The sequence below is a fragment of the Eubalaena glacialis genome, chromosome X (assembly GCF_028564815.1).
Source record: "Eubalaena glacialis isolate mEubGla1 chromosome X, mEubGla1.1.hap2.+ XY, whole genome shotgun sequence".
Lineage (NCBI taxonomy): Eukaryota > Metazoa > Chordata > Mammalia > Artiodactyla > Balaenidae > Eubalaena > Eubalaena glacialis.
The window spans coordinates 46,591,232-46,735,410 of NC_083736.1; the positions used below are offsets into that span (position 1 = coordinate 46,591,232).

General features: G+C 38.6%; 1 protein-coding gene across 3 annotated transcripts; it reads left to right on the forward strand.

Annotated features, from left to right (window-relative positions):
• The first annotated feature begins 30,351 nt into the window (after window positions 1–30,351).
• Window positions 30,352–100,702, forward strand: MAGED1 (MAGE family member D1). Of its 3 annotated transcripts, none has more exons than XM_061178535.1 (13): window positions 30,352–30,401; window positions 94,575–94,648; window positions 95,348–96,076; window positions 96,722–97,390; window positions 97,523–97,586; window positions 97,803–97,882; window positions 98,110–98,201; window positions 98,428–98,507; window positions 98,599–98,641; window positions 98,915–98,977; window positions 99,551–99,665; window positions 99,900–100,285; window positions 100,492–100,702. In XM_061178535.1, the coding sequence occupies exons 2-12, from the start codon at window positions 94,604–94,606 to the stop codon at window positions 100,275–100,277; spliced, it is 2,358 nt and encodes a 785-aa protein (XP_061034518.1). In that variant the 5' UTR covers window positions 30,352–30,401; window positions 94,575–94,603; the 3' UTR covers window positions 100,278–100,285; window positions 100,492–100,702. The 3 variants fall into 3 exon arrangements, with proteins under 3 accessions (XP_061034518.1, XP_061034517.1, XP_061034516.1); XM_061178534.1 differs by lacking the exon at window positions 30,352–30,401 and adding an exon at window positions 63,150–63,228; XM_061178533.1 differs by lacking the exon at window positions 30,352–30,401 and adding an exon at window positions 93,894–94,044.
• The last annotated feature ends 43,477 nt before the right edge of the window (window positions 100,703–144,179 follow it).

Genomic DNA, 144,179 nt, shown 5'->3' on the forward strand with positions numbered 1-144,179 from the left:
ATATATTTTTTCTATGTTTTCACTTTACCTATGTCATTGAGTTTGAAGTGAGTTTCTTGTAAACAGCAGCATTTGTTATTTTGTCACAGGTTCTTGAGGCTCTGGTTTGTATTTGGTCTACTTCTATGTTCAGATTGAATAAATTCTCTTGATATGCCCTTGATTCACTGATTCTGTCCTTTCTTCTCCACTGTACTATCGAGCTGAATTTTCTTATTTCAGTATTATATTATTTCTTACTGAGAGTTCCTAATTTTTCATTTAAGAGAATTTCAAATTGCTTGTGGAAGCATTTTTATGATGGCTGCTTTAAAATTCTTATCAAGGGGGTCTCAGGCCCTGTGGATGAAGAGGGTTCCTGGGTGGAGCTGCTTGTTGTGGTAGGAGCACTCTGGATCCTGCCACCCTGTTACCTCTTATCTCCTGTAGGGGAGGGTAGGCCAGCAGGGAAGAAATGCATTTTCCCTGGCTGCTTATTATCAGCAGGTCTCCTGATAAATCCTCCTGGCCATTGCCACCAGGCTCCACTGGGTGTTGGTGATGGTATTTCTATTCACCTCAGGAGAGAAATAAGCCTACCTGGGTTTTCTGCTGCTGATAGGTTGGAGTTTGGGAAATGCCAGGCCTTGGTTGTGTGTGTGTGTGTGTGTGTGTGTGTGTGTGTGTGTGTGTGTGTTGTGGTGGTTGTGGTGGTGGGGTTGTCAAAAGACACTCTGCCACCATGTTGTTCCTACAGTCCTGGGGCCCTAACTAGCTTGCCTTCCTCTTTCCACCTTTCAGAGTTCTCATTTAGTTCCTTCTTGCATTATTTCCAGAGTTTATAGTTAGAAGGGAGGAACAGGAAAAAATGAGTCCATGGCTGCTCACTTATACCATTTTTAGAATTCCATTTTTATTTATCTATAGTGTTTCTGAGTGTATCTCTCTGTATATATTTTTAGTTATTGTTCTAAGTATTACATTATACACTATACATATTTAAGTAAAGTGTAGAAAACTTTCCAGTTTTTAAGTCCCTTTGCTCTCCCCTATTATAATATAATCATCTTAAGTATTTCTCTACATACTTTGTGAACCACTTAAGACAATGCTGTAATTTATCCTTCAATTCCTAAACATAGTTTAGAAAACTAAAGAGAAAGAAAGTCTACTATATTTACCCCTAATTTTTCTCTTTTTGTTGTTCTTTCTTCCTTCTCAATGTTCCAAGACTCCTTTCATCATTTCCTTTCTATTTAGAAAAATTGTTTCTAGCCATTCTGTTGGGAACAAATTCTCTTAGTTTTCCTTCATCTGAGAATGTCTTGATCTCCTCCTTTTTTCTGACAGATATTTTCTCTGGATATAGATTTCTATGTTAACAGTTCTTTTCTTGCAGCACTTGAAAAATGTTTTACCACTTCCTTCTAGCATCAACGTTTATGATGAGAAATCTATTGCCAATCTAAATTGTTTCTTCCTTATGTATAATGCATCACTTCTCTCTTGCTGCTTTCAAGAATTTTTCCCCCAAATTTGGGAAATTTTCTTCCAATATTTCTTCAAATACACTCACAGTTCCACTCTTTTTCTCTCTCCTGTGAGTCTCTGATGACAGGAATGTTAGGTATTTTGTAATAGTCCAAGTACCTGAGGCTCTGTTCTTTTTTTTTTTAGTTTTTCTCTCTGTTCATATTAGGTAATTTTACTGTTCTATACTCAAGTTCACTTATTCAGTTCTCTGTCTTCTCTCTTCTGGCTCCGAGTCCATCCAGTGATTTTATTTTGGTTTTTGTATTTTCAGTTTTAAAATTTCTATTTGAGCCTTCTTTATGTCTTCTATTTCTTTGCTGATACTTTATATTTCTTTGCTGAGGTTTTCTACTTTTTTTGTTTCAAGTGTGTTTGTAATGCACATTGAAACATTTATATGATGGCTGCTTTAAATACTTGTCAGATAATACCAATATCTGTGTCATCTCAGTGTTGGCACGTGTAGATTGTCTTTTCTCATTCAAGTTGAGATTTTCCTGGTTCTTGATATGATGAGTGATTTGTGTTGTATTTTGGACATTTTTTGTATCATGTTATGAGACTCTGGATCTTATTTAAATCCTTCGTTTCAACAGACGCCCTCTGACACCATACTAGTGGGAGAAGGGGAAGTGCTGCCTTATCATTGCCAGGTGTATGTGGAAGTCTAGGTTCCTCACTCAGCTTCCCTTGATACCCAGGAAGGGAGGGGCTCCTTGTTACCGTTAAAAGGTGGACAGGAGTTCAGGCTCCCTACTAGGCCAACACTGAGACTACCCTATCTGTATGTTGTGGGGTACCTCATTACTGTTCCCTGTATGGCCTCTACTGAAACCACAGGGGAATGCTTCCTTATCACTGGGTGAGGATAAATGTCCCAGCTCCCCACTGGGCTTTGTCTGAAACCACTCTGATTCAGGAAAAGACGTGCCTTGTTACAGCCAGGTGAGAATGGAAGTTTAAGCTCTCCACTCAGCCTTTATTGACCAAGGGGTGAGGTAAGGCCACATTACTTTCCATGATGTTTGGCTGGAGTAAGGCAATAATTGCCTTAATTTTCCTATCTTGTTATGCTGATGCTTGTTATCTTTTCCCAGTTCATTGGCTACAGAAATAAGGCTTTTCTTGAAAATGTACCCATTGGCATTTCTGGGTAGCTAGATTCTGTCGCACCCAGTCTTGGATATATGAGGCAAAAGAAAAAAAAAATCTAGGAACTCACTGCTGTGTTGTACTTCATGTCCTGAGTTTCCTAGCTGGTCTGATTTTTTCTTTTCACCTATCAAGTGTAGGGTTTTTAGCTGTTCTTAGTGGGAAGAATAAGGAGAAGTGTGTCTACTTTATCTTGTCCCATAAACTGACAGGTGATTTTTAATGAGAATTTTAGTTTGCAAGTGGATCAATAATTTATATCTTTGCATCAGTATGTTCTCTTCCTATCTACAATGGAAAAAGTCCTAATGAGAAGGTTTCCTTGGTGCACAAATGAGTCATAGCTCTTATGGGTTATGATTCTTATGGGTTATGTCAATGAACCTAACATACTCATCGCTCCTACCAAAGGAATTAAATGTTTAAATTTTCTTCTTAATGTACCACTTGCTGGACTCCATACTGACACCCTATTCCCTCTTTGTTTACTAGCTTTTCTACAGCCTGTGTCCAATATAGTCTATTAGATTTCAAGTTTCTTGGATTCTAGCCTATGCTTTTCATATTGTACTCTTGTCATTTTTATTGGTCTAGGCATTGCTAAATTACTTCAGACACAAATTTGTAGACATGGTTGCAAATACAACATACATGGTAGTCCATGATACATTATACAAGAGCATTTTGGTATCTGAATAATACATGACAAATTTTTAAAGTGAAGTTAATATACCTTAATGGCATGATAAAGTGACTTCATAAGTTTAGAGAAAGATAGAACTCAATTATCTAAAGTTCTTATGATCACTAACTTTAAAATATCATAACATGTTAAAGACATTTAAGATGGTATATAGAATTGTACGATGTAGGCCCATGCACCCACCATCCTGCCTAATAAATTAAACTATACTAATGCTAATTTTTTGAGTTCTTTGAACCATTATTATGGTTCTGCAAATTTTGAGTACAGAGTAAGGAACATAAGAGTTAATGTTGGGCCTAGGATCTAGTCCAAGCTTTACTATTGACTAGTTAATTGACCTAGGCAAGTAACTTAACCTCTTTGACACTCAGTTTCCTCATCTGTAAAACTGGAGTAGGGATGGTGCCTATTTCACAAGGTGGTTGTAACAGTTAAATAAGATGATTTTCTTAGTTAAGATGTTTTATCCAGTGCCTGGCACCCAATAAATGTAGTTTCTATTGTCATTTTTGTATCATCCCAAGCAGTGCGAGGAAAACAATAGTGAGTAGGCCATTATTCTAGTCTTCAAGGAGCTTGTCAAAAAGTAAGAAGGATAAATTGGATACAAAAACAGCTACTATAAGAGCTGTGGTAAGATAAATACCATAAGGGTAGGATTGCCAAAATGCTGTGAGAGTTCAAAGGTTTGGAACATGGTAGCTGATGTCAGAATTTTGTACCCAATTTTTACATGTGTGATTTTGTTAACACTGAGGTCTGGATATACAGCATTAAAGCTAGGAGGGCAAGTATGCTTCCACCCCCCTTCCTATATCCATGGGCAGACACTACTTCTTGATCTCAGATATGGCCTTAAAATTTTCTTGACATACTGCCTCAAGTCATCATTATTAATCAACTGGAGTTGTCCCTGAAATAGAGTGCTCCTGGGAGGACATCAAGAAGAAAGGGACATAGGTTAACAGTGCCAAATAGTAGAAGCAAGAGATAGAAAGGTATCAGATTTTGAAGAAAGTCATCATTGGTGAATTTTGAGAGACACATTACATTAAATTGGATCCATAGTAAAGGTCATAGAGTTTGGAGCTTGAAGTGGATAGAGTTAATGGCTGTTGGAGTTGTGGGCATCAAGGAGCTTTGAGGCTAAATTTGGATGGATAATCCAAAAAAATGTTGAAGTTGCCCATGAAGACAGCAGAAATTGCAGTGAAAAACAAGAACTGACGACAGTAGTCCCACCTTATCCGAGGTTTTGCTTTCTGTGGTTTCAGTTACCCACAGTCAACTGCAGTCCAAAAATACTAAATGGAAAATTCCAGAAATAAAAAATTCATAAGTTTTAAATTGCACGCCATTCTGAGTAGCATAATGAAATCTCTGGCTGTCCCGCTCTGTCGCAGGCATCCCTTTGTCCAACATGTCCTGCCTGTTCGTCTCTTAGTAGCCGTCTAGGTTATCAGATTGTTGCAGTATCGCAATGTTTGTGTTCAAGTAACCTTATTTTACTTAATAATGGCCCCAAAGCACAAGAGTAGTGATGCTGACAATTTGGATACACCAAAGGGAAGCTGTAAAGTGTTTCTTTTAAGTGAAAAGGTGAAAGTTCTCTACTTAAGGAAAGAAAAATATATGCCGAGGTTACTAAGATCTACAGTAAGAACAAATCTTCTATCTGTGAAATTTTGAAGAAGGAAAAAGAAATTCATGCTAGTTTTGCTGTCGCACCTCAAACTGCAAAAGTTAGGGCCGCAGTGTGTGATAAGTACTTAGTTAAGATGGAAAAAGCATTAAATTTGTGCAATAAGATATTTTGAGAGAGAGACCATATTCACTTAACTTTTATTACAGTATATTGTTATCATTGTTCTATTTTATTATTAGTTATTGTTAATCTCTTATTGTGCCTAATTTAGAAATTAAATTTTATCATGGGTATGTATATGTAGGAAAAACATTATATATATATATATATATTTCAGTACTCTCTGCAGTTTCAGTCATCCACTGGGGATCTACTCTTGGAATGTATCCCCTGCAGATAAGTGGGGACTTCTATACATGCTGAAGAGGAATGACCTAGAACATAATAGACTATAACAAGGAAGAAGATTTATTTACATGTCTACTCCCTCCCTCTACTAGATTGTGGCATCTCAAAGCCAAGGAATTATATCTTATTTTCTTGGAATCTCAGCACCTAATACAGAGTACGAAACATTGAATGAATGGTTGAATGAATAAGGGAATGTTTGGTGATCATCAAGCAAGTGAATGTAGGCAACGTATTTGAAAGCAAGTTGAAAAGACCACCACAAAAGAGATTAGATTGGGGACTAAAGAGAAGTGCTGAAAGCTGAGTTTCCCTTGAGCAAATTGTATCTTCCTTTTCCTGAGTCTTCAATAGGTAATTTGCCCTATTAAGCACTCATCCTTACCTCAGTCTATTTCAAAGGCTCTCATCCTTGTCTGCAAGTTAGAAACACCTAAGTAGTTTTATTAAAAATTCAGTTGCCCTAGCTGTACCCCCCAGACCAATCAAATCAGAATCTCTGGAAGTATGACTTAGTCATCAGTATTTTAAAAAGCTCCCCAGGTAATTTGTGCTGCCAAGATTGAGAACTACTGGGTTGGGACTGGCTAAAACAAGGTACAAGTGTATTAAATTATTTAATTACACAAAAATTCAGTTTTACAGCCAGAATTAATTTCTAGTACCTTTTTTTAATAAGAAATGAAGTATCTCAGTTCTCAACTTCTGTTTACAATGTTTATTCCACGATTACATAGTGCCTGGAGGCCTACAGACGGGTTGTGTTAGGCCCTCATAGTGCTGAAAAGTTTTGAATTGATTGCCAACATTTAAAAATCAGATTTTACATAAAAATAGTAGCTTCCAACTTCTCCTGAAAATTAGAAGTGCTGGTAACATGATGTTTGCAAAATTTATTGAGAATGCAAGTTCACTAGTGGTACCAATCAGTCAAAACTGAATAGCTGATGCCCCAGTTAGATAGAAATAGTCAGTTGTGTTTCCTTTTTTTTCTTTCTTTTTTTTATTCTGATTAGAGATTTACCCATTTTATTGGTCTCATAGAACCAGCTTTTTGTTTCATTAATTATTCTGTGTTGTTTTTATCTTTTCTCTTTCATCAGTTTCCACTTTGATCTTCACTATTCCCTTTCTTCTGCTTACTTTGGGATTAATTTTCTCTTCTTTTTCTAGTTTCCTAAGGAGGTCATTAATCTGAAACCTTTCTTATTTTCTAATGTAGACATTCAGTGCTATAAATTTCCTCCTAAGTACTTCTATATTTTTATATAATTGACATGTAACATTACATTAGTTTCAGGTGTAAAACAATGATTCAATATCTGTTCTAAGTACTTCTTTAGCAGTATCCCACAAAATTTGATATACTGTGTTTTCATTTTATTCAGTTTTAAAAATACTTTTTAATTTCCTTCTTGACTTACCCTATAGTCCATGAGTTATTTAGAAGTTTATTATTTAGTTTCCAAATATTTAGGGATTTTCCAGAGTCTTTCTGTTATTGATTTCTAATTTAATAACTTTAGCATCTGATAATACACTTTGTATGACTTAATTCCTTTAAAATGTATTAGGACTTGTTTTTATTCCACAGAATATGATCTATAACAGCAAATGTTCCATGTGTACTTGAGAAGAATGTGTATTCTACTGTTGTTGGGTACAGTGTTCTGTAAATGTCAATCAGGTCTAGCTGGTTGATTGTATTGTTCAAGTTGGCTTCATATCCTTGCTGATTTTCCGCTTACATTTTCTATTAGCTATTGAGACAGGAATATTGAAATCCCTGACTATAATTGTAGATTTGAATATTTCTCTTTGTAGCTGTGAGATAATAGAAAATGTATATTGGTCTCAGACCCCAGTTTCTGGCACAGAGCTCCTAAAACCCTGTAAGTTCCTAAGGGATAAGAGTACTAGAAACATCTCTTGTTATAATATTTGGTCTTTGACCCCGGTTCCTGACACAGGGCTCCTGAAACCCTTGGAAATTTCTAAGTGATAATAGCACTAGGAGCATCTTTTGTGCTAATGAGGTGACTCTGGGTGGGCTTCTGGACAGGAGGTGGTCACCAGAAAGAAGAAGTCATGGTTAGAAGCTTGGAATTCTCAGCTTCACCCTCCCATCCTCAAGAGAGGGAAAAGGGGATGGAAGTGGAGCTAATAATTCATTATGCCTACATGAGGAAGCCTTCATAATATCCCAGTAGTATGGTATTCGGAGAGCCTCCATGTACTGGGATGGTGATGCATCCCAACTTCATGGAAACAGAAGCTCCTGTGCTCAGGACCCTCCCAGGCCTTCATCTATGTATCTGGCTGTTCATCTATGTATCTGGCTGTTCATCTGTATCCTTTATCATATCCTTTAATAAACTGGTAAATATAAGTGTCTCCCTAAGTTCTGTGAGCTGCTCTAGCAAATTAATCAAACCTGAAGATGAGGTTATAAGAACCCATTGGTCAGAAGCACAGGTGACAACCTGGACTTTCAGTTGGGAGGGGAACAGTCTTGTGGGATCTGATGCTATCTCCAGGTAGTGTCAGATTTGAATTGAATCGAGTTAAATTGTAGGACACCCAGCTGGCGTCACATAATTGCTTGGTGTGGGAAACCCACCCAAACATCTGATGTCAGAGTGTGATAGTAGTGTGAGAGTAAAGGAGAAACACAGGAAGAGGACTGGGGTTTTTTTTTTCCTAACACAGTTTTATCAGGTTTTGCTCCATATATTTTGACGCGATGTTATTAGGTATATAACCATTTATGATTGTTATGTCCTCTTATTTAATTGACTAATTTATCATTATTAAATATCCTTCCTTTTCTGTGATAATATCCTTTACTCTAAAATGTACTTTGTCTCATAAATTTAGCATCTCCAGGTTGCTCTCCACTAGAGTTAACATTGTATATCTTTATCAAATCTTTTATTATATTTTTGCCTTTGAAACTAACATATATTTCTTATAGGCAGCACACAGCTGTGACTTGTATTTTTATCCAATCTGCCAATCTATAACTTTAAATTGGGGTGTTCAGACCAGTTATATTTTGTCATTATTGATATGGTTTAGTTTGAGTTTAGTATTTTTCTATTTGTTTTCTATTTGCCCCATCTGTTCTCTGTTTCTTTCTTCCTCTTTCTCTGCCTTCTTTTCCATTAGTCAAGTGTTTTTCTGATTCCATTTTATCCCCTTTGTCAGCTTATACTATAACTTTTTGTTTTGTTATTTTAGTGGTCAGTCTTGCATTTATGGCATATATCTAACTTATTGTAGCCTAACTTCAAGTAATATTATACCACTTTGGGTATAATATAAGATCCTTAAAATAGCCTGCCCATTCTCCCCTCCTGGTCTTTATTCTATTGCTGTATACATTTTACTTTTACATATGTTATAAAACTTACAATACATTATTATTATTTTTGTTTAAACAATCAATTTTCTTTTAAAAAGTTTTAAATAATAAGAAAAATATTTTCTTATAGTTATCCTTTTTGGTACCATTTCCAGAGGAAAAACACATTACTGTGTGTCTCCTCCATTCTCAATACTCTAACATTACTTCACTTCTGACACCAGATGTGTCAGGGTGGCAGGGGGTTTCCCCACACCACCAATTCTGCATCAGCTGGGTGCCCTACAACTTAATTCTGACACTATCTACCTGAAGATAGCGTCAGATGCCAAAGGTTAAGGATTCAGTCCCACAAAACCGCCCCCCTCACTTCAGATGTCAATCGCAAGTCCAAGTTGTTACCTGTGCTTCTGACCTGTTGACTATAAATCAGAGGTTTCCATGACCCCCTCCTCAGATTCAATTAATTTGCTAGAGCAGCTCACAGAACACAGGAAAACATTTATTTACTAAATTACTGGTTTATTATAAAAGGAATAGTCAGGTGAAAGAGTTACATAGAGCAAGGTATGTAGGAAGGGGCAGAGTTTCCATGCTCTCTCTGGGCTCACCCCACTCTTCTTGCATCTCAGGATGTTCAGCAACCTGGAAGCTCTCTGAACACGTCCATTTGGGTTTTCATGGAGGCTTTATTACATAGGCATGATGAATTAAATATTTGGCTGTTGGTGATTGAACTCAATCTTCAGCCCCTCTCCTTTTGCTGGAGGTTGTGTGTGTGTGTGTGTGTGTGTGTGTGTGTGTGTGTGTGTGTGTTTTGGGGAGAGGGGGTAAGGCTGAAAGTTCCAACCCTCTAATCAAGGTTGTTTTCCCCTGGCAACCAGCCCCCATCCTTAGTGGCTTTCCAAAAATCACCTCATTAACATAATCTCATTAACATAATCTCAGACGTGGTTGAAAGGGGTTTGTTATGAATAAATAACAAGACACCCATTTCACCTTTATGCCCTAAAACTATTTCAGGAACTGAGGACAAAAGACCAAATATTATAACAAAAGATGCCCCTATGGCTCTTATGCAGGAAACTGAAAGAATTTTAGGAGCTATGTACCAGGAACAGCAGACGAAGACCAAATATATATTTCTTATTATTAATAACAATATCACACTATTTCTGGCCCTCTTTATTCCTTTCTGTAGATACATATTTCCATCTGGTATCATTTTCCTTTTTCATGAAGCACTTTTAGTATTTCTTATAGTACAAGTCTGCCAGTAATAAATTATTTCAGCTTTTATATGTCTGAAAAATGTCTTTTTTTGCCTTTATTTTTGAAAGATATTCTTGCCAGATATAGAATTTTACCTTACCATTTTATTTCCTTTCAGTATTTTAAAGATTTTTCTCCACTGTCTTCTTACTTGCATCGTTTCCCAGGAGAAATCTGATGTCATCATTTTCTTTCTTCCTCTGTACATAACAAGCCTTTTATCTCTGGGTGCTTTTAAGATTTTATCTTTTTCACTGGTTTTAAACACTTTGATCATAATGTAATAGGTGTAGTTTTCTTCATTTTTCTTGTGCTTGGAATTCATTTATCTTCTTGGTTCTGTGAGTTTATAGTTTTTATCAAATTTATACATTTTCAGCCATTATTTCTTCAATTTATTTTCTGTCTCCTTCCCTTCTCTCTTTCAGACTTCAATTATCCTTTCATTAGTTACTGGTCCATAGCCCACTGATACTCTGTTCATTTTTTATAATTCATTTTTCTCCGTTTCATTTCAGATAGTTTATGCCATCAAGTACATTAATCTTTTCTTATGCAACGTCTAATCAGCCATTAATTCTATCCATCATATTTTTCATCATAAAAATTTTATTTTTCATCTCAAGAATGTCTATTTGGGTCTTTTTCATATATTCCACATCTCTACTTAACTTTTTGAACATTTGGAATACAGTTATAATGTCTATTTAAATGTCTATGTCTGTTAATTCTAACATCTCAGCTTTGAATCAATTCTAATTGAATTTTCTCCTCAATAATTTTTGTTTATATTTTTATGCTTTTTGCATTCTTTGTAACTTTTAATTGAATACTAGCTAGATATTATAGATTTTACCTTGTTCAATGCTAAATATGTCTGTATTCCTATAAATATTCTTGACATAGTTCTGGGAAATAATTAAGGTACCTGGAAATGGTTTGATATTATTGGGTCATGCTTTTGTTTTATTACAGTACTGAAGTAGTGCTCATTCTAGGCCTAATGATTCCCCGCTACTGAAGCTACCCTTCTGTGTACTCTACCTCATGCTCCATGAATTTTGAGGTGTTTTAGTGTGGCTGGTGGGAACAGGCATTATTTCTGGCTCTGCCTTCCCAGCATATACTGTTAGTTCTAATCCTTTTGGGTGATTCTATATCTGGCCTTGGGTACTTTCCTCACATGCATGTTCTGATCAGTCATCAACTGAATGCTGAAGGGGAATCTCAGTAGATATCTGAAGTTTGACCTCTGTGCAGTTTCTTTTCTTTAGTACTCTCTCCTGAAAGTTCTAGCCACCTAGGTCTCTCTGGACACTCAGCCCCATGTTCTCAATGCAAGGAGTCCATCACTCTTCTCCTCAATTCTCACTCCCTGCACTATAGCCCAGAAAATCTCTCAAAGCAATAAACTGGGGCAATCTTTGAGTTTACTTCATTTGTTTCCTGGATCTCTGGATTGCTGGATCTCTGGATCTCCAGTGTCTTGAAAACTGATGTTTCATATTATTTGAAACATCTTTTGGTTGTCCCAGCTTTGAGGGTAAATCTTGTTTTTTTACTCCATATTATCCATAAGCAGAAATATCTGTTCTTTTTTCTTATTGTCTTTTAAATTGAGGTATTTTACATGAAATAATATGCACTACTCATGTGTGTAGAGCTTAATTATCTATATATCTGTGCAATCATTGTCCAGATCAAGTTATTAAAATTGTTAGGCACTCCTAGAAGGTTCCCTCATCCTCCTCCACTACTTTGTTTTATTGCAAGCCAGCTACCTTGTTCTTATGCTACAGTCATGATAAATCCATGTAATTTTATTGCTGCCACACTTCAGCTATCAATCCTTGTCTTCTGTCTTCTAGAAGTAGTCTCACTTCAGATATTTTTTTAACAGATGGCTATTACAGAACAGAGTGGATTTTTTTTACTTTTTAAAAATTGAGGTATAAAAACTGGACAGCTACATGTAAAAGAATGAAATTAGAACATTTCCTAACACCACATACAAAAATAAACTCAAAATTGATTAAAGACCTAAATCTAAGACCAGATACTCCTAGAGGAAAACATAGGCAGAACACTTTTTGACATAAATTGCAGCAGTATATTTTTGGATCCGTATCCTAGAGTAATGGAAACAAAAACAAAAATAAACAAATGGGACCTAATTAAACTTAAAAACTTCTGCACAGCAAAGGAAACCATAAACAAAACAAAAAGACAACCCACAGAATCAGAGAAAATATTTGCAAACAATGCAACAGACAAGAGATTAATTTCCAAAGTATACAAGCAGCTCATGCAGCTCAATAACAAAAAAACAAACAACCCAATCCAAAACTGGGCAGAAGACCTAAATAGACATTTTTCCAAAGAAGACATACAGATGGCCAACAAACACATGAAAGGATGCTCAACATCACTAATTATTAGAGAAATGCAAATCAAAACCACAATGAGATATCACCTCACACCAGTTAGAATGGCCATCATCAAAAAATCTACAAACAATACATGATGGAGAGGGTGTGGAGAAAAGGGAACCTTCCTACACTGTTGGTGGGAATGTACATTGGTGCAGCCACTATGGAGAATAGTATGGAGGTTCCTTAAAAAACTAAAAATAGAGTTACCATATGATCCAGCAATCCCACTCCTGGGCATATATCTGGAGAAAACTGTAATTCAAAAAGATACATGCACCCCAATATTCATAGCAGCACTATTTACAATAGCTAAGACATGGAAGTGACCTAAGTGTCCATTGACAGATGAATGGATAAGGAGATGTGGTAAATATATACAACAGAATATTACTCAGCCATAAAAAAGAGTGAAATAATGCCATTTGCAGTGACATGGATGGACCTAGAGATTATCATACTAAGTGAAGTAAGTCAGACAGAGAAATACAAATATCATATGATATCACTTATATGTGGAATGATACAAATGAGGTTATTTACAAAACAGAAATAGACTCACAGACTTAGAAGACAAATTTATGGTTATCAAAGGGGAAGGGGGGAGAGATAAATTTGGAATTTGGGATTAACAGATACAGACTACTATATATAAAATAGATAAGACCTACTGTATAGCACAGGAAACTATATTCAATATCTTGTAATAACCTATAATGCAAAAGAATTTGAAAAAGAAATAGATATATATATAATTGAATCACTTTGCTATACACCTGAAACATTGTAAATCAACTCTACTTCAATAAAAAAATAAAAATTAAAAAAATAAGTAAATAAGGTAGTGGGAAAGAATGATAAGGAAGAGAAAGAAGCCAAAATAGGTGCACAATTGGAGTTAATCCAGCTGGGCAACTCTGGGAGATAGTGAATGCATCTTAGAGTTATATCAATTAAGGTAGAAGAAACTACTGTATTTAGCCACTCACTCCCATCACTCATTAGTTGAGCGTTACTTCTAAGGGAAATATCTCTCTAACACTTTTGGCTTGTTCTGATTGAAAATAAGTGTACTTCTGTAGCAAAAAACAAAATCAAAAGGTCCCTCAGACAGAAAGTTGAGATTTTCAATAAGGGCAACCTTCATTGTAAAGATGTGAGTGTCGACAGGATATGGTCAGGGCAAAAGTATCTGCCACAGTGTCTATTTGATACTTAGTGATTATGTAGGGTATACAAAACCTTCAAATGTCAAATGTCAAACAAGACATGAGTATTAAAGTGTTAACTGACAATATTAAATACTATAAAGATTTTCTTAAAGAACGCGTGGATCAATATAAATAAAAAGTACAGATAAATCATTTACGTTCAAAGATATGACAGTTCTAGGTGGGAAATGAAAGTAATAAAAATAAGAAATGCAGTATATTTTTTGATCAGCCAATGTAGTGGAAAACAGATGGAAATCTAAACTTTGAAAAAAATAAATTGAGGTATAATTGACTATAACATTATATTAGTTTCAGGTGTACCACATAATGATTTGATATTTGTATGTATTGCAAAATGATCACCACAATAAGCCTAGTTAACATTTGTCACCACACATAGTTGCAAAAAATTTTTTTTCTTATGATAAGGACTTTTAAGATTTACTCTCTTAGCAACTTTCAAATATACAATCCAGTATTATTAACTAACTATAGTGACCATCTGTACATTACATTCCCATGACTTATTTATTTTATAACTGAAAGTTTGTACCTTTTGACCCCCTTCACTGATTTTGCCCACCCCCTACCCCCGCCTCTGGCAACCACCAATCTGTTTTCTGTATCTATGAGCTTGGTTTTTTTTGTTACTTTGTTTTGTTTTGTTTTTAATTCCGCATATAAGTGAGATCATCCGATATTTGTCTGTGACTTATATTACTTAGCATAGTACCCCCAAGGTTTCCATCCATGTTGTCACAAATGGCAAGATTTCCTTCTTTTTTATGGCTGACTAGTAGTCCATTTCATATATATATATATATATATATATATATATATATATATATACCCATCTTCTTTATCTATTCTTCCATTGATAGACACTTAGTTTTCTTGCATATCTTGGCTATTGTAAATAATGCTGCAATGAACATGGGGATGCTTATATCTTTTCTAATTAGTATTTTAGTTTCCTTTGGATAAATTCCCAGAAGTGGAATTGCTGGATCATAAGGTAGTTCTATTTTCAGTTTTTTGAAGATTCTCCGTACTGTTTTTGATTGTGGCTGCACCAATTTACATTCCCATCAACAGTGAACAAGGGTTCCCTTTTCTTCACATCCTTGCCAACACTTTTTGTCAAATGATACTGAGCCTGAGTATTCATATTTTCCCAATTTGACACCAAAACCCACCCAATCTCACTGTTACCAGTTATTTATCATTCACATAGTAGCCTATCAATAGATGCTAGCAAAAGTGAGCATTGCTAATAGAATTATAACCATGACTCCAAACAAGAAAAGTAGCATGATGCTGTGGAAAAAGTAGTGGCTTACCTCCTCTTTTTCATCTTTCCTGTCTAGATAGCAAGTCAAAAACTTTATTTTTAAATCAGTGGTATTCTTTCCTGAGTTTATGATATTTTTTCATCTGCCAATTACCAATTCTTCATGTTTCCCAGACCTCAACAGTCAAAAAAATTAAATAACTAATAAAGGAATATTTCTTTGATTCTGCTCCCACCTAGTCTTCAGAAACTTCAGTCTTTGCCAAATTCCACCTAAATGACTTTGAGAGAACCCAGGGAGGTTTCTTTTGCCCTCCAGGTTTTCTTACCTTGCTTATCATAAGAATTACCTCAGAATCCTCTCACGCCTACCCTCTTCCTCCTCCTCCTCCTCCACCTTCTTCTTCTCCTTCTCCTTCTCCTTCTCCTTCTCCTTCTCCTTCTCCTTCTCCTTCTCCTTCTCCTTCTCCTTCTCCTTCTCCTTCTCCTTCTCCTTCTCCTTCTCCTTCTCCTTCTCCTTCTCCTTCTTCTCCTTCTCCTTCTCCTTCTCCTTCTCCTTCTCCTTCTTCTGTTAACTTTTTTGTATAGTATGAGGCAGGGGTCCAAATTCATTCTTTTGTATGTGGCTATTCAGCTGCTGAGGACCACTGAAAATACTATTCTGTCACTATGAATTGTCTTGGCACTCTTGGTCTATGGTTGATGAAAATCAATAGACCAACTGCAAGAGTTAATTTCTGGACTCTCCACTTCATTCCATTTATCTATATGTCTATTTTTATGCCAATACCACAATGTCTTGATTGCTCTAGGTTTGTAGAAAATTTTAAGATAAAGGATTCTGTGTCCTTCAATTTTGACCTTATTTTAAAGACTGTTTTAGCCATTGTGAGTCCCATGAATTTCCATACGAATTTTAGGACTACCTTGTCAATTTCTACAAAAAAAATCTATGTAGGATTTGATAAGGGATTCCACTGAATTTGTAGATCAACTTGGAGAGTATTGCCATCTGAACAGTACTAAGTTTTCTGATTCATGAACTTGGGATTTCTTTCCATTTATTTAGGTCTTCTTGAATTACTTTTAATAATGTTTTGTAGCCTAAGAGTATAATTTTTAAACTTCTTTTATTAAATTTATTCCTAATTATGGAGGGGAGAAGATGGCGGAAGAGTAAGACACAGAGATCACCTTCCTCCCCACAGATACATCAGAAATACAACTACACGTGGAACTGCTCCTATAGAACACACACTGAACGCTGGCAGAAGACCTCAGACCTCCCAAAAGGCAAGAAACTCCCCACGTATCTGGGTAGGACAAAAGAAAAAAGAAATAACAGAGACAAAAGAATAAGGACGGGACCTGCACCAGTAGGAGGGAGCTGTGAAGGAGGAAAGGTTTCCACACACTAGGAAGCCCCTTCGCGGGTGGAGACGGCGGGTGGCAGAGGGGGGAAGCTTCAGAGCCAAGGAGGAGAGCGCAGCAACAGAGGTGCGGAGGGCAAAGCGGAGACATTCCCGCACAGAGGTTCGGTGCCAACCCGCACTCACCAGCCCGAGAGGCTTGTCTGCTCACCTGCCGGGGTGGGCGGGGGCTGGGAGCTGAGGCTCGGGCTGCGGTGAACACAGCCTGAAGGGGTTAGCGCACCACGGCTAGCCGGGAGGGAGTCCAGGAAAAGGTCTGGAGCTGCCGAACAGGCAAGAGACGTTTTCTTGCCGCTCTGTTTCCTGGTGCGCGAGGAGAGGGGATTAAGAGTGCCTCTTAAAGGAGCTCAAGAGATGGGCGCGAGCCGTGGCTATCAGCGCGGACCCCAGAGACAGGCATGAGACGCTAAGGCTGGTGCTGCCGCCACCAAGAAGCCTGTGTGCAAGCACAGGTCACTATCCACACCCCACCTCCCGGGACCCTGTGCAGCCCGCCACTGCCAGGATCCTGTGATCCAGGAACAACATCCCCGGGAGAACACACGGCGTGCCTCAGGCTGGTGCAACGTCCCGCCGGCCTCTGCCGCCGCAGGCTCGCCCCGCATCCGTACCCCTCCCTCCCCCCCCCGCCTGAGGGAGCCAGAGCCCCGGAATCAGCTGCTCCTTTAACCCCGTCCTGTCTGAGCGAAGAACAGACGCCCTCAGGCGACCTACACTCAGACGCGGGTCCAAATCAAAAGCTGAACCCTGGGAGCTGTGAGAACAAAGAAGAGGAAGGGAAATTTCTCCCAGCAGCCACAGGAGCAGCGGATAAAAGCTCCACAATCAACTTGATGTACCTGCATCTGTGGAATACCTGAATAGACAACGAATCATCCCAAATTGAGGAAGTGGACTTTAGGAGCAAGATATATTATTAATTCCCCTTTGCCTCTTTTTGTGAGTGTGTATGTGTATGCTTCTGTGTGAGATTTTGTCTGTATAGCTTTGCTTTCACCATTTGTCCTACGGTTCTGTCCATCCGTTTTGTTTTTTTTTTTTTACTTAAAATTTTTTTTTCTTAATAAATTTTTTCTTAATAATTTTTTCCTTATTTTTATTTTAAAAAAATTAAAATTTTTTCTATTCTTAATAATTTTTTTATTTTAAAAAATTGTTTTCTCAATAAATTTTTTCTTAAAATTTTTTTCTTATTTTTTATTTTAAAAATTAATAAATTTATTTTTAAAAATTAAAAAAAATTTTTTTCTTAATAAATTTTTTCTTATTTTTTATTATAATAGCTTTATTTTATTTTATTTTATTTTATTTTATCCTCTTTCTTTCTTTCTTTTTATTTTTTCTCCCTTTTATTCTGAGCCATGTGGATGAAAGGCTCTTGGTGCTCAAGCCAGGCATCAGGGCTGTGCCTCTGAGGTGGGAGAGCCACCTTCAGGACACTGGTCCACAAGAGACCTCCCAGCTCCACGTAATACCAAATGGCGAAAATCTCTCAGAGATCTCCATCTCAACATCAAGACCCAGCTTCACTCAACGACCAGCAAGCTACAGTGCTAGACACCCTATGCCAAACAACTAGCAAAACAGGAACACAGCCCAATCCATTAGCAGAGAGGCTGCCTAAAATCATGATAAGGCCAAAGACACCCCAAAACACACCACCAGACGTGGACGTGCCCACCAGAAAGACAAGATCCAGCCTCATCCACCAGAACACAGGCACTAGTCCCCTCCACCAGGAAGCCTACACAACCCACTGAACCAACCTTAGCCACTGAGGACAGATACCAAAAACAATGGGAACTACGAACATGCAGCCTGTGAAAAGGAGACCCCAAACACAGTAAGGTAAGCAAAATGAGAAGACAAAAACACACAGCAGATGAAGGAGCAGGGTCAAAACACACCAGATCTAACAAATGAAGAGGAAATAGGCAGTCTACCTGAAAAAGAATTCAGAATAATGATAGTAAAGATGATCCAAAATCTTGGAAATAAAATAGACAAAATGCAAGAAACATTTAACAAGGACCTATAAGAACTAAAGAGGAACCAAGCAACGATGAAAAACACAATAAATGAAATTAAAAATAATCTAGAAGGGATCAATAGCAGAATAACTGAGGCAGAAGAACGGGTAAATGACCTGGAAGATAAAACAGTGGAAATAACTACTGCAGAGCAGAATAAAGAAAATAGAATGAAAAGAACTGAGGACAGGCTCAGAGACCTCTGGGATGACATTAAATGCAGCAACATTCGAATTATAGGGGTCCCAGAACAAGAAGAGAAAAAGAAAGGGACTGAGAAAATATTTGAAGAGATTATAGTTGAAAACTTCCTTAATATGGGAAAGGAAATAGTTAATCAAGTCCTGGAAACACAGAGAGTCCCATACAGGATAAATCCAAGGAGAAACACGCCAAGACACATATTAATCAAACTATCAAAAATTAAATATAAAGAAAACATTAAAAGCAGCAAGGGAAAAACAACAAATAACACACAAGGGAACCCCCATAAGGTTAACAGCTGAACTTTCAGCAGAAACTCTCCAAGCCAGAAGGGAGTGGCAGGATATACTTAAAGTGATGAAGGAGAAAAACCTACAACCAAGATTACTCTACCCAGCAAGGATCTCATTCAGATTTGTTGGAGAAATTAAAAGCTTTACAGACAAGCAAAAGCTGAGAGAGTTCAGCACCACCAAACCAGCTTTACAACAAATGCTAAAGGAACTTCTCTAGGCAAGAAACACAAGAGAAGGAAAACACCTACAATAACAAACCCAAAACATTTAAGAAAATGGGAATAGGAACATACATATCGATAATTACCTTAAATGTAAATGGATTAAATGCTCCAACCAAAAGACATAGACTGGCTGAATGGATACAAAAACAAGACCCATATATATGCTGTCTACAAGAGACCCACTTCAGACCTAGAGACACATACAGACTGAAAGTGAGGGGATGGAAAAAGATATTCCATGCAAATGGAAATCAAAAGAAAGCTGGAGTAGCAATTCTCATATCAGACAAAATAGACTTTAAAATAAAGACTGTTACAAGAGACAAAGAAGGGCACTACATAATGATCAAGGGATCGATACAAGAAGAAGGTATAACAATTGTAAATATTTATGCACCCAACATAGGAGCACCTCAATACATAAGGCAAATACTAACAGCCATAAAATGGGAAATCAACAGTAACAGTATCATAGTGGGGGACTTTAACACCCTACTTTCACCAATGGACAGATCATCCAAAATGAAAATAAATAAGGAAACACAAGCTTTAAATGATACATTAAACAAGATGGACTTAATTGATATTTATAGGACATTCCACCCCAAAACAACAGAATACACATTTTTCTCAAGTGCTCATGGAACATTCTCCAGGATAGATCATATCTTGCATCACAAATCAAGCCTTGGTAAATTTAAGAAAATTGAAATCGTATGAAGTATCTTTTCTGACCACAACGCTATGTCACTAGATATCAATTACAGGAAACGATCTGTAAAAAATACAAACACATGGAGGCTACACAATACACTACTTAATAACGAAGTGATCACTGAAGAAATCAAAGGGGAAATCAAAAAATACCTAGAAACAAATAACAATGGAGACACGATGACCCAAAACCTATGGGATGCGGCAAAAGCAGTTCTAAGAGGGAAGTTTATAGTAATACAAGCCTACATCAAGAAACAGGAAACATCTCGATAAAAAATCTAACCTTGCACCTAAAACAATTAGAGAAAGAAGAACAAAAAAACCCCAAAGTTAGCAGAAGGAAAGAAATCATAAAGATCAGATCAGAAATAAATGAAAAACAAATGAAGGAACCAATAGCAAAGATCAATAAAACTAAAAGCTGGTTCTTTGAGAAGATAAACAAAATTGATAAACCATTAGCCAGACTCATCAGGAGAAAAAGGGAGAAGACTCAAATCAATAGAATTAGAAATGAAAAAGGAGAAGCAACAATTGACACTGCAGAAATACAAACGATCATGAGAGACTACTACAAGCAACTCTATGCCAATAAAATGAACAACCTGGAAGAAATGGACAAATTCTTAGAAATGCACAACCTGCCGAGACTGAAGCAGGAAGAAATAGAAAATATGAACCGACCAATCACAAGCACTGAAATTGAAACTGTGATTAAAAATCTTCCAACAGGGCTTCCCTGGTGGCGCAGTGGTTGAGAGTCTGCCTGCCAATGCAGGGAACACGGGTTCGAGCCCTGGTCTGGGAGGATCCCACATGCCACGGAGCGGCTGGGCCCATGAGCCCCAATTACTGAGCCTGCGCGTCTGCAGCCTGTGCTCTGCAACAAGAGGGGCCGCGATAGTGAGAGGCCCGAGCACCGCGATGAAGAGTGGACCCCGCTTGCCACAACTAGAGAAAGCCCTCGCACAGAAACGAAGACCCAACACAGCCATAAGTAAAAAAAAATTTAAAAAAAATCTTCCAACAAACAAAAGCCCAGGGTCAGATGGCTTCACAGGCGAATTCTATCAAACATTTAGAGAAGAGCTAACACCTATCCTTCTCAAACTCTTCCAAAATATTGCAGAGGGAGGAACACTCCCCAACTCATTCTACGAGGTCACCATCACCCTGATACCAAAACCAGACAAAGATGTCACAAAGAAGGAAAACTACAGGCCAATATCACTGATGAACATAGATGCAAAAATCCTCAACAAAATACGAGCAAACAGAATCCAACAGCACATTAAAAGGATCGTACACCATGATCAAGTGGGGTTTATTCCAGGAATGCAAGGATTCTTCAATATATGCAAATCAATCAACGTGATACACCATATTAAAAAATTGAAGGAGAAAAACCATATGATCATCTCAGTAGATGCAGAGAAAACTTTCGACAAAATTCAACACCCATTTATGATAAAAGCCCTGCAGAAAGTAGGCATAGAGGGAACTTTCCTCAACATAATAAAGGCCATATATGACAAACCCACAGCCAACATTGTTCTCAATGGTGAAAAACAGAAACCATTTCCACTAAGATCAGGAACAAGACAAGGTTGCCCACTCTCACTATTATTCAACATAGTTTTGGAAGTGTTAGCCACAGCAATCAGAGAAGAAAAAGAAATAAAAGGAATCCAAATTGGAAAAGAAGAAGTAAAGCTGTCACTGTTTGCAGATGACATGATACTATACATAGAGAATCCTAAAGATGCTACCGGAAAACTACTAGAGCTAATCAATGAATTTGGTAAGGTAGCAGGATACAAATTTAATGCACAGAAATTTCTTGCATTCCTATACACTAATGATGAAAAACCTGAAAGTGAAATTAAGAAAACACTCCCATTTACCATTGCAACAAAAAGAATAAAATATCTAGGAATAAACCTACCTAAGGAGACAAAAGACCTGTATGCAGAAAATTATAAGACACTGATGAAAGAAATTAAAGATGATACAAATAGATGGAGAGATATACCATGTTCTTGGATTGGAAGAATCAACATTGTGAAAATGACTATACTACCCAAAGCAATCTACAGATTCAATGCAATCCCTATCAAACTACCACTGGCATTTTTCACAGAACTAGAACAAAAAATTTCACAACTTGTATGGAAACACAAAAGACCCTGAATTGCCAAAGCAGTCTTGAGAACGAAAAATGGTGCTGGAGGAATCAGGCTCCCTGACTTCAGACTATATTACAAAGCTACAGTAAACAAGACAGTTTGGTACTGGAACAAAAACAGAAACATAGATCAACGGAACAGGATAGAAAGCCCAGAGATAAACCCACGCACATATGGTCACCTTATCTTTAATAAAGGAGGCAAGCATATACAGTGGAGAAAAGACAGTCTCTTCAATAAGTGGTGCTGGGAAAACTGGACAGGTACATGTAAAAGTATGAAATTAGAACACTCCCTAACACCATACACAAAAATAAACTCAAAATGGATTAAAGACCTAAATGTAAGGCCAGACACTATCAAACTCTTAGAGGAAGCCATAGGCAGAACACTCTATGACAGAAATCACAGCAAGATCCTTTTTGACCCACCTCCTAGAGAAATGGAAATAAAAACTAAAATAAACAAATGGGACATAATGAAACCTAAAAGCTTTTGCACAGCAAAGGAAACCATAAAGAAGACCAAAAGACAACCCTCAGAATGGGAGAAAATATTTGCAAATGAAGCAACTGAGAAAGGATTAATCTCCAAGATTTACAAGCAGCTCATGCAGCTCAATAGCAAAAAAACAAACAACCCAATCCAAAAATGGGCAGAAGACCTAAATAGACATTTCTCCAAAGAAGATATACAGATTGCCAACAGACACATGAAAGAATGCTCAACATCATTAATCATTAGAGAAATGCAAATCAAAACTACAATGAGATATCATCTCACACCAGTCAGAGTGGCCATCATCAAAAAATCTAGAAACAATAAATGCTGGAGAGGGTGTGGAGAAAATGGAACCCTCTTGCACTGTTGGTGGGAATGTAACTTGATACAGCCACTATGGAGAACAGTATGGAGGTTCCTTAAAAAACTAAAAATAAAACTACTATACCACCCAGCAATCCCACTACTGGGCATATACGTTGAGAAGACCATAATTCAAAAAGAGTCATGTACCAAAATGTTCATTGCAGCTCTATTTACAATAGCCAGGACATGGAAGCAACCTAAGTGTCCATCATCGGAGGAATGGATAAAGAAGATGTGGTGCATATATACAATGAAATATTACTCAGCCATAAAAGGAAACGAAATAGAGTTATTTGTAGTGAGGTGGATGGAGTTAGAGTTTGTCATACAGAGTGAAGTAAGTCAGAAAGAGAAAAACAAATACAGTATGCTAACACATATATATGGAATCTAAGGGAAAAAAAAAAGGTCATGAAGAAACTAGTGGTAAGATGGTAATAAAGACACAAACCTACTAGAGAATGGACTTGAGGATATGGGGAGGGGGAAGGGTAAGCTGTGAAAAAGTGGGAGAGTGGCATGGACATATATACACCACCAAAGGTAAAATAGATAGCTAGTGGGAAGCAGCCGCATAGCACAGGGAGATCAGCTCGGTGCTTTGTGACCACCTAGAGGGGTGGGATAGGGAGGGTGGGCGGGAGGGAGATGCAAGAGGGAAGAGACATGGGAACATATATATATGTATAACTGATTCACTTTGTTATAAAGCAGAAACTAACACACCATTGTAAAGCAATTATACTCCAATAAAGATGTTAAAAAAATATTCCTAATTATGTTTTCTGATTCTATGTTTAGTGGAATTATTTCCTTGATTTCATTTTTGGATTGTTCAATGCTAATGTATAAAAATATAACTGAGTTTTGTATATTGATCTTGTACTTTACAAGCTTGCTAAACTCATTTATTAGTTTTAATAAGTTTTCTTTTGGAGATTCTTAGGATTTTCTATAAACGAGATCACGTCTTCTGCAAATAGAGATAGTTTTACTTCCTACTTTTCAATCAAGATTTCTTTTTTTTTAATCTTGTTGCATAACTGCCCTCTCTAGAACCTCTAGTACAATGCTCTAGTACAATGTTGAATAGAAGTGGTGAAAGTGTATATCCTTGCCTTATTGTTTATCTTACGGAGAAAGCATTCAATCTTTAATTATTAAATATGATAATAGCTGTGCATTTTTCATAGAAGACCTTTATAAGGTTGAGGAAGTTCCACTCTATTTTTAATTTGGCTTTTTTTTTTAATCATGAAGGGGTATTGGATTTTGTCAAATGCTCTTTCTGTGTCTGTTCAGATGATTTGTGGTTTTTGTCCTTTATTCTATTGATATGGTGATTTACTTCAATAGATTTTCAGATTTCATACCAACTTTGCATTTATAGGACATATTTTACTTAGTCATAATATTATCCCTTGTATATGCTGGTAGGTTTAGTTTGGTAGTATTTTTTTGTGGACTTTTGCATAGAGGTCTGTAGTTTTCTTTTCTTGTCATGCCTTTGTCTGCTTTTGTTAATAGGAAAATACTGGCCTTGTAGAATTTGGGAAATATTTCTTTTCTTATATTTTCTGTAACAATTTGTAAAGAATTGGTATTGATTCTAATTAATCATTTAAAAGTTTGGTAGAATTTATCAGTGTGTCTGGACCTGGACTTTTCTTGTAGGAAGTTTTATAAATTACAAATTCAATCTCTATAGTTGTTACAGGTGTATTTTGATTCTCCACTTCTTGAGTTAGTTTCAGTAGTTAGATGAAATGGACAAATTCCTAGAAAGAATCAAAGTATTCTAATTTATTGGGAACAGTTGCTCATAGCATTCTCTTATATTCTTTCTTGTTTCTTTAATGTCAGTAGTAACACTCACTCTGCCATTCCTCATTTTAGTAATTTGAGTCTTCTGCCTTTTTTCTCTTGGCCATTCTAGATAAAGAGTTATGAATTTTGTTGCTCTTTTCAGAGAATTGATTTTTTTGTTTTGTTGATTTTCAATTTGTTGTTTTATGGCCTAGCATATTGTCTAACCTGGAGAATGTTCCACGTGTACTGGACAAGAATATGTAGTCTGCCTTTTTTAGGTGGAGCATTCTATAGATGTCTATTAAGTCTAGTTTCTTTATAGTGTTGTTCAGGTCTTCTAGCTGCTTGTTGATCTTCTGCTTTATTGTTCTATACATTCCTGAAAGTAGAGTGTGAAAGTTTCCAACTATTATTGTGAATTCTCCATAACTCTCTTCAATTCTGCAACTTTCTGCTTCTTTCATTTGAAGCTCTGTTTTGGGGTGCATATATATTTACAAATTTAATATCTTACAGATGGATATACTCTTTTATCCTTATAAATTTTTTCTTTATTTATAATAAACATTTTTGTTTTAAAGTCTATTTTTTTCTAATATTATTGTAGCCACTCCAGCTTTTATACCTAATAGTGAAAAGCTGAATGCTTTCCCCCTAATTTCTGGAACAAGACAAAGAAACTATTATTACCTCTTCTATTCAACATTGTATTGGAAGTCCTAAACAGTGCAATTAAGCATGAAAAATAAATAAAATTTACACTAATTGAAAAGGGGGGAAAAAAAGTTCCCTATTTGCAGACATAATTGTCTAGAAAAAAATTCCCAAGCGATCTAGTGGGAGGGAGACACAAGTGGGAAGAGATATGGGGACATATGTATATGTGTAACTGATTCACTTTGTTATAAAGCAGAAACTAACACACCATTGTAAAGCAATTATACTCCAATGAAGATGTTTAAAAAAAAAAACCCTAGAAGTATCAAGTGAGTTTAACAAAAACTCAGGATATCAGTCAACACACAAAATCAATCATATATCTAAATACTAGTAATGAAATTTTAAAAAATTATACTAACTCCAACATTTAAACAAAATTGAAGAAACAACACAATTTATGATAGCTCAAAAAGGGAAGCAATTAGGTGTGAATTTAACAACAACAACAACAAAACAAACAGGATCTGCATACTGAAAACTGTAGGACACTGATTAAAGGAAACTACGAAGATCTAAAGAAATGGAGACAGATCTAGTGCTCGTGGATTTGTAGAGTCCTCTTTATAAGATGACAATTATCTCTAGTTAATCTATAGGTTTAACACAATTTCAATCAAATCACAACAGGATTTTTGGTAGTTATAGGAAACCTGATTCCTTAATTTATAGGGAAAGTCAAAGGAATTAGAATCACCAAGCCAACTTTGAAAAAGAAGAATATATTTGGAGGAATCACACTACTTGAGATTAAGATTTCCTTTAAAACTACAGTTATTGGGCTAGCATGGTATTGGTGAAGGGATAACACATAGATCAGTGGAAAAGAATAGAGCGTTCAGAAATAGACCAATACAAATATAGTGAATTGATTTTTTTAACAAAGGTACAGATTCAGTGGAGAAATAATTGTCCTTTTAACAAATTGTGTGCATACTAAAATCACAAAGAGATTCTACTACATATCTATTAGAAGGCTAACATAAAAATAGTGTAAAGAATACCAAGTGCTGGCAAGGATGTAGAGCAGCTATAATTCTCACACATTGATGGTGGGAACACAAAATGGTATAGTCACTTTGGAAAACATTTTGGCAGTTTCTTATAAAGTTAGACATCTACACATCATAACCATTTATGAGCAGTCCTATTTCTAGGCATTTCTTTTGAGAAATTAAAATTGATATTCACACAGAAGACTGCATATGAATGCTATAGCTGCTTAATTCATCATCTTCAAAAGTGGAAACCACTCAAATGTTTTTCAACTGGTGAATTGATAAACAATTTGCAACACATCCATATGATGAAATACACTTCATAAATAAAGACTAATGAATGGTTGATATATGCATCAACTTGGATGAATCTCAAAGGTGTTATCCTAGGTAAAAGAAGCCTGGCTCAAAAGGTTACATATTCTATGCTTCCATTTATGTGACATTTTAGAAAAGAAGAAACTAGATTGAAAGAGAACATTAGGGGTAGGGAAGACTGTGTGACTAAAACAGGATATCATAGGGACTTTTGGGGGTTATGGGATCTGAACCATCTCTCAACCAAGATAATTATTAATAAATTTCCTTGGGCTATGCAATCCTCCTCTGCCTCTCATCGCCTACCCTATCCATCAATCCATGTCTTTCTGTTCATATAGGCATGTGTTTCCTTTTTAAAAATTTATTGAAATTTTTTATCCTATTCCATTTAATCCCTCTACAGGTTTAAATGTATGCATTTTTCCTTATTCTACTTTTTACTCTCACTGTGATTCTGTTATTTTAGTGGTAACTTTCGAATAATTCTTATAATTATTTAACTTAACAACGTCTGAACTTTAAAAATATATTAACCTCTCTCCCAAACAAATGAATTCTGATGTCCACCTCCTCCTGAGTTGTATGATATTTTTGTTCAGAATCTTTGAATCACCATTTTTTTCAACCCCAGCAATCAGTATGATTATTATGTTTTTATACACACCATGTTTTTTTAGATTGACATACATGTTTATCATTTTATTTGCTCTTAATTCCTTAGCTTTTCAGACTGTCCTTCTGGTATCATTTTCCATAGCCTGTAGTGCAGTAGTTTTCAATCTTCTCTGTGCATCAGAAAGAAGCTTTAAAGGACGTTTAAAAATATATGTAAATGCCTGACCTCACTCCTAAGCTTTAGATTAATTTTGGCTGGGATGGGGATCAGGCATTGGTATTTAAAAAAAGAAGAAAGACGAAAGCTCTCCTAGTGATTCTAATGGGCACCCAGAGTTGAGAACTACTGCTTTATAAGGTCCATATTTATGTTATTTTGTTTATTGCTTGTCTTCCTAACTAAAATGTAAGTTACAAAAGTGCAGGGATTTTTTTCACTTTTTATTTATGCATGTATCTCTACTGCCTTGAACAGTGACAATTACACAGAAGTTGACCAACAAACGTTTGTTGAGTGAATGAAAGAAAGTGCTAAGAATACTAAACATGGCAGAGAAGGGGAGCAGCTGTCTGGTTTTGGTTAACGAGTGAAACGAAACATCAGCAAGGTTTCATGAGAGATAAAATGTGAGCTGACCTTTGAAAGATGAATATGAGTTAGCAGAGTGTGAATGCACAGAGATTTGAGATCTTGGTGCACTTTCCAAATTATAAACAGTTGTGTAAGACTTGGATTTAGGGTGGGAGAGGCTGAGTGATGAGAGATGGGATGAGAGAAAGAGACAGAGTTAGACAACCAAGGCTTTTGTATACCTGGCATTTGGGGAGTAATATAGAAGGTCTGAACTAAGATAGTGATCCTGGTTACTGAGAGAAGTGGATAAAGTTTATAAATGTTCAGTGAGCTCTTCTGTAATGGCAACCCTCTTCCCGTCCCCCACATAGTGTAATCCCCATAGTACATTGCTATCCCATTTACCTGGTTTATTTCTATGTAGCGCTTGTCACCATTTAGCATGTGTTTTCTTAAATATTTTATTATCCGTGAAACAAGAATGTAAGTTCTGTGAGGGCAGAAATTTTTGTCCATTTTGGTCATGGTTCTATCCTCAGGGCCTGGTGCATATTAAACTGCTCAATAAATATTTGTTGCATGAAATAATCAAAATTTTGATTGTGGAGGGCATCAAGGAAAATGCTCAGGTTTCACTGCCTCTGGATTTCTGATAATCCACTGACTATTTTTTTCCAGCTCAGTTCCAAATACAATTAATTCTTAATAGCATAAACCCCTCATTTTCTGTATATGGTCACTGATTACCACAATAGCCTCTAAACCAACCTCTCTGCCTCCAGGTTGCACTGGTACAACCCATTTTCTATATTTTGGTTTGAAACATTACTAGATGCTTTTTGTTGTTGTTGTTGTTGAGGCAAGAGATAGAGACTTTATTTGGAAAGCCAGCAGATGGAGAAGATGGCAGACTAGAGTCCCCAGAAAACCATCTTGACTAAATGCTTTCTTGCTTAAAATTCATTTTTGGCTTTCTGTTTTCCTCATAATAAGCTCAAACTCCATAACATGGCATGCAAGGTCCTTCTTTGTCTGGTCTCTTCTTACATCCAGGCTTCATCTCTCATCACTGCTTCTTTCACACCACACTTCAAATCCACTGTCATTCTTCCTTTTCATTCATCCATTCAATCATTTATTCAACATTAAACCAGCCTTTATTGAGCACCCTCTAGGAGATAAGGTCTATTTTAGGTTTTTAGTATTCACCAGTCAATTGGATAGCCATAGTTGCAACACTGTCTTCTCTTTACTGATTATTATTGTCACATTATAGTGCTGCTAGTTGTTTATGTGTTCATTTCCCGCACTGGTTGGAGGGTCTTGAAATCCAGGACTATGTCTTATTCTTCTTCATATGGACAATATCAGGAACAGAACCTTACACTGAGTGGTTGTTCAAAATCTGTTGGTTGAATGACAAAATATGAGTCAAATGTTGAAATGAACTATACAAATACTAGCAAAAGTAAGGACCTTGTGCCAGCCCCCGTCATTGCCTTGACCACATTTTGGTCATTTACTCATTCCACAAACATTTATAATCACCTATTTTATGCTATACTCTTATGTGTTTAAATGTCGCCTTTAGCCCCTAGGCTGTGGGCTTCTAGTGTGATGCCTCTGGGTATAGAATAGTGTTTGGTACACTTGTGGATTTATTGAAAATAACCACAAAAGAGGAGGCCTGGGGTACAGATTTTGGGCCCAGAAGAGCTTTCTGGTGGTAATGACAATAGTTAACTCAATATTGAACTTTTAACCAGAGTAAGGATTATTCTTATTATTGAAACTTTTTGTCAAATTATCATTGTCTTCATTTTCGGGGGGAGTATACAAGTATACAAGAACGCTTTCTAAATGAGTTCACTTTTATTTATTTGGAAATTTGAGTATGGCACGTAACTCTCTGAATACCATTCCAAGACAAAAATGATTCAGATTAAGAATTTTAAAAAATCTTGAAATCGAAGTATGCCACTAATAAACATGAATTTATTATTATTTTTTTAATGCCAGGAAGCAGTAAATCAGTATCGTAAATACGTAACTGTAGACATCCGAGAGTTAAGGGACTAAGGGTAAGGGAGGTATTTGAAAGTCTGAATCAGGAAGGCGAGGTGACAAATTGGATACGTAGAGTTTGGCGGAGATGCTGCAGTTCCTGGGATGACTAGGGCTAGGATTTGTAAAAAGTTACTGATTCCCTCTTCCAGACATTTGACGTCACTATCCGGGTTCCCATCTGGTGAGAGAACCATTGAGATACAGTATTTCGAGAGCTTGCTAGAGAGGCACAGGAAGTTGTCTGGAGTGAAGGCGGGGGGAGGGTGTGGCTGCCCGGGCTAAAGCTTCCTCCAAACAAAAGAAAATAGCACTTCCGGTCACGCCATCGTCGCGTCGCGGCGTTCTTCATCAAGGTGAGTGTAAAGAAAGGGACTGGTAATTTTCACAAGTGAGTCCGCAGACACCTCAGGGACGGTTTCCTCCTTGCTTCAACACGAGGTGGAAAGAATTTATCCCCAGGGTACATTGAAGGATGTTTCTGACGCTTGTGGTTCCGATCGCTCACTCTCTCCTCTCTCTTACGCCTCGAGAGATGGCTGGCCGTCATCCCCTCCCCCTTCTGACTCTCGTGGTCCTTTTATCCCTGATTATTCTTCACTTCTCCTCTTTATCCCGAATCCTCTAACCAATCTTTATGAGCTTGGGTCATTCCCTCTACCACCGATTTCTTTCCTACCTCTTACTCCCACCTTCCACCCCGCCCCCCTCTTAGCCTCAGAACTTTTGCTACCTCCTTCCTCCACTCTGAACCTACATTCTTCCTTCTTTTTACTTTCGACCCCAGTATTTTACTCCCCCTGAAGACTTCTGATCTCTTCGGTGCCACTCCTGCAGAGGCCGGTGAATTATATACTTTCTAAAATCAGACGTGACTTCAATTTCAAGGGCAAGGCTGTTTTTTGTTCTTTTTAAAAATAAGAAAAGGAGCAGAAATTTTAGCGCTCTCAGAGACATAGGAACTTGTTCAAATTATGTCCTTTTATTTATTTATTTTTTACCCAAAACGAAATCACATATCAGGTATTGCACTGGTTTCAGCCCTCCACTCATGACATTTAAAAAAATTTTGGTATACAATTGAATCCCCAAATTTTTAGAGTGGCAAACATAGTGGATTTTGCCTATAATTTGGTGTCAGCTTTAGAGGGTGGAAGCTTTCCCATCCCCTTTAGAATTTCTCACAGAGCAGAAATGGTTGACAGATATGACATCCAATCACAAATTTATCGTTTCATATGAGTTCGGTTTATTATGTAAATCTTTTTCTGGTGTCCAGTAGCAACATTGAAGAGCAAGTTGGCAGAATTTTCAGACAAAGATTTTTTTCTAGGAGCTTCGCATGTATTATCTATTTGGTGCAGTAGGAACTTTTTTTTTTTTCATTTGTTGCAATGTGAAATATATTTTTCTGCTCCATTTATCATGTGTAATTTGTCTTGCGAGAATATTCATTATCACAAGTTATTATTTCAATTCTTTACCCAAGGGAGAGGAAATGATCATTAAATTTATAGTGAGTGTCAGGGATTTTTCAGGCTCTAAAGAGGAATTTAACCAGCGATCTCCAAGCAACTTATTCCCTTTTCCTCCTGTAGCTAATGTGTTAGGCTTGCCAAAATAAGAGATGATTCTTTTTTCTAGGCCAGGTATAATTTTTAGTTCTTTAACAAGGAGACTGAGGTTTCATGACACCAAAACACTTAGGAACTTTTTCAAAGGGTATTGCTGATGTCTATTTATTCTCTATTCAAATCATAATTACACAGCATTTAAATATCACACTGGCTTTAACCCATTGGGTGTGCATCCATCCATCCATTCATTCAAGAGTTTTTTTATTGAATAGCTGTTATATGCCAGACAGTGTTTTAAGCACTGAGGATACAACAGTGGAAAATAAAAACAAGAACAAAGTCCTTTAAACTACTCGAGAGACAATAAGTGAATATATAATAAATATATAATAGGTTGTGATGGGGAGGCTGTACTATGTTAGATAGGATGGTCAGGAAGGCCTCCCTGGTATCGTGACATTTGAGCAGAAACCTAAAGGAAGAGAGAGCACAAACTGTACAGTTATTAGTGGAAAAATAGGGTATATCTATGACAGTGTCTCTGCATTTGTTGGTCACTCTGCTTCCAACATTCCCTCTCCTCCCCTCTGCTTGTGGTCACTTTACTGCATAGCATTAATGCACCACTCTGCATACTCAGATGATCTAATCTGTCCACGTAAATTCCCCATATTCTCTTCTGCTTGGCTAGCTTCTTCCTACCATTTAAGTGAATTGTCAGTTACCAGCCCCTCTAGGAAGACATATCTCTGTCTCTATCCTCACCTCTTCCTCAATCTGTTTATTTGTGGTGCATTGTGTGTTGTCCTACAGCATACTTGCTTTCCTCTCTCACTGCTCTTATCACTGTGTGTTCATAATATGTTGCCCATAAATGTTTGGTATGGTAAATTGAAATGAATTTAGTGGCTCCCTAATTAATGTTCAAAACCACTCTCTAAAGTCAGTATCATCATTGTCATTTTCCTGATGATAAAACCAAGACTCAGGTGGATAGTAACTTGCTAACTAATAAAACCAAGTTAGTAACTTGCTAACTAATAAAACCAGGACTCAGGTGGATAGTAACTTGGTAATGGAGTTAATGGAGTTAAAGTCTGTCAGACACTCAGTCCTGGCCTGGTCCTCTCTTCCTCTGTCTCTTTTCATTAATGAGAAATAGAAAATACGCAGAATATTTTATTTTATTAGAAATAGTCTGGGTATAAAAATTTCATTTTGTAAGTTTCCTTTCACAAGTCAGATTATATCAGGTGCTTGATTTACTTCCTAGTTATAAATATTAAGAACTGAGAGGTGTGATTACTCTTTTTACTTGAATATTTTTTAATAAAATATTTAAACAAGCGTAAGTTGAAAGAAGAGTACAATGAATACTTTTATACTCTGAACCTAGATTCAACAGTTGTTAACTTTTGCCATATTAGCTCACTTATTCACTGACTTGCTCACTATTCATCCATCCAATTTTTTAAAATTGAAGTATAATGTTTCATCTATTTTTTGATCTATTTTGGCTGAACCATTTGAGATTTGCAGGCATTATTTTTAAGTAAACTTAAATACATGCAGAAAGGTGCACATATAAGTGTACAGCTCAAAGCATTTTCACCCCTGTGTAACCTACCATATGATCTATCAATTCCACTCCTGGGTATATATCCAGAAAAAATGAAAACAGTAGTTCGAAAAGATGCATGCACCCCAGTGTCCATAGCACCACTAATTACAATAGCCAGGATATGGAAGCAACTCAAGTATCCATCAACAGATGAATGGATAAAGATGTGCTGTATATATACAATGGAATATTACTCAGCCATAAAAAAGAATGAAATTCTGCCATTTGCAGCACTGTGTATGGACCTGGAGAATATTATGCTTAGTGAAATAAGTGAGACAGAAAGACGAATACGTTATGGTATCACTTATATGTGGAATCTAAAAAATAATACAAATGAATGTATATAGCCAAACAGAAACAGACTCAGAGATATAGAAAACAAACTAGTGGTTACCAGAAGGGAGAGGGGCAAATTACAGGTATGGGATTAACAGATAACAAACTACTATGTATAAAATAGATAAGCAAGGAAGATATGTTGTATAGCACAGGGAATTATAGCCATAATCTTGTAATAATTTTTAATGGAGTATAATCTATAAAAATATTGAGTCACTATGCTGTACACCTGAAACTAATATAATATTGTAAGTCAACTATACTTCATTTAAAAAAATAGAAAATGATCAGTATTTGAAATCCCTTGAATGTATTCCCTACCAGTCACAAACTAAACTCCAAATTAATCACATTTTGGCTTCTATCACTGTATAATAATTTTGCCTGTTTTTGGACTCTATAAAAATATAATAGTATAGTATGTATTTTTTGGTGTTTGACTTCTTTGGCTTAAGATTTTGTTTTTGAGATTGATCCAAGTTATTGGGTATAGTAGTAATTCCTTCATTCTTATTGCTGTGTATTCCATTGTGAATATACCGCAATTGATGGGCATTTTGGTTTTTTACGTATTTGGCCTGCAAATAGTACTGTAAACATTCTAGAACATGTCTTTTGGTGATAATATGTACAGCTTTCTGTTGAGCATACACCTAAGAGTAGAACTGATGAATCATAGGTTATGGATAAGATTAGCTTTAGTAGATACTGCCAATTGGTTTTCCAAATTGGTTGTACTAAAAAACTCCTAATAGAAAATTTTAAGAGTTCCATTTGCTCTAGAATATTGCCAACACTTGTCATTGTGTTGTCTTTCTAAGGAAAAAAAAAGTAGCCATTCTAGTGGTTATTAATGGTACCTCGTTGTGGTTTTAATTTGCATATCTCTGGTGATAAATATGTCTTTTCATGTTTGTTGGCCTGGGTATCTTTTTTTTGAGGTGCCTGTTCAAGTCTTTTGACCACTTTTTCTCTTGGACTATCCTTTTCTTATTGATTTGTAGGAGATCTTTCTATATTAAGGATGTGAATACTTTGTTAGATCTATTGCAAATCTCAGTTGCTTGCATTTTCAGTCTCTTAATGCTGTCTTTTGATGAACTGAATACAGGCATAACTTGGTTTGGTTCTAGACCATTGCAATAAAGTGAATATCACAATAAAGCAAGTCATATGAAATTTTTGGTTCCCAAGTACATATAAAAGTTAATTTTACACTATGCTGTAGTATAGTAAGTGTGCAATAGCATTGTCTAAAAAATAGTGTACATACCTTAATTAAAAGATACTTTATTACTAAAAAAAGTTAAACATCATCTGACAACGCAGGGTTGCCACAAACCTTTAATTTGTAAAAAATGCAATATCTGTGAGGCGCACTAAAACAAGATATGCCTGTATCTCAATTTTAATATTGTTCAATTTATAATTTTTCCCCTTCATGAGTAGTGCTTGTTTGTCCTGGTTAAGAAATCTTTGCCTTTCCCAAGGTCATGAAGATATTTTTCTATGTGGTGTTATTGTTTAATCTCATTTATATTTCCAATTCATTTGATATTCATTTTATTGTATGTTGCCAGTATGAGTTATGGATATGGGTAAAGGCCCATTGTTTTGTTGTTGTTGAAACGGACATACAGTCAATCCAATACCACTTATTGAAAAGATCATCCTTTCCCTCCTATAGTGTCATCACCTTTTTCATAAATCAAATGGTTAGGTTATATGTGAGGGTTTGTTTCTGGATTCTGTTCATTTTGGTTTCTCTATTCTTGTATGAGTACCACTGTCATAATTAATGTAACTTTATAATGTATCTTATATATGGTCAGTAAGTCCTGCAGTTTAGCTCTTTTTCTTCAATAATGCTTTGGTTATTCTTGGCCTTTTGAATTCCAATATAGATTGTAGAATCAGCTTGTCAATTTTCACAAAAATCCTTCTTGGCATTATGATTGAGATACCACTTTAATAGATCAGTTTGAAGAGCACATATGGCACTTTCCCCATAAATATCTCAGTGTTCATCTCCTAATATTAGGAACATTTTGTAAATAATTTAATTGCCATTATCTCACAAAGAAAAATTAACAATCATTCCCTAATATCATCTAGTACCTACCTACTCCATTTTCAAATTAATGTTTTCCCCACAACTATTTTATACTTGGTATTTAAAACCATCAGCCAACGTAACGTGTTTTTTTTTTTTAACATCTTTATTGGAGTATAATTGCTTTACAATGTTGTGTTAGTTTCTGCTGTATAACAAAGTGTATCAGCTATATGTATACATATATCCCCATATCCCCTCCCTTTTGCATCTCCCTCCCACCTTCCCTATCCCACCCCTCTAGGCGGTCACAAAACAGCGAGCTGATCTCCCTGTGCTGTGCAGCTGCTTCCCACTATCTATCTATTATACATTTGGTAGTGTATATATATCAGTGCTGCTCTCTCACTTCGTCCCAGCTTACCCTTCCCCCTCCCCGTGTCATCAAGTCCATTCTGTACTTCTGCGTCTTTATTCCTGTCCTGCCCCTAGTTTCATGAGAACCATTTTTTTTTTTAGATTCCATATACATGTGTTAGCATATGGTATTTGTTTTTTCTTTCTGACTTACTTCACTCTGTATGACAGACTCTACATCCATCCACCTCACTACAAATAACTCAATTTCGTTTCTTATTATGGCTGAGTAATATTCCATTGTATATATGTGCCACATCTTTATCCATTCACATGTCAGAGGACACTTAGGTTGCTTCCATGTCCTGGCTATTGTAAATAGTGCTGCAATGAACATTGTGGTACATGACTCTTTTTGAATTATGGTTTTCTCAGGGTATATGCCCAGTAGTGGGATTACTGGGTCATATGGTAGTTCTATTTTTATTTTTTAAGGAACTTCCATACTGTTCTCCATAGTGGCTGTATCAATTTACATTCCTACCAACAGTGCAAGAGGGTTCGCTTTTCTCCACAGCCTCTCCAGCATTTATTGTTTGTAGATTTTTTGATGATGGCCATTCTGACCGGTGTGAGATGATACCTCATTGTAGTTTTGATTTGCATTTCTCTAATGATTAGTGATGCTGAGCATCCTTTCATGTGTTTGTTGGCAATCTGTATATCTTCTTTGGAGAAATGTCTATTTAGGTTTTCTGCCCATTTTTGGATTGGCTTGTTTGTTTTTTTGATATTGAGCTGCATGAGCTGCTTGTATGTTTTGGAGATTAATCCTTTGTCAGTTGCTTCGTTTGCAAATATTTTCTCCCATTCTGAGGGTTGTCTTTTGGTCTTCTTTATAGTTTCCTTTGCTGTGCAAAAGCTTTTAAGTTCCATTAGGTCCCATTTGTTTATTTTTGTTTTTATTTCCATTTCTCTAGGAGGTGCGTCAGAAAGGATCTTGCTGTGATTTATGTCATAGAGTGTTCTGCCTATGTTTTCCTCTAAGAGTTTGATAGTGTCTGGCCTTACATTTAGGTCTTTAATCCATTTTGAGTTTATTTTTGTATATGTTGTTAGGGAGTATTCTAATTTCATTCTTTCACATGTAGCTGTCCAGTTTTCCCAGCACCACTTATTGAAGAGGCTGTCTTTTCTCCATGGTATATTCTTGCCTCCTTTATCAAAAATAAGGTGACCATATGTGCGTGGGTTTATCTCTGGGCTTTCTATCCTGTTCCATTGATCTCTATTTCTGTTTTTATGCCAGTACCATATTGTCTTGATTACTGTAGCTTTGTAGTATAGTCTGAAGTCAGGGAGCCTGACTTCTCCAGCTCCGTTTTTCTTTCTCAAGATTGCTTTGGCTATTCGGGGTCTTTTGTGTTTCCATACTAATCGTGAAATTTTTTGTTCTAGTTCTGTGAAAAGTGCCGTTGGTAGTTTGATAGGGATTGCACTGATTCTATAGATTGCTTTGGGTAGTATAGTCGGTTTCACAATGTTGATTCTTCCAATCCAAAAACATGGTATATCTCTCCATCTGTTTGTATCGTCTTTAATTTCTTTCACCAGTGTCTTATAGTTTTCTGCATACAGGTCTTTTGTCTCCTTAGGTAGGTTTATTCTTAGGTATTTTATTCTTTTTGTTGCAGTGATAAATGGGAGTGTTTCTTTAATTTCTCTTTCAGATTTTTCATCATTACTGTATAGGAATGCAAGAGATTTCTGTGCATTAGTTTTGTATCCTGCTGCTTTACCAAATTCATTTATTAGCTGTAGTAGTTTTCTAGTAGCATCTTTAGGATTCTCTATGTATAGTATCATGTCATCTGCAAACAGTGACAGCTTTACTTCTTCTTTTCTGATTTGGATTCCTTTTATTTCTTTTTCTTCTCTGATTGCTGTGGCTAAAACTTCCAAAACTATGTTGAATAATAGTGGTGAGAGTGGACAACCTTGTGTTGTTCCTGATGTTACAGGAAATGGTTTCAGTTTTTCACCATTGAGAATGATGTTGGCTGTGGGTTTGTAATATATGGCCTTTATTATGTTGAGATAAGTTCCCTCTATGCCTACTTTCTGGGGGCTTTTTATAGTAAATGGGTGTTGAATTTTGTCAAAAGCTTTTTCTTCATCTATTCAGATGATCATATGGTTTTTATCCTTCAATTTGTTAATGTGGTGTATCGCATTGATTCATTTGTATATATTGAAGAATCCTTGCATTCCTGGGATAAACCCCACTTGATTATGGTGTACGATTCTTTTAAGGTGCTGTTGGATTCTGTTTGCTAGTATTTTGTTGAGGATTTTTGCATCTATGTTCATCAGTGATATTGGCCTGTAGTTTTCGTTTTTTGTGACATCTTTGTTTGTTTTAGGAGTTTTCCTCCCTCTGCTATATTTTGGAGGAATTATAGGTGTTAGCTCTTCTCTAAATGTTTGATAGAATTCGCCTGTGAAGCCATCTGGTCCTGGTTTTTTGTTTGTTGGAAGATTTTTAATCACAATCTCAATTTCAGTGCTTGTGATTGGTCTGTTTATATTTTCTATTTCTTCCTGGTTCAGTCTCAGAACGTTGTGCTTTTCTAAGAATTTGTCCATTTCTTCCAGGTTGTCCATTTTATTGGCATTTAGTTGCTTGTAGTAATCTCTCATGATCCTTTGTATTTCGGCAGTGTCAGTTGTTACTTTTCCTTTTTCATTTCTAATTCTGTTGATTTGAGTCTTCTCCCTTTTTTTCTTGATGAGTCTGGCTAATCGTTTATCAATTTTGTTTATCTTCTTTAAGAACCAGATTTTAGTTTTATTGATCTTTGCTATCATTTCCTTCATTTCTTTTTCATTTATGTCTGATCTGGTCTTTATGATTTCTTTCTTTCTGCTAACTTTTGGGGGTTTTTTTCTTCTTTCTCTAATTGCTTTAGGTGTAAGATTAGGTTGTTTATTTGAGATGTTCGTAGTTTCTTGAGGTAGGATTGTATTGGTATAAACTTCCCTCTTAGAACTGCTTTTGCTGCATCCCATAGGTTTTGGGTCGTCGTGTTTTCATTGTCATTTGTTTCTAGGTATTTTTTGATTTCCTCTTTGATTTCTTCAGTGATCTCCTGGTTATTTAGTAGTGTATTGTTTAGCCTCCATGTGTTTGTAATTTTTCAGATTTTTTCCTGTAATTGGTATCTAGTCTCATTGCGTTGTGGTCAGAAAAGATACTTGATACGATTTCAATTTTCTTAAATTTACCAAGGCTTGATTTGTGACCCAAGATATGATCTATCCTGGAGAATGTTGCATGAGCACTTGAGAAGAATGTGTATTCTGTTGTTTTTGGATTGAATGTCCTATAAATATCAATTAAATCCATCTTGCTTCATGTGTTATTTAAAGCTTGTGTTTCCTTATTTATTTTCATTTTGGATGATCTGTCCATTGGTGAAAGTGGGGTGTTAAATCCCCTACTATTATTGTGTTACTGTCGATTTCCCCTTTTATGGTTGTTAGCATTTGCCTTATGTATTGAGGTGCTCCTATGTTGGGTGCATAAATACTTACAAGTGTTATATCATTTTGGATTGATCCTTTGATCATTATGTAGTGTCCTTGTTTGTCTCTTGTAGTTGTCTTTATTTTAAAGTCTATTTTGTCTGATATAAGAATTGCTCCTCCAGCTTCTTTTTGATTTCCATTTGCATGGAATATCTTTTTCCCTCCCCTTAGTTTCAGTCTGTATGTGTCCCTAGGTCTGAAGTGGGTCGCTTGTAGACAGCATATATGCGGGTCTTGTTTTTGTATCAATTCAGCCAGTCTGTGTCTTTTGACAGGAGCATTTAATCCATTTTAATTTAAGGTAATTATTGATATGTATGTTCCTATTACCATTTTCTTCATTGTTTTGTGTTTGTTTTTGTATGTCTTTTTCTTCTCTTGTGTTTCCTGCCTAGAGAAGTTCCTTTAGCATTTGTTGTAAAGCTGGTTTGGTGGTGCTGAAATCTCTTAACCTTTGCCTGTCTGTAAAGGTTTTAATTTAACCGTCAAATCTGAATGAGATCCTTGCTGGGTAGAGTAATCTTGGTTGTAGTTTTTTCCCTTTCATCACTTTAAATATGTCCTGCTAGTCCCTTCTGGCTTACAGAGTTTCTACTGTAAGATCAGCTGTTAACTTTATGGGGGTTCCCTTGTATGTTATTTGTTGCTTTTCCCTTGCTGCTTTGAATATTTTTTCTTTGTGTTTAATTTTTGATAGTTTGATTAATATGTGTTTTGGCGTGTTTCTCCTGAATTTATCCTCTATGGGACTCTTTGCGCTTCCTGGACTTGATTGCCTATTTCCTTTCCCATATTAGGGAAGTTTTCAACTATAATCTCTTCAAATATTTTCTCAGTCCCTTTCGTTTTCTCTTCTTCTTCTGGGACCCCTATAATTCAAATGTTGGTGTATTTAATGTTGTCCCAGAGGTCTCTGAGACTGTCCTCAATTCTTTTCATTCTTTTTTCTTTATTCTGCTCTGCCATTGTTATTTCCACTATTTTATCTTCCAGGTCACTTATCCTTTCTTCTGCCTCAGTTATTCTGCTATTGATTCCTTCTAGAGAATTTTTAATTTCATTTATTGTGTTGTTCATCATTGTTTGTTTACTCTTCAGTTCTCCTAGGTCCTTGTTAAACGTTTCTTGTATTTTCTCCATTCTATTTCCAAGATTTTGGATTATTTTTACTATCATTTCTTGAATTCTTTTTCAGGTAGAATGCCTATTTCCTCTTCATTTGTTTGGTCTGGTGGGTTTTTACCTTGCTCCTTCATGTGCTGTGTGTTTCTTTGTCTTCTCATTTTACTTAACTTACTGTGTTTGGGGTCTTCTTTTTGCATGCTGCAGGTTCGTAGTTCACGTTGTTTTTGGTGTCTGCCCGCAGTGGGTGAGGTTGGTTCAGTGGCTTGTGTAGGCTTCCTGGTGGATGGGACTAGTGCCTTTGTTCTTGTGGGGGCGGCTGGATCTTGTCTTTCTGGTGGGCAGTGTTGCGTCCGGTGGTGTGTTTTGGGGAGTCTGTGAACTTAGTATGATTTTAGGCAGCCTCTCTGCTAATGGTTGTGGTTGTGTTCCTGTCTTGCTAGTTGTTTGGTATGGGGCGTCCAGCACTGGCATTTGCTGGCCGTTGGATGGAGCTGGGTCTTAGCTTTGAGACAGAGATCTCTGGGAGAGCTCTTGCTGATTGATATTACATGGAGCCGGGAGGATTTTGGTGGTCTAATGTCCTGAACTCGGCTCTCCCACCTCAGAGGCTTAGGCCTGACACCAGGCCAGAGCACCAAGACCTTGTCAGCCACACGGCTGCCGAATCAACTAGCCCTGAAAATGGATGGCGCTGGAGCGTGGGGCCCACACCCTCCATTGCTGGCAGACGGAGAGTGTGGGAGAGGTCAGGGGTGACGATGCAGTGTCCTAACGTGTTTTTATATTTCTTAAGATTTTATTGTCATCATTTTCTATATTTTATTAAACTTGTTATATATTTAGTACTTTTCAATTCATTGCAGTCATTATTTCTTCTATTGCTCAAACTGTCGAGTTTGGAAGGAGCCAGTTGGAACTCTTTCACATTGGCTTGTGTTTTTTTTTATTGTTGAAATTTTCAAATAGATTTAAAGTAGAAAATAGTAAAACACACACACACACGCAAAAACCGTGCCTGACTCTATTCCTAAGCTTCAACAATTAATACTATTTTGCCAATTTTGTTTGATCTTTTCTCCTCACCCACTTTTTTCACTGGGACATATTAAAGCAATCCCAGACATCCTGTCATTGCACAGATAAATAACTCATTCTGTATCCCTAACTCATAGGTGCGTTATATAAGGAACCACTAGGCCATTATATTTACCTAATAAGATTAACAATAATTCTTTATATTATCTAATGCTCTGTCCATATTCAAATTTCCATGATTGTCTTAAAAATGTCTATTTACAGTAGCTCTGTTAAGTATATATCCAAAGGCCATTTATTGCTACTGGATGTTTTTCTCTTGAGTCTCCTTTCCTGTAAATCCTCTATACACCCCTCCCCCCCCCCCAATTTTAAAGACCATTGATTTATTGGAGAAACGAAATCATTTGTCTGATTGACAAATGGATTTAGATGATTGCTTCTTTGAGGTGGTTTTTATTGTGTTTCCCCCTACCCATGTTTCCTGTTCACTGGCATTTAGAGCTAGAGGCTTGAATAGATTCAGTTTAATTATTTTTTAAGGGAAAGAATAATTTCAGGCAGTGTTATGCACTTTTGCATTTCATCATGTGTCATTTTATCTTTTTAACTGATGCTAGGATTGATTTGTGTTTGCAGGTGATCTCAGCCTGATACCTCCATTGTAGCATTTCCTACCACCCTCTCTCCTGTTGATTTTAGCAGCCATTGAAGATAATTGTCTAATTCATTATTTCAGTAGTGGTTGGAAAATAGTGGTCTAATTCTAGCACTCATTCTGCATTTGTTCGCTGGGATTATTTTATAAAGGAGACCTTTTCCTTACCAGGTATCTTTTTCATCCTGAAATATGTTTCATGAAAAGAAAGTCAAGATTTACAAACAGAAATAGACTCACAGACATAGAAAACTAACTTATGGTTACCAAAGGGGATAGCAGGGTTGGGGGGAGGGAGAGATAAATTAGGAGTTTGGGATTAATGTATGCATACTACTATATATAAAATAGGTAAACAACAAGGACCTACTGTATAGCACAGGGAACCATACTCAATATCTTATAAAAACCTATAATGGAAAAGAATCTGAAAAATTATGTATATAATATATATATATATATATACACTTACACATATGTGTGTGTAAATGAATCGCTTTGCCATACACTTGAAACTAACACAATATTGTAAATTAACTATACTTCAGTTAAAAAATGAGTTAACGTTAAAAAACAAAAGGATAAATACTTTTTTATCATTTATTAATTTTCAGAGAATTGGTTTGCTAGAGACCTTCATTGTTTAATATCATTAGGAATTCATGGATTTGTGTGTATTTAATGTGTATCCATTGTGATTAAAAAATGTTTTTTTACTGTAGTTGGTTTACAATATTGTGTTAGTTTCATGTACAGCAAAGTGATTCAGTTACATTTTTATTCAGATTATTTTCCATTATAGGTTATTACAAGATATTGAATATAGTTCTCTGTGCTATACAGTAAATCCTTGTTACTTATCTATTTTATATATAGTAGTGTGTATCTATTAATCCCATACTCCTAATTTATCCCTCCTCCCCCCCCTTTCCCCTGTGGTAATTATAAGTTTGTTTTCTATGTCTGTGAGTCTGTTTCTGTTTTTTTTAATTTATTTATTTTTATTTTTATTTTTGGCTGCATTGGATCTTTGTTGCTGAGTGTGGGCTTTAGTTGGGCGAGTGGGGGCTACTCTTCGTTGCGGTGCGCGGGTTTCTCATTGCGGTGGCTTCTCTTGTTGGGGAGCATGGGCTCTAGGCATGTGGGCTTCAGTAGTTGTGGCTCGCGGGCTCTAGAGCACAGGCTCAGTAGTTGTGGCACACGGGCTTAGTTGCTCCACAGCATGTGGGATCTTCCCGGACCAGGGCTCAAACCCGTATCCCCTGCATTGGCAGGTGGATTCTTAACCACTGTGCCACCAGGGAAGCCCTGTTTCTGTTTTGTAAATAGATTCATTTGTATTATTTTTTAGATTCCACCTATAAGTGATATCATATGATATTTGTCTTTCTCTGCCTGACTTACTTCACTTAGTATGATATTCTTTAGGTCCATCCATGTTCCGGTGGCAATATTTCATTTCTTAAGTCTGAGCAGTATTCCATTGTATATAAATACCACATCTCTTAAGCCAGTAGTCTGTTGATGGGCACTTGGGTTGCTTCCATGTCTTGGCTATTGTAAATAGTGCTGATATAAGCATTGGCATGCATATATTTTTTTGAATTAGAGTTTTCGTCTTTTCCAGATACATGCCCAGGAGTGGGATTGCTGGATCATAGGTTAGTTCTATTTTTAGTTTTTTAAGGAACCTCTGTACTATTTTCCATAGTGGCTGCACCAATTTACATTCCCACCAACTGTATAGGAGGGTTCCCTTTTCTCCACACCCTCTCCAGTACTGATTATTTGTAGCATTATGATTTTTTTTGATGCTCAAATTGTGCCATTTTATTTAAAATTTTTTTTATTTTTATTTTTTAATTATATTTTTATTTATTTTATTTATTTGGCTGTGTTGGGTCTTCATTGCTGCACTTGGGCTTTCTCTAGTTGCAGCGAGTCGGGGGCTACTCTTCGTTTTGGCGCATAGGCTTCTTATTGCACTGGCTTCTCTTGTTGCGGAGCATGGGCTCTAGGCACGCGGGTATCAGTAGTTGTGGCATGTGGGCTCAGCAGTTGTGGCTCATGGGCTCTAGAGAGCAGGCTCAGTAGTCATGGCACACGGCCTCAGTTGCTCTGCAGCATGTGGGATCTTCCTGGACCAGGGATCAAACCCGTGTCTCCTGCATTGTCAGGCGGATTCTTAACAACTGCGCCACCAGGGAAGTCCTATTTATTTATTTTCTTAAATTAATTTTTATTGGAGTATAGTTGCTTTACAATGTGTCTTAGCTTCTACTGTACAGCAAAGTGAATCAGCTGTACGTATACATATATCCCCTCTCTTTTGGATTTCCTTCCCATTTAGGTTACCACAGAGCATTGAGTAGAGTTCCCTGAGCTATACAGTAGGTTCTTATTAGTTACCTATTTTATACATAGTGTCAACAGTGTATATATGTCAATCCCAATCTCCCAGTTCATCTCACACCCCCCTTGGTGTCAATACATTTGTCCTCTACATCTGTGTCTCTATTTCTCCTTTGCAAATAAGATCATCTATACCATCTTTCTCGATTCCCCATAAATATACGATATTTGTTTTTCTCCTTCAGACTTACTTCACTCTGTATGACAATCTCTAGGTCCATCCATATCTCTACAAGTGACCCAATTTACTCCTTTTTATGGCTCAGTAATATTCCATTGTATATACATACCACATCTTCTTTATCCATTCCTCTGTTGATGGACATTTAGATTGCTTCCATGTCCTGGCTATTGTAAATAGTGCTGCAATGAACATTGGGGTGCATGTATTTTTTGAGTTATGGCTTTTCTCTGGGTATATGCCCAGTAGTGGGATTGCTGGGTCATATGTTAGTTCTATTTTTTAGTTTTTTAAGGAACCTCCAGACTGTTCTCCATAGTGGCTGTATCAATTTACATTCCCACCAACAGTGCAAGGTTCCCTTTTCTCCACACCCTCTCCAGCATTTATTGTTTGTAGATATTTTTTGATGATGGCCATTCTGACTGGTGTGAGATGATACCTCAGTGTAGTTTTGATTTGCATTTCTCTAATACTTAATGATGTTGAGCAACTTGTCATGTGTTTGTTGACCATCTGTATGTCTTCTTTGGAGAAATGTCTATTTATGTCTTCTGCCCATTTTTTGATTTGGTTGGTTTTTATTTTGGTATTTAGCTGCATGAGCTGTTTGTATATTTTGGAGATTAATCCTTTGTAAGTTGCTTTGTTTGCAAATATTTTCTCCCATTCTGAGGGTTGTCCATTTGTCCTATTTATGGTTTCTGTTGCTGTGCAAAAGCTTTTAAGTTTAATTAGGTCCCATTTGTTTATTTTTATTTTTATTTTCATTACTCTAGGTGGTGGGTCAAAAAAGATATTGTTGCATTTTACATCAAGCAGTGTTTGCCTATGTTTTCTGCTAAGAGTTTTACAGTGTCTGGCCTTACATTCAGGTCTTTAATCCATTTTGAGTTTATTTTTGTGTAAGATGTTAGGGAGTTTTCTAATTTCATTGTTTTATATGTAGCTGTCCAGTTTTCCCAGCACCACTTGTTGAAGAGGCTGTCTTTTCTCCATTGTGTATTCCTACGTCCTTTGTCATAGATTAGGTGACCATAGGTGTGTGGGTTTATCTCTGGGCTTTCTATCCTGTTCCATTCGTCTATATTTGTTTTTTTATGCCAATACCATACTGTCTTGATTACTGTAGCTTTGTAGTATAGTCTGAAGTCAGCGATCCTGATTCCTCTGGCTCTATTTTTCTTTCACAAAATTGCTTTGGCTATTCGGCTTCTTTTGTGTTTCCATACAAAGTGTAAAATTTTCTGTTCTAGTTCTTTGAAAAATGCCATTAGTAATTTGATAGGGATTGCATTGAATCTGTAGATTACTATGAATAGGGTAGTCACTTTCTCAGTTATTTTTTTTAACACCTTTATTGGAGTATAATTGTTTACAATGGTGTGTTAGTTTCTGCTTTATAACAAAGTGAATCAGCTATACATATACAGATATCCCCATCTCTCCTCCCTCTTGCTTCTCCCTCCCACCCGCCATATCCCACCCCTCTAGGTGGTCACAAAGCACCGAGCCGATCTCCCTGTGCTATGTGGCTGCTTCCCACTAGCTATCTATTTTACATTTCGTAGCATATATAAGTCCATGCCACTCTCTCACTTCCTCCCAGCTTACCCTTCACCCTCCCTGTGTCCTCAAGTCCATTCTCTATGTCTGCGTCGTTTTTCCTGTCCTGCCCCTAGGTATTTGAGGACCATTTTTTTTTTTTGAGATTCCATATACGTGTGTTACCATACGGTATTTGTTTTTCTTTTTCTGACTTACTTCACTCTGTATGACAGTCTCTAGGTCCATCCACCTCACTACAAATAACTCAATTTCGTTTCTTTTTATGGCTGAGTAATATTCCATTGTATATATGTGCCATATCTTCTTTATGCATTAATCTGTCGATGAACACATAGGTTGCTTCCCTGTCCTGGCTATTGTAAATAGAGCTGCAATGAACATTGTGGTACATGTCTCTTTTTGAATTATGGTTCTCTCAACGTATATGCCCAGTAGTGGGATTGCTGGGTCGTATGGTAGTTCTATTTTTAGTTTCTTAAGGAACCTCCATACTGTTTTCCGTAGCGGCTGTATCAATTTACATTCCCACCAACAGTGCAAGAGGGTTCCCTTTTCTCCACACCCTCTCCAGCATTTATTGTCTGTAGATTTTTTTATAATGGCTATTCTGAGTGATGTGAGGTGATACCTCTTTGTAGTTTTGATTTACATTTCTCTAATGATTATTGATGTTGAGCATCCTTTCATGTGTTGGCAATCTGTATATCTTCTTTGGAGAAATGTCTGTTTAGGTCTTTTTCCATTTTTGGATTGGGTTGTTTGTTTTTTTGATATTGAGCTGCATGAGCTGCTTGTATATTTTGGAGATTAATCCTTTGTCACTTGCTTCGTTTGCAAATATTTTCTCCCATTCTGAGGGTTGCCTTTTGTCTCGTTTATGGTTTCCTTTGCTATGCAAAAGCTTTTAAGTTTCACTAGGTCCCATTTGTTTATTTTTGTTTTTATTTCCATTTGTCTAGGAGGTGGGTCCAAAAGAATCTTGTTGTGATTTATGTCATAGAGTGTTCTGCCTATGTTTTCCTCTAAGAGTTTTACAGTGTCTGGCCTTACATTTAGGTCTTTAATCCATTTTGAGTTTATTTTTGTGTATGGTGTTAGGGAGTGTTCTAATTTCATTCTTTTACATGTAGCTGTCCAGTTTCCTCAGCACCACTTATTGAAGAGGCTGTCTTTTCTCCATTGTATATTCTTGCCTCTTTTATCAAAATAAGGTGACCATATGTGCCTGGGTTTATCTCTGGGCTTTCTATCCTTTTCCATTGATTTATATTTCTGTTTTTGTGCCAGTACCATACTGTTGATTACTGTAGCTTTGTAGTATAGTCTGAAGTCAGGGAGCCTGATTCCTCCAGCTCTGTTTTTATTTCTCAAGATTGCTTTGGCTATTCAGGGTATTTTGTATTTCCATACAAACTGTGAAATTTTATGTTCTACTTCTGTGAAAAATGCCATTGGTAGTTTGATAGGGATTGCATTGCATCCATAGATTGCTTTAGGTAGTATAGTCATTTTCATAATGTTGATTTTTCCAATCCAAGAACATGGTATATCTCTCCATCTGTTTGTATCATCTTTAATTTCTTTCATCAGTGTCTTATAGTTTTCTGCATACAGGTCTTTTGTCTCCTTAGGTAGGTTTATTCCTAGGTATTTTATTCTTTTTGTTGCAATGGTAAACGGGAGTGTTTCCTTAATTTCTCTTTCAGATTTTTCATCATTAGTGTATAGGAATGCAAGAGAATCCTGTGCATTAATTTTGTATCCTGCTACTTTACCAAATTCATTGATTAGCTCTAGCAGTTTTCTGGTAGCATCTTTAGGATTCTCTATGTATAGTATCATGTCATCTGCAAACAGTGACAGCTTTACTTCTTCTTTTTCGATCTGGATTCCTTTTATTTCTTTTTCTTCTCTGATTGCTGTGGCTAAAACTTCCAAAACTATGTTGAATAATAATGGTGAGAGTGGACCACCTCGTCTTGTTCCTTATCTTAGAGGAAATGGTTTCAGTTTTCCAACATTGAGAACGATGTTGGCTGTGGGTTTGTCACATATGATCTTATTTATGTTGAGATTAGTTCCCTCTATGCCTAGTTTCTGGAAGGTTTTTATCATAAATGGGTGTTGATTTTTTTCAAAAGCTTTTTCTGCATCTATTGAGATGATCATGTGGTTTTTCTCCTTCAATTTGTTAATATGTGTATCACATTGATTGATTTGCGTATATTGAAGAATCCTTGCATTCCTCGGATAAACCCCACTTGATCATCATTTTTTCAATATTGATTCTTCCCATCCAAGAACATGGTATATCTCTCCATCTCTTTGTGTCATCTTTGATTTCTTTCATCAGTATCTTATAGTTTTCTGCATACAGGTCTTTTGCCTCCTTAGGTAGGTTTATTCCTAGGTATTTTTTTTCTTTTTGTTTCAATGGCAAGTGGGATTTTTTTCCTTAATTTTTCCTTCTGATCTTTCAATGTTAGTGTATAGGAGTGCAAGAGATTTCTGCGCATTAATTTTGTATCCCGTGACTTTACCAAATTCATTGATTAGCTCTAGTAGTTTTCTGGTGGCATCTTTAGGATTGTCTATGGATAGTTTCATGTCACCTGCTAACAGTGATAGTTTTACTTCTTTTCCAATTTGGATTCCTTTTATTTCTTTTTCTTCTTTGAATGTGTGGCTAGGCTTTCCAAGAGTATGTTGAATATTAGTGGTGAGAGTGGAGAGACATCCTTGGTTTGCTCCTGAACTTAGAGGAAACGCTTTCAGTTTTTCACCATTCAGCATAATGTTTGCTGTGCTTTTGTCATATATGGCCTTTGTTATGTTGACGTAGGGTCCCTCTATGCCCACTTTCTGGAGAGTTATTATCATAAATGGGTGTTGAATTTTGTCAGAAGCTTTTTCTGCATCTAATGAGGTGATCATATGGTTTTTATTCTTCAGTTTGTTAATATGGTTTTATCACATTGATTGCCATATGTTGAAGAATCCTTGCATCCCTGGATAAATCCCTCTTGATCATGGAGTATGATCCTTTTAATGTGTTGTTGGATTTTGTTTGCTAATATTTTGTTGAGGATTTTTGCATCTATGTTCATCAGTGATATTGGCTTGTAATTTTCTTTTTTTGTGATATCTTTGTTTGGTTTTGGTATCAGGGTGATGGTGCCTCATAGAATGAGTTTGGGAGTATTCCTCCTTCTGCAATTTTTAGCAGAGTTTGAGAAGGATACGTGTTAGCTCATCTCTAAATGTTTGATAGAATTCTCCTGTGAAGCTGTCTGGTCGTGGAGTTTTGTTTGTTGGAAGAATTTTTTTTTTTGACTGTTTTGGGTGTTCATTGCTGTGTGCAGGCTTTCTCTAGTTGCGGTGAGCGAGGAATACTCTTCGTTGCAGTGCGCGGGCTTCTCATTGCAGTGGGTTCTCTTTATTGCAGAGCACCGGCTCTAGGCCCACGGGCTTCAGTAGTTGTGGCACACAGGCTCAGTCTTTGTTGCTCACGGGCTCTAACACACAGGCTCAGTAGTTGTGGCACACGGGCTTTGTTGCTCCACGGCATGTGGGATCTTCCTGGACCAGGGATCAAACCTGTGTCCCCTGCATTGGCAGGCAGATTCTTAACCACTGTGCCATCAGGGAGGTCAGTAGGTTGTTTATTTGAGATTTTTCTTGTTTCCTGAGGTAGGCGTGGATTGCTATAAAGTTCTATGTTAGAACTGCTTTTGCTGCATCCCATAGGTTTTGGGTCGTCATGTTTTCATTGTCATTTGTTTCTAGGTATTTTTTGATTTCCTCTTTGATTTTTTCAGTGATCTCCTGGTTATTTAGTAGCATATTGTTTAGCCTCCATGTGTTTTTTTTTTTACAATTATTTTTTCCCTGTAATTGATTTCTAATCTCATAGCGTTATGGTCAGAAAAGATGCTTGATACGATTTCAGTTTTCTTAAATTTACCAAGGCTTGATTTGTGGCTCAAGATGTGATCTGTGCTGGAGGATGTTCTGTGTGCAGTTGAGAAGAAAGTGTATTCTGCTGCTTTCGGATGGAATGTCCTATTAATATCAATTAAGTCTATGTGGTCTAATGTGTCATTTAAGGCTTGTGTTTCCTTATTAATTTTCTGTCTGGATGATCTGTCCATTGGTGTAAGTGGGGTGTTAAAGTCTCCCGCTATTATTGTGTTACTGTCGATTTCCCCTTTTATGGTTGTTAGCATTTGCCTTATGTATTGAGGTTCTCCTATGTTGGGTGCATAAATATTTACAATTTTTATATATTCTTTTTGGATTGATCCTGTGATCATTATGTAGTGTCCTTCTTTGTCTCTTGTAACAGTCTTCATTTTAAACTCTATTTTGTCTGATATGAGTATTGCTACTCCAGCTTTCTTTTGATTTCCATTTGCATGGAATAGCTTTTTCCCTCCCCTTAGTTTCAGTCTGTATGTGTCCCTAGGTCTGAAGTGGGTCTCTTGTAGACAGCATACATACGGGTCTTGTTTTTGTATCCATTCAGCCCGTCTGTGTCTTTTGGTTGGAGCATTTTATCCATTTACACTTAAGGTAATTATTAATATGTATATTCTTATTACCATTTTCTTAATTGTTTTGGGTTTGTTTTTATACGTCTTTTTTCTTCTCTTGTGTTTCACTCTTAGGGAAGTTCCTTTAGCATTTGTTGTAAAGCTGGTTTGGTGGTGCTGAATTCTGTTAGCTTTTGTTTGTCTGTAAAGTTTTTAATTTATCCGTCGAATCTGAATGAGATCCTTGCTGGGTAGAGTAGTCTTGGTTGTATAAATTGTGCCTTTTTAGAAATTACGAGTCCTTTTTGTTTGGTTCCTGTGTCATTTTCACATGATTTCATTAGATCTTGACTTCACTGCTCTCTGATATATTTTCAGCTCATCATGTATACTCCCTGCTCCAGCCCTGGAATCAGTCATTTTGCAAGGAATTGTGTATTCTTTCAGTAGGGATTGGTACTTAGAAAACTAGATGTGAATTCTCAGGTGATTTGTTTTTTTTTTTAGTCCTGCTGCCTGACCTTTTTTTATGCCATTTTCCTCACTATTTTGAACACATTTGAATGACTCCATCAGCATTCCATTGAAAATTTGCTGAGCATGACTTTTATTTGTTTATGTACTCATTCATTCAGCAAAAATGTATGGAACACTTACAACCAGGTATATGGTCTTATGTTCAGTGCAGGAGATGTGAAGGTAAATCTGACTGGTTTCCAGTCCTTGATGAAGATTCATTATTGTGGGGATATGAGTAAATAAACAGGCAATGTCTAAAGATTGTGATCAGTACTATGGTGGACATAGGCAAGTGGGATTGACAGTCTGTGGGAGCACAGAGTGGGCATCTGAAAATGCTTTGGAAAGGGGAGATAATGGTTGATATTGGATGAGTAGAAGAAGTATGAAGGTGGAGGAGCCATGAAGGGTGTTCCAGTCAGAGGAAGCTGGAAGAGGCAGTGGGATCTTGATGTATTCAAGGAGAGGTATGTATGTAGTTAGTTATAAGTGGAACATAAATTTTATGTAGGGGAGGAAAGACAAAACTGGAGACATGGATGGGGGCCAGGACATTGAGAGCCCCAGAGGTCAGGTCAGAGAACTGGGATTTCATTCTGAAGGGTATGAGGGAGAAGTAATGCAGTTGTCTTAAGCAGATGAGATATATAATCACCCCTGTGATGTACTGATGATGCATTGGGTGGTGAATGGGAGTGGGGCAGTATGAGAATGGTAAGGAGGAGAGAGGTGTAACTGTCAGGAGAGAGATAATGTCATGTTACAGTGTACTGTAGATGTGTGTGTGATATGTGGGAGAATTGTGTGTGTGTGTGTGTGTGTGTTACAATAGGTTATAATATACATACCATAGGTTACATATACACACACAATAGGTTATATATATCATATATACGGTTGTATACAACAGGTTATGTATAAAACACATAATATATAATGTATATACATATATACATACACATAAGTTTCCCACATACCACACACATGTATAGAATAATATATAATATATACAAAATAGATCTGTGCATATACATGGATGTAGTGTTGTGTGTCTGTAATTCTGTTTGCTCATGTATATCCAGGGGCCGTCTCATTGCCACAGGTCTAAAATAGAGAATATTTCAGTGGAGAAACATCCCCCAAGGAAAGCTGAAGAGTGGGAAAGGGCTAGCAAAAACTGTCTCCTTGACCAAACTTTAGTCATGTTCCTTTGAGCCCTCTTTTCAACTAAACCTCATCCTTGGGCATTGTCTTTGGCCTGCTTAGCTCAGTTTTAGAAAGGATCCTGCTAATTCAATTTAGCCAGAATCCCCCAACCCTTGCTTGATATTTCAACCCTCTGGTCTGCCTTCAGCGAGAATCCCAAGTCAGTTTAGCAACCATCACCTTGGTCTTGACGTTTCCTTTTAGTAATTTTCTATAGCTCCTTGGCTATATATCCCCAGCTGTCTTTACTGTACTCAGAGTTGAGTCCAATCTCTCTCCCCTATAGTAATAGTCTTGACACCTATCACAATAGTCCTCAATAAAGTCTTTCTTACCATTTTAACAAGTGTCAGAATAATTTTTTCTTTAACAGCCACACCAAAACTTTTGCCTATTGTGCTCTTCCTTTTCAAAGCTCCACCAGTTGGCACCGAGGCCCAGTTGTGTATCCTTGAGTAATCTGAGAATTCCTCTTCCTCCTCGCCTTCCTGGGATTTAAGGGTATGAGGGGGAGTGAGGTGATTTTTTTTCAGCTTCTCCCAGAGGTTAGAATGTAGCTTTAACAGTTATCTCTGGGACGGTGGAATGATGATTGAAGATGCTTATCTCCTTTTATGTGTTTCTCTGTGCCAGGCACTGTTGTACACTAATGAACATGTATTGCACTTCTTTTTTAAAACTACTATCTTAAACTTTTAAAAATATAAAATGTGAAATTTATCTACATGGATATATAACATGTGGATTTGAGAGGGTTCTGTTAGGTTAAGGATTTAGGGGAAACCAGGGCAGTGAGCGTGTATGGATCAGTGCATTGATGAAGGCTAAAATACAGCAGGCCAGTAGTGTAATTGGTGAAAGTGTTGATGAAGTGAATGTAGACTACTGTGTCAAGACTCTTGTCTGTGAAAAGTAGAATAGATAACAAATGGTATATGTATATTTTTAGGATGAGAGATTTGAGCATGTGTATATGTTCTGCAGAGGAGGAGCTAATAAAAACAGAGGTTATTGAAAACACAGACGAGAAAGGGGGTAACTGGAGAAGCAAATGTGGAAAAGATGTGGTATAGAGAATACGTGGAAGGACTGGCCATGAACAAGAGAAAGGGCATCACTTCTGATATCAGAGTTAAAGAGGGTCAGAAAGGCTTGTTTGTGAGGTTTTGGAAAGGCAAGAGATTAAGGGAGTTTTTTTCTTGCCCCAATATAGTCTCTCTGAATAAGGCAGTAAGGGCATTCTGGAGTGTGAGAGGGGATGACCAGGAGCCAGAGGAAAGAGGAAGAAGGTTGCACCCTTCTTTGGGGAATGAGAGAAGATTGATGGGCAGTAATGAACACCTCTCTGAGCTGGAAATAAAATGTTTTTAGTCTTGTCCTTTTTTCCAGGTGTGTTCGGCTGCCAAAAAGTGGGAGCAAGGAAGGCAAACATTGGGTTTGATTTTAGACTTGTGAATGTGTGATGATGATTTTGGGTGGTGGGAGGTTTGAGGGGCTAAGTAGATTATTGAGGTTACCGATGAGATAAGTTCAGGTTATAGACCATGGGATTTAGTATCATCAGGAAAAAGTGTGTTCTCAGGAGGATTCTGTAGAACCAGAGGAGAAGCTGTGTGAATATGTGGGTGGGTGTCAGTGAAGCTGTGTGGAGATTTCAAAGCTCAAAGAGTGGATGTTAGATAGAGGTGGAATGGCAGACAAGAAATCATGGTCAAAGTAAGATATAGGAGCTTAAGATTTCAGAGGGAAAGTAGTTCTGGATGATGAGAAGGTTCCATGGGTGGGTGAGTTGGAGTAGAGGAGGTCAAGGAACTGTGAAGCTGGGGTGATGGACAAGTTAGCCATGAGATCATCAAAGATAGTAGGAAAGGTTTAGGGTGTAAGAGTAGAGAGGAAGGTGAGAAAGATGCTCTTTTGTGGAAGAAGGGGTGAGTGTAGCTAAGAGGCACATGGCATGACAAAGGAGTGGGGATTTTTACAGAAGGGAGGAAGAGTTAGGGAATGGAAGCAGAAATGGCCAGCGTAAGTAGTTGCTCTTAACCAGCTTTGCAGCAGATCCCTTGGATAGTCCTGGCTTTGTTTCAACTTTGTCGTTACTTCACAAACCTTATTTTATTTTTTATTTTTGCCAATAACCAGGGCCAAGAAAGGACTGGTGGTAAAATCTTGAATGTAAGGGGAGCTAAGATAGTATTCTATTCACTGATTCCTGTACCTGGAGGGACTTGAACAACTGCCCTTAGCAACTTTAAGGGAAATGGCACTGCTGGTAAGACCCTGGCCTGCCCAGGCTTCCCTTTCCAAGAATCCTATTGTAAATGAATGTGGATAACCAGTCCCCATAGCTTTTACAGAGGGGTGGATGCTTTTTATGTCATTCCTTATCTCAGAAAGGTTGAGAACACGTGCTCTTAGGGGATGCTTTAAGAGAGTTCCATAAGGAGGCCCGAATTCTTTCTTTTCTTTTTTTTTTTTAATGTTTTTCGAATTGTGCAATATAACAAAAATACCAAAAGTTGCATGAAATGTAAATGTACACTAAAATGAATAATTATAAAGTAAACACCCATAAAAGAACCTTCCAGGACCAAATATAGAGCATTGCAAGTTATCCAGAAGCCTCGTCTTATCCCTGTTTCTCTCCCAGAGGTAACCATTTATCCTGACTTGCCTTTTATGGTAATCATTTCTTTGCCTGTGTATACAGACACGTGTGCACACACACATCTGTCTATACATTCTACTGTTTATGGACATTTGGATTGCTTTCAGTTTTTGGGTATTGTGAACGGTACTGCTGTTCTTATATATGTCTCCTGTTCCACATGTGCTTGAGTTTCTCTAAGATATATATCTGGGAGAGGGATTATCTGGTATTAGTTTATGCATATTTTCAGCTTTACTAGATAATGGGAAATTGATTTTCAAAAGGATTGCATCAATTTTAACTCCCACTAAAAGTATATGAGGATACATACCTTGGTTCTTTTCTCCCCCAGTGTTGAGGCCAGAAAACTATGGCTCAGAGATGATCAGGGATAGCCAGGACTTGTGATTTGCTGTGGATATGGGGGTCTTGGTTACTATTTCACATTTCTCCTGGAACAGTTGCCCTTAGCTGCTTCAGTAGGAGAACCTTGGTTTGGTCCTGTCTTTTCCAGAATTTCTAGGCCCAAGAATTGGGCCCTAGAATTGAGTGTGGTTGCTCAGCCTTTGAGGCCATTTGAGAATGAAGACGGCTGGGTTAGCATCCTACAGTGCTCCTCTTTCTTGGATGGTCCAAACAATTGATCTTAGCAATTAGCCAGGGGTTCTGTGGGTGGGCTCTGACTCAGTTAACTCTTCCTCAAACTCAAGGGTCAAGAACCAGAACCAGGAAGTGATCAGAGATAATTAGCATCTATGGGTAGCAGAATATGAAGACTGGGGTAGTGGCTTAGATGACCCTGTGTCTTCGGAGGATCCTTGAACAACCATCTTTAGCCATCTCCAAGGAGGGAGCTGGCTTGTTCCTTTCTTTTCCACAGTCTGTCCCTTAGGGAGTGTTTTCCTTAGGGAGGGCCCTGGCTTGTTTGTTTCTTTCCCAAAATCTCAAAGATTGAGAACCTTGGTTGGTTTATTTCTGTGGCCAGTTAGAAGTGAAGATGGCTGGGTAAGCATTTGGATTGCTTCCTAGAGTCTCATCTTATGTTTGTTTATGGCACACCTTTAATTTCCTGAATTTTGTAGAAATACACTTGTAGTGATCAAAAATTGCATGAGTTTATCAACTTTCAGAAAATTGACAAAATGTTTTATATGAAGGTGTGAAATATTATACATATGTATTGTTTTTTAATTTTAAAACTAGTAATGGAATAATAAATAATTCCAAACCTTAATTAAAATTAGTATTTAATGTACTTCTTGGACCTGATTTATTTCACTAATATTAGAGCATATTTAAAATTAAGAGATGCTTATTTCGTATTTTAGTTCGCTGTTTCTTTACTTTTTACTACTGTTATTATTTTTGCTTTCTCTATGCATGTTGAGAATTTGAATTTTCAAGATATTGAAAACAGTGGCATATTTATTGTGGTTCTCCACTTGATGTCCTTTCATCCTTTGGCTTCTATTTGTGTCAATCTGTTTAATGCTCTTGGCTGCATTTCCATACATACTCACAAGGCAGAGTTATTCTAGAAAACATCATCCTTCTTTACTACCAGTTGAACACTACAGTGTAGTCCTACAATACAGTTAGTATAGGACCCTGTTATCTTTTACAACACGTTGGGCTCTGCTCTGTATCACAGGGCAAGCCACCTGAGGATGTCCATCTGACAGATAACTGCTTGAGTAGCATGTTATGGAGAGGTTTCACATACCAGTGTGTGTCGTTTACCAGTTGGGAATTTTGGGACCAGGGATGTGGGAGAACCAGCAGGCTCAGGAGAGAACTATTTCATTTATGGCTAGAAGGTGAAGGGGGTGTTCTGTACATCACTGAAGGGTGTGGTAAGCTTATTTTTCAAGGAGGGGGATCCTGGAGGTCACAAAGGAAAGATTCTAGGTGGGAAGGAGAATAGTGAACTGATAGCTTCAAGAGGCAATGAGCGTGGCTTGCTACTTTTCATTCCCTCTGTATTCTTGGTTATCAGAAAAATATTTTCCCAGGGCCCTGGTAGACACGAAGTATGAGTGAAGAAAGAGGGAAGTTATAGAAGGTGAGAGAGTAAAACATACATAGTCTGAGAATGTCAGAAGTGCTAGGATACCCGTGGGGAAGATAGATTGATTTCAAGCCTTAGAAAAGTTAGCTAGACCATTAATTAATTAATCAATCAAGAAAATAAGTAAAAAATGTAGTGATATAGACTCTTTGCTGCATAATGAGGACATGTTGTTGAATTAGATATATTTTCTACTGAGTCTGGTGGGTGAGATAGACACAGACATTACAACAGGGAGTGTTATGACAGAGAGACCAGGGTGTGGTGCTTTCATTAGAAATATGGAGGAGGGTATCTCTAACCCCGGGGCTCAGAGAAGGCCTCCTGGAAGGCACCATGGTAAGAACTTAATTTTCCATAGAAGTAGCAGTTAATCTGGCAGTGGCTGAGAATCCTCTGAGTGTGGGGACCAGAGAGCAGGTGGTCATTTAGACCATGTACGGTAGCTACCTGGGTCTGTCATCTAGCCTTGAGCTGGGAAGTACCTGAAGAAATGAGCAGTTGAGAGGCCACTCTAGTCTAGAAGAGCTAGGGAAAGGGGGCAAATAGAAATAGTTTCATAAATGGTTCAGTTTATGCTATAATATTGATCACCTTAGCCTTCATGGAAGAGCAGCTACTTCCATTTCCCCATGAAATTATCAGTTTCTCTTTATGACATGTTTTTTGCATCTTGTTTAGGGAATTCTTTCTCACCTTGATTTCATAAAGGTGTTTTACGGTATCTTCCTGTAAAATTTTTATAATTTTCTTTTCACAATTAGGTTTATGATTCACTTGGAATTTATTTTTATGTACTGTATGATGTAGAGATCTTAATTTTTTTTCTGAATGATTAATTGGTGGTTCAAGGACTATTTACTGAGTTGTCTGTTCTTTCTCCACAGATTTATAATGCTGTCTCTATAATATACCAAGTTGTAATGTATGTATATATCTGTTTCTAGGCTTTCTGTTCTCTTCCACTGTTCTATTTGTCTATTTCTATACTAGTATTACACTGTTAATTACTATAGTTTTGTAATGCATCTTAATATTTGGTAGGGAGAGATCCCTTCCTTAACTCTTCCTCAAAAGTATATTCTTTGGAAAAAAAAAAGTATATTCTTTGCCTTTTACTTTTCCATATGAATTTTGAGATAAGCTTAATATGGTCTCTAAGAAACTGAAATTTTGATTAGAACTGCATTTTGGTTATATATTATAGATACAGAAATGGCATCTTTACAACAATGAACGTGGTTTATCTCTCCTTTTATCTAGGTTTTTTTTAAAATTTATTTATTTATTTATTTTTGGCTGTGTTGGGTCTTCGTTTCTGTGCGAGGGCTTTCTCCAGTTGCGGCAAGCGGGGGCCACTCTTCATCGCAGTGCGCGGGCCTCTCACTATCGTGGCCTCTCTTGTTGCGGAGCACAGGCTCCAGACGCGCAGGCTCAGTAGCTGTGGCTCACGGGCCCAGCCGCTCCACGGCATGTGGGATCTTCCCTGACCAGGGGACCCGTGTCCCCTGCATCGGCAGGCAGATTCTCAACCACTGCGCCACCAGGGAAGCCCTATCTAGGTATTTTTAACGTCTTTGAAAAAAGTTTATTATAATTTTCTCTGCAAGGGTCTCATGCATATTTTGTTAGGTATATTTCTGTGTACTGATAGTTTTTGTTGCTCTCACTAATATTTTTAAATTACATTTTGTAATTCATTGTGAGTGGTATATGGGAATGCTTGTTTCTGATGTATAGTTTTTAGATCCATTCACCTTACTAACCTCTTTCTCTAGATCCAATTGCTTGTTTGTAGATTTTATTGAGTTTTTATATAACATTTATGTAAATCATACTTAAAAGTACATGAATTATACCTGTACAGCTCAGTGAATTATCACAAAGTGGTTTTGGTTTGTTAATGTAATTTGTGAATAACTAATTATTTTTCCCTTTCAGTCCTTATACCTCTGTAAGTTGATATCATTGTGTATAAAGTAAAGTAGAATTCTTTTCTGAAACAATTTCACTTGAGCATCTCTGAGGCCTCATGCTCTAATGAGCTGTGTTTGACACATAAATACTTTAGAAGTCATCAAAGACAGGAAATTACCTTTATTTGGAAATTTTAACAGTACTTAATAAAAGAGCCTACAGGGTGGTAGTATTTCAGTTAATTGACTACTGTCCAGGATTTGGTCTTTAGCATTTGTGAAATGCTAAAATGAAACTTGGTGATGAACAAATACAAATTAACTTACTGAGACTAAGATAGATTCAGAGAGAAAAGCACACACGTCTCACACTAATATTTTCTTGTGGCGAGAACACTCAGGTCCTCTCTCTAGGGTATGTCATTTGGGGTACTTGGGAAGTCAAACTAAGAAAACAGCATGTTACTTATTGTGAGAGCATCGAGTTAAAGCAAAGAAGGTAGAGTATCTCACAAACATGGAGTCTTTTGTGCAGCTCTGGGTTGTTTGAGGAATACATTTAGATGTTCTACCCTGTCTTCATCACACCCCAAGCAGCTTGAGAGACAGCAAGATGTAGTGAAATAATACTGGACTTTGTAGCCAGTAGACAGGGGTTTAAATCCTAGCTTATAGTGTACTGACCTTAGGGGTTTCATTTTTCTCACTGGTGAAATAGAAATCATGACACTGTTCATTTAAAAGAAATATATCCTCTCAAAGTATTTGTTATTTAGTAAATCCAGCAGAATCATGGATTTATATTTGTTTATCCATGCCTATGGGTAGAGAGGAAAGTGCCAATGATCTTTTCCTAATTTGTCAGAATGGTCTTAGAAGTATTAATCTGTTTTTAAATATAGAGATGGCAATTTCAGCTTTACCAGATGTATTAGTTTCCTATTGCTGCTGTAATAAATTGTGGCAAACAGAGATAATAAACACAGATTTATTATCTTGTAGTTCTGGAGGTCAGCAGTCCTAAAATCAAGGTGTTGGCAGGGCCGAGCTCCCTCCAGAGGCTCTAGGGGGAAATCGGTTTCCTTGCTTTTTCTGGCTTCTTAAAGGCTGCCGGCGTTCCCTTGGTTCATGGTCCTTTTCCCTATCTTCAGATCTACCAGTATATCGTCTTCAACTCTCTGACTCTGACCTTCTACTTTCATGATCATATCTCCTTCTCTGACTCTCATCCTCCTGCTTCCTTCTTATAGACTCTTGTAATTACATTGAGCCCACCAGTATAATTTAGGATAATCTCTCCATCTCAAGATCCTTAATCACACATGCAAAGTCCCATTTGCCGTGTAAGGTGACATACTCACAGGATCAGGATGTGGACATCTTGGGAAAGCCATTATTCAGTCTACCACACCAGGTTAATGAATTACCAAATAAGATACTTAATTAGAATTACACATTTCTTTTGTGGGTTATTTTCATAGAAAAAAGCATCAATGTCTAAAGTTGCAGGAGTCTTATAAAATGCCTTTCTTTAAATAATACTTCTAAGGAAAGATATGTATTAACAGAGAATAGAATTAGTTGGTAGCAGTTATGAATATTCATAAGTCTCCATATTGTAAAAGAGAACAAGATTGACATTCTCATTAAAATTCTCAATTTAACATCTTTCAAATTTAGATTATTTGAAATAATTGTGAAGCAAAATGGTTTCCACCCCTCCAAGGCTGTAGGGAGAGAGTACAGAGCCCACATCTCTTTTTGAGTTTCCTTTTGTTGATTGTGAACATTTGCATTTGTAAAGTTAGGCTCTGGAATTTCACTAGCTATTTTTAAAGAAAAAGCAGGTCTGGAGCCCAATTTTGCTTGTAGAAATGGAGAAAGGTCTGAAAAGGATTTTCTGTATTATCAGTGAAATTATATATTTTGTGCCTCGTAAAGTAGTTGTGAAGATTCAGTGTGATCACTTTTACAAAATCCTGACACCTGCTTCAGTGAATGAGAGCAGTTTGAGTCTCTTACACTCTTCTGTACTTTCCATCTTTTGTCTCTTATTAATTTCCTCTGACTTGTTTTAAATTTTCACAAATTATTTTCCTAATCTCCTGATTAAAGCTCTCCCTTGAGTTTTTCATTTGGGGTATTGTATTTTTTTTTAAGTTGATTAGGTTTAATTATGATATACCACTTGTTACAGTTTCCTGTTGCTTGGAAATATCTTTAAGTTTGTTACTTATTTCTTTATCCATGGTAAAATACTGATTTTATGGTTTGTGTTTGCTAATCCCAGTGTTTGAAGTCTTTTCTGTTATCAGCTGATCCTGTTGATTTGCTTCTTTGTCTAATTCAAGGTTCAAGGATCCCAGGGCAAGTCCTATAGTTCAACCTGAGCTACAAAATGACCTGCTTCCCATTCATCCTACCCCGAGATGGTAGTCTTTGGGGTCCCAGCTTATTGTAGGGAGGGTCTCCTGATAGTTTTCCTACTCTGTGTAGTTCTGGGCTTTATCTGTTTCCTTTGCCTTTCAAGGCAACTGAAATATAGAAAGTTAAATTTTGGGGGGATTGCCTCTCAGCTTATATTTACTTCTCTAGGTTCCCCTTTTCCCATGGTGTTGCTCTGATATTTCCATATTTTTATTGCCCTGTCTTTTTGTTGTTTTCAAGTAGTTGTTACTTCTTTTTCACCAAGATTTTTTTTAGTTGTTTTATCATGAGGGTTTGTCCAAACAAGCTGGGGGGCAGAACTAGCAAATTTTCCTAGAACTCTTTCATTTTCTTTTGAGATTAGGTTTAGGCTCAGAACGTCTCATTACCTTTTGGGTTTTTATTTTCTTTATTTTATAGAGGAAAGATTTGTTGGCTGAGGAAATATGTACAACCTAAAAGTAGGGAGTTAAGTTTGATTCGGGGACCTTACTGAGGGAGGAGACAGGGTATATAGGAGTTCTTTGCTGGAAAAAAATGTAGTCGAACATCAAAATATTACTGCTAATCACAAAAATAGACATCTCAAGTTAACGATTTTAGTACTTTTCTATGTATGGGAAGATGCAAGAGTCCGGGCTCAAATTATTCCTTAGATACGCATCTTATAACTGTCTAGGGCCAGTATCCCCAGCACAGAATGCTTCCTGTTTTTCTCCATCGTGAATTCCCTTCAGGGCGCACCATGCGGGAGGGGTGGGGGGCGGCTGCAGTGGCTGCTGACTTGATGGCTGGCAACATTTGTTGTTTACTGGAATGGCAGGCAACACTCCCTTTGCACACATCCAGTGTTCAGAAAAGTAAGGATATTTGCCCAAGGTCCAATAGCAAGTAAGAAGTAACATTGGAATTTTAGCCTTGCGCTGTTCAACCCTGAAGCCTATGCGCTTAACCAATTCAGTGCACTGTAACCTTTGGATTCCAGTGTTTTTTGTTCCTGGATTATGGAACAAATCCATGGAGAGTAAATGACTTGTGTTTTTCTTATCAGGTTTTCATCCCTCAAGGTCAGCGCCCTCTCCGTGGCTCTTGGGAACACAAGCATTTCTATGCCTCTTTCACAAGACCTTTGCCTGGTTCTAAAACATCTAATAAGTAAGAAACCCCCTTCCATCACCCCCCCTGTACCCTTCTGAACTGATTTTAGGGACATGCAGTACCCCAGCTCTAACCACAAACTTTTATTTCCTTTTCAACTGCAGGATTTTCCACATCAAAAGACCAAAATAAATTCCCAGCTGAATTTGGAAAGAGCTAAGGACAAAAGAACCCAGAAAGAAATCCTCTTAGGTGAGCAAAGGAAGGAAAATGAGGTAGGGAGGGACTTGTGAACTTACAGCTTTATTAGATAGTGTTAGGATAGTTTTGGAATTTTGGTTGGTGAATGCCCACAAGGCCCCTTTGCATGGTGGAAAACACAGGAGCTTAAGAGCCAGGCATACTTGAATTGGCTGTCAGTTCCCCTACTTACTAATTCTAAAATATTGAGTAACTCAGTTTCCCTCTCTGACCATCAGTTTCTTCATCTATACATTTGTAATAATAATACCTATCTCTCAAGGTTTCCATGTGAAATATAGTATTTCAGTGAGTGTTTGTGCTTGGTATATGCTTACTAAACAGTTGTAGCAGTTGTTGTCTTTATTGCTGCAACTGTAGGGGCGGGAAAATTTTCCCTTCTTCCTTTATAGGTCCTTTGACTGGTCTAATAATTAAACTGACATAAGACAGATTAACAGGAGAAAAACAAATTTAATTTTGTATGTACAGGAGTCCCACAAAAATGTGAGACTCAAGTGATCAGAGCAGAGAGCTGTTATACCTTGTAGATTAAAAAAGCAATGTATTTGTGAAGAATCGACAAGGCAAAGGGGTTTGGCCTAGAAATAGTAAATAGTAAAGAATTAACAAGGTTTGTTTGTACAGCCTTCTCGGGCCCTAAATTCCCTATCTCTGGTGATAAGGATGCCTTCTACCCTTCTGGTACAGGGAGGATATCTTTCTCTTGAGAAAGTTTTCTCCTGCTTTCAGGGGGACAAAGGAGTGTCAGAGTATTGTTCTTGCACCAGCTGGTTCTCAAGTACCTTTAATTCAAAATAATCAATGTGCCAATATGGCATATTTTGGGGTGACATATTCTAAACCCCTATACCCCTCTCAAACTCTCCATCTGGTGGGTGCCATAAAATCAGGCAAAAGAGAATCTTTCTTTTCCTATTTTCTCTTTGGTTACCTTTTTGTTAGCATGCCCAGTTACTTCTCCCTTCTCTATTGCTTCCCCTTCTTCAGTGCCCTGAAAATGAATCTCTTGCTGTCTCCCTTCTTCCAAATCCTTGCTTTTCTCTCTTAGTTCTACACATTCAACACCTCCTTTGTTCAGGTCATCTTCCCATTTCCACTCAGTTGAATCTCTTTCGTTGTCTCTGCCATTAGCCTCCAAACAAACTAGTCATCCTCACATCACTTTGCTTCTCCAAGTCCCTCTCTCCCTGAGTTGGGAGGCCACCTAAAAATGAGACAAAGCCATGAAGTCCCCAGACCTTAGTTTTCTAACTAATTTTCTTTCTACCTCATTTTGGCAGCTTCATTTCATCAAGTAAAAGTTATATGTGTTTTTTCTGTCTATTCTTTGTTTGCTTATGGATATCTATATCTTTTTTTTTCGCATACTTTGTATTATAAAGGTAGACACATGCTCATCGTGAGGATTTTGGAGAACAACAAAACTTTATAAGGAAGGAAATAAAAATTGTCCATTTCATTACCCAGATATAAATCGTATTAACTAATTGATATATTTCCTTTGAGTATATACAATTTTGTATCCTGCTGTATTAGTTTGCTAGGACTGCCATAACAAAGTACCACAGGCTGGGTATCTTAAATGGCAGAAATTTATTTCCTCAGAATTCTGAGGCCTAGAAGTCTAAGATCAAGGTGTTGACTGGGTTGGTTTCTTCTCAGTCCTCTCTCCTTGGCTCGTAGATGGCTGTCTTTTCCTCCCTGTGTCTTCACATGGTCTTCCCTCTTTGTGTCTCTATGTTCTAACTTCTTCTTATAAGGACACCAGTCATATTGGATAAAGGCCTACCCTAATGATCTCATCTTAACTAAATTACCTCTTTAAAGGTCCTATATCCAGATACAGTCACATTCTGAGGTACTGGAGGTTAGGACTTCAACATGTGAATTTTAAAGGGACACAATTAAACCCATGCTTTCTCCTCTAAAACCTGCTTTCTTTAAAAATTATCTCACATGAGAATCTCCCTTGTCAGTAACAATTTTGGGCAACATTTTTGTTGGCTGCGTAATATCCCATCATAAGCGTATACTGCAATTTATTTAACCATTTCCATGTTTTTGGATATTTTGTGTGTTTCCGTTTTTTCACTAATAAAAATACTTCAATGAATCGTTTTGTACATGAATCTTTATTTGCATATCTGGCCATTTTGTTCGGTAGATTGTTTAAAGAGTAATTACTGGCTCAAAAGGTACGACTATTCTCTGGCTCATAATTACACACTGGAAAGTTGTTTTCTAGAGGTTTTTACCAGTTTACATTCATACCAGCAAGGACAACAGTCAAACATGCACTCATATAAACTGCTTGGTGAGAATGAGAGGAACAGTTAATCTCACATGGTTGTTTCAATTTACAGTTATTGATGACTGATAAGGTAAAATATTTCATGCATTTATTTTTTATATTTCCTTTTTTGTGACTGGTTTACTTATGTTTTTTGCCCATTTATGTTTGAGGATCTATCATTTTAGATGATAAGCTTATGACTAAGAGTAGGATCTATTTCAATGAGGGAAATCTCAGAAAAAGCCAAATTCCGAAGAATATTATGGATCCAGAATCCAAGACCAATTGGTCAGTCTCTTCTGTGGAGAAGACTTGGCATGTGATGACATAGGCTGCAAGAAGGCTTGGCAGGGAAGAATCTAACATATTCCTTTCTCCAGGCAAGTCTGTTGCGGGCACAATACTGCCACTTATAAAAATAATCCTACTGAAGAGAAAGGCTGAGAGTGCATTGGCTGAGAAAAGGCTGAGCTAGATGTCTGTTATATGAGAAAAGCCCCTAGGAGAAAGAGCATAGAGATATGGTTCATAGGACTATGACTCTGCAAAGTTTTTAGAATGTGTGAGACACTGGGAAATTTTTGATGCACAGAAGCCCTACATGTATGATTAGTGTCTAAAAGTCTTTTGTTAGTGTTCAAGGTTGATGCCTCAGAGTACTCTATTAGAGAGAAATCCTGTGAAGGTAATGAATATAAAGGAATTTTTAGTCATGAGGCCGATCTTAATTTGACATCTGAGGATTCACACCTGAGAACTTATTAATTAATATGGCTGTAAAAATGTGGGAAGGCCTTCAGGCAGAACTCGGTTCTCTTTCAACACCAGAAGTTTCATAGGGTGGGGAAACTTTCCCAATGTGAAAGAAATTGCAGTGAATAATCAAGGTTTTTCCACCATATGAAAATGCATAGTGAAGAGAAACCCTATGAGGGTATTAACTGGGAGAGACTTCAGGACAAGCTCAGACATTTTCTTTTGAAATATGAGAGAGTTCCAAGGGAAGAAAAACCTCTATGGTTGCAATGCCTGTGTGGAAGGCTTTTCAGATCTAGCTCAGATCTTATTAAGCCAAAAAAGAATTCATGGTGCAAAGAAAGCTTATACATGTAATGAATGTGGGAAAGGGGCTTTGTTGATATGAGTCCTTATAGAATATCAGAAAATTCATAGTGGAGATGGAAGGAGATCCTTGTTTATCATCTGCAAATTCATAGTGGAGAGAAACTACTAGAATGAATAAGCCCTCAATTAGAGGCTAAGTCTTATCTATCATTAAGTGATTCATAAAGGCAAGACCCTCAATGTATGTAAAAAATATGAGTATGCTTTCCTTAGGATTTAGCCTTATTTGGTATCAGTGAGTTCATAGTGCAGTGAATGTAGAAAGGCCTTCAATTTGAAGTGTAATCTTGCTCAGCATTAGACAGTACAGGAATCTGATTAATGTAATGCTGTGGAAAGGTCTTTGTGAGAAAAATCAGATCTTGGTAAAAATGAAAAAAGGATTCATAATAAAAGTTAATTAAAATACTTTCCATTTATTGCATATAATTATACACCTACCATGTATACTACTACTATAAGAACTTTTACATAGTTTGTTTAATCATTTAATTCTTGGAACAATCGTATAATATAGGAACTCTCATCCTTGTTTTACATGTGAAGAAACCAAGAAAAAGAGATGGAAGAATTTTCCCAAGGTCACACAGCTATCACTGGAAGAGCCAGGGTTTGAATCCTAGACAGTTTAATTATTCTGGGTTTATACTGGCAATGTGTAAATCTTCAGAGATTTGTTAGCCTTTATTCATCATTAAGTGATTCATTCCAGAAATCACAATTCACTCTTCAGTGCAGTGAGTTTTGGTAGCCTTCAGTCAGTTTTGGAATCTGGTAAATACTCCCAGAAACTCCACATTGAGCTCCAGAAAATGGAGTAAAGGTTATAAAGAGTTTATCGCTTTGAATAGGGATCACCTCCAAACTTGAAAGATTTCATTAATAACTGGATTCTCTTCTCAAATGTTCACCATAACCACTTCTCATGGTGTAGGCTCTGAAATTGGCTAGGTCAGTTTCATCATCATGAAATAAGGGAGAATTGTCCAGTTCTAAAAAAGACTGAGGAGGAATGGAGGCCAGACAGATGTGTGTGCTGGAAGCTTCAGGAAAGGTTCCAGATCATTTTAGGAATTATAACCAGAAAAGCCAAAATAAACCGAGAAAATCTAGCTGATAAGAAGTGGAGAAACTAGGGTATATGGAATGATTTTCCTCCCGGTATGGGTATAGACATAGGTTGCTTGTCTGTCACCCAGTATTCAGAGGAACTACTGCTTGAAATTGCCATAGGAATATTCAGTGCCTTAGCATTGACAGATCAGTGTGACTTCCAGAAACCCAAGGTATAAGAACTCTAATACATTGATTTTTATATCCTCTCACTTTAAGAAGGCAGCATGGGGATTTCCCTGGTGGTCCAGTGGTTAAGACTCTGCGCTTCCACTGCAGGGGGCATGGGTTCAATCCCTGGTTGGGGAAATAAGATCCCACATGCCGCGTGGCACGGCCAAAAGAATAAAAAAAAAAAAGAGGCAACATGGTACAGCAGAAAAGTATTTATGTTCTAGAATCAGCTATACCTGGGTTTATTTACCAGCTTAACCACCTTCTAGCTGTGTGACCTTGGTTATATTTAATAAATCTCTCTGAGTCTCATGTTGCTCATTTTTTAGGTCAGAATATTAATACCACAACAAGTTGTAAAGATTCAAGGGATTTTAAGGGTTATAAAGTGTCTAGTGTAGTGCCTGGCACATAGTACACACTTAATGAATGTTTGCTATAATTTTTTTAGTTCTGCCAGGGCCTCAACCCTCTATAATACAGAGCTCCCCGACCCCAGTGTTTTACAGCTGTGTTGAGATATTAATCACTTTAGACCATGAGCTTCTGCTAAGTCATATGGTACCTTTGTGTGAATTGGAATATGGTATCTCTTCCTCAAAACATTTTATTACTACCTGCCAGAAAATTGTCATAATAAATGCAAATATCTATGATGTGCACAGTGTGAATGATACCCTGCAGAATCATGTGATGCAAAGCTTGCACAATCTGCAAATGGTAGGCTAAATAGTGGACCTCCAAAGATGTCTGTCTTAATTCCCAGAACCTGAATATGAACCTGATATGTTACTTGAAATGGTAAAAGGTTAAGGATTTTGAGATATGGAGATTGTCCTAGATGATTAGGGTGGGCCCAGTATAATCACAAGGCTCTTTGTAAGAGATAGGCAAGAGGGTCAGAGTTATAGAGAGAAGATATGTGGGCAGAAGCAGGGGTCAGAGAGGAAAGAAGATGCTAAGCTGATGGCTTTGATGATGAAGAAAGGGACCATGAGCCAAAAAATGTAGACTCTCTAGAAGCTAGAAAAAGCAAGGAAATGGATTCTCCCCTAGAGCTTCCAGAAGGAATGCAACCTTGTGAACCCATTTTAGACTTTCGACTTCTAGAACTGTAAAAGAATAAACTTATGTTGCTTTAAGCCACTAAGTTTGTGGTAATTTGTAGTGACAATAGGAAACTAATACACTGTACAGGCAGCCCAATTTGCCTGGAGCTTCCAGGCCAGTTACTTCTGGCAATGAACAGTCTTGTCCAGTATAGCCCCATGTCTATACCTATGTTATCATTTTGTATATGTGTTATGGTCTTAAGATTTGGAAACAGTGCTCCAATAGATTGTTGTTCCATTTGAGAAAGGAGTTTTTCTCTTCTGTACTTTCCCAGGGGTTCTGGATGCAGAAGGAATGAGGATAAGTTGATCCATTGTTTCTCCAAGTGTGATATGCCTGGTAGCTCAGGTGCAGCACTTTGCTTGTTATCATATTTCTGATCCTTAGAGAGGAATATTTTCTGAATCAATTGAGATGAAATTGAAGTATAAATCAGAATACCAATATATGGGGTTTTGTCTCTTCGGATGACAAGATGTCTCTTCAATGGGTAGTGCTGGATGTATACAGACAGAATTTACCTCCTGATGCCAATTTTTGCTACAACATACTGTTGCAGAGTGTTTGGGAGATACTCTGCCATTAGTTATGTTAATTGTCCCATGTTAATTCTCTTAGATCAACTCCAGTAATTACTGAGGCACTCCATTGTGACAGCCTACATTCCAGGATAAGAAATAAATTTTATATCTTGTGCCAATTCCAATTGATTGAAATCGGTTTTCATAATATGCTAGCTTGACAATGATTCTGAGGTGCAAGGGGACAATTCTATGGTAGATTACTGATGTCTGCCATAGATAGGAGATTGGCATCAGGCTGGCCTCATATATTACATCCTTATGATGATTCTTTTATTTATTCAGAAACATTTGTTAAGCATCTTCTTTATACCAGGCACTGTGATATATATTTTGAATAGAGAGATGAAAAAGATATGTTCCTGGTCCTAGAGAAGCTGATATTAGTAGAAGAGACACATAAACAAATCTACACAGCAAAATATCACAGATGCTTGATAAAAGTCTATATAGAATACATTAGAGACACAGAGGAGGACATAGTTAATTCTGTTGGGTGGGAGAGCGTTCCAGAAAGAAATTAATGCTTAAGTCCTGAAAGGTGTGTAGATGTTGTCAGTTTTAACTGTTGGGGCTGAGAAATAGAAGAGAGTCATTCCAAGCGGTGGTGGTATGAGCAAAGACACATTATATGAAATAATTCAATGTTTTCAGTATATTTATGGTATATTCAAGATGGTTAGTATACTTGAAACATAGAAAGTGAGAAGGTATTTAATGAGAAGAAGATAGTGGCCAGATGATTGAGAGCCTTGAATGCTATACTAAGAACAGTGGGGAGATATTGGGATTTTAGTCAAGGGATTAACGGGATCAGTTTTGCATTTTAGAAATATCCAGTGGATGAGTTTTTTTTAATTAATTTTTATTAGAGTATAGTTGCTTTACAATGCTGTGTCCATTTCTACTGTACAGCAAAATGAATCAGCCACACACATACATATATCCCCTCTTTTTTGGATTTCCTTCCCATTTAGGTCACCACAGTGCATTAAGTAGAGTTCCCTGTGCTATACAGTATGTCCTCATCAGTTGTCTGGTGGATGAGATTTTGATGAATAGACTGGAGAAGACAGAACTGGGTACAGGGAGACCAGTTCAGAGGCTATTACAAAAGAGGAGAGACGTTGAAGCCTGAGTTAAGGCAGTGGGAATGAAATTAGAATACATGTACGTGAAAAATTAAGAACTCAGTGGCTGACTGGAGGATATAGGGAGGCCGATGAGAGGAAAGAATCTAGGATGATCTTCAGTTTTCCTTCTGCCTTGGGTGGTTGAAATGTAAAAGCCATTCCATGAGCTGGAGAACTCAGAATAAGGAACAGGTTTGAGGGGAAAAAATGATGAGTTCAATTTTGAACAGTCAAAGTCTGAAGCACCTTTGGAATGCCCAAGAGGAAGTATCCAGTAAGCAGTCAGGAATTTATTCTGCTGTGAAGCAAGTGGGGTTACAGATAGATTTGGAGGTCATCAAGCGTAGAAGTGGTGGTTTTAATTAAGGTATGAATGAGCTTGCCCCAGGAGAGCGTGTGGAGTGAGAAAAGGTGGGGGTGGGGCAGAATCTCAGAAATACAGGCATTTGGGAGTGGGGATGGGGGCAAAAAAGCTAAGAATGAGCAGCAGGAAAGGTAGGAGGGGAACCAGGGGAAATACTACTTTCTTGTTGTGCCCTCTTGTGGCAGTCTGAGTTTCTTTCCCAGAATAAACTTCCCTTCTCCTGTCTTCAGTCTCCCCTGTCTCTGACTATCTTGGACCCATAATTTCCAATTCTACTCTACCTGTGAGACTGGGGCTACCAGGTCCTCTGGTGGTCACTTCTCAAGTGTAAAACTCCCCTTTCACTATTGCTACAATTTAAGAACAATTTGGAACACCCACTTCCGTAAGTTGCAAAAGAATAAAAGGCAAACATTCATGTAGTGAATGAAGTGAAGGGGCCCTTCACTTTCTACATTTATATGCTCCTCACCTCTTGATCTATTCTGTTGGCCATATTAATTTCAGTAAATCCCAGTTCTCATCATATCCCTTTCCTTTATAATTAACTAGCTCCCTTTATAATGAAAGTATATTCTATTTTGTATTTTTATTATAGTAAGTATAATATTTAGATACAATATATTCTATATTATAATAAGGCCTATATATGGCTTAAAAATATATAGTCATAACAAAAAATAGCAGTATTTAGCTTCACCTCCCCACACTCACCAGGCTCAAATGCCTGAAGTAACCAACTTTGAAATGTGTTAGCTATTTATTTTGATTTTTATCTCAATAATTCTAAACAATACAGCTATACTATTATTTCTTGAGTTACTTATTTCAGGTATTAGCTGTTGACTTCCCATTGTGGTAGATGAAGATTAAACTTTCACTTTTCCTCTCCTACTTCCCTTCTCCATCCTTTTAATATAGTTATAGCATACATTTTTAATGATAATGTTTACATTATTGTGTGTGCATTGTTCACTAAAGAGACCAATAGTGAATTGTGATTACATTTTTCTTGTACACATTTTTATCAATTCTAGATTTAATAATTGCTTTTCACCTGCATTTTTTATATATTACTATCTTTTCCATCTAATCTGTATGTCTGTTGTTTTGTTTTTGTTTTTGTTTGGGTTTTTGCAACATGCTCAAGTAAGTTAGGTTATCCAGAAAATTTATTTTCTGGAAATCCCCTTTCTAGAGCTTTCTGTCCTGTTCCAATCTGGACTATTTCCACCCCCAACTCCTGGAAACTTTTAGAATTTCTACTTTATCACTGATATTCTGAAATTTCATGGTGATGTGTGGATATTTGTGTATCTATTGTACTGGACACTTGGTAGACTCTTTCAGTGTGTATGTTCTTGTGCTTAAGCTCTGGAAAATTTTATTGCAAGCTCCATAAGGACGGAGATTTTTATCTAATTTATTTCTGTGTCCGCAGTGCCTAGAATAATGCCTGATACATGATGGGCACTTATTATTTGTTGAATGAATGAATTATTATTTACATTTAAAATAATATGAATAAAATAATGCCAGTAAACCCACCAGCCAGGACAAGAAATAGAACATTAGCCATACCTTAGTGCCCCCCCTCCCATGTGCCCTTCTCCAATCACCCCTCCCGTCTACCTCCATCTAGAGATAACACTTCTCCCTGACTCTTGTATTAACAATCCCCTTGGTTTTCTTATAGTTTTATCACCTTATATGTATGTCCCTAAACAATATATTGTTAATTTTTAAAAAATTGAAAAGCACACATCTAATTGCATGAGAAAAGGGTAGTATTGCCCCTGTTAGATAATGTGTCCTAGGAAAACATAGGTTCTGAGTCAAAGACTGACTTCAGCGTCCCTGAGAATTTAGTAAAGCCATTTCTGGGAAAATTAGTGATTGAGATCATGAAGTTTTGTGTAAAGTTCTTTGCCTGTCTGGCTTTAATTTTTCTATTGTAGATAATTTTTTCTTTCTATCTGTAAGCTTGTAAGATGTTTTCTTTATTCTTTGAGTTCAGGAATTTGATCAGGGTATGCCTAAGTATGTTTTATAATGTAAGCTTCATGAAGGCAGGGATTTTTGTCTGTTTTGTTCACTGATATATCTCAAGGGCCTTAGAACAGTGCCAGACCGTAACAGGTCCTTATTAAATGTATTGATTAGATTAACATATAGCACCATAAAGTAATGAATGGATAGGTGAATGGATAAATGAATTAGTCAATGAATCAATCTTGTCTGGAATTCAGAGGGATCATATGGTAGTTCCATTTTTAGTTTTTTGAAGAGCTTCCATACTGTTTTCCATAGTGGCAATTTACATCCCCACCAACAGTGTACAAGGGTTCTGTTTTCTCCACATCGTTGCCAGCATTTGTTATTTGTAGACTTTTTGATGATAGCCATTCTGACAGGTGTGAGGTGATATCTCATTGTGGTTTTTTTAAAAATTGAGGTAGAGTTGCTGTACAATATATGTTTCAGATGTACAATATGCTAATTCACAATTTTTAAAGGTTATATTCCATTTATAGTTATTATAAAATATTGGCTATATTCCCTGTGTTGTACAGTATATCCTTGTAGCTTATTCACTTTATACCTAGTAGTTTCTGCCTCTTAAACGCCTACCTCTGTCTCACCCCTCCCCCTTTCCCTCTCCCCACCGGTAACCACTAATTTGTTCTCTATATCTGTGAGTCTGTTTCTTTTTTGCTATATTCACAAGTTTGTTTTATCTTTCAGATTCCACGTATAAGTGATATCATAGAGTATTTATCTTTCTCTGTCTAACTTATTTCACTTAGCATAATACCCTCCAAGTCCATCCATGTTGCTGCAAATGGCAAAATTTCATTATTTTTTTATGGCTGAGCAGTGTTTCATTGAATATATATGTCACATCTTCTTTATCCATTCATCTGTTGATGAACACTTAGGTTGCTTCCATATCTTGGTAATTGTAAATAGTACTGCTAATGGATTAGCAGTATTGACCTTGTTGTATTTGGGTCAGTACCACTAGAACACCCAGCTATGTGCAAGTATGAAAAGTGTTCCTATGCAAAAGAGGTCACATGTGAAGTCCAGTTCTCACACTGCTTTATTTCCAGAGAACAGTTGGCATTTCTGTACAACACAAATTGTCCTAGGGTAAAAACTGAAAATTCCAATATTTGGGCCTAGTTACCTTGGACACAAATTGTACTCTGAAATGGTGTTATTTCACTAATAAGCAGACAAGCACAGTATTTAAGTTTGTATGCAAGGGCTCAAAAGCTAGCACAAAGCTAGCTAGCAAAAAGAAAAAAAAAGAAATAGCTAAAATGACTGTTAGAGTATAAATTTCCAGAAAACTTGTTAACAAGAACATCCTATCAGACTAAATTCTAGTTTTTTATTAAAAGAGTTTTTTACCCCTTAAGAAATGGTTCACTGATGTATAATCTGTCTTTCTCTAGTAAGGCTTCCGTACATCTGGATGAATATCTAACTCCTTTCTAGTATTTCACATAAAGGTTTGCCACCCTATCCCATGAAAGAGTTCTAAGCAATCTTAAGTGCTAATCAAAAACAAACTCCACCTAGAAACCTGTTTGTGTTAAAAGACGGATAAAGCCAGTAAAGAGAATTTACATGATTTCAGTGGTCTACATCGTGTGGGAATTGTAAGGGATCAATAAATAACACTTGTCTTCCCTGCCTAGGTTCAAAACCAATTAAAATATAAATGTAGGAATCAGATAGATGGAGATCAAAACATCATCTTCATTACTAATAAAGCTGGTTGGAGAAGATGGTTTTAGTGTGGAGTTCCAATTAGTGTGGACCCCAGAATTAGGCAGATTTACCCAGACAACTGCAAAACCACAAGACTCCAGGCCAAAGTAGGCCCCTTATTGTATGGCAGGGAGCCAGTCAGAATGCATGTTCACTATAGGCACACAGATTCCTGAAAGGGAAGCAGAGAGCAAGGGCCCAAGCCAAGCCTACTCAGATATTTCTCCTAAACATACTAGTCATATAACTCATTTCTTTTCCCATGGACAGAAAAGCAGGAGTGTTAGTCTAGTTGAAGTTCTTCCACATGGAAACATGAGAAGTAAAGATTAAGCATTCCATCTAACATAGCTCAGTGATATCTTCAGTATTGCCATTTGCTTGAACCTGTCTATCCTCTTCAGTACCAAAAATATCACAATTTTGCTTTTAGCTTCACAAAAAAACTGTTGGGATATTTTAGGAAGACTTAAGTATAGTGCACATAACTGCATAGTTTCATATTAAAGTCATATCAATGGAATATTTAAAAACTTCATCTGAATGCAGTAACAAAACATGAAGAAATGCTTCTTAAAGGCAAATGTACCAAAAGGAATCCATTTACAACTAGCTAAAGTGGGAACACAAAATATTGTAACTTTTGAGCATGGTCTGTTCCTCTACTTACTAAAGCTCTGAAATGAAGCTTCAAGTAAGAAATTTCCCTACTATATCTGCATTCATGTAATACCCACATATTGGGAAAGTATTTGGTATGGGGGCAGGAGAGAAGAGAAGGGAAGGGAAAAAAGAGAGAGAAAATGAGAAAGATTGCAGGGGATGGGCACCATGTGTAAAATTGTGGATGATAGCTGTGTATTTGATGCAGAGATGGGGAGGGTATTGAGTGACAGTGGGATAGTGGGGGGTGATGTGAGCAAGGTATGTGTGATCATGGTGGCAATGGGGACGGTGTGAATAATAGTGGAGGATGGTATGAAATCACTGAAAATGAAGTCAGGGGCAATGTGAATGATAGTGACAGGACAAGATCAGAAAGTATGTGATAATGATAGGGATGCAGTGTATGTCATACTGTGGAAGATGAGAATTGTGCATATGTATGGTTGTGTGAAAGAGTAGGGAGGGAGAGAAAATAGTGAGAAAGGACACGATGTTAATGAGACACTGGGATGCTTGTGTGTTTGAAAATGTGGATGGGGCATTTCAAGCAATAATAGGAGGACGTAGACAGTGGGTGGAATGGGGAAAATGTAGTGTGATGGTAGAAGATAGGTACATGGTGGAAGTGATAGGGTTAGTGTGTTTGTATGTTTGAGTGTGTGATGCTGGGGGCAATAAGAAGTGTATCAATTAGTGGGGGGCAGATAGGTACAGTGAGCATGCATGACAATGGGGAATGGTAATACTTACGATAACTTAGAGCATGGAAATCATGAGTGTCTGAGTGGAGTTGTTGAATAAAGTGTGTGATAGGTAAATGCAGTTTCTGAGTGTCAGTGAGGAATGGCAAAAGAATGTGTGAGAATGGAGGTGATGTGGTTATTGATTGTGAGTGTGTATGATATGGAGATGGCATGAGCATGTGGGAAAGGAATTTTGGAGGATGATGGAGGTTTTATAGTGGGGATGTGGACTGTATGTATGTTAGTGGGTATGGATAGGCACTGTGTGATAGTGTAGGGATTGAGTAATGGTAGATGTGACTGAGTGATGGAGATGGTGTGTGTGATAATGGAGGTTGATTAGAGGTACTTGTATTTGACAGTGGGTGTCATGGTACTGTATGGACACTTGTGTGTATGATAGTACAGGATAGGATAATGTATGTGCAGAAATGGGAGTAATAAAGACAGTGTGTGGGTTAGTGTGATAGTTTGGAGAATTGGGACAGTGTGTGGAGATCATAAATCATAGTCATTATCATATAAGTCATAGAGGGAATCATGTATGAATGAGATAGTGTATTAAAGATTCTGTGTGTGTGTTTGTCAGAGAGAGAGAGAGAGAGATTTCATGTTTTGTGATAGGCATTTGGAATTGCATTTGGATATGAGTAACAGAGATCTGAAAAGTAAGTTGCTTAAAATGACTAGGGGATATCTTTATCTTACTAAAACAAATCCAGTGGTATAAAGCCCAGGACTTCCATGATTTCATCAGTGTCTCAGGTACCACATATTTTTTTGTTGTTATTCCATGATCTTTAGCATGTGGCTCCCATCATGGTTGCAGGATGGCTGCTGCAACTCTAGCCATCATTTATATGTTCCAGGTAGGAAGATGAGGAAGAGGAGAGGGCAAAATACCTTGTCAGTAGAATTCATCTCCTTTATACAGAGCTTTCCCCCAAATCCTACCCAACAATTTCCATCTACATCCAGTGGACAGAACTGTGACACATGACCACCACTGTCTGCAAGGGTGTCTGGGAAATATGTTTACAATTGGGAACATTATCACCCATAATAAAAATCAAGGTTTATTTAGTAAGAAAAAGGGATGTTGGGTAGGATATAGCCAGTAGAGAAAGAGGTTGAAGATATGGGAGAGAGGGTATAATTAATAGATTAAAATCCCAGAGGTGAGAGACACAGTATTCAGGGTACAGGAACACTATATGATTGGCACAGTTTGAGTTGCTGGGGATATCATAGTAGGCAAAAATAAACATGTTTTCTCTGCCCTCATGGAACTTACTGTCGTGTGAAGAAGACAGACATTAATCACAGACCAAATTTTTGTGAAGTTGACACTGCTGTGGAGGGGAAGTACGGGGTTTTGTGAGTAGGTTTAAAGAGGATTTGATCTACTCAGGGAGGTGAAAGACGGAGGAAGTGATGATTGAGCTGAGACTTGAAGGCAGATTCAGAGTTAACTGGATGAAGGATGGATGGATGGTTGGGATGGGGGAAAGTGTTCCCAAAAGAGGAAACAGCATAAACAAGGGCATTTATGTGCTGTTTGTTTTTAAATTTTTATTTTTATTTAATTTAGAATATTTGCTATTGTTATGTCTTCAAGTTCACTAATCTTTCCTAGTTAATTCCATCCAGTGTATTTTTTCTTTCAATTATTCTGCTTTTTATCACTAAGCCTGTGATTTGCACCTTATTAAATATATCTCATTTCTCTACTTAACATGACCATTCTTTTTTCTAGCCTTTTGGACATATGGAACATAGTTATAATAACTTTTTTAATGTGCTTATCTGCTAAATATAGCATCTGTGTAAGTTCTGGGTCAGTTTGGATTGATTGACTTTTTCTTTCCTCCTCACGATGGGTCCCATTTTTCTGGTTCTTTGTATGCCTGAGTTTTTTTTTTTTTTTAATTGCATGCCAGGCATTATGAACTTTACTTTTTGGTAAAATTTTGGTATAAAGGTTTACCTTTTGGTGCTATTATTGTATTATTATACATCTTCTTGAGCTTTATTATGAGAGAAGCAGTTACTTGGAAGCAGTTAAATCTTTTTCAGGCCTTGCTTTTAAGATTTATTAGGCAGGACCGCAGCATTGTTCTGCTAAATGATCCCAGCCTACTGAGGCAAGCCCACCTGAATACCCCATGCCTCAGGAATTGAGTTTTTCTGCTCTGGATGGTGGGAACAGGCATGATCCCCAGACGTGTCTGAGCTTCTGACACTGGTTCCCTCTAACACTTTCAGGTGGTTCTTTTCCCAGCCTTGGATAATTTCTTTATATGCATTCACTAATCAGTACTCTCCTGAATATTTTATGGCAATCCTTCAAAGGTCTCTGGAGTTCTCCCTAAGTGCAGCGCTCTCCTTTTTGGTATTCTGTTCTCTGAACTCTAGCCACCTTGGTCTTCCTGGTCTCATCTCTGTCACCTAAACTGAGTGAATCCTCTGGACTTTGACTGCATTCTCCCTCATTGCACTACAAACTGGAAACTCCCCCAAGTTTTAAAGGTTCACCTCATTTTCCCTCATCTCTCAGGGATCACTGGTTTTCATTCCCAGATGTCCAGTGTCTTGAAAACAATTATTTCACATTTTTTGTCCTCCCTTTTTTTAGTATTTTTGTCAGGTTGGAGGGTAAATCGAGTCTCCAGCTTGCCTCTTAGGAAGCTATATGGTGGAGACTTGTTTAAGAATTCTTTCCTTTCTTTTCTTTCCATTTTCGTTTCCATTTCCTTTTTCTCTTCTTCTTTACTCTTCCTCTCCTCTCCTTTGAGCTGGTTGGTTTCCTCACTATTGCCAAGTATCAGATATAAGTGATAGCTGTACTTCAAAAATTTGTGTTATCAGATGAGGAGAAAGAGCCTGAAAAAGAACAAGAAATTTATTCAAAATCAAGGATTTGAGGAAGATTTTGGATCACGGGGAATGTGACCACATATTCCAAGGATAGCTCTTCATGACTCTGAGTTTAAGAAACTTCTGAGTGTAAAGACAGGTTAAAGAGACAGATTAACCTCCCTTCAAAGGATAGATGTTTAAGCCTTAGGATAGATACTCACAGAATTGGCTCCCAGCCAGGGAGCTTCCAATACTATAGTAAGTATTAGAGTAACTGTGCTCTAATCTTAGACACTGTCCTACATTAGGATGAATCTATACATAGGACAGACAGCCCATGATGTGGGTCACATGATCATAGCTTCAGTCCAACTTCAGAGATCATAAGTCACCAAGAAGGTCATTATGGTGAGAAAACATGTGCAAAGAGTATTGAAGAGCCTTTAACCAGGCTTCAGATCTTGTTAACATCAGAAAATTCATCAGCAGAGATAAACCCTATGTATGTAGTGATCATGGATGATCTTTCAACCAGAGTTCAAGTTACTCAACATCGCTAATCATCAGAGAAATGCAAATCAAAACCACAGTGAGGTATCACCTTACACCTGACAGAATGGCTATCATCAGAAAGAACACAAATAACAAATGTTGGCAAGGATGTGGAGGAGAAGGAACCCTCTACACTGTTGGTGGGAATGTAAATTGGTGCAGCCACTATGGAAAACAGTATGGAGGCTCCTCAAAAAACTAAAAATAGAACTACCATGTGATCCAGCAATTCTACTCCTGGGTATATATTCGAAAAAAACCAAAAACACTAATTCAAAAAGATATGTGCACCCCAGTGTTCATAGCAACATTATTTACAATAGTCAAGACAAGGAAGCAACCTAAGTGTTCATCAACAGATGAATGCATAAAGAAGATGTGGTATATAAATACAATGGAATATTAACCATAAAAACAAATGAAAGTCTGCCATTTGCAACAACATGGATGGACCTAGAAGGTATTATGCTTATTGAAATGTCAGACAGAGAAAGACAAATACTGTATGTTATCACTTATATGTGGAATCTAAAAAATAGAACAAATGAATGAATATAACAAAACAGAAACAGACTCCCAGATACAGAGAACAAGCTAGTGGTTACCAGTGGGGAGAGGGAAGGAGGGAGGGGTAGGGGATTAAGAGGTATGAACTACCATGTATAAAATAAATAAACCACAAGGATATATTCTACAGCACAGGGAAATATAGCCATTATTTTATAATAACTTTAAATGAATATAATCTATAAAAATATTGAACCACTATGTTGTATACCTTAAACTAATATAATATTGTAAATCAACTATACTTCAGTATAAAAAAAAAGTTATTAAGTGTAGTTGAATACATGGTGAAGAGAAGCCATAGAAATGCACTCAACGTAGAGAGGTCTTTAGGAGCAAGTCAAACCTTAGTAATCATCAAATTCCAATCTGGAGGGAAACTGTTGACTCTCCAAAATGTGATAAAATACTCCCCTCTCTTCTTATCTCATGCAGATTCCCCCAATCTCTATAAGTGGTTCTTTGGATCCCTCTTCACATGGCTTTGGCAAGGGAGTCGCATGCCCTTCCCTTCCTCAAGGGAGGGAAAGACACTCTTTCCCAAGCCAAGGACTCACAACACTGTAAATTGTTCTCTAATTCTTTCTAGTCTCTAAGTACATTTGGGCTGAGAAGGAATGGAATAAGTATCAGTAGCATGAGTAGTCTGCCACCCCTGCCTAAGCCCTATTGGATTGTGTTCAGGACTCCTTGGTGGCTCTCTTTAGAATATGGGGATACTTGGCATTTTTTTTTTTTTTTTTAGCTATGTGGCTTTAACCAAAATTCTGAGGCAACTGTAAAAGTCCCAGTGAATATCCTGCTGAATTTGTATTGTGTTTTCTTACTTTATACTTCATGGTTCGGTCATGAAAATCATCAAAATAATTCAGATTTTTATCATTTCCCACTTAGAGCATAGTCTTGAAAGGTAAGTTACTGAGAAAGTATTTTTAGGTCCTAAATACACATTTCCAAATTAATTTCCAGAAAAATGAATATTTATTTGGCTTTTGGATTGGGAAGGACATCTGTAGCATTAAAAATATAGAGGAAATGACAATGGAAAAGAAAGTAATGGTTTACATTTTTTCCTAGATCAAGAATTCATAAACAAAATTAAGAGGCAAGCCACAAACTAAAAAATAAATTGCAGCAAATGAGCTAGATATAAGGTTAATAATCTTAATATTTAAAGAACTCTCACAGCAGAAGTACAAATGTCTAATAAACACTGAAAGTGTGTTCCACTTCATTAATCATGAAAGAAATACAATTTAAATCAATTAAATATCATTTTGTCTATCAAACTGGAAAATATTTTTCAAGCAAACACTCAACACTATCAGAGGTACATGTGACCTCTTCTACATTACTAGTATTGATCAAAATCTTTCTGGAAAGCATTTTGGTATTATTGAATAGCAACCTTAAAATAGTTCATACACCTTTGACCTAGTAATTCCATTTCTAATAATATACCATGAGAAAATAATTTGAAATACGCACCGAAGTTTGTGGGGAAAAAAATCACCACAATGATAATTTAATGAACAAAAATAAATAGAAATAATACTTTTGTTAATTAGTCATAGGTAAATTTATATCATTGGATATTGCATAGTTATTATAAAGGAAGTTTGCAAAGGCTTTTTAATGTCATGGAAAATGTTATGTCAAAATAATTGTGATGTAACATCATGTACTAAAAAACAGTCTCAGGTGGAATATATCATTTACCATTGTGCATGTGCGTGTGTGTGTACAGTGTTGGAGTTGGTATGGTATCCCAGTGCTTTTCAGATTATCCTTGTTTCATAAAATGAAATCAGGAAATGCCGTAAAGCTGAAGTATGTGATGACTTGTCTAAGCCCAGCTCCCTGTTATAGTTGTCGTTAAAGCTTTGTGATTCTCAAATTAGGTGGTTTAGAAGTTTTATATTGATGCTGAACATTAAAAGATACATATGGAGCTAAATCATATCCCAGGTATATGAGAACATTCAGATATACCTCTGGATTTGCCAATACAAATGATAGAGGGCCTGTGTGTCACAAGATACCAAGAGCCCTTATGGCAAGATCATCTGGTAAAATATCAAATATCCTCAAACTTTGTGGAAGTTCTACTTGCAGGCTTCTTCCTCTTGTCTCTTCTGGTAACCTTCTGCTTATTAATGGAATATTAATTGCTAGGTGGTGGGAGCGAGGAATTAACTGGAAGGGAAATGTGGAGTATGAAGGAAGGTGTAACCTATTTAAGTTTATAAAAAAATCATTTGATGTAACCTCGAGATGTCAGTTTGGCTGGTCCCGTGATACAAATTGGCATGAAAAACTCAGTAAGGTTTCTTAAAATTGTGTGAGTGTGACTGGGCTCAGTTTGTTTACATTAGACTGAGATCCATTAGTCCTTGAAAGCAGGTAATATGTGTGTTTTTGCTCATCATTATTTCCCCAGCACTTACCACAATACATAGCACCTCTTAAGCATACAGTACTTTAAAATTTCTTTCTACATTCTTACACATATGTAAATGAAAGAGATGAAATCAAGTTACCTCCATTCCAGAAAACGTGGAAGAGGGATTTAAGAATTCCATAATGCTCATTTTGAGGCACCATAATGTTTTATGTTTGGGCCTCAATGAACAGTATCTTTGTAAGAGTTTTAAGAATCATATTTTGAATGATTAGTCTATCATTCACTTAGAAAGGGGTGTTATAATAGCATGATATGATTTTGGTTTTATTATTCCTTCTTGCACATCTATTAAATTATGATTTGTATATTATTCTGTTTACATGATGCAGTGAACTTTTAATCTAGAATGTTTTGCCTTAAAGTACTATGTCTAATATTAATACATCTTCTTTTGTTTATTAATTGTGTGCCATAACTTAATTCATCCTTTTATTTTATCCTTGCTATATGTTTATGGTTGAAATATTTCTATTGTGAATTGCATGTAGTTGTTTAATAATGGAAAAATGTATTGCATAAATTTCCTTTGATTAAAGCATCCCAGAATATCTATAGTTGTAGTTTTGATTTCCTCTTTGAAGGAAAGCTTCATTTATTCCCTCTCTGATGCTTTTCCTGTCTTTATGTAGTTCTACACTTCTGCCCTATATCATTTTCCTTGTGCCTGAAAAATCTTTTGACACTTCTTGCAGGGCAGATCTACTGGTGATGAATTCCTTCAGTCTTTGTTTGTCTGAGAAAGTCTTTATATCTCCTTCACTTTTAAAGGATACTTTTGCTAGACATAGAAATCTAGGTCACTGGATTTTATTCTTTTAACATTTTAAATATTTCACTCCACCCTCTTCTTGCATGCATGGTTTCTGATGAAGTCTTCTGTAATTCTTATCCTTGTTCTGATATAAGTATACTTAGAATTTTTTTTCCTCTGTCTTCTTTCAATATTTTTTCTTTGTTTTTGGTTTTCTGCAGTTAGAATATGATGTTCCTCAGTGTAAATTTTTTAGTATTTACCTGCTTGGTGTTCTCTGAGTTTCTTGGACCTGTGATTTGTTGTCTTCATTAATTTTGGAAAAGTCTTAGCCATTATTATTTGCAATATTCTTCTGTTCCACTCTCTCTCTTTTCTCCTTCTAGTGTTCCAGTTATGACATAGTTGTATCCTTTGAAATTGTCTCACAATTCTTGAATGTTCTGTTCTGTTTTTTTATTCTTCTTTCTATTTATATCAGTTTGGGAAGTATCTCTTGCCCTGTCTTCAAGTTCACAAATTCTTTCCTCAGCTGTGTCCAGTCTACTAATGAGCCCATCAAATGCAGTCTTTATTTCTGCCATGAGATTTTTTTATTTCTAGCATTTCCTTTTGATTCTTTCTTAGGATTTCCATCTCTCTGCTTACATTACCCATCTGTTCTTGCATGTTGTTTGCTTTTTTTCATTAGAGCCTTTAACATAGTAATTATAGTATGTTAAATTCCCTAATAATTCCAATAGCTCTGTCATATTTGAGTCTGATGCTTGCTTTGTCTCTTCAGACTTTTTCTTCCTGCCTTTTGGTGTGCCTTGTAATTTTTTGTTGAAAGCTGGACAGGTAATAGGAACTGAGAGAGAGAGAGGCCTCTATTGTGAAGATTTATGTTAATCTTGCTAGGAGTTGGGCTTTAAAATTTACTTTAGCAGCAGGTGGCAGAGGCTTCATATTCCTCTAGCGTCCTTGATATTGTCTCCTCTCTTGACTTTGGGCTTCCTTAGAAAGTCTCTGTCTTGCAGCTCATTCAGCTGTAATCCACTATAATATAGTGGAGCCCTGTTGGTATGGTGGTATGGTGTGGGGGAAAGGGAGTGTTTTGTAATATTCCAATTAAATTTCAGTGTTTTAGTGGGCCTGTGACCCTTACAAGTACTTCTTCTTGTATAGTCCCCACACCTCCACCCACACAACTCCCCCTCTGCCACACACACACCTTAGGTGAGACAAGAAAGCTAGAGGGGGGCTGGAGTGAGAAAAATAATGTCCTACCTTCATGGCTCTGGGACAGGGCTCTGGTAGTCCTTCCTCCTGGAAAGTAGGACGTTGTTATGGATAAGGCTCTGGGCATATTTCACAGGGATAGTCACAAAGACTCTTACCCTCCTCCTGCTGGGTCTGCCAAGGTGTCTTTCTCGGATCTTCACTGTGAGAACCTGGTGAGATTCCTGGAAATATAGCCCATGAAAATGTGCTTTCTCAACAAGACTACCACTCCCAGGAGTTTCTCACTCTCATTCTAGTCCATATTCAGCCTCTAGCAGTTTGTCAAAATTTTCACTTAAGAGTTCCTACAAGTTTATGGCTCTAGTGGCTTCTGCCTTAGGTAAGCAGATCTTGTCTGTGACTCTTGATTTGCCTGTCCCTCAATATTTCAGGATGGTGGTTTGCTCTGAAACCTTGTTTCTCTTTCAAGTCCAAGAAAAGTCATTGACTTTTAGTTTGTCTAGCTTTTTGTTCTTGTTAGCACTTCTTTTCAAGACTGTATCTCTAGCCTCATATTCATTCTTTTGGGAAGAAAAGCAAAGAAGAAGTAAGAAGTCAGTAGATATTGTGGGTTACTGAAAAAAGGAGAAACCTAGACCCTGTGTTCCAGGGATGGGAAGAAACCCAAGATAGGTTTGTAAGATCCTCTAGCAATGTGGCCTTGTGCCTCACTTCTTGGGTAAGGCCAGGAAGAGGACAAGGACAAGACTACAAAATAAAAATGGTTGTGTGGTATCTATATGCTTTCTGAGCTTTGGGCTTCCTCACATAGTTTGTCTCAGCTCAGGATATCATGGGAGTATAAGAAGAATATGTTAATCAAAGACAGCCTCACAGAGATGAACAAGCCTCAGCATATGATAGGAGTAGCAGAATATTTCCCATGTATATGAGCGGGATATGACACCCTCAGAGAGAGTCAGACCCCAAAAGGGGCTTTGTGGTAAAGAATGAGGCTCAACTCAACAGCTACCTGCTTGGACAAACATTGGCAAACCAGATATGACATCATGTCATGCTGGCATGGATATGTGATACTCAACATATATCACCCATCCTGATGTTTTGCCACTAAGATACCATAACTTACACACAATCCCAAAGAATGGGGTGAGGAGAACTTCACACCACTGGAGTTGAGTTTCAACCACTCAATAGATCGGGAACTTGACAGAATTCAAGTTGAGTTGCAGCGAAAAAGAAAACTTACATTTCCTGTGAGAAATGACCTCTGGCACTTTGATGGGTACCAAATATAAAGGGAACTAGGTATTTGAGGAGAAAACAAAAGAAGTTCTAACATTAAGCATTCTTCTCTCTGCAGAGTGAAATCTGCCAATAGTGAGGTGTGATTCCACATCATTCCTCCTTCTCCCTCTCCCCCATCCCCCTTCCTCTTCCTCCTCCACCCTGCCCCTCTTACTTCAGACACTTCTCTTTTCTCCCTAGTTATTTCCTCTACACTCTCCTTCCTCTTTTTCTTCCTTCCCCTTGTTTATTTTCCTTTCTTTTTCATTTACCCCTTAATCTCTCTATCTCCTTCCACCTCCCTTTCACACTCTTCCATCCTACGTCTCTTCTCCCTTATGCATTCTACTTCCTCATTCTCTTTCCTCCTGCTTTGTCTATTTCAACTTAGTATCCATTCCTTCTCCGTTCTCTTATTTCTCCTTATCTTAATAATTCCATTTACTTGCAACTGCTATTGTCACTCATTCTTTCTTTTATTACCATTTTCTTTTTTCTTCTTTCCTTCCTCCCTTCTCTTTCTCTTCATCCCCTCTCTTTTCAACTTTTCTCTCTCCATTTCTTGCTCTCTTCATGCGTCCTTCTAGCAACAGGATGATGAAAAGTGAGAGAATAGAATGGAATCGAGGTGTACTTAAAATGGTAGAATCAACAGGAATAGGTGATGGATTAGATTTGGGAACAAGGCAGAAAGAAACATGAGTAACTAAGTAAAATAGGAAGAGAAATAAACTACTAAATATGTTGGTTGAAAGCTACTTATAAAAAAGCAACAAACATTCTAAATGGTGAAATGGTAAAATCATTTCAAGAAAAAGAAAGGGATGTTACTTTTTAAGATTATTACCCAATATTGTTTTTGATGTTTCAGATTATTGCCCAATATTGTTTTTGTTATTTCAGCAAGTCATATAAGACATCAAAATGACTGTAATATATATTGTTAATTAAGTGATCAAATTATTTTTTTCTTATAATACGATTTTACATTAGAAATCTCAATAATTATAATTTTTTTAAAGTCCCCAACTAGAATTGGGGACTTCTGCTTCCAGCAGGAAGAGGTAAATGGTATAGATGTACTCTTCCCTATTTGTCCCTGAGCATTATATATAAACCAAACATGAAATGACCCTGAAAGTAGGCGATAAGATGGCATGCTGTCTAGGGAACTTGGATCCCAAGCAATGACGTGGTGGTGAGTTCCCTGGCTATGTAATTAGGCACCCGGTCTCTCCCAATCAGGATGGTATCAGTAAAAGCTTAATATGGAGCTGGAACTCTCACTTAGCCCTCAGTAACAAGAAGCCCCTCTCTCCCAGGTATCAGTGGAGGCTGAGTAGGAATGTGGACTTCCACCCACATGTGGTAAACCAGAAGATTTAAATAAGATTCAGATCCTTATAAGACGCAAAATATCCTGGATGCAATTGAAAATCAATTGTCATATCAAGAACTATGATAATCACAACTGGAATGAGAAAAGACAGTCAACACACACCAACACCAAGATGACAGATATTAGAATCATCTACAAGGGTTTTTAAACAGCCTTGATAAAAATGTTTCAATGAGCAATTGTTCATAGGACACATGAAAGAATAGAAAGTCTCAGCAAAGAAATAGAAAATCTCCAAAAGAATAGAAGATATAAAGAAGAATTAAAAAGAAATTTAGGAACTGAAAAATCCAATAAATGAACTTAATCAATAGATGAACTCAACAGCAGAATAAGATGACAGAAGAATGAATTAGTGAACTTGAAGGTGAAATGATAGAAATTATATCTGACAGAGAAAAATAGACTGAAAAACAAAAATAAATAGAGCCTTCAGGTGTTTGTTGGACTATTGCAAAAGATCTAACATAGTTGTCATCATAGTCACAGAAGGAGAGAAGGAGGAAGGGCTGAAAAAGCGGCTGAAAACTTCCCAAATTTGGAAAAGAGCATAATCAGATAGACTCAACATCATCAACCAACAGGATCTAATTGATATGTATAGAACACTCCACCCAACAACAGCAGAATACACAAAACTCTGATGAAAAAACCAAAGAAGATCAAAATAAAAAGAGAGACATACTGTATTCATGGATTAGAACAATCAACATAGGAAAGATGTTAACTCTCCCTAAATTGGTATACAAGTTGAATGCAGTTGCTATCAAAATTACAGTAAGATGCTTTGTAGATATAAATTATTCCAAAATGTATGGAAAAACAGAAGAACTAGAATAATAAATAAAATAATTTTGAAAAAGAAGAATAAAATTCTATCCAACTTCAAGACTATTGTATAACTACAGTAATCAAGACTATTGCAGTATTGATGGATGAGTAGACACATAGACCAATGGAACAGAATAGAGAACTCAGAAATAGCCTCATGCAAGTATGGCCAACTGATTTTTGACAAAGGTGCAAAGATAACTCAATGGAAGGATTATCTTTTAAACAAACTGTGCTGGAATGATCAGATGGATTTCTGTAGCTCTGCCTCTCCCATCCCCCCAAATAAAACTCGACCTAGACCTCACATCTCATTCAAAATTTAAATCCAAATGGATGATAGACTCTCATATAAAAGTTAAAACCATAAGACTTTTAGAATATAATATAGGATAAAATCTTCAGATCCTTAGGGCTTGTTGAAGAGTTCTTAGAAATGCCACAAAAACCACAGTCTTTGAAAGGAAAAAAAATCAATAAATTGGACTTCTAAAAAATTTGCCATGTGACTCTGTTAAGAGGATGAAAACACAAGCTACAAACTGGGAGAAACCAGTTTGCAAACCATATATCTGACAAAGGACTCATACATAAAATATATAAATTCTCAAGGTTCAACACTTAAAAAAAAAGAAAGAAAACAAACAATCAATTGAAAAATGGACAAAAGACATGAAGAAACATTTTGCCAAAGAGGATATATTGATGGCAAATAGGCACATGTTAAAAATGTTCAACATCATTAGCCATTAGGGAAATGTAAATTATAACCACAATGAGTTATTATTTCACATTTATCAGAATTCCTAAAAAAATACAACACATGCTGCCAAGGATTTGGAGAAAATAGATCCACTCACATATTGTTGGTGGGAATGTAAAATGATACAATCACTCTGGGAAAGTTTGGCAAGTTTCTTATAAACCTAACATGCTCTTATTACACAATCCAGCAATTGCCCTCTTGGGCATTTATCCCAGAGAAATGAGAACTTATGTTCACAGAAAAAACTGTACAAAAATGTTTATAGCAGCTTTATTCTACTAGCCCAAACTGGAAACCACACAGATGTACTTCAGTGGGTGAATGGTTAAACCAACTGTGGCACATCTATACCATTGAATAGTACTCAGCAATAAAAAGGAGAAAAACACACAACTTGGATCTATCTCACAGGCATTATGCTGAGTGAAAAAAGTCACTCAAAATGTGACATACTGTATGATTCCAATTTTATAACCTTCTTGAAATGTTAAAATTACAGAGATGGAGAACACATTAATGGCTTCCAAGGGTTAGGGATAGTGGCGGGAATGGAGGTAAGTGTGACTATAAAGGGGTAGTACAGGTAAATCTTTGTGGTGACAGAATAATTCTGTATCTTGGTTGTTGTGGTGATTACTGTGGAAACCTCCACATGTGATAAAGTGACATAGAAGTATACACACATGTGATACCAATGTCAATTTCCTGGTTTTGATATTGTATTATATAGATGTGCTCACTGAGGGAAGCAGCTAAAGGGTACATAAGACTTCTCTGTACTATCTTTGCAATTTTCAGTGTATCCATAATTAATTAAAAATTTTTTTAAATTCTTAAGTATGTTAAAGTGGTAGAATTAATAAAATAATTTGCTAAGAGCAGCTGGCCCAGCAGTATTTCAAAAATCATGCCATTAAGTATTGGCATGGTTGGATACTATTACTGTCACCACTGAATACTGTATACTGGATGCTGCCCTTGGCCCTGCTACCAATGCTGCACCTAGAAACTGGATTTTCTTGCGGTTCCTGCTCCCACCATCACAGATATGGCATTGAATTCCATCATTGAATCTTTGAATCACTCCTTTCAGATCAAGTGTTAGGTTGGAATTATGACTGTGCAGTAGAAGACTTGACTCGGCAGGTCTGGGGTGTTCAAACCCTGTGCATTCCGAAAAATGTCTGCACATTCCAAAGAAAGGTCCAGCTCTTGACAAACCCCTGGGAGATAACCTCTAAGCCTTTGGCATATCGTGCCTGATTAGAGTCTCTTTGTTCACCCGGGGCTTTGGGCCAACAGATGGTTTATGTTAAGAGTATGATTTATAGTGGGGCCTTGAGCCTTGCGGCATTAGTTTGACCTCTGCACAGGCTGAAGATTGAGTAAACTAAGGTTAGCCACCCAGGTGTTCCATGCCTACGTGACTGACCTCCAGTAAAATCCCAGGTGCCAAGGCTCAGGTGAGCTTCCCTGGTTATCACACATCTTGCTGGGAGAATTAAGCACTGGCCATACAACTCCACTGAGAGAGGACAACTGGAAGCTCATCCCTGTTCTCTCCTGGACTTTGACTTATGCACCTTTTAGCTTTGTGGATTTAAATCGGTATCCTTTCATTGTAATAAACCATAGCCATGAATGTAACACCTATCCTGAGTTCTGTGAGTGCTTCTAGTGAATCAATGAACCCGATGGTGGTCTTCAGGACCCCACCACACTGGTAAATCCTAGATCACATTCTCTTAGCTGCTAAGGGAATGTGCAAAAGTGAATATATCTGGCCTTTGTGGCTCTTGCAGTTGGAACTGTTACATAGTATAGAGTATACACACTTACTAAAATGTGAAAAAAACATTTGCAGTACATCTAGCTCTAAGGGATTTCAATAAGCATCTGTAGGACTGTACAAAGAAGTCCCCAAAATAATTAAGACAAAGACAACACAAGAAAAATAGGTAAAGGACTTGCATAAGTACTTTCCAAAAGAAATCCAGTAGGTCCATTCTTATATGAATATGTGGTCCACTACTTACTTATCAGAAATGTAAATTAAAACCACAAGGAGATACCAATAAAATACACATAAGATTGGAAAAAAATTGGAAAAGTCTTATGACACCAAACGTAGAGTATATCAGTCTTACTCCTGGGCATCTGATGTCATAGGAATAAATATTGAGCATTAAAATATAAGGATATATGTACAAGTATTTTATTGCAATGTTGTTGGTATATGCTCCCTCCCTCCGCCAAAACACCTGAAACCAAAATGAATTACCATCAGTGAGGAAATGGTTGAATACATTGTGGTCCATCCCTATTATGGAATATTATGCAGCAATGTAAAAGAATGAATCAGAGGTAGATTAGCATTAACTAAGATAAATCAGATGCATTAAAGTGTATATAATATGATCTTAATTTTTGTAAAACAAAAAACATGGAACATGTTTGAACATGAAAGGATATAAAAATGGCTGTTAAAAATGCATGTCTCAGATGAGGGTATAGAGGTGAAAGAAAGTGGGAGGCAGTAAGTAAAAGAATGCAATTTAAAGTATGGCATATATAATGTAATCCCATTTATGTAAGAATATATATGCATAAAGTGTTGTATGAAAAGGTAGCATCAAAATCTTAATAGCAGTTATCTCAAGGTGGTGAGATTTGGAGTGATGGCTACTTAATTTCTAAAATATTTGGGTAATGTTTGAATTTTTAATGATGAATAATAATATGAATATTATTTGTGTAATGAGTAAAAGTAAGTGAATTCATCACAGGAAAGAAAAAAGAGTGCCTCTCAGGTTTCTTGCGTAAGCAGTAGGGTGGATGGTGGGATTCATTCATTCATTTTTGAGCATATAAAATATGCCAGGCATCATTTTAGGTGCTAGGGATACAGCAATGAATAAAACAAACAAAAATCCATCTCTCTAAAAGAGAGAGAAGGGCATGACTAAAGGAGAAACACAATGTGCTGAGGAGGAGGATATATGGGACCTGTTAATTGTAAAAGTACCGAGACAATTGCAGAAGTGAGGTAGGCTGTTGGATTATAGATCTAGAACTCATAAGCCAAGTCAAGAACTGGAGATACAGATTTGGGAGCAGAAAGCATATAACATGGTGTTTCAGACCTTTCCTGAGTCTGATCACGTCCCACTGCAGACACTTTACAGAGGAAGTACTGAGGAAAAACAGGCAGCTGACAGGGGAGGTTGCTATGCAACAGATGAGGAAAGTCATCCAGCCAGGCAGAATTGATGTTGGCCCTTGGGGACCAAACGCTGCAGTTCTTCCCAGCATTAGCTTCCTTTCATATGTTGGCTCCTGGCAGGAGCTGATGCAAGAACAAATGTGAAGTGTACAAAGATGTACCTTGGATTTTTGGAGAGTATCAGTTCAATTTGCATCATTTCACATCTGTATATCATTTTCTGCCTTTTTGAGCCTCTCCAGTCATTCTGGAAGTGCAGCATGTTTGTTGTTGGGTAGGAACCCAGTAAGTGCTACTTGTGCTTCTCATTGAGAAGCCGGGCTCAGAGAATTCCAGTGGCCTGAGTGGGCTCATGCAGCTAGTGACACACTGGTCCAGCATTCCATCCCACGAATTGAGGCCCAGCCCTGGAAGTAAGCAGGGCAAACGTTTACTCTCAATCAAGGCTTGCCATGGCTCATACATACAGGTGCCTGATTGTCCTGGCTGCTCCAGCAGGCACCAGGAAGGCCTCAGGGACAGCGTTTGTGCCACTCATAGCAAAGAGGCCTGACGGAGCAGGGAGTGGACCCCAAGGAGCAATTTGCACACCGGGATGGACCCACGTGGAGGAGGGCGCGGGGGACTTCCACCTGTGCCCTCCGGGATGCAGAGCGTGAGCTTAGGTCTCAGGGAACAGAACCCTTTGCTTGTTTGGGACAGGTGTTGACAGAGCAGGGAAGGTGGGGCGGATCTGTTGCTCAAACTGGAGAAGGGAGGGTGCCTCAGTCCCCGGGCCAGCGATGGTGCAACAGGGGTTTTAGGGTCTGGAAGACCCAGGCCCACATTTTACATTTTCTGTTTACTGGCTCAGTGTCCTTGTCTAGTTCATGTAATGTCTGTAGCTCAGCGTCTTTATCTGTACAATGGAGATGCTGACATCCACCTCCCAGGGCTGCTGTGAGAGGAAAACAAGCTCCAGCGTAGATCGTGCTGTGAAGTACACGTTGTGCCCTTCCCTCCCCTCCTCCCCGCCTCCACACACAAAATAAATAGCTGGAGCTGCAAAAGGGCAGGAAAGAAGCTAATGTTTATGAGTCTGGAAGCTGTTGGGTGGGGGGGAAGATCATGTAGAGTCACGTGGCAGGCACAGACTTTTTCTACCTCCATTAATGTATCCTCTCTGGCCATTCCTTTTCCTAGGCCCCCTAAGTGGATGAGCTTATTTTTAGCAGGAGCCTAGAACTTGTTGCAATTAGAGACCCCACACAGAGACCTCCTTAATAGTGACCTAAGTGCTGCTAGACTAGAGGGTGGAGTTGCATGCCCACCTGACAGGAGGGGCCTTGAGAGGGAGGGATAGAACAGAGACGCATTGCGGAAAAGGTAGGGGGCCGGTGTGTGGGGCAAGGGGTGGGATCTAGAGGCACAGCGCATCTGTTTGGGGGAGGGGATATAGAGGAAGGGGAGGGACCGCTGTAAACTGTCCACCTGGTTGGTGGTGGGGTGGTGTGTTGGCAAAGGGGCGGGACTGCTTCCCGCTGCACATGCGCAGCATAGTCTTCAGGGCGAAGCTTTTGTTGGGGAAACGGGAGGGACTCTTATTTGGTCGGTCAGTTCTTGCGCATGCGTACAACCATGTGAGGCGGTGGGAGGTATATTAGGCGAAGAGGCGGGGTCGTCCTAGCTGCCGCGCTGGCATTTTCTCCTGGACAAGGAGAGGGTGCGGCTGCTGAGAGCAGAACACTGCAATCCCGATCCTCTGAGTCGTGAAGAAGGGAGGCAACGAGGGGGTTGGGGTTGGGGCCTGAGGCAAGGTGAGAATTAGCCCCCAGACAGGGCATCTTGCCCCCTGGTGCGGGCCCCCCATTTTTCATCCCGATCCCTTTACCCCGGATTCTGATCCCTCTTCCACTCCCCGAACCCCGATTCACACACCCCTCACCTGATCCTCCCTTATTCAGAATCCCTGTTCGCTCTCTGAACCCCTCCCATCGTTCAGAATCTCTACAGATTTCTCGACCTCGATCTGTACTGTTATACGATTCCTCCTGATTCGAAAACTCCATTCAATTTCCCAAATGCGAATCCCAACGCAATCTGCCTGGATTCAGAACTCTTATCTGAACCCCGATTTGAAGCTTCTCCCCGTCATAGCTTCTCGGGATTCAGAACCTCCATCCGGACACCCATTCACTTTTCGCACGCCGATCTGGCCCGTTCCCCTCACATTCAGCACCTCATCCGCCCCCACAATCAAACCTCAAACACCACCATCTCCCCAAATTTGTTCCTTCGCATTTGCCCTCTGTAGTATAACGCCCAACTCCTCCTCCACACCCCCCAGGCTCTGCTCTTGCCAGAGGGACAAGAACCATGTCTCAGAAAATGGACTGTGGTGCGGGCCTCCTCGGCTTCCAGGTGAGATCTCCACTCCCCTCCCCACCATTTCCCTAGCCGACAGTTCCCCCCGGGCCCCTTTGGCTGTCCAGACGCCTGGATCCGATTTTGCCTTCTTGGTGCCTAGATTCCGTCATTTTTCAAATTCCCATGGTTTAAGGGCGCGGGGTGGGGGTGGGGGGGGTCGTCCCTTTTCAGCCATCAGTCCCTGCTCAGAGAAAGGGGAGACCCTGTTAGTAGTCAGGGCAATCTGCCCAGAGAATGCTGGTTGGGTAAGGAACCTTTTTTTTCCATAGTCCTGAGGCTTGTAGAGCTCTCTGCCGCCCCCTCCCCCAACCTCCCGCCTCCACCCTCCCTTTCTCCAGCATTCCCCACCCCCTGCGACCCCCTTATTCTCCTCAACTCCTCAAGGCGGCACTCTTGCTCCGCCTCCTCCTCCTGAGCTCCTATCTCACTCTGCATTGCCCTGTTCTAACCTCACTCCTAGATCAGCACCCCCCCTCCACTTTGGCCCCACCCCTTGTTTAGCCCCTGCCCCACTCAGCCCCTACCAAAAGGTTTGTTACCCCTTAACCCACGCAGGCCGCTAGATCTCTTCCTCAGCCTTCCTCTTTTTGCACCAACCGCTCGCCTGCACCTCCCCTGCGTGTTCTCTCCCGTATCCTCCCAACCCCACTTCGCAGACCCAGAGATTTAATTTTTTTTCCCCTGTATTTGCAGGCTGAGGCCTCCGTGGAAGACAGCACCTTGCTTATGCAGACCCTGATGGAGGCCATCCAGATCTCAGAGGCTCCGCCTACCAACCAGGCCACAGCAGCTGCCAGCGCGCCGAATGCTAGTCCTCAGAGTTCACAGTCCCCAACAGCCAGTGAGATGGCTGATATGCAGGCTTTAGCAGCTGCCACTAAGCCTAAGACAGCTATTAAGGCCCAGAATGCCACCACAAAAGGCCCAAATGCTGCCTATGATTTCTCTCAGGCTCTTAATGCCAAGGAGACTCCCAACACGCCGCCTACAGCAGCCTTTAAGTCCCAGAATGCCCCCCCAAAGGGCCCAAATGCTGCCTATGATTTTTCCCAGGCAGCAACCACCAGTGAGTTAACTGCCAACAAGTCGGAGATGGCCTTTAAGGCCCAGAATACCACTACTACGGTGGGCCCAAATGCCACCTACAATTTCTCTCAGTCTCTCAGTGCCAGTGAGATGGTCAACACTCATCCCAAGACAGCCTTCAAGGCTTGGAATGACACCACTAAGGCCCCAGTAGCTGATACCCAGACCCAGAATGTTAACCAAGCCAAGATAGCCACTTCCCAGGCTGACATAGAGGCTGACCCATGCCCAAGTATCTGTGAATCTGATGGTGCAGCTGCACAGACATCAGCAGATGGTTCCCAGGCTCAGAATCTGGAGTCCAGGACTATAATTCGGGGCAAGAGGACCCGCAAGGTGAGATCCCTGCTAGTCCCACTTTGCTTTGGGGGCTCTCTTTTCTTCTCTGAGGTTGTTCATTTGTTCTAAACAAAACAAAACTGAATATATATAACTGTCTGTATTTGACCAGGTTGTAGGTGTTAATTCCTGTTCTCTGAGTGTCCACAGACTAATGGGGAGATGAGACATGGACACATAATATATACAGCCTGTATGTAATTCACTTTACATTTTGAAAGTAGCCACCATGTGTTAGGTCTTGGCCTAGGCACATTCACACAGGTTATCTCACTCACTAAATCTTCAAAGTACCTCATACCAGCTAGGGATCATAGTTTCAGTTTTATGAGAAGGAAACTAAGTCCCAGAGAGGTGAAGTGACTTGAGTGATTTGTCCAGGGTGGTACAAGCAGAGCCAGTGGTGGACATGGGAAGAGGAGAAGCCTCAGGCCCCACCCTTGGGTTGCTCCTGGCCTGGTTCAGAGATGAAACTCCTGCCTGGAAGACAGTGAAAGACAAGCCCGGGACTCAGGGTGACCATTGGCTAGTGGGTCAGGCTGTCATTACAGGTGAGGGTTTTAGGGGGCCTTCCTGGAATAGATATGGTGAGGACATAGAAACAGTTGGTGACCCTGACCTTCCTTTTCTCTGATGATGCAGATTAATAACTTGAATGTGGAAGAGAGCAGCAGTGGGGATCAGAGGCGGGCCCCACTGGCTCCAGGGACCTGGAGGTCTGCACCGGTTCCAGTTACCACTCAGAGCCCACCTGGCGCACCCCCCAATGTGCTCTGGCAGACCCCATTGGCTTGGCAGAACCCATCAGGCTGGCAAAACCAGCCAGCCAGGCAGACCCCACCAGCACGTCAGAGCCCCCCAGCTAGGCAGACCCCACCAGCCTGGCAAAACCCAGTTGCTTGGCAGAACCCAGTGATCTGGCCAAACCCAGTGATCTGGCAGAACCCTGTGATCTGGCCGAACCCCATTGTCTGGCCTGGTCCAGTTGTCTGGCCGAACCCATTGGCCTGGCAGAATCCACCTGGATGGCAGACTCCACCTGGATGGCAGACTCCACCAGGCTGGCAGGGTCCTCCAGATTGGCAAGGCCCTCCCGACTGGCCACTACCCCCCGATTGGCCACTGCCACCCGATTGGCCGCTTCCCACTGACTGGCCGCTCCCACCTGACTGGATCCCCACCGATTGGCCAGTTCCACCTGACTGGCAGAACCTGCGCCCCTCACCAAACCTGCGCCCCTCTCCCAACTCGCGTGCCTCACAGAACCTGGGTGCCTCACAGCCCCGAGATGTGGCCCTTCTTCAGGAAAGAGTAAGAACTGTAACTCCCCAGTCACTTCTCCCCCCACCCCTTGCTCTTTTCATTGTTGTCTTTCCATCTATAATTCAACCAAGTGTTCTGTAAATATCTTATAACTTTAATGATTTCCTTTTTCCCTCCCAGGCGAATAAGTTGGTCAAGTACCTGATGCTTAAAGATTACACAAAGGTGCCCATCAAGCGCTCAGGTAGGTATCCAGTGCCCTCTCCTGGAGCTCTGCTCTTCCCCTCACCCCGTGCTCTGTGGACATCTCTTTGCTTATATGTCCCCTCCTCTTCAATCCCCTCCTTCCATGGTTGAGTCTTCCTTTTTCAATGACTGTGCTCCCCTGGGCAGGTCTGGCAAAGAGGTCGCAGCTCTGTGACCCCTGCTCAGCTCAGGTGCTCCCTCCTCTCTCCTACAGAAATGCTGAGGGATATCATCCGTGAATACACTGATGTGTATCCAGAAATCATTGAACGCGCATGCTTTGTCCTGGAGAAGGTGAGAAGGCAGCCCTGAGGAACAGAATGATGGGGAAAGGTTTCTGGTTTTTGTTTTTGATAGATATCACAGGAAAGTCTTGATTTAAAAGATTCATGGGATTCCTACTGGGAGTTTAGGGCAAGTCTCACAGGGAGGCGAAGGAGTAGCTGAGTGTGGGTAGTGCTGAGTGTGGGTAGCTTATGCTAGATTTTGTAATTTCATAGTCTGTTTTCTTGTCCCTGTAGAAATTTGGAATTCAGCTGAAGGAAATTGACAAGGAAGAACACCTGTATATTCTCATCAGTACACCTGAGTCCCTGGCTGGCATACTGGGAACGTAAGATGGGAAAGGAGGTGGAACATTGCCTTTCTCAGTGATGCTTTTTTCCTGGAGTTTCGAGTAGGTCAGGGTCCAGGATTCAGGGTCACATAGCAGGTCATGGGCAGACCTGGGGTAGAATTATCCCCTAGCTGAGGAATACTGGGGAAGCTAGATGGGTAAGCTGCCTGGGGTGTCTCATGCAAATGACTGCTGAAAATATATTCTTTTTGTACTTCTTTAGGACCAAAGACACACCCAAGCTGGGTCTCCTCTTAGTGATTTTGGGTGTCATCTTCATGAATGGCAACCGTGCCAGTGAAGGTGAGTGGCTGGGCCAGCAGCTGGGGGTTGGCTACCGCCTGATTTCCACGCTCATTTTCCGTCCCTTGTCTCCCCTTGCCTCCCATTGCAGCTGTCCTCTGGGAGGCACTACGCAAGATGGGACTGCGTCCTGGGTATGATTGGGCTCTCTCATCTCTTGCCTGTTTATATCATCCTTTGGCAACAGAGGATGGTCCCAGGATTGCATCAGCCTGGTGGTCTAAGGGAATTGGTTTGGGGAGGTACAGAGCCCAAGGATGTGACCTGGGTGGATGGGGAAATAGTCCTGACCTCTCTGCCTCTTCTCTTGTCTCTGACCTCTGTGCTGGAAAACTCTTTTCTTTCCTTGCAATGTCATAGTCTCTGATTATGGATCCCTTTTTTTTTTTTTTTTTTGTTACTATCAGGGTAAGACATCCCCTCCTTGGAGATCTGAGGAAACTTCTTACTTACGAGTTTGTAAAGCAAAAGTAAGTGATGCCTAAGCAGCTTTGTCTGGTCTTCATGAATTCTGTGTGCTGGTCAGCCTCAGAAAGCCCTTTCCATTCTCATTTCTTATACTAACTATACCTATACCTATGCATATACACACACATATGTACGCAGGAGTATTTATTGAGTATACTCCTTGTGGTTGGATTTTCCTGCAGTATAGTGATCTTGCAAGTGGAGCCTGTCCACCACGCCCACAGTAGATATTCCAAAGGCTGGGCTTAGCTGAGGCTTTGCAATGGGCCTATCTGTGGTTCAATGACAAGATTATAAGAACTTGGAGCTAGAGTTGTGACAGAGGGGGTGAAATTAAGTGTTGTCCTTTCTATGACCCTATACAAGCCACCCTCCAGGCCTAGGTGACTGCTTCGTGTAGAAGCACTGGCACAGGAATTCAGAGGCCTGATTATTAGAGGGTAAATCTGTGTTTAGGAATGAGACTGGGGGGAGTTGCTACCTGAAATCTGGGCTGTCAGAATCTCAGATTATTATGCATTGATGGACTATCATTCTGCCTGGGTAGAAACAAAGGCCTTTCTCCTCTTTCTAAGGTACCTAGACTACAGACGAGTGCCCAACAGCAACCCTCCTGAGTATGAGTTCCTCTGGGGCCTCCGTTCCTACCATGAGACTAGCAAGATGAAAGTGCTGCGATTCATTGCAGAGGTAATAGAGGAACTGCAAGACTCGATAGGTTAAGGGATGAAGTATGACTGGCTGGGAAAAGTCCAGAGCAGGAATGAGATTTTAGGTATCGCACACGGTAGGTACCACATTATTGGTGGTATTTGTTGTTACTACATAAACAGTAGCACAAAGTAGGGTGCTAAATATATAGTAGGTGCTTCATAAATATTAACTAATACTATTATGGGTTTTATTTTCTACTCCTCATCTCAGGTTCAGAAGAGAGACCCTCGTGACTGGACTGCACAGTTCATGGAGGCCGCAGATGAGGCCTTGGATGCTCTGGATGCTGCTGCAGCTGAGGCTGAGGCCCGGGCTGAGGCAAGAACCCGCATGGGGATTGGAGATGAGGCCGTATCTGGGCCCTGGAGCTGGGATGACATTGAGTTTGAGCTGCTGACCTGGGACGAGGAAGGAGATTTTGGAGATCCCTGGTCCAGAATCCCATTTACCTTCTGGGCCAGATACCACCAGAATGCTCGCTCCAGATTTCCTCAGACCTTCGCCGGCCCCATTATTGGCCCTGGTGGTACAGCTAGTGCCAACTTTGCTGCCAACTTTGGTGCCATCGGTTTCTTCTGGGTTGAGTGAGATGTTGGGTAGGTATATCACTTTGGATTGGGCACTTAAGGTCATTGGGAGATACAGAATCCATGGGAATGTATTTATGTGCTCTAGCTGGGAGTCCTAGGAAACACGTGGTGGGGAGCTGAGGGAAGTATGGGGAAGCAGTATTCATTTATGTTCCTTACTATTTGATATATAGCATTGACTTTTACATTTTTTTTCTTTTTTATATTCACAGATATTGCTAATCAGTTGCAATAGTCTTTCCCCTGAGTGAGGCTGAAGCCTCAGAATCCTTCTAAACACAGCTATCTAGAGAGCCACATCCTGTTGACTGAAAGTGGCATGCAAGATAAATTTATTTGCTGTTCCTTGTCTATTGCTTTCTTCCCCCCTTGTGTGCTGTCAAGTTTTGGTATCAGAAATAAACGTTGAAACTGCAAAGTGAATTAGATGTGCTCCCTGTTTTTTCTGTGTTTAGGGAGAGATCAACATGTTTATATGGGAGAGATGGGGCCTCAGTTCTAGCCTGAAGGGCGGATCAGCTTTCTGACTAATGGATAGGGAAACAAAGGAGGGATTGATGAACACGAATGTTAATGAGGTCTAAAAAAAAGTATGGTATTAAATATCACTGAAGTGACTCATATGTGATAGATATGCTGCTAGGTGTTTTGAAGTGACATTGAAAGATGAAATAATGAGAGAGGGTGTAGGTGGTCAGACAGTTGCATTTAAGAAGACTGGAGGTAGAACTCCAGGTAATAATAATAAAGTTCGGAGAGTGGGTGGTTGAAGGTGAGGGAAGATAGCTGTTCCTGGAGATAATGTTCTGGGGACTCCAGGGTGTTGGTTGTATTATCCATGTGGAAAGTGAAATGACCCCAGGATGGGGGCAGGAATAGGAGCAGAGAACATGATGAGCCAGGTGCCAGAGTTTCCTGTGTGAGAAGGAAGATCTCATACCCCTAGTCACATTGCCCATAAAGGGGCAGTCCCACTGGCGCCCCTTACCTCTGGAAATGCTGCCCAGGAATCTGCCTCTAGAAAGCCTTCACAATCCCCACCCCCACAGGAACAGGGCCTCATCACGGAGACAAGGTCTTATGCATAGTGAAGGAGGCCTCACAATGGCCACTTCTCCCCCTCCTGCAGGGAGAAAGAGGAACCTTTGTTGCTCAGGGAACAAGAATTGAGAAAGTAAGACAAAGCCCCATGCAGAGCCAGACAGTCTTTTGGCTGTGACTGTGAACGGGGATGGCTTGAGCTGCTGAGGTCTTGCTGGAAGCAGAGCTCTCTCATGGAGGATCAACTTAGAGGCCATAACTTCCTCAGAGGCTTAGTGTTACCTAAGCATATGGGCAAGGGCAGACGCAGGAGCTCCTGGGGCAGAAGAAAGCAGGAGCAAAGGCAATTTAGCCTCCTGGGAAGGGCTCAGTAGTGGGCAGGGACAGTGTCCAGGGCTTCCTCAGGTTCCCGGGTGACGTTCACATTCTGAGAGGAGAGAACCCAGTATTAGCAGGAAGCAGCCAGCAGTGTGGAGCCCCCGCCCCTCCCTGCCTCTTGTCCTCACTACCAGGCTCCCCTCTTTCAGCCAGGCCTGGATCCTGACCCTCTTCTCAGGCAAGCCTGGGGGAACCGCAGCCAGAGGCCTTTTAGGCAGGGTTGCTCTAGCTGTGCGTGTCTATGGTGCCTCGGGTCTGGGCTGCGGTTCCTGCATTTCTGGGTGCTGGTTATTCTACCTGTTGGTGGAAACACCCAAGCTCTGTGGGACTGGGGCTGCCTTTCTGCAGGGGAGGGTGCTTTCACCACGTGCCAGCTTAGGGCACAGAGTCCCTCACCTACCTCAGGCTTCTCCCGATGTGTGTTTACAGCCTCCACGTTCAGGTAGATGGACTCCACTTTGCAGCCTCAGAAGAGAACAACCCGTTCATCCATAAGCCACCCGGGTAAGCACAGGTCTTCCCTGAGATGTCATTCCCTCCTCCACCCGTCACCACCCACAGCCCCAGCTCCACGCTGTGTGCAGACTGTGACTGCCCTTTAGGGAGGGGAATTTAGACCACTTGTGTGATGTCAGGGGAAGACACTAGGCCTAAGAGACAGGAACGGGGCATCCCTCCAGCTCTGCCCCTAATAGTCTCAGACTTCTCTGAGCCTCCCTTGCCCAGTTGTCAGTGGGAATGAGAGATGACAAGAGATGATTTTTGCACCCCTCCCCAGCTCTTGTCTGTGAGACAGAAACCTAATAATAACAATGGAGCTCTGTGCATCCTCCCAGCTGTGTTAGGTGCTAAAGTGGTGGAAGAGTCCTGGGGCCTCTGCCTTGCGGCGACCAGTCCCAGGTAAAGTTTATTTCCAGAACTATGCGGTTATGGCAACATCAGAGGTGTGGAAGGTCACAAGGGAGTTCTAGGGAGCCTGAAGAAAGAGGAGGGTGGTATCATTGGGGCCTGGAGCTGGCAGAGGAGGCCCAATGCCTATGGAAGCCCCCTTAGCTCCATCCCTGTGGATTGAACCCTAATCCAGGCTTCAGTACACCATCTTCCCTGTTCATACCCCAGAAGAGATTTAATTCTTTCCCTTCACTGCTCATGAAATTCTGGTGCAATTTGGACAGTTGGCAAAATCTGAATAAGGTCAGTTAGTGGTCTGTTAGCATCAATGTTAGTGGTCTGATTTTGATTATTATACTGTTTTCTATAAGAGAATGTGTTTGTAACTTACTCTCAAAATATTTTAAAATTTGTGTCCACATGTATGTGTGTATAGAGTGTGAGAGACAAGGAGAATAATACAAATATAGTAAAATATTTACATTGGAGAATCTAGGTTAAGTGTATACGGGAATTCTTTTTACTATCCTTGCAACTTTTTTGTAAGTCTTATCAGAATAAAAAGTTAAAAAATTATTTTTACTTTAACTAATATTTACTGAAGTTCACTTATCCAACATCTATACACACTCCTTGCCATTGCACCCTTTGGAAATATATATGTATATATAATATGAATATATAGGATATTGCATCCAGATCTAAGTCCAGGGATAATGGTTCATCCTAATTAGCAGAGATTTTGAATGAGGACAATTGGGAAAATGGACACAAAACAGATCTAGGGAAGCGGTATATGGACTTCTTGGAACCGGTCAGGAGCATGAGGCTATTAGTGTTAGATGTGACCGCTCACATCAATATGCTTTCAGTAATCAGGTGGGCAATATGACCCATTCAGTGGAGGTCAGTAAACCTCTTTTCTCAGCCACTCCTGTGCTTCCTTAATGGGCACCTGTAGAAAGTGGTCATGGTGGCATGAACAGAGGCTACACATGACCTCAGCAACATGGTTTCACTTTACAAAGGCTGATGTGACCACCCCCGCTGCTGAATGCCCAACTTGTCAACACTGTACTGAATTCCTGTTACATACCAATCTCAAGGGGACCAGCCAGGTACCTGGGGGTAAGTTAATTAATTTGGAGCCATTATATCATGGAGGAGTTAGTTGGCTTTATAATTTCTCTGGAATAAGTGAGTATTCTAGACATGGATTTGCCTTCACTGCCTGCAGTACTTCTGTCAGTACCACCATCTGTGATCTTACAGAATGTTTTATCCATAGTTGTGAAATTTTATGCAGACTTGCTTCTGATCAAGGGACATTTTAAAACCAAAAAAGTGTGGTGATTGGCTTATACCTATGGAATTCATTGTTTTATCATGCACTCCATTACTCATAAAAAAAAAGTCCTTATACAGTGGAATAATGACTCTATTGAAGACAGTTATGCCACAAGTTGAGAGACAACACCTTGTGTGTTAGAGGTGCTGTCCTACAATATATGCTATGTGTCTTGAACTAGCCACCAGTATACAATATATAATGTCATCTAGTCAACAACCAGAATTCCTAGGTCTAAGAACTGAAGAATGGAATTTAGAGTTGCTCCTAAAGACCTAGTCACAAAATATTTCTGGTCCCTGCAACTTTGGACTCTACTGGTTTAGAATTTTTAGTATCCAAGGAAGGCATGTCCCTATCAGATTATTCAACAATGACTCCATTGATTTGGAAGTTTAGGTGGCCACCTGGCGATTTTGGAATCCTCATGCCGATAGACAAATAGGCAAAAATTGGGGCTTTCGAATTGGCTAAGATGACTGATTTCTTTTCTTTCTTTTTTTTTTTTTTTCAGAGTGTAAGGATTTTATTTAAAATAAGAGGTATAATTCTCCTTGTAGAAAGTAAAGGAAAAGATTCCCCTCCCTTCTTTTTTTCATTTACTTTAGAAACCCTAAAGTTGTAATTTTTCCTCTCTTTGAAATGTAGACAAATCCTTTCGAAAACTAGATAAGTCTTGTCAGCTATACAACCCAGAAATGCCTTTCTCAAAGACTGGGCTCCATCTCTTTAAAATGCAAATGTCCAGACAGATAGCACCCCTAACTCCCATTTTCTGGGAGGTGGGGGTAGGAGCCTAACTTCTGTGGGCACCTGGCTCCAAGCTGTATAGCTACCTTCAGTCATAAAGAGATGAGAAGTTTGCTTTTCCTCTGTATAAAGCCAATTAGCTGACGCAGATGGTCACCCCAATTACCGGATAAAGTTAGTGACAAATGGTGCTGTCAAGTGCTAAGATGACTGATTTCAATCTTCAAGGGGAAGTAGGGTTGCTGCTACATAATGGGCGCAGAAAAGAGTGTGTCTGGAGACCAGGAGATCTTCTAGTGTGCCTTATCATGTCCCAACATGGTTAAAATTATTAGACAGCTACAGCAATCCCATACAGGCAAGGCTACCAATCTCTCAGACTGCACATAAATAAATGTTTGAATCATTCTTCTAGATAACCCATCCAACCCAGTCAACCCATGCTGACTGGATGAAAAGGAACATAACAGGAAGAGTGAAGAAAGAAAGTTTATATCAACTTTGACCTTGTAACCAGTTTTAGAAATGAAGGTTGCAGTAGTTACCATATTTGATTCTTTGCAAAAATATGCATATATGTATATATTTTAGTGTGCCCCTTTTTATTACTTTCTTTTTACTATTACTCTCTTTTTTTACTATTTTATACATAGTGAGTTGGTGGTAGTTTTATTTTTTATTTATCCGTCTTATTACAGAATATTGATGCAGTATTGTATTGAACTAGAGGAAGAATGGATGCCATCTGAAGACCCTGAACTTGCACATGGATACTATGACTGATAACACTTCAGGTTTGGCTCCCTTTGGGGATGAGTGAATACATTTCTTCTTGTATGAAGAATAGTTGCATGTTGCCATTTTCCAAAGTATAAGATGGCAAAAAGTATGTGTAGATGTTGGACAAATGGACTGTAGAGAATATCTGTCTTGTTGGTATACATTCATTTTCCTAATGACACTCAATTTCCTTTTAAGATAATAGAGTTCCCCCATTTTTGTGGTAGAAAGAATTCTAGGATGACTCACAAGATCCCCACCCCTGGTGTACATACACCTTCTCACCATTATTCAATAAAACACTAATCTAGACACTGCTGTGAAGGGATTTTCCACATGTAATAAGGTCCCAAATCAGTTGACCTTAAAACAGGACGATCATCCTGGGTGGGCCAGACCTAATCGGGTGAGGTCTTAGTGGGGCCTGCACTCTTCCTGTTAAGAGATATTTGAAGACTGAGAGGGATTTAATACATGGAAATTATCCATTCCTGGATTTGAAGATTGAGGGGCTATATGGCAAAGAAAATGGGTGGCCTCTATGAACTAAGTAAGGCCTTCAGCTGATAGCCAGCAAAGAAACGAGGACCTCAGACCTACAGCTCAAAGACAGGAGTTCTGCCAATAATCTGAATGTACATGGAAGTGGATTCTTCCCCAGGGGTTCCAGAAAGGAATGTAGCCCTGCTGACACCTTGATTTCGGGCTTGCCTGAACAGAGAACCCAGGCAAGCCATGCCTGGACTTCTGACCTACAATTACTATGAGATAATAAATGGATGTTGTTTTCCACTCAAATTGTGGTCATTTGTTTTTCATTAATAGAAAACTGATACATAGTCTTTGTGGGATGACATGTTCAGATGTGTGCCTCCTCCCACTGAAATGTTATAAGCCAGATTCTTCCTCTCCCTGTCCTGGTATTGTCAAGGGACCGGCATGCAACTTACTCTTCTCAATCACATGTCCTTTCCTTGGACTTTGAAACTTAAATGATTGACACAAGAGTAAAAAAAAATGGTTTATGGGATTTTTATCCCCAGGGCAGCATTCTTATCAGACTATTTCTGTCTTTGTGCTCCCTATCCAGTTCTTAAGTTCCTTTCTCCAGTCTCCCTCCAGTTCTGCGAGTCTCTGATACCTTTCTAATAAAGCCTACTTATTTACTTTGGCAAGAAAGACTTCCTATTGCTTATGAGCAATGATGTGCTGGGGCCAGCTTGCCCCTGTGTGCACTTCATCCTGCCTTTACATTCAGTGAAACTGGTAACTTGAAGTTGACCATGGTGGGATTATGTACTCTATGAAAAGTGGCAAAGACTACCAATCAGGGATATTTTTGTTTTGTTTTGAGAACTAGTTGTTAACCATTTACCAGCATACCATTGCTTACAATAAAAGTCTTAAATGATGGAACATGTGAGTGCATGGAAAAGGGCTGGGATACTGTGAGCTCTAGGAGGGCTGAGACAGCAGGATGTTGTAGAAAGAACTTGGACTTTGCCATCAGAGAGCCCTAGCTTCTAATTCTGCCTCCCCCAGTGGTGTCACTTGGGGCAAGTATTTTCTCTTCTCTGTGTTTTAGCTTGCTTATCTATGAAAGTATATGAGATAGCCCATATACGACAAACCCACAGCAAACATCATTTTCAATGGTGAAAAACTGAAAGCATTTCCTCTAAGATCAGGAGCAAGACAAGGATGTCCACTCTTGCCACTTTTATTCAACATAGTTTTGGAAGTCCTACCCATGGCAATTAGAGAAGAAAAAGAAATAAAAGGAATCCAAATTGGAGAAGAAGTAAAACTGTCACTGTTTGCAGATGACATGATACTATATGTAGAAAATCCTAAAGATGCTACCAGAAAACTACTAGAGCTAATCAATGAATTTGGTAAAGTTTTAAGATACAAAATTAATACACAGAAATCTCTTGCATTCCTATATGCTAACAATGAAAGATCAGAAAGAGAAATCAAGGAAACAATCCCATTTACCATCTCATCAAAAAGAATAAAATACCTAGGAATAAACCTACCTAAGGAGGCAAAAGACCTGTACTCAGAAAACTATAAGATACTGATGAAAGAAATCAAAGATGTCACAAACAGATGGAGAGATATACCATGTTCTTGCATTGAAAGAATCAATATTGTCAAAATGACTGTACAACCCAAAGTAATCTACAGATTCAATGCAATCTCTATCAAATTAGCAATAGCATTTTTCACAGAATTAGAACAAAAACTTTTACAATTTGTATGGAAATGCAAAAGACCCGGAATAGCCAAGGCAATCGATTTTTTTTGTTTATTTTTTAAATTTAATTTTATTTTTTATACAGCAGGTTCTTATTAGTTATCTATTTTATACATAGTAGTGTATATATGTCAATCCCAACCTCCCAGTTCATTCCACCATCACCCCCTCCCTCCACGCTTTTCCCCCTTGGTGTCCATACGATTGCTCTCTACATCTGTGTCTCTATTTCTGCAGCCAAGGCAATCTTGAGAAAGAAAAATGGAGCTGGAGGAATCAGGCTCCCTGACTTCAGACTATACTACAAAGCTACAGTAATCACGACAGTATGGTACTGGCACAAAAACAGAAATATAGATCAATGGAACAGGATAGAAAGCCCAAATAAACCCACATACCTATGGTCACCTAATCTATGACAAAGGAGGAAAGAATATACAATGGAGAAAAGACAGTTTCTTCAATAAGAGGTGCTGGGAAAACTGGACAGCTACATGTAAAAGAATGAAATTAGAACATTCTCTAACACTATACACAAAAGTAAACTCAAAATGGATTAAAGACCTAAATGTAAGACCAGATACTATAAAACTCTTAGAGGAAAACATAGGCAGGACACTCTCTGCCTGATCTTTTTTGATCCACCTCTGAGAGTAATGAAAATAAAAACAAAAATAAACAAATGGGACCTAATGACACTTAAAAGCTTTTGCACAGCAAAGGAAACCATCAGCAAAATGAAAAGAAAACCCACAGAATGGGAGAAAATATTTGAGAATGAAGCAATCGACAAGGGATTAATCTCCAAAATATACAAACAGCTTATGCAGCTCAATATCAAAAAAACAAACAACCCAATTTAAAAAAATGGGCAGAAGGTCTAAATAGACATTTCTCCAAAGAAGACATACAGATGGCCAAGAGGCACATGAAAAGATGTTCAGCATCACTAATTATTAGAGAAATTCAAATCAAAACTACAATGAGGTATCACCTCACACCGGTTAGAATGGCCATCATTTAAAAATATCTACAAACAAGAAATGCTGGAGAGGGTGTGGGGAAAAGGGAACCCTCCTATACAGTTGGTGGGAATGTAAATTGGTACAGCCACTATGGAGAACAGTATGGAGATTCCTTAAAAAGTAAAAATAGAGCTACCATATCATTCAGCAATCCCACTCCTGGGCATATACCCAAAGAAAACCATAATTCGGAAGGATACATGCACCCCAATGTTCATTGCAGCACTATTTACAATACCCAGGACATGGAAGCAACTTAAATGTCCATTGATGGAGGAATGGATGAAGAAGATGTGGTACATATATACCATGGAATATTACTCAGCCATAAAAAGAATGAAATAATGCCATTTACAGCAACATGGATGGACCTAGAGATGGTCATACTGAGTGGAGTAAGTCAGACAGAAAGACAAGTATCATATGATATCCTTTATATATGGAATCTAAAAAAAATGGTACAAATGAACTTATTTACAGAATGGAAATTGAGTCACAGATGTAGAAAACAAACTTATGGTTACCAAGGGGGAAAGGGGGGGATAGTGACATATAGATGCTACTATATATAAAAGATAACTAATTAAAACCTACTGCATAGCACAGGGAAATCTATTCGGTGCTCTGTAATGACCTATATGGGAATGGAGTCTAGAAGAGAGTGGATATATGTATATGTATGGCTGATTCACTTTGCTGTACAGCAGAAACTAAATCAGCTATACTCAGCTGTAAATCAGCTATACTCCAATAAAAAAATTAATTAAAAAAAAAGAAAGTATATGAGGAAAATTCAGTATTTGGCAACAAAGCAAAAAACAAACAAACCAACAAACAAAAAAACCCACCAAAACCACTTAGTGCTTACTTTTCCCAGGCACCTTTGCAATTTTGTTGGGATCATCTGACTATGTCTAGCCAATGGATAAAAGTAATATGTGCATTTCCAGGACAACACCTAAGAACCCATATATCTTTGAAATAATGTGTACCCAGCAGACTCCTGGAGGAGGTTCCCTGCATGGGTAGTTGGATGTCATGGTGGAAGTGGGACTGATAGTAGTAGAATGAGAACATGGAAGGACTGGGGTGGCCTCTAAATCCGGGGTCTGGCCCCAACTTTCTCTATCTCTGCCAGAGCACTGAAGTACAAAAAGGTTCACATGCAGAAGTAGTTGATTTTAGTAATTTGGTTTGTTATGGAGAGGTGCAAGTGAATGACATAGACAGACTGGATTGGGGGGTCCCAGTCCAAAGGGAAACAGAGGAACAAGTGTAAGCTGGGACCAGATTAAAGAAAATCCCCAAAGACCACCCTGGGCAGCTTAGACTCTCTTCTGGGGTATTAGTCATCCACGCACATGATGCCAATTTTTTCACCCACTAATTTTAGTATCATTGATGATTCTTGCCTCATTCAGTTATTACCATGCTTATTGTCCAGAGATGACTTTCTATTTTCATCACTTTTTCTACTTTTTAAAAGTTGGATTTCTACTATTGAATTCTCTGCTATAAAGAAATTTCTTTCTCTTCTCATGTAAGAATGTATATATGTATGTATGTATGTGTGTGTGTATGTATATCAGTGTTGACTCTGATTATTATTCTATTCAATACAGTATAATCCTTTACTAAGATTATTTATTTAGATATGCAAATACTTACAGATTTGATCAGTAGGAACCCCTTCTAGTTGACTCTTTAGTTCATTTGATGCATCCCCATCATTTGTTGAGCATTTCTTACATTTGGCACAGCAAGATAATACAGACTCATTTTGTATGTTTCCTGCCTCAGCCATCATACATTTCACCATGGAGCTCTTACTTTTTTTTCTTCAGTGGGAAATGGTGTTTATAAACCAAGACCTGTGTGCTAAGTGTGCTCACTGCTATTGAGGTATCATTGCTACAGACCATCTCAGAAGACAGATCTAGGAGAATTGTGTGTGTGTGTGTGTGTGTGCATCCACATTTTAACCTATTGATATTTTACATCCATTTTAAAAACAATGAGTTCATACTGTTACCCCATTTCCAGTCCAACACAGGATTCATTTCAACCTTCTCCCTTTCAATAATTGTAATCCCCTTCTCCAACAGTGAGAAACCTGGCTCTCATTATCCACTAATTTATTTATTTGTTCAATGCTAGTCTACACAAAATTTAGTTTCAGAATTTTTAACCCATACTTCTTAAAGAAAAATCAAATCAACAACAAAAACGACAATAAAACCAATACTTAGAGTTCAATATTTAAGTTGGTTTTTGTTGTTAGTCCTAAGGCATACAATGCACTTTTCAAAAGTCACTTTGGGAGACTCTTGCTTCCAGAAATATGGAGTAGACGTACTTAAAAAAAATTCCTTCCAGAAATAAAACCTTTAGACAGTAACTGCAAAACATCATGAAAAAACTGCAGTGCACTCCAACACCCTCACCCCCAGTGAAGGTCAAATGGAGAGCCTAGATTTCTACCCTCGCATGGGTGTAGACAGGCACTCCAGACTCTGACCTTGCCAGGATGGTGTCAGAGAAAGGTAAATGGGGATCCAGAACTTTTGTCCTGTCTGGGTGGCAACTAGTTCCACTCCTCACCTCAGATGTCAAGACCATGTGCAGCAGTAATGAGTAGTCCTTCCCCCTTCTGATTGTGGTGATGTCAGAGAATACCTAAGTAGAGAGTCAGAAATTTCACCACCTCTGGGGTAAGGAGTCTACCATCGTCTCTGGAAGTGTCAGTGAAGGCAATGTGAGGAGCCTGGACTTCTACACCTACCCAGAAATAATGAAGCACTCCTCCATCCTCACTGGGATGGTGTCAGAGAAGGTCTGTAGAGAGCCAGGACTATCACTACCCCTTATCCTTAACAAGGCCACCATACCACTGTGTCAGTAGAAACCACATGGGGTGCAGTAACAAAACACTTCTGCCTCTACCAGCCAGGGTGATGTCAGCAGAAGCCTAAAGAGGAGCCTGAACGCCTGCCCCTGCACAGTGGTAATAAGGAGTCCCTCTTGCACTCTGGGTATCAACAGAGGCCAAGTGGAGAACCTGCACTTCAACTCCTACCTAACAGGAATGAGGCAATGCCGCCTTTCAACAGCTGGAGTAGTGTCAGAAGATGCTTGCTAAAACATAAATTTAAATAAGATATCGAGTCCCATCACAAAATACACCAAATTTCCATATTTCAATATGAAATCACTCATCATAGTAAAACTCAATTTGTGTTTTAAATATTTTAGTTCAATTTTTTTTATTATGGCAAAATACACATAACATAAAACTTACTATCTTAAGCATTTTAAAGTGTACAGTTCAGTGGTATTAAGTACATCCATATTGTGCAACCACCACCATCATCCATCTCCAGAATTCTTCATCTTGCAAAACTGAAACTCTGTACCATTAAATGATAACTCCCCATGACCCAGCCTCTGGTAACCACCACTCTACTCTTTGTTACTACAAGTTCAGGTTTTTTGTTTGTTTGTTTTTATTATATTCTACATATAAGTGAAATCATGTAGTATTTGTCTTTCTCTGACTTATTTCACTTAGCATAATGCCCTTAAGGTCCATCCATATTGTCACAAATGGCAGGATTACCTTCTTTTTATGACCGAGTAATATTCCATCATATATAATTGGCTACTGTGAATAATGCTGTAATGAACATGGGGGTGCTGATCTCTTTGAGACAGTTGATTGCATTTTCTTCAGATATATACCTAGAAGTGGAATTGCTGAATCATATGTTAGTTCTATTTTTAGTTTCTTGAGGAATGTTCATACTGTTTTCCATAGTGGCTGTACCAGTTTACTTTCCCACCAAGAGTGCGTAAAAGTTCCCTTTTCTTCACAGTCTCTCCAACACTTGTTGTTGCTTGTCTTTTTGATAATAGCCATTCAAACAGGTGTGAGGTGATAGCACATTGTAGTTTTGATTTGTATTTCCTTGATAATTAGTGAAGTTGAGCATCTTTTCATGTGCCTGCAGGCCATTTGTATGTCTTTGGGGAAATGTCTGTTCAAGTCCTTTGCCCATTTTTTAATAGGATTGTTTATTTTTTCGCTATTCAGTTGTATGCATTCTTCATACGTTTGGATATTAACCTCTTATCAGATAGATGGTTTGTAAGTATTTTCTCCCAGTCTGTAGTGTACCTTTTTATTGTATGGATTGCTTCTTTTTCTGTGCAGAAGCTTTTTTTGTTTCATGCAATGCCACTTGTTTACTTTTGCTTTTCTTACTTGTGCTTTTGTTGTCATATCCAAAAAAATCATTGCTAAGACCAATTTCAAGGAGGTTTTTACCTGTGTTTTCTTTTAGTAATTTTACAGTTTTGAGTCCTATGTTTAAGTCTTTATCCACTTTGAGTAAACTTTTTGAGAGTGATGTAAGATAGAGGTCTGATTTCATTCTTTTGCATGTGAATATACAGTTTTCCCAACACCATTTGCTGAAGAGACTATCTTTTCCCCATTGAATATTCTTGGCTCTCTTATCAAATATTAGTTGACCATATACGCATGGGTTTATTTCTGGGCTCTTGATTCTATTCCTTTGGCCTATGTGTCTGTTTTTATGCCAGTACCGTATGGTTCTGATTACTATAAATTTGTAATAAAATTTGAATTCAGGAAGTGTGATGCCTCTGCTTTGTTCTTCTATCTCAGGGATTGCTTTGACTATTCAGGGTCTTTTGTGGTTCCATACAAGTTTTAGGATTATTTTTTCTACATCTGTGAAAAATACCATTGGAGTATTGATATGGATTTCACTGAATCTATAGATGGTTTTGGGTAGTATGGATATTTTAACAATATAAATTCTTCCCATACATGAACATGGAATATCTTTCCACTTGTTTGTGTCCTCCTCAATGTCTTTCATCAATGTTTCATAGGATTCAGTGTACACATCTTTCACCTCTTTGATTAAATTTATTCCTAAGTATTTTATTGTTTTTATGGTATTGTAAATGGGATTATTTTCTTCATCTTTTCAGATAATTTGTTGTTAGAAACACAAGTGATTTTTGTGTGTTGACTTTGTATCCTGCAAATTTAGTGAGTTTGTTTATCAGTTCTAAAAGATTTTTTGTGGAGTCTTTAGGGTTTTCTATCATGTCATCTGCAAACGGAGACAATTTTATTCTTCCATTCTGATTTGTGTGCCTTTTATTTCTTTTTTCTTGCCTAATTGCTACAAGAACTTCCAGTACTATGTTTAATGGGAATGGTGAGAGTGGGCAACCTTTTCTTATTCACGACCTTAGCAGAAAAGCTTTCATAGTTTCACCATTATGATGTTAGCTGTGAATTTGTCATATATGGCCTTTATTATGTTGAGGTACATTCCTACTACAGCCAAGTTGTTGAAAGTTTTTATTATGAAAGGATGCTGAATCTTTTTAAGTGATTCTTCTGCATACATTGAGATTATGATATGATTTTTGTATTTCATTCTATTAATGTATGTTACATTTGTTGATTTGCATATTTAGACCCATCCTTGCATCACAGGGATAAATCCCACTTGATTGTGGTGTATGATCCTTTGAATCTGCTGTTAAATTTGGTTTGCTAGTATTTTGTTGGGAATTTTTATAAATATATTCATCAGGGATATTGGCCTATGGTTTTCTTTTCTTGTATGTCTTTATCTGGCTTTGCTATTAGGGTAATACTGGCCTCATAAAGTGAGTTTGGGAGTGTTTCCTTCTCTTCAATTTTCTTGGAAGAGCTTGAGAAGGATTGGTATTAATTCTTCATTGAATGTTTGGTAGAATTCACCTGTGAAGTCATCTGATCATGGGCTTTTCTTTGGTGGGAGTTTTTTTTTTTTTTTAATTACTGATTCAATCTTCTTACTCATTGGTCTGTTCAGCTTTTTTATTTCTTCATGATGCAGACTTGGTAGGTTGTATGTTTCCATAAATTTATCCATTTATTTTAGAATATCTAATATGATGGCATAAAAGTGTTCTCTCTTTTTTTCTTAGTATAATTAAAAGTTTGTCAATTTTGTTTATGTTTTCAAAAAAACCAACTCTTGGTCCCAGTTCAGAAAGCTTCCTGGGCATGAAGGCTCGGGAGTTATTTCATAATAAGAGTGAGAGCCAATGCAATGAGGATCGCATGATCATCAGTAGCCTTTCTGAGACCCTAAAGACAGAGCTGGGCAAAGATTCGGGTATGGAAACCAAGACTGCCCTGAATCTAGATGGCCTGCACCCATCTCCCCCACACCTGGACAGTGTTGGACGTCTCTGTGTCCTGGACTACAATGAGACTCATCATGAACACAGCTACAGATGATGGTAAATCAGTGTTAACTTGTGTATTGCTGGAAAAGAACAGGAGGTGTGAAAAAAAAAAAGACTCAGTTTCATTCATCTTTTATATTGTGTTTTTTGGTCTCTTTTTCATTTATTTGTGTTCTGATCTTTGTTATCTTCTTCCTTCTGATAACTTTGGGCTTAGTTTGTTCTTTTTCTATTTCATTGAGGTGTAAAGTTAGGTTGTTTATTTCAGATTTTCTTTTGTCCTAAGTCCCTCTTAGAACTGCTTTTGCTGCATCCCATAAATTTTGGAATGTTGTGCTTCCATTATTGTTTTTTTTTAAACATATTTTTATTTGCTTTTAATTTCTTCTTTGATCTATTGGTTGTTCATAAACATGTTGTTTAATCTCTACATATTTTTAAATTTTTCTGTTTTCCTTCTGTTATTTAGTGTCATACCACTGTGGTCTGAAAAAATATATGATATGATTTCATCCATCTTAAGTTTTAAAAAAAATATTTATTTATTTACTTAGGCTGTGCTGGGTCATAGTTGTGGCACACAGGATATCCACTGCGACATGCAGGAACTTTAGTTGTGGCATGTGAACTCTCAGTTGCAGCATGCATGCAGGATCTAGTTCCCTGAAGAGGGGTCGAACCCAGGCCCGCAGCATAGGGAGCGCACAGTCCTACCCACTGGACCACCAGGGAAGTACCTCATTCATCTTTTTTTTTTAATAACATCTTTATTGGAGTATAATTGCTTTACAATGTTGTATTAGTTTATGCTGTATAACAAAGTGAATCAGCTATATGTATACATATATCCCCATATCCACTCCCTCTTGCACCTCCCTCCCACCCTTCCTATGCCACCCTTCTAAGTGGTCTAAAGCACTGAGCTGATCTCCCTGTGCTATTCAGCTGCTTCCCACTAGCTATCTATTTTATATTTGGTAGTGTATATATGTGACTACTACTCTCTCTCTTCATCCCAGCTTACACTTACCCCTCCCTGTGTCCTCAAGTCCATTTTCTACGTCTGCAACTTTATTCCTGTCCTGCCCATAGTTTCATCAGAACAATTATTTTTTTAAGATTCCATATATGTGTTAGCATATGGTATTTGTTTTTCTCTTTCTAACCTACTTCACTCTGTATGACAGACTCTAGGTCCATCCACCTCACTACAAATAACTCAATTTTGTTTTTTATGGCTGAGTAATCTTCCATTGTATATATGTGCCAGATCTTCTTTATCCATTTATCTGTTGACGGACACTTAGGTTGATTCCAAGTCCTGGCTACTGTAAATACTGCTGCAATGAACATTGTGGTACATGTCTCTTTTTGAACTATGGTTTTCTCAGGGTATATGCCCAGTAGTGGGATTTCTGGGTCATATGGTAGTTCTGTTTTTAGTTTTTTAAGGAACATCCATAATGTTCTCCATAGTGGCTGTATCAATTTACATTCCCACCAACAGTGCAAGAGGGTTCCCTTTTCTCCACACTCTCTCCAGCAGTTATTATTTGTAGATATTTTGATGATGGCCATTCTGACCAGTGTGAGGTGATACCTCACTGTTGTTTTGATTTGTATTTCTCTAATGATTAGAGATGTTGAGCAACCTTTTGTGTGTTTGTTGGCAATCTGTATATCTTCTTTGGAGAAATGTCTATTTAGGTCTTCTGCCCATTTTTGGATTGGGTTGTTTTTTTGATTTTGAGCTGCATGAGCTGCTTCTATATTTTGGAGATTAATCCTTTGTCAGTTGCTTCGTGTGCAAATATTTTCCCCCATTCTGAGGGTGGTCTTTTCGTCTTGTTTATGGATTCCTTTGCTGTGTAAAAGCTTTTAAGTTTCATTAGGTCCCACTTGTTTATTTTTGTATTTATTTCCATTTCTCTAGGAGGGGAGCCAAAAGGGATCTTGCTGTGATTTATGTCATAGAGTGATGTGACTATGTTTTCCTCTAATAGTTTTATAGTGTCTGACCTTTCATTTAGTGCTTTAATCCATTTTGAGTTTATTTTTGTGTATGGTGTTAGAAAGTCTTCTAATTTCATTCCTTTACATGTAGCTATCTAATTTTCCCAGCACCACTTACTGAAGAGGTTGCCTTTTCTCCATTGTATATTCTTGCCTCCTTTATCAAAGATAAGGTGACCATATGTGTATGGGTTTATCTCTGGGCTTTCTATCCTGTTGCATTGATCTATATTTTTGTTTTTGTGCCAGTGCCACACTGTCTTGATTACTGTAGCTTTGTAGTATAGTCTGATGTCAGGGAGCCTGATTCCTCCACCTCCATTTTTCTTTCTCAAGATTGCTTTGGCTATTCGGGGTCTTTTGTGTTTCCAAACAAGTTGTGAAATATTTTGTTCTAGTTCTGTGAAAAATGCCATTGGTAGTTTGATAGGTATTGCATTGAATCTGTCAATTGCTTTGGGTAGTATAGTCATTTTCACAATGTTGATTCTTAAAATCCAAGAACATGGTATATCTCTCTGTCTATTTGTTTCATCTTTAATTTCTTTCATCAGTGTCTTATAGTTTACTGCATACAGGTCTTTTGTCTCCCTAGGTAGGTTTATTCCTAGGTATTCTATTCTTTTTGTTGCAGTGGTAAATGGGAGTGTTTCCTTAATTTCTCTTTCAGATTTTTCGTTAAAAGTATATAGGAACGCAAGAGATTTGTATGCATTAAATTTGTATCCTGCGACTTTACCAAACTCACTGATTAGCTTTAGTAGTTTTCTGGTAACATCTTTAGGATTCTCTATGTGTAGTTATCATGTCATCTGCAAACAGTGACAGCTTTAGTCCTTCTTTTCCAATTTGGATTCATTTTATGTCTTTTTCTTCTCTGATTGCTGTGGCTAAATCTTCCAAAACTATGTTGAATAATATTGGTGAATGTGGGAAACCTTGTCTTGTTCCTGATCTCAGTGGAAATGGTTTCAATTTTTCACCATAGAGAACGATGTTGGCTGTGGGTTTGTCATATATGGTCTTTATTATGTTGAGGTAAGTTCCCTCTGCACCTACTTTCTGGAGGGTTTTTTTCATAAATCGGTGTTGAATTTTGTCAAAAACTTTTTCTGCATCTATTGAGAAGATCATATGGATTTTATCCTTCAATTGGTTAATATGGTGTATCACATTGATTGATTTACATATAATGAAGAATCCTTGCTTTCCTGGGATAAACAACACTTGATCATGGTGCATGATCCTTTTAATGTGTTGTTGGATTCTGTTTGCTATTATTTTGCTGAGGATTTTTGCATCTATGTTCATCAGTGATATTGACCTGTAGCTTTCTCTCTTTGTGATATCTTTGTCTGGTTTTGGTATCAGGCTGATGGTGGCCTTGTAGAATGAGTTTGGGAGTGTTCCTCCCTGTGCTATATTTTGGAAGAGTTTGAGAAGGATAGGTGTTAGCTCTTCTTTAAATGTTTGATAGAATTTGCCTGTGAAGCCATCTGGTCCTGGGCTTTTGTTTGTTGGAAAATTGTTAATCACAGTCTCAATTTCAGTGCTTGTGATGGGTCTTTTTTTTTTTTTTTCTATTTCTTTCTGCTTCAGTCTCAGAAGGTTGTTCTTTTCTAAGAATTTGTCCATTTCTTCCAGGTTGTCCATTTTATTGGCATATACTTGCTTGTAGTAATCTCTCATGATCCTTTATATTTCTGAAGTGTCAGTTGTTACTTCTCCTTTTTCGTTTCTAATTCTATTGATTTGAGTCTTCTCCCTTTTTTTCTTGATAAGTCTGGCTAATGGTTTATCAATTTTGTTTATCTTCTCAAAGAATCACCTTTTAGTTTTATTGATTTTTGCTCTTGTTTCCTTCATTTCTTTTTCATTTACTTCTGATATGATATTTATGATTTCTTGCCTTCTCCTAGCTTTGGGGTTTTTTTGTTCTTCTTTCTCTTATTGCTTTAGGTGTAAGGTTAGGTTGTTTATTTCAGATGTTTCTTGTTTCTCGACGTAGGATTGTATTGCTATATACTTCCCTCTTAGAATTGCTTTTGCTGCATCCCATAGGTTTTGGGTCATCGTGGTTTCACTGTCATTTGTTTCTAGGTATTTTTTTGATTTCCTCTTTGATTTCTTCAGTGATCTCTTGATTAGTAAGTAGTGTATTGTTTAGCCTCCATGTGTTTGTATTTTTTACAGATTTCTTCCTGTAATTGATATCTAGTCTCATAGCATTGTGGTCAGAAAAGATACTTAATATGATTTCAATTTTCTTAAATATACCAAGGCTTGATTTGTGACCCAAGATGTGATATATCCTGGAGAATGTACCATGAGCAGTTGAGAAGAAAGTGTATTCTTTTGATTTTGGATGGAATGTCCTATAAATATCAATTAAGTCCATCTTGTTTAATGTGTCTCTTAAATGCTGAATTCTCTTAGCTTCTGCTTACCTGTAAAGGTTTTAATTTCTCCATCAAATCTGAATGAGATCCTTGCTGGGTAGAGTAATCTTGGTTGTAGGTTTTTCTCCTTCATCACTTTAAATATTTCCTGCCACTCCCTTCTGGCTTGCAGAGTTTCTGCTGAAAGATCAGCTGTTAACCTTATGGAGGTTCCCTTATGTGTTATTTGTTGTTTTCCCCTTGCTGCTTTTAATATTTGTTCTTTGTATTTAATTTTTTTTTTTTAGTTTTTTTTTTTTTTAAACATCTTTATTGAAGTATAATTGCTTTACAATGGTGTGCTAGCTTCTGCTTTACAACAAAGTGAATCAGTTACACATATACATATGTTGCCATATCTCTTCCCTCTTGCATCTCCCTCCCTCCCACTCTCCCTATCCCACCCCTCTAGGTGGTCACAAAGCACCGAGCTGATCTCCCTGTGCTATGCGGCTGCTTCCCACTAGTTATCTATTTTACATTTGGTAGTGTATATATGTCCAAGACACTCTCTCACCCTGTCCCATCTCACCCCTCCCCCTCCCCATATCCTCAAGTCCATTCTCTAGTAGGTCTGTGTCTTTATTCCCATCTTGCCACTAGGTTCTTCATGACCTCTTTTTTTTTTTTTTTCCCCTTAGATTCCATATATATGTGTTAGCATACTGTATTTGTTTTTCTCTTTCTGACTTACTTCACTCTGTATGACAGACTCTAACTCCATCCACCTCATTAGAAACACCTCCATTTCATTTCTTTTTATGGCTGAGTAATATTCCATTGTATATATGTGCCACATCTTCTTTATCCATTCATCCGATGATGGACACCTAGGTTGCTTCCATGTCCTGGCTATTGTAAACAGAGCTGCAATGAATATTTTGGTACATGACTCTTTCTGAATTATGGTTTTCTCAGGGTATATGCCCAGTAGTGGGATTGCTGGGTCATATGGTAGTTCTATTTTTAGTTTTTTAAGGAACCTCCATACTGTTCTCCATAGTGGCTGTATCAATTTACATTCCCACCAACAGTGCAAGAGTGTTCCCTTTTCTCCACACCCTCTCCAGCATTTATTGTTTCTAGATTTTTTGATGATGGCCATTCTGACCGGTGTGAGATGATACCTCATTGTAGTTTTGATTTGCATTTCTCTAATGATTAATGATGTTGAGCATTCTTTCATGTGTCTGTTGGCAATCTGTATCTCTTCTTTGGAGAAATGTCTATTTAGGTCTTCTGCCCATTTTTGGATTGGGTTGTTTGTTTTTTTGTTATTGAGCTGCATGAGCTGCTTGTAAATCTTGGAGATTAATCCTTTGTCAGTTGCTTCATTTGCAAATATTTTCTCCCATTCTGAGGGTTGTCTTTTGGTCTTGTTTATGGTTTCCTTTGCTGTGCAAAAGCTTTTAAGTTTCATTAGGTCCCATTTGTTTATTTGTGTTTTTATTTCCATTTCTCTAGGACCTGGGTCAAAAAGGATCTTGCTGTGACTTATGTCATACAATGTTCTGCCTATGTTTTCCTCTAAGAGTTTGATAGTGTCTGGCCTTACACTTAGGTCTTTAATCCATTTTGAGTTTATTTTTGTGTATGGTGTTAGGGAGTGTTCTAATTTCATACTTTTACATGTACCTGTCCAATTTTCCCAGCACCACTTATTGAAGAGGCTGTCTTTTCTCCACTGTATATGCTTGCCTCCTTTATCAAAGATAAGGTGACCATATGTGCGTGGGCTTATCTCTGGGCTTTCTATCCTGTTCCATTGATCTATATTTCTGTTTTTGTGCCAGTACCAAACTGTCTTGATTACTGTAGCTTTGTAATATAGTCTGAAGCCAGGGAGCCTGATTCCTCCAGCTCCATTTTTCGTTCTCAAGATTGCTTTGGCTATTCGGGGTCTTTTGTGTTTCCATACAAATTGTGAAATTTTTTGTTCTAGTTCTGTGAAAAATGCCAGTGGTAGTTTGATAGGGATTGCATTGAATCTGTAGATTGCTTTGGGTAGCAGAGTCATTTTCACAATGTTTATTCTTCCAATCCAAGAACATGGTATATCTCTCCATCTATTTGTATCATCTTTAATTTCTTTCATCAGTGTCCTATAATTTTCTGCATACAGGTCTTTTGTCTCCGTAGGTAGGTTTATTCCTAGGTATTTTATTCTTTTTGTTGCAATGGTAAACGGGAGTGTTTTCTTAATTTCAATTTCAGATTTTTCATCATTAGTATACAGGAATGCAAGAGATTTCTGTGCATTAATTTTGTATCCTGCTACTTTACCAAATTCATTGATTAGCTCTAGTAGTTATCTGGTAGCATCTTTTGGATTCTCTATGTATAGTATCATGTCATCTGCAAACAGTGACAGCTTTACTTCTTCTTTTCCGATTTGGATTCCTTTTATTTCTTTTTCGTCTCTGATTGCTGTGGCTAACACTTCCAAAACTATGTTGAATAATAGTGGTGAGAGTGGGCAACCTTGTCTTGTTCCTGATCTTAGTGGAAATGGTTTCAGTTTTTCACCATTGAGGACAATGTTGGCTGTGGGTTTGTCATATACGGCCTTTATTATGTTGAGGAAAGTTCCCTCTATGCCTACTTTCTGCAGGACTTTTATCATAAATGGGTGTTGAATTTTGTCAAAAGCTTTCTCTGCATCTATTGAGATGATCATATGGTTTTTCTCCTTCAATTTGTTAATATGATGTATCACGTTGATTGATTTGCGTATATTGAAGAATCCTTGCATTCCTGGAATAAACCCCACTTGATCATGGTGTATGATCCTTTTAATGTGCTGTTGGATTCTGTTTGCTAGTATTTTGTTGAGGATTTTTGCATCTATGTTCATCAGTGATACTGGCCTGTAGTTTTCTTTCTTTGTGACATCTTTGCCTGGTTTTGGTATCAGGGTGATGGTGGCCTCGTAGAATGAGTTGGGGAGTGTTCCTCCCTCTGCAATATTTTGGAAGAGTTTGAGAAGGATAGGTGTTAGCTCTTCTCTAAATGTTTGATAGAATTCGCCTGTGAAGCCATCTGGTCCTGGGCTTTTGTGTGTTGGAAGATTTTTAATCACAGTTTCAATTTCAGTGCTTGGGATTGGTCTGTTCATATTTTCTATTTCTTCCTGGTTCAGTCTCGGCAGGTTGTGTATTTCTAAGAATCTGTCCATTTCTTCCAGGTTGTCCATTTTATTAGCATAGAGTTGCTTGTAGTAATCTCTTATGATCGTTTGTATTTCTGCAGTGTCAGTGGTTACTTCTCCTTTTTCATTTCTAATTCTATTAATTTGAGTCTTCTCCTTTTTTCTCTTGATGAGTCTGGCTAATGGTTTATCAATTTTGTTTATCTTCTCAAAGAACCAGCTTTTAGTTTCATTGATTTTTGCTATTGTTTCCTTCATTTCTTTTTCATTTATTTCTGATCTGATCTTTATGATTTCTTTCCTTCTGCTAGCTTTGGGGTTTTTTTGTTCTTCTTTCTCTAATTGCTTTAGGTGCAAGGTTAGGTTGTTTATTCGAGATGTTTCCTGTTTCTTGATGTAGGCTTGTATTGCTATAAACTTCCCTCTTAGAACTGCTTTTGCTGCATCCCATAGGTTTTGGATCGTCGTGTCTCCATTGTCATTTGTTTCTAGGTATTTTTTGATTTCCCCTTTGATTTCTTCAGTGATCACTTTGTTATTAAGTAGTGTATTGTGTAGCCTCCATGTGTTTGTATTTTTTACAGATCTTTTCCTGTAATTGATATCTAGTCTCATAGCGTTGTGGTCGGAAAAGATACTTGATACGATTTCAATTTTCTTAAATTTACCAAGGCTTGATTTGTGACCCAAGCTATGATCTATCCTGGGGAATGTTCCATGAGCACTTGAGAAAAATGTGTATTCTGTTGTTTTTGGGTGGAATGTCCTATAAATATCAATTAAGTCCATCTTGTTTAATGTATCATTTAAAGCTTGTGTTTCCTTATTTATTTTCATTTTGGATGATCTGTCCATTGGTGAAAGTGGGGTGTTAAAGTCCCCTACTATGATTGTGTTACTGTCGATTTCCCCTTTTATGGCTGTTAGTATTTGCCTTATGTATTGAGGTGCTCCTATGTTGGGTGCATAAATATTTACAATTGTTATACCTTCCTCTTGGATCGATCCCTTGATCATTATATAGTGTCCGTCTTTGTCTCTTGTAATTGTCTTTATTTTAAAGTCTATTTTGTCTGATATGAGTATTGCTACTCCAGCTTTCTTTTGATTTCCATTTGCATGGAATATCTTTTTCCATCCCCTCACTTTCAGTCTGTATGTGTCTCTAGGTCTGAAGTGGGTCTCTTGTAGACAGCATATATATGGGTCTTGTTTTTGTATCCATTCAGCCAGTCTATGTCTTTTGGTTGGAGCATTTAATCCATTTACATTTAAGGTAATTATCGATATGTATGTTCCTATTCCCATTTTCTTAAATGTTTTGGGTTTGTTATTGTAGGTGTTTTCCTTCTCTTGTGTTTCTTGCCTAGAGAAGTTCCTTTAGCATTTGTTGTAAAGCTGGTTTGGTGGTGCTGAACTCTCTCAGCTTTTGCTTGTCTGTAAAGGTTTTAATTTCTCCATCAAATCTGAATGAGATCCTTGCTGGGTAGAGTAATCTTGGTTGTAGGTTTTTCTCCTTCATCACTTTAAGTATATCCTGCCACTCCCTTCTGGCTTGCAGCGTTTCTACTGAAAGATCAGCTGTTAACCTTATGGGGATGCCCTTGTGTGTTATCTGTTGTTTTTCCCTTGCTGCTTTTAATATGTTTTCTTTATATTTAATTTTTGATAGTTTGATTAATATGTGTCTTGGTGTGTTTCTCCTTGGATTTATCCTGTATGGGACTCTCTGTGCTTCCAGGACTTGATTAACTATTTCCTTTCCCATATTAGGGAAGTTTTCAACTATAATCTCTTCAAATATTTTCTCAGTCCCTTTCTTTTTCTCTTCTTCTTCTGGGACCCCTATGATTCGAATGTTGGTGCGTTTAATGTTGTCCCAGAGGTCTCTGAGACTGTCCTCAGTTCTTTTCATTCTTTTTTCTTTATTCTGCTCTGCAGTAGTTATTTCCACCATTTTATCTTCCAGGTCACTTATCCGTTCTTCTGCCTCAGTTATTCTGCTATTGATCCCATCTAGAGTATTTTTAATTTCATTTATTGTGCTTGTCATCGTTTCTTGGTTCCTCTTTAGTTCTTCTACGTCCTTGTTAAATGTTTCTTGCATTTTGTCTATTCTATTTCCAAGACTTTGGATCATCCTTACTATCATTATTCTGAATTCTTTTTCAGGTAGACTACCTATTTCCTCTTCATTTGTTAGGTCTGGTGTGTTTTGACCCTGCTCCTTCATCTGCTGTGTGTTTTTCTGTCTTCTCATTTTGCTTATCTTACTGTGTTTGGGGTCTCCTTTTCACAGCCTGCAGGTTCGTAGTTCCCGTTGTTTTTGGTATCTGTCCCCAGTGGCTAAGGTTGGTTCAGTGGGTTGTGTAGGTTTCCTGGTGGAGGGAACTAGTGCCTGTGTTCTGGTGGATGAGGCTGGATGTTGTCTTTCTGGTGGGTTCGTCCACGTCTGGTGGTGTGTTTTGGGGTGTCTGTGGCCTTATTATGATTTTAGGCAGCCTCTCTGTTAATGGATGGGGCTGTGTTCCTGTCTTGCTAGTTGTTTGGCATAGGGTGTCCAGCACTGTAGCTTGCTGGTCGTTGAGTGAAGCTGGGTCTTGATGTTGAGATGGAGATCTGTGAGAGATTTTCGCCGTTTGGTATTACGTGGAGCTGGGAGGTCTCTTGTGGACCAGTGTCCTGAAGTTGGCTCTCCCACCTCAGAGGCACAGCCCTGATGCCTGGCTGGAGCACCAAGAGCCTTTCATCCACACGGCTCAGAATAAAAGGGAGAAAAAATGGAAAGAAAGAAAAAAAGAGGATAAAATAAAATAAAATAAAGCAATTATAATAAAAAATAAGAAAAAAAATTATTAGGAGTAAATTTATTAAGAAAAAAAATTTTTTTTAATTTTTAAAAATAGATTTATTAATTTTTTATACTAAAAATAAGAAAAAAATTATTTAGAAAAAATTTATTAAGAAAAAAATTTTTTAATTTTTTAAAATAAAAAATATGAAAAAACTTATTAAAAATTTTTTTAAAAATAGAAAATAAGGAAAAAATTATTAAGAAAACATTTATTCGGGAAAAAAAAAATTTTTAAGCCAAAAAAAAAAAAAAAAAAAACGGACGGACCTAACCCTAGGACTAACGGTGAGAGCAAAGCTATACAGACAAAATCTCACCCAGAAGCATACACATCTACACTCACAAAAAAAAGGAAAAGGGGAAAAGTTAATATATCCTGCTCCCAAAGTCCATCTCCTAAATTTGGGATGGTTCGTTGTCTATTCAGGTATTCAACAGATGCAGGCACATCAACTTGTTTGTGGAGCTTTAATCCGCTGCTTCTGAGGCTGCTGGGAGAGATTTCCCTTTCTCTTCTTTATTCCTACAGCTCCCGGGGTTCAGCTTTGGATTTGGACCCGCCTCTGCATGTAGGTCCCCTGAGGGCGTCTGTTCCCCGCCCAGACAGAACAGGGTTAAAGGAGCAGCTGATTCGGGGGCTCTGGCTCAGTCAGGCCGGGGGGAGGGAGCGGTACGGAGGAGGCGGGGCGAGCCTGCGGTGGCAGAGGCGCCATGACGTTGCAGCAGCCTGAGGCGCGCCGCGCGCTCTCCCGGGGAAGTTGTCCCCGGATTACGGGAGCCTGGCCGTGGCGGGCTGCACAGGCTCCCGGGAGGGGCGGTGTGGAGAATGACCTGTGCTCGCCCACAGGCTGTTTGGTGGCGGCAGCAGCAGCCTTAGCGTCTCATGCCCGTCTCTGGGGTCCGCGCTGATAGCCGCGGCTTGTGCCCGTCTCTGGAGTTCGTTTAAGTGGTGCTCTGAATCCCCTCTCCTTGCACGCCGCGAAACAAAGAGGCAAGAAAAAGTCTCCCGCCTCTTCGGCAGCTGCAGACTTTTTCTCGTGCACCCTCCCGGCTAGTTGTGGTGCGCTAGACCCTTCAGGCTGTGTTCACGCAGCCAACCCCAGTCCTCTCCCTGGGATCCGACCGAAGCCCGCGCCTCAGCTCCCAGCCCCCGCCCGCCCCGGCGGGTGAGCAGACAAGCCTCTCGGGCTGGTGAGTGCTGCTCGGCGCCGAGCCTCTGTGCGGGAATCTCTCCGTTTTTCCCTCTGCGTCCCTGTTGCTGTGGGATCCGCGCTGATAGCCGCGGCTCGCGCCCGTCTCTGGAGCTCGTTTAGGCGGCACTCTGAGTCCCCTCTCCTTGCGCGCCGCGAAACAAAGAGGCAAGAAAAATTCTCTTGCCTCTTTGGCAGCTGCAGTCTTTTTCCCGGACTCCCTCCCGGCTAGCACCGAAGCCCGAGCCCCAGTCCCCAGGCCCCGCCCGCCCCGGCGGCTGAGCAGACAAGCCTCTCGGGCTGGTGAGTGCTGGTCGGCACCGCTCCTCTGTGCGGGAATCTCCGCTTTGCCCTCCGCACCAATGTGGCTGCGCTCTCCTCCGTGGCTCCGAAGCTTCCCCCCTCTGCTACCCGCAGTCTCTGCCCGCGAAGGGGCTTCCTAGTGTGTGGAAACCTTTCCTCCTTCACAGCTCCCTCCCACTGGTGCAGGTCCCGTCCCTATTCTTTTGTCTCTGTTATTTCTTTTTTCTTTTGCCCTACCCAAGTACGTGGGGATTTTCTTGCCTTTTGGGAGGTCTGACGTCTTCTGCCAGCGTTCAGTGGGTGTTCTGTAGGAGCAGTTCCACGTGTAGATGTATTTCTCATGTATCTGTGGGGAGGAAGGTGATCTCCGCGTCTTACTCTTCCGCCATCTTGCCCCTCCCCCCTGTATTTAATTTTTGATAGTTTGATTAATATGTGTCTTGGCGTGTTTCTCCTGGGATTTATCCTGTATGGGACTCTCTGTGATTCTTGGGCTTGATTAACTATTTCCTTTCCCATATTAGGGAAGTTTTCAACTATAATCTCTTCAAATATTTTCTCAGTCCCTTTCTTTTTCTCTTTTTCTTCTGGGACCCCTATAATTCGAATGTTGGTGCGTTTAATGTTGTCCTAGAGGTGTCTGAAAGTGTCCTCAATTCTTTTCATTCTTTTTTCTTTATTCTGCTCTATGGTAGTTATTTCCACTATTTTTCTTCCATGTCACTTATCCTTTCTTCTGCCTCAGTTATTCTGCTATTGATTCCTTCTAGAGAATTTTTAATTTCATTTATTGTGGTGTTCATCATTGTTTGTTTGCGCTTTAGTTCTTCTATGTCCTGGTTAATCGTTTCTTGTATTTTCTCCATTCTATTTCGAAGATTTTGGATCATCTTTACTATCATTATTCTGAATTATTTTCAGGTAGACTGCCAATTTCCTCTTCATTTGTTTGGTCTGGTGGGTTTTTACCTTGCTCCTTCATCTGCTGTGTGTTTCTCTGTCTTCTCATTTTGCTTAACTTACTGTGTTTGGGGTCTCCTTTTCACAGGCTGCAGGTTCGTAGTTCCCATTGTTTTAGGCGTCTGCACCCAGTGGCTGAGGTTGGTTCAGTGGGTTGTGTAGGCTTCCTGGTGGAGGGGACTAGTGCCTGTGTTCTGGTAGGTGGGGCTGGATCTTGTCTTTCTGGTGGGCAAGGACGTGTCCAGTGGTGTTTTGGGCTGTCTGTGAACTTAGTGTGACTTTAGGCAGCCTCTCTGCTAATGGGTGGGATTGTGTTCATATCTTGCTAGTTTTTTGGTATGGGGCATCCAGCATTGGAACTTGTTGGCCGCTGGGTGGAGCTGGGTCTTAGTGTTGAGATGGAGATCTCTGGGAGAGCTGTCACCGATTGATACTATGTTTGGCGGGGAGGTCTCTGGTGGTCCAATGTCCTGGAATCGGCTCTCCCACCTCTGAGGCTCAGGCCTGACACCTGGCTGGAGCACCAAGACCCTACCAGTCACCAGGCTCAGAAGAAAAGGAAGAAAGAAATGGCAAAATATTAATAATAAAATTAAAAAAAGAGAGCAACCAAACCAATAAATAAATCCACCAATGATAACAAGCACTAAAATCTAAACTAAGGTAAATGTAAAACTCAGAAACAAATTCATCACAGAAAGCAAGCCCCAAGTCTACAGTTGCCCCCAAAGTTCACTGCTTCAATTTTTGAAACATTCCTTGTCTGTTCAGTTATTCCACAGATGCAGGGTTTATCAAGTTGATTGCGGAGATTTAATCTGCTGCTCCTGAGGCCGCACGGAGAAATATCCCTTTCTCTTCTTTGTTCGCCCAGCTCCTAGGGTTCAGCTTCGATTTTGGTCCTGCCTCTGCATGTAGGTCCCCTTCAGGCATCTGTTCCCCACCAAGACAGGAAGGGTTTAAAGCAGCGTCTAATTAGGGCTCTCTTGCTCAATCAGGCTGTGGAGAGGGAGGGGTACAGTAGTCATAATTGAGATGCGGGGCAAGCCTGCAGTGACAGAGGCTGGTGTGACATTGCCACAGCCTGAGGTGTGCCGTGTATTCTCCCAGGGAAGTTGTCCCTGGATCTCGGGACTCCCTCCCAGGTAGTTGTGGCACACTAGCCCCCTTCAGGCTGTCATCACACAGCCAACCCCAGTAGTCTCCCTGGGACTCAGCAACAGGGGTGCAGAGGGCAAAGTGGAGAGATTCCTGCACAGAGGATCAGTGTCAACCAGCACTCATCAAACTGAGACACTTGTCTGCTCACCCACCGTGGTGGGTGGGCGATGGGTGCTGAGGCTCCGGCTTCGGAAGTCAGATCCCAGGGAGACTACTGGGGTTCACTGTGTGAAGACAGCCTGAAGGGGTCCAGTGTGCCACAACTAGCTGGAGGGAGTCCGGAAAAAAGTCTGGACCTGCCGAAGAGGCAAGAGACCATTGTTCTGGGGTGCACAAAGAAAAGGGATTCCTTCCACATGTGCCCACAGAAGGCAGAGCACCGCCTAAGTGAGCTTCACAGACGGGCGTGAGCCACAGCTATCAGCTCAGATCACAGAAACAGTCATGAAACGCTAGTGCTGCTGCCACTGCCACCAATAATCCTGTGTGCAAGCACAGGTCACTACCCACACCCCTCCAGGAGCCTGTGTAGCACACTGCTGCCTGGGTCCCGGGGAGAATACACAGCACATCTCAGGCTGTGGCAATGTCACGCCGGCCTCTGTCACTGCAGGCTTGCCCCGCTTCTCAATTATGACTACTCTACCCCTCCCTCTCCACAGCCTGAGTGAGCAAGAGAGCCCTAATTAGACGCTGCCTTAACACCTTCCTGTCTGGTTGGGGAACAGATGCCTGAAGGGGACCTACATACAGAGGCAGGGCCAAATTCGAAGCTGAACCCCAGGAGCTGGGTGAACAAAGACGATAAAGGGATATTTCTCTATGCAGCCTCAGGAGCAGTGGATTAAATCCCTGAAATCAACTTGATAAACCCTGCATCTGGGGAATACTTGAATAGACAACGAATGTTTCAAAAATTGAAGCAGTGGACTTTGGGAGCTACTGTAGACTTGGGGTTTGCTTTCTGCGATGGATTTGTTTCTGAGTTTTACATTTGTCTTAGTTTAGTTTTTAGTGCTTGTTATCATTGGTGGATTTGTTTACTGGTTTGGTTACTCTCTTCTTTTTTTAATTTTTAAAATTTTATTATTACAATTTTTCCTTTACTTTCTGCCTTTTCTTCTGAGCCTGGTGGCTGGCAGGGTCTTGGTGCTCCAACCTGGTGTCAGGCCTGAGCCTTGGAGGCGGGAGAGGCGAGTCCAAGACATTGGCCCACCAGAGACTTCCCAGCCACACATAATATCAATTAGCGAGAGCTCTCCCAGAGAGCTCCATCTCAACACTAAGACCCAGCTACACCCAACGGCCAGCAAGCTCAAATACTGGATGCCCCATGCCAAACAACGAGCAAGATATGAACACAATTCCACCCATTAGCAGAGAGGCTGTCTAAAGTCATACTAAGTTAACACAGTACGTTAAGCAAAATGAGAAGACAGAGAAACACACAGCAGATGAAGGAGCAAGGTAAAAAACCACCAGACCAAACAAATTAAGAGGAAATAGGCAGTCTACCTGAAAGAGAATTCAGAGCAATGATAGTAAAGATGATCCAAAATCTTCAAAATAGAATGGAGAAAATACAAGAAACGTTTAACCAGGACCTAGAAGAACTAAAGCGTGAAGAAGCAATGATGAACAACACAATAAATAAAATTTAAAATTATCTAGAAGGAATCAATAGCAGAATAACTGAGGCAGAAGAACGGGTAAGTGACATGGAAGATAAAATAGTGGAAATAACTACCACAGGGTAGAATAAAGAAAAAAGAATGAAAAGAATTGAGGACAGTCTCAGAGACATCTGGGAAAACATTAAACACACCAACATTGGAATTATAGGGGTCTCAGAAGAAGAAGAGAAAAAGAAAGGGACTGAGAAAATATTTGAAGAGGTTATACTTGAAAACTTCCCTAACATGGGAAAGGAAATAGTCCACCAAGTCCAGGAAGTGCAGAGAGTCCCATACAGGGTAAATCCAAGGAGAAACATGCCAAGACACATATTAATCAAACTATCAAAAATTATGAAAAAAGAAAAAATATTAAAAAAACAAATGGAAAAACAGCAAATAACATACAAGGGAATCCCCATAAGCTTAACAGTTCATCTTTCAGCAGAAACTCTGTAAGGCAGAAGGGAGTGGCAGGACATATTTAAACTGATGAAAGGGAAAAAGCTACAACCAAGATTACCCTACCCAGCAAGGATCTCATTCAGATTCGACAGAGAAGTTAAAACCTTGGCAGCCAAGCAAAAGCTAAGAGAATTCAGCATTTAAATGATACATTAAAGAAGATGGACTTAATTGATATTTATAGGACATTCCATCCAAAATCAACAGAATACACTTTCTTCTCAAGTGCTCATGGACATTCTCCAGGATATATCACATCTTGGGTCACAAATGAAGCCTTGGTATATTTACGAAATTTGAAATTGTATCAAGTAACTTTTCCAACTACAACGCTATGAGACTAGATATCAACTACAAGAAAATATCTGTAAAATATACAAAAACATGGAGGGTAAACGATACACTACTTAATAACAAAGAGATCACTGAAGAAATCAGAGGAAATCAAAAAATACCTAGAAATAAATGACAATGAAAACACGACGACCCAAAACCTTTGGAAGGCAGCAAAAGCACTTCTAAGAGGGAAGTTTATTGCAATACAATCCTACCTCAAGACACAAGAAACATCTCAAATAAACAACTGAAACTTACACCTACAGCAATTACAGACAGAAGAACAAAAAAGCCCCAAAGTTAGCAGAAGGAAAGAAATCATAAAGATCAGATCAGAAATAAATGAAAAAGAAATGAAGGAAACAATAACAAAGATCAGTAACACTAAAAGGTGATTCTTTGAGAAGATTAAAAAAATTGATAAACCATTAACCAGCCTCATCAGGAAAAAAAGGGAGGAGACACAAATCAATAGAAGTAGAAATGAAAAGGGAGATGTAACAACTGACACTGCAGAAATACAAAGGATCTTGAGAGTTTACTACAAGCAACTATATGCCAGTAAAATGGACAACCTGGAAGAAATGGACAAATTCTTAGAAAAGCACAACCTTCCAAGACTGAACCAGGAAGAAATAGAAAAAATAAACAGACCAATCACAAGCACTGAAATTGAGACTGTGATTTAAAATCTTCCAACAAACAAAAGCCCAGGACCAGATGGCTTCACAGTTGAATTCTATCAATCATTTAGAAAAGAGCTAACACCTATCCTTCTTAATCTCTTCCGAAATACAGCAGAGGGAGGAACACTCCCAAACGCATTTTACGAGGCTTCCATCACCCTGATAACAAAACCAGACAAAGATGTCACAAAGAAAGAAAACTACAGGCCAATATCACTGATGAACATAGATGCAGAAATCCTCAACAAAATACTAGCAAACACAATCCAATAACACATTAAAAGGATTATGCGCCATGATCACGTGGGGTTTATCCCAGGAATGCAAGGAATCTTCAATATACGCAAATCAATCAATGTGATACACCATATTAACAAATTGAAGGATAAAAACCATATGATCTTCTCAAAAGATGCAGAAAAAGCTTTGGACAATATTCAACACCAATTTACGAAAAAAACCCTCCAGAAAGTAGGGATACAGGGAACTAACCTCAACATAATAAAGGCCATATATGACAAACCCAGAGCCCACATCGTTCTCAATGGTGAAAAACTGAAACCATTTCCACTAAGATCAGGAACAAGACAGGATTGCCCACTCTCACCACTATTATTCAACATAGTCTTGGAAGTTTTAGCTGCAGCAATCAGAGAAAAAAACAGAAATAAAAGTAATCCAAATCAGAAAAGAAGGAGTAAAGCTGTCACTGTTTGCGGATGTCATGATACTATACATAGAGAATCCTAAAGATGCTACCAGAAAACTGCTAGAACTAATCAATGAGTTTGGTAAAGTTGCAGGATACAAAATTAATGCACAGAAATCTCTTGCATTCCTATACCCTAATGATGAAAAATCTGAAACAGATATGAAGGAAACACTCCCATTTACCATTGCAACAAAAAGAATAAAATACCTAGGAATAAACCTACCTAAGGAGACGAAAGAAATGTATGCAGAAAAGTATAAGACACTGATTAAAGAAATTAAAGATGAAACAAACAGATGGAGAGATTTACCATGTTCATGGATTGGAAGAATCAACATTGTGAAAATGACTATACTACCCAAAGCAATCTATGGATGCAATGAAATCCCTATCAAACTACCAATGGCATTTTTCACAGAACTAGAACAAAAAAGTTCACAATTTGTATGGAAGCACAAAAGACTCTGAATAGCCAAAGCAATCTTGAGAACGAGAAACGGAGCTGGAAGAATCAGGCTCCCAGACTTCAGACTATGCCACAAAGCTACAGTAATCAACACAGTATGGTACTGGCACAAAAACAGAAATATAGATCAAATGAACAGGATAGAAAGCCCAGAGATAAACCCACACACATATGGTCACCTTATGCTTGATAAAGGAGGCAAGAATATACAATGGAGAAAAGACAGTCTCTTCAATAATTGGTGCCAGGAAAACTGGACAGCTACATGGAAAAGAATGAAATTAGAACACTCCCTAACACCATACAGAAAATAAATTCAAAATGGATTAAAAACATAAATGTAAGGCCAGACACTATAAAAATCTTAGAGGAAAACATAGGCAGAACACTCTATGACATAAATCACAGCAAGATCCTTTTTGACCCAGCTCCTAGAGAAATGGAAATAAAACCAAAAATAAACAAATGGGACCTAATGAAACTTCAAAACTTTTGCATAGCAAAGGAAACCATAAACAAGACGAAAAGATAACCCTCAGAATGGGAGAAAATATTTGCAAATGAAGCGACTGACAAAGGATTAATCTCCAAAATTTACAAGCAGCTCATGCAGCTCAATATCAAAAAAAAAAAAACAACCCAATCCAAAAATGGGCAGAAGACCTAAATAGACATTTCTCCAAAGAAGGTATACAGATTGCCAACAAACACATGAAACAATGCTCAACATCATTAATCCTTAGAGAAATGCAAATCAAAACTACAATGAGATATCATCTCACACCGGTCAGAATGGCCATCATCAAAAAATCTAGAAACAATAAATGCTGGAGAGGGTGTGGAGAAAAGGGAACCCTCTTGCACTGTTGGTGGGAATGTAAATTGATACAGCCGCTATGGAGAACAGTATGGAGGTTCCTTATAAAGTTAAAAATAGAACTACTATATGACCCAGGAATCCCACTACAGGGCATATACCTTGAGAAAACCATAATTCAAAAAGAGTCGCATACCACAATGTTCACTGCAGCTCTATTTACAGTAGCCAGGACATGGAAGCAACCTAAGTGTCCATCGACAGATGAATGGATAAAGAAGATGTGGCACATATGTACAATGGAATATTACTCAGCCATACAAAGAAACGAAATTGAGTTATTTGTAGTGAGGTGGATGGACCTAGAGTCTGTCATACAGAGTGAAGTAATTCAGAAAGAGAAAAAAATATCGTATGCTAACACATATATATGGAATCTAAAAAAAAAAAAAGGTCATGAAGAACCTAGGGGCAAGAAAGGAGTAAAGACCCAGACCTACTAGAGAATGGACTTGAGGATACGTGGAGGGGGAAGGGTAAGCTGGGACAAAGTGAGAGAGTGGCATGGACATACATACACTACCAAACGTAAAATAGATAGCTAGTGGGAAGCAGCCGGATAGCACAGGGAGATCAGCTCGGTTCCTTGTGACCGCCTGGAGGGGTGGGATAGGGAGAGTGGGAACGAGGGAGATGCAAGAGAGAAGAGATATGGGGACATATGTGTATGTATAACTGATTCACTTTGTTATAAAGCAGAAACTAACACACCATTGTAAAGCAATTATACTCCAATATAGATGTTTAAAAATCAAACAAACAAACAAACAACCCAATCCAAAAATGGGCAAAAGACCTAAATAGACATTTCTCCAAAGAAGATATACAGATTGCCAGCAAACACATGAAAGGATGCTCAACATCCCTAATCATTAGAGAAATGCAAATCAAAACTACAATGAGGTATGACCTCACACCAGTCAGAATGGCCATCCTCAAAATATCTACAAACAATAAATGCTGGAGAGGGTGTGGAGAAAAGGGAACCCTCTTGCACTGTTGGTGGGAATGTAAATTGATACAGTCATTATGGAGAACAGTATGGAAGTCCCTTAAAAACTAAAAATAGAACTACCATACCACCCAGCAATCCCACTACTGGGCATATACCCTGAGAAAAGCGTAATTGAAAAAGAGTCATGTACCACAATGTTCTCTGCAGCTCTATTTACAATAGCCAGGACATGGAAACAACTAAGTGTCCATCGACAGATGAATGGATAAAGAAGATGTGGCACATATATACAATGGAATATTACTCAGCCATACAATGAAACGAAATTGAGTTACTTGTAGTGATGTGGATGGACCTAGAGTCTGTCATACAGAGTGAAGTAAGTCAGAAAGAGAAAATCAAATACCGTATGCTAACACATATATATGGAATCTTAAAAAAAAATAAAAGTTTCTGAAGAACCTAGGGGAAGGATAGGAATAACGATGCAGACCTAGAGAATGGGCTGTGGACACGGGGAGGGGGAAGGGTAAGCTGGGACGAAGTGAGAGAGTGGCATGGACTTATATGTACTACTACTTTTTAATTATAAAATAGCCAGCTAGTGGGAAGCAGCCGGATAGCACAGGGAGATCAGCTCAGGGCTTTGTGACCACATAGAGGGGTGGGATAAGGAGAGTGGGAGGGAGATGCAAGAGGGACGAGATATGGGAATATATGTATATGTATAGCTGATTCACTTTGTTATAAAGCAGAAACTAACACACCATTTTAAAACAATTATACTCCAATAAAGATGTTAAAAAAAACAGAAAAGCAAAAGAAAACAAAAAACTTAAATTTGAACACACCCTAAAGTTCTAATTTTACTCTCCCTCCCCACATTTTCTGCATTTGATGTCACCATTTACATCTTTAATATAGTATATTCATTAAGAAGTTATTAAAGCTCTATTGAATACTTTTGCCTTATAAGTTTTATACTACAATTATAACTAATTTACACACCACCATTAGAATATTAGAGTATTCTGAATTTAACTATACATCTACCTTTACCAGTGAGTTTATACTTTCATATATTTTCATGACACTTATTAACTTCCTTTCATTTCAGCTGGAAAAACTCCCTTTAACCTTTCTTATAAGGCTGGTTTAGTTATGGTGAACTCTTTCATCCTTTGTTTGGCAAAATTTTTATCTCTTCTTCAATTCCAAAGACAGCTTTGCCGGGTAAAGTATTCTTGTTTGGCATTTTTTTTCTTTCAGTACTCCCTTTTGACCTGCAAGATTTCTGCTGAAAAATCCACTGATGTCCTTAAGGGGGTTCCCTTGTATATAACAAGTCAGTTTTCTCTTGTTGCTTCTAAGATTACCTGTGTCTTTAACTTTGGACAATTTCAATATGTCTCAGCATGGGTCTCGTTTGATTTATATTTTTGTTATCATTTGGGTTTCCTGCATCTGGATTTTTGTTTCTTTCCCCAGGTTTGAATAAGCTTCATAACCCTTTCTCTCTCTCTCTTCTCTTCTGAGACACTTATAATTCATATATTGATCCACTTGATAGTGTCTCATAAGTCCCTTAAACTATCTTCACTATTTTCATTCTTTTTTCTTTTTGCTCCTCTGATTGGAAGATTTCTCCTGGCCTGTCTTTTAGTTCTCTGATCTTTTCTTCCACTTGATCGAATCTGATGTTGAATCCTTCAATTGAAATTTTCAGTTTAGTTACTGTTTTCAACTCTATGATTTCTGTTTGGTACTTTAAAATATTTTCTCTTTGTTGAAATTCTCACTTTGTTCATGCATTGTTCTCCTGACCTGGTGAGTATATTTATGACCATTATTTTGAACTCTCTGTCAAGTAAATTGCTTATTTCCATTTCATTAAGGTTGGTTTCTGGAGATTTATCTTGTTCTTTTGTTTGGAACATATTCTCCCACTTCTTTATTTTCCTTGACTGTGTTGGTTTTTGCACATTAGATGAAACAGCGATATCTCCTAATTTTGACAGACTGGCCTCATGTAGGTGATGAACTTCATCAATCAGCCCAGCCTGAGCTCCTGGTTGCTTTTCAAACCTTTCTGTTTGTCCAAGCTGCCATCTTTGTTCTTAGTGGCTCCCAGTAGATTAAGATTACCAAGACCTTTCAGGGTCCCAAATGCTTGGGAATGCCCATATTCTTGTTCAGGCTCCTAAAGGACTACTAATTGACTACCCCTTCAGCTTTCTGATGCAGATTAATTAGAAGTTCAACTTTTAGGATGCAGGTGGGAATGTCAGAAACTTAGATATGCAGTTTGGCCTCTGTCAGGGAGAAACCAAGAGCTGGGTGTTTGTACCTACTCACTTAGTCTTGAGCCAGAGGGAATAGACATTGGAGTGCTTATGCACTCTTATAGAACCACCTCTTTTTGTGTGTATTCCTAGGGGATTCGTGAATGCCAAGCCCCATCATCTCCCAGAAATAAGTAATTTGGGAGCTCATTCCCCAGGTGGCAGCCATAACAGTTAGGGTGCTAGATTTATGGGAAAATTCCTTCCAAAAAGAAGCTGGATATTTGATTGTACTGTTGGAGTGAATCAGTGGGAGAAGGTGGGGAACATGGCCACCAGCTCTTTCTGGCTCCTGGGAGGATCACAGTCAGCTCTCACATGCAGGCTGATGAGAAGCCAGACCTTCAGGCAACAGCTGGGAAAGTATGCAGTCAAACTTCTTCCAGGGAGAACTTGGGAAATGGGTGTTTTTGCTGTTCCCTCTGTGCTGAGCCTGGGGATATAGCTTCAGGAAGTGCTTACGCACCCATTTAAAAACTGATTCTTTGTTTAATATGATTAATATGGTCCTGTGGCACTAGTGAGTGCCAAGCCCCATTGGCTGTCAAAGCTAGGAAGACTCATCCATTGGGTGGAAGCTGTAAAAGTGGGGATGCTTGCTGTGTGCACAAGCTCCTTCCAGGAAAAAGCTAGTGACTTAGTTTTGTTGGAATGAACTGGAGAGAGAAGGTAGCGGATATGCTCACCAGCTCTTTCAGGCTTCAGGGAGGATCTCAGTCAGCTCTCAGATACAGGCTGAGAAGAAGCTGGATCCTCAGGCTGCAGCTGGGAAAAGACGCAGTCATAACTCTTCCAGGGAAAAACTAGGAGATTGGCATTTTTTTCCTGCTCCATCTGCACTGAGTTTGGGGAGGCGATAGCTGCAGGTTGTGTTCACATGCCCATTTAACAACTGCTTTTTTCTTTGCTATGATCCTATGAGACTCATAAATGCTGAGCCCTATTGGCTCTCAGAGCTAGGTGATTTGAGTGGCAGACTTAAAAACTGGACACTAAGAGGGGGATTAAGATGGCAGAGTAAGAGGATGTGGGACTCACCTCCCTCCATGAACACATCAAAAATACATTTACATGTGTAACAATTCTTATGAGAAACTAACTGGAAACTGGAAAAGTAACTCTTATACAACCAAGGCTATAAGAAAGATACACACGTAATTGGGTAGGATGAAAAGAAAAGCATTGGGTCAGGACCTATGCCCCTGGGAGGGGACTAGGAGGAAAAGGGAGATTGCACAGGTGGACACTTACCCTGGAGAGTGAGTGGGTTAAGCCACAGACTGGATGTCCCAGTCCTGGGGACCTATGCATAGGAGACAAGCCCTCTTGGCTGCTTGTAGAATCACTGGGACATGTAGAAAAGCTGGAGATGCATAGACTCCACTTATGAGGAGTGTGTAGGTGCTGGCTTGCCACCAGACAGGATGGAGAGAGGTGTGTCCTAGTGGCTGCCACCTCACTGCACTCCTCAATCCAAACTGAGCGAACACTCACTCCATGCCATAGCTTGGAACTGAATCTATGGTGGCCAGGACCTGGGAAAATACTCAATCTAGGAACAGAGGTAACCTGGGGGACCAAGGTGTGGTCCAAGTGAGGCATCAGTGGCCATTGTTGGCACTAGCTCAGACAGCATTACAGAAGCAGCCCAGACTTCTGACTGCCACTTGAATTCCCACAATCACCATCCCCTTTCCCCAGCCCCAGCCAAGCAAGTGCTCCAGTCAAGGCCACTCCATGCCGCAACTTAACACTAGAGCTAGGATGACCACAACAGGGGAGAAAGCTGTGTCTGAGCATAGCTACAGATGCCTATACAGGCAGACCATCAGACCTCAGTAAGCACTCCTCTACTTTGGGGCAAAGGCCACAGTGCAGGAAGAAGGAAAAACACACAAAGGAAACAGAGCCAATTTGAGCCTGATCCTCAAGGCTTCCACTCTAGCAATTTGGGAGCAGACCCTGCCCCTGACAGGGTGGTAATGGCCACTGAGCAGAGAGGAAATCCTGCCTCACACCGTGCACAGACTCTATCTCCTCCATCAAAAGCCACACCCCCTACCAAAGTGGTGGTGGCCAGGACATGATGAGGAAAGACATGACTGGTGTCCACATCAAATCCATCCCTCACACCAGGGGCATTGGGCATATGCAGTCTACATAGGGACATGTCCACCTAAGAACAACCCTTCAAGACCACAATAGATAACTCTTTCAGCTAAATTCTTAGAGACAGAGAAAGTTAAGTAGAATAAAAAGTCAGAGGAACTACTCTCAATTGAAAGAGCAAGAGAAAATCCTTGAAAAAATAAATAGTGAAATAGAGATAATCTGTCTACCAGACAATATATTGAAAACACTGATAATAAAAATGCTAAGTGAATTAAGAAAGAGAATTGATCTGAGCACAGGTCATTTTAACAAACAACTAGAAACTATAAAGAAGACCCAATCAAAAATAGATAATTCAATTTCTGAGATAAAAAGCACACTAGAAGCAATGAATGGCAGACTAAATGACACAGAAGAATGCATAAGTGATCTGGAAGATAGAATAATGGGAATCACCCAATCAGAACAGCAGACAGAAAGACAAATTTTAAAAAATGAAAGCAACATACGACATCTATGGGATAACATAAAACGTGCCAACGTTTGCATCATAAGAGTTCCAAAGGAGAAGAGAGAAGGGGATCAAAAATGTATTTGAAGAAATTATGGCTGAAAACTTCCCAAACTTAAAGAAGGAAACAGATACCCAGATACAGGAAGCACAGAGGGTTCCAAAAAAAAGTGAACCCAAACAAACCTACACCAAGACATATCATAATTAGAATGGCAAAATTTTAAGATAAAGAGAGGTTCTGAAGGTAGCAAGAGAAGAACAAAGAGTCATATACAAGGGAATCCCCATAAGGCTATCAGCTGATTTCTCTGCAGAAACTTTGCAGAGCAGAAGGGAGTGGCATGATATATTCAAAGTCCTGAAATGGAAAAACTTGCAACCTAGGATACCCTACTTAGCAAGATGATCAGTTAGAATAGAAGGAGAGATAAAGAACTTCTCAGACAAGCAACAATTAAAGAATTCAGCAATACTAAATCTACCCTAAAATAAATATTGCAGGATCTTCTCTAAATGGAAAAGAAGTAAGAATCTATAGAAAAGGGAAAATCCCAGTAGGAAAGGCAAATATATAGTAAGAATAGAAGATCACTTAAACCAGAACATAGATTAAAAGACAAAAAAATTGCAAAAGTAAATATAACTATAACAAAAAGTAAAGGTATAAGCATGAAGATGTAAAATATGACATCAAAAACACAAAATGTGGTGGAGGGTAGTAAAAAGTGTAGATCTTTTAGACTGTGTTTGAACTTAAATACTATCAGTTTAAAGCAAGTACCTATAATTATGGGTCAACATATGTGAACCCCATGGTAACCACAAATCAAAAACTTACAATAGATACACAATAACCACAAAGAAAGAAACTCAATCATACTACAAAAGAAAAGCATTAAACCACAATGGGAGGAGAAAAAGATGAAGAAATGAAAAGAGAGGAACTACAAAAACAACTGGAAAACAAGTAATAAAATGGCAATAAGTACATAACTATCAATAATTACTTTAAATGTCAGTGGACTAAATACTCTGATCAAAAGACATAGAGTGGGCTGATTGGATAAGAAAACTAGACCCTTCAATATGCTGCCTACAAGAAACTCACTTCAAGGTGAAAGACACACAGACTAAAAGGGGATGGAAAAACATATTTTATGCAAACAAATGACAAGGAAGCAGAGGTAGCAATACTCAGACAAAATAGACTTTAAAACAAAGGTTATAATGAAAGACAAAGAAGGGCATTATATAATGATAAAGGGATAAATACAAGAAGAGAATATTACACTTGTTAACATATACACACCCAATACAGGAGCACCTAAATATATAAAGCAAATACTAACAGACGTAAAGGGAGAAACTGACAATAATACAATAATAGTAGGAAAATTGACCATCCCACTGACACTAATGGACAGATCGCCCAGACAGAAAATCCATAAGGCAACAGTGGTCTTAAATGACACAGTAGACCATTTGGACTTAATTTATATTTATAAGACATTACATCTAAAAACAAAAAGCAGAATACATAATCTTTTCAAACGCACATGGAATGTTCTCCAAGATAGATCACATACTAGGTCTCAAAACAAGCCTCAACAAATTTAAGAGGATAGAAATTATATCAAGCATTATTTCTGACCATGACAGTATAAAACTAGAAATCAATTACAGAAAGAAAAATGGGAAAAGAACAAACATGTGGAGACTAAAATACACGCTACTAAAAAACCAACAGTCAATGATGAAATGAAAGAAGAAATCAGAAAATACCTCAAGACAAATGAAAATTGAAACACAACTTTCCAAAATCTCTGGAATGCAGCAAAAGCAGTTCTAAGAGGGAAGTTCATAGAGATATAGGCCTTCCTCAAGAAACAAGAAAAATCTCAAATAAACAACCTAAACTACCACCTAAAAGAATTAGAAAAAGAAGAACAAACAAACCCCAAAGTCAGCAGAAGGAAGGAAATAATAAAGCTCAGAGAGAAAATAAATACAATAGAAATTTAAAAAACAGAAAAGATTGATGAAACAAAGAGATATTTTTTAATAAACATTTTATAAATTTGTTTTAAATTTTGTACTAATAGATGTCTCTAAATCTTGCATCCAACAAATGCAAAACACATATTCTTCCATGATGCATATACATAACAATTGCAAACAACTTGTCTATTAGAAAAATTTCAACAAATTTCCAAAGGTTGATATTGAACAGGAGGGGTTCTTCAACTACAATGGATTTAAGGGTTTTTTAAATTTAATTTAATTTATTTTTTTATACAGCAGGTTCTTATTAGTTATCCATTTTATACATATTGGTGTATATATGTCAATCCCAATCTCCCAGTTCATCACACCACCACCACCCCACCTGCCAAGAGGTATTTTTTTGAAAGGATAAACAAAATCAACAAACTTCTAGCCAGGATCACCAAGAAGAAAAGAGAGCACCCAAATAAACAAAATAAGAAAGGAAAGAGAAGAAATAACAACTGATACTACAGATATACAAAAAATCATAAGAGAATACTATGAACAGTTATATGCCAACAAAGACTCAATATGATAAAGATAGCATTTCTTCTCATGTCGGTCTATAGGTTTAATGCAATTCCTATAAAAATCTCAGCAGGATATTTTGTAGATATAGACAAGCACATTCCAAATTAATATGGAAAGGCATTAGAATATCAAAAATAATTTTGAACAAAGAATAAAGTTTGAGGAATAAAACAATCTGGTTTTAAGAATGACTATGAAGTGTTTCTCAATCTCAGTACCATTGACATTTAGGCCAACTGACATTTAGCAACCCCACCACCACCTCCAATTGTGACAACCAAAATATCTCCAGCTATTGCTAAATGTCTCTTAGGAGCAATATTATCTCTCATCAAGAACCACTTAGTATAGTAATAAAGACAGTGTGGTATTGGCAAATATATAGACATATAGACCAATGGAAGAGAATAGAGATTTGATAAGCTGAGAAACAGAGCCACACAAATATGGGCATTTGATTTTAACAACAGTGCAAAACAAATAAATAAGAGAGGACAGTATTTTCAAAAAATGTTGTTGGAGCAATTAGACATCCATGTGCAAAAAAAAAAATTGAACCTTGATTTAAACCACTCACCTTATACAATATTTAAGTCAATATAGATTATAAATCTAAATATCAATGTAATATTATAAAAAGGAGAGAACATAGAATAAATTGTTGCTTGAATTAGGCAAAGAGTTCTTAGATATAACAGCAAAAGCATCATTTGATAAATTGAACTTCATTAAAATTTTAAAATTATGCTTTGCAAAAGTCACTGTTAAGAGAATTAAAAGACAGGCTACAGACTGAGAGAAAATATACAAATCACGTATTTAACAAAGAGCTTGTATCCAGAATATATTTTTAAAACCCTCAAAATTCAATACTGAAACAAACAAGAACATTTGAAAATGGGCAAGAGACTTGAACAGACACTTCAACAAAGACAAATAAGAATGTGAAAAGATATACAACATCATTAGGTAAATGCAAATTAAAACCGCGATGAACTACTACTACTTGCCTGAATGTCAAGGATGTGGAGAAAATGGTTCTCTCCTACACTGTATGATAGAGATTTCTGTGGTGATGGAAAGGGAATATTTATTTGGCAATGACTCCAGACAATTGTGATTGTCACAACCCGGTGCAGGGGGGAGGTGGTGGCTGCTACTCGCACTTCGTGGGCATAGGCCAAGGATGCTTCTAAGCCTCCTACAGTGCACAGAAAAACTCTCCACAACAAAGAATTATCCAGCCCAATATATCAATAGTGCCAAGATTGAGAAATTCTGCTATGAAGAAATGGCACAAGGAAGTTTTGGAAATGATGGCACAGTTCTCTATTCTGACTGTGGCAGGGGTTACATAAATGAGTGC

What these genes read in the sequence shown, in the direction of transcription:
- MAGED1 (XM_061178535.1), top strand. Translation starts at nt 94,604, where the DNA reads ATGTCTCAGAAAATGGACTGTGGTGCGGGCCTCCTCGGCTTCCAG. An exon ending in AAGATGGGACTGCGTCCTGG is followed by an intron (nt 98,642 to 98,914) that starts GTATGATTGGGC and finishes TGTTACTATCAG; the next exon opens with GGTAAGACATCCCCTCCTTG. An exon ending in TGCTGCGATTCATTGCAGAG is followed by an intron (nt 99,666 to 99,899) that starts GTAATAGAGGAA and finishes TCCTCATCTCAG; the next exon opens with GTTCAGAAGAGAGACCCTCG.